The following is a 144179-nucleotide window of genomic DNA, read 5'->3' on the forward strand; positions in this document are numbered from 1 at the left end:
GCACTTTGTCACAAAATGTAGTTCTCAGCTCAGAAAGCTTGTTTCTGACATTCTAACAGCTCAATTAGAGCATTTTAGTAATGAACAGTGTTCTTTGTCAAAACTGACATTCTCATCATCCACTGATGGACATTGTCACAAAATGCAGTTCTCAGCTCAGAAAGCTTGTTTCTGACATTCTAACATCTCAATTAGAGCATTTTAGTAATGAACAGTGTTCTTTGTCAAAACTGACAATCTCGTCATCCACTGATGCACTTTGTCACAAAATGTAGTTCTCAGCTCAGAAAGCTTGTTTCTGACATTCTAACAGCTCAATTAGAGCATTTTAGTAATGAACAGTGTTCTTTGTCAAAACTGACATTCTCATCATTCACTGATGGACATTGTCAAAAAATGAATTTTTTAGTCCAGAAAACTTGTTTCTGTCATTCTAACAGCTCAACCAGAGCATTTTAGTAATGAAGAGTGTTCTTTGTCAAAACTGAGTTTCTCATCATCCACTGATGAACTGTGTCACAAAATGCAGTTTTCAGCTCAGAAAGCTTGTTTCTGTCATTCTAACAGCTCAATCAGAGCATTTTAGTAATGAACAGTGTTCTTTGTCAAAACTGACATTCTCATCATCCACTGATGCACTTTGTCACAAAATGTAGTTCTCAGCTCAGAAAGCTTGTTTCTGACATTCTAACAGCTCAATTAGAGCATTTTAGTAATGAACAGTGTTCTTTGTCAAAACTGACATTCTCATCATCCACTGATGGACATTGTCACAAAATGCAGTTCTCAGCTCAGAAAGCTTGTTTCTGACATTCTAACATCTCAATTAGAGCATTTTAGTAATGAACAGTGTTCTTTGTCAAAACTGACAATCTCGTCATCCACTGATGCACTTTGTCACAAAATGTAGTTCTCAGCTCAGAAAGCTTGTTTCTGACATTCTAACAGCTCAATTAGAGCATTTTAGTAATGAACAGTGTTCTTTGTCAAAACTGACATTCTCATCATTCACTGATGGACATTGTCAAAAAATTAATTTTTTAGTCCAGAAAACTTGTTTCTGTCATTCTAACAGCTCAACCAGAGCATTTTAGTAATGAAGAGTGTTCTTTGTCAAAACTGAGTTTCTCATCATCCACTGATGCACTTTGTCACAAAATGCAGTTTTCAGCTCAGAAAGCTTGTTTCTGACATTCTAACAGCTCAATTAGAACATTTCAGTAATGAACAGTGTTCTTTGTCAAAACTGACATTCTCATCATCCACTGATGCACTTTGTCACAAAATGCATTTTTTAGCCCAGAAAACTTGTTTCTGACATTCTAACAGCTCAATTAGAGCATTTTAGTAATGAACAGTGTTCTTTGTCAAAACTGACATTCTCATCATCCACTGATGCACTTTGTCACAAAATGCATTTTTTAGCCCAGAAAACTTGTTTCTGTCATTCTAACAGCTCAATCAGAGCATTTTAGTAATGAACAGTGTTCTTTGTCAAAACTGACATTCTCATCATCCACTGATGCACTTTGTCACAAAATGCATTTTTTAGCCCAGAAAACTTGTTTCTGTCATTCTAACAGCTCAATTAGAGCATTTTAGTAATGAACAGTGTTCTTTGTCAAAACTGACAATCTCGTCATCCACTGATGCACTTTGTCACAAAATGTAGTTCTCAGCTCAGAAAGCTTGTTTCTGACATTCTAACAGCTCAATTAGAGCATTTTAGTAATGAACAGTGTTCTTTGTCAAAACTGACATTCTCATCATTCACTGATGGACATTGTCAAAAAATGAATTTTTTAGTCCAGAAAACTTGTTTCTGTCATTCTAACAGCTCAACCAGAGCATTTTAGTAATGAAGAGTGTTCTTTGTCAAAACTGACATTCTCATCATCCACTGATGAACTGTGTCACAAAATGCAGTTTTCAGCTCAGAAAGCTTGTTTCTGACATTCTAACAGCTCAATAAGAACATTTTAGTAATGAACAGTGTTCTTTGTCAAAACTGACATTCTCATCATCCACTGATGAACTGTGTCACAAAATGCAGTTTTCAGCTCAGAAAGCTTGTTTCTGACATTCTAACAGCTCAATTAGAGCATTTTAGTAATCAACAGTGTTCTTTGTCAAAACTGAGTTTCTCATCATCCACTGATGCACTTTGTCACAAAATGCATTTTTTTAGCCCAGAAAGCTTGTTTCTGTCATTCTAACAGCTCAATCAGAGTATTTTAGTAATGAACAGTGTTCTTTGTCAAAACTGACATTCTCATCATCTACTGATGCACTCTGTCACAAAATGCAGTTTTCAGCTCAGAAAGCTTGTTTCTGACATTCTAACAGCTCAATTAGAGCATTTTAGTAATGAACAGTGTTCTTTGTCAAAACTGACATTCTCATCATCCACTGATGCACTTTGTCACAAAATGTAGTTCTCAGCTCAGAAAGCTTGTTTCTGACATTCTAACAGCTCAATTAGAGCATTTTAGTAATGAACAGTTTTCTTTGTCAAAACTGACATTCTCATCATCCACTGCTGAACTGTGTCACAAAATGCAGTTTTCAGCTCAGAAAGCTTGTTTCTGACATTCTAACAGCTCAATTAGAGCATTTTAGTAATGAACAGTGTTCTTTGTCAAAACTGACATTCTCATCATCCACTGATGAACTGTGTCACAAAATGCAGTTCTCAGCTCAGAAAGCTTGTTTCTGACATTCTAACAGCTCAATTAGAGCATTTTAGTAATGAACAGTGTTCTTTGTCAAAACTGACATTCTCATCATCCACTGATGCACTCTGTCACAAAATGCAGTTTTCAGCTCAGAAAGCTTGTTTCTGACATTCTAACAGCTCAATTAGAGCATTTTAGTATTGAACAGTGTTCTTTGTCAAAACTGACATTCTCATCATTCACTGATGGACATTGTCAAAAAATGAATTTTTTAGTCCAGAAAACTTGTTTCTGTCATTCTAACAGCTCAATCAGAGCATTTTAGTAATGAAGAGTGTTCTTTGTCAAAACTGACATTCTCATCATCCACTTATGCACTTGTCACAAAATGCAGTTTCCAGCTCAAAAGCATGTTTCTGACATTCTAACAGCTCAATTAGAGCATTTTAGTAATGAACAGTGTTCTTTGTCAAAACTGACATTCTCATCATCCACTGATGCTTTTTGTCACAAAATGTAGTTCTCAGCTCAGAAAGCTTGTTTCTGACATTCTAACAGCTCAATTAGAGCATTTTAGTAATGAACAGTGTTCTTTGTCAAAACTGACATTCTCATCATCCACTGATGCACTCTGTCACAAAATGCAGCTTTCAGCTCAGAAAGCTTGTTTCTGACATTCTAACAGCTCAATTAGAGCATTTTAGTAATGAACAGTGTTCTTTGTCAAAACTGAGTTTCTCATCATCCACTGATGCACTTTGTCACAAAATGCAGTTTTCAGCTCAGAAAGCTTGTTTCTGACATTCTAACAGCTCAATTAGAGCATTTTAGTAATGAACAGTGTTCTTTGTCAAAACTGACATTCTCATCATCCACTGATGCACTCTGTCACAAAATGCAGTTTTCAGCTCAGAAAGCTTGTTTCTGACATTCTAACAGCTCAATTAGAGCATTTTAGTAATGAACAGTGTTCTTTGTCAAAACTGACATTCTCATCATCCACTGATGCTTTTTGTCACAAAATGTAGTTCTCAGCTCAGAAAGCTTGTTTCTGACATTCTAACAGCTCAATTAGAGCATTTTAGTAATGAACAGTGTTCTTTGTCAAAACTGACATTCTCATCATCCACTGATGCACTCTGTCACAAAATGCAGTTTTCAGCTCAGAAAGCTTGTTTCTGACATTCTAACAGCTCAATTAGCGCATTTTAGTAATGAACAGTGTTCTTTGTCAAAACTGACATTCTCATCATCCACTGATGCACTCTGTTACAAAATGCAGTTTTCAGCTCAGAAAGCTTGTTTCTGACATTCTAACAGCTCAATTAGAGCATTTTAGTAATGAACAGTGTTCTTTGTCAAAATTGATATTCTCATCATCCAATGATGCACTTTGTCACAAAATGTAGTTCTCAGCTCAGAAAGCTTGTTTCTGACATTCTAACAGCTCAATTAGAGCATTTTAGTAATGAACAGTGTTCTTTGTCAAAACTGACAATCTCGTCATCCACTGATGCACTTTGTCACAAAATGTAGTTCTCAGCTCAGAAAGCTTGTTTCTGACATTCTAACAGCTCAATTAGAGCATTTTAGTAATGAACAGTGTTCTTTGTCAAAACTGACATTCTCATCATTCACTGATGGACATTGTCAAAAAATGATTTTTTTAGTCCAGAAAACTTGTTTCTGTCATTCTAACAGCTCAACCAGAGCATTTTAGTAATGAAGAGTGTTCTTTGTCAAAACTGACATTCTCATCATCCACTTATGCACTTGTCACAAAATGCAGTTTTCAGCTCAAAAGCTTGTTTCTGACATTCTAACAGCTCAATAAGAACATTTTAGTAATGAACAGTGTTCTTTGTCAAAACTGACATTCTCATCATCCACTGATGCTTTTTGTCACAAAATGTAGTTCTCAGCTCAGAAAGCTTGTTTCTGACATTCTAACAGCTCAATTAGAGCATTTTAGTAATGAACAGTGTTCTTTGTCAAAACTGACATTCTCATCATCCACTGATGCACTCTGTCACAAAATGCAGCTTTCAGCTCAGAAAGCTTGTTTCTGACATTCTAACAGCTCAATTAGAGCATTTTAGTAATGAACAGTGTTCTTTGTCAAAACTGACATTCTCATCATCCACTGATGCACTCTGTCACAAAATGCAGTTTTCAGCTCAGAAAGCTTGTTTCTGACATTCTAACAGCTCAATTAGAACATTTCAGTAATGAACAGTGTTCTTTGTCAAAACTGACATTCTCATCATCCACTGATGCACTCTGTCACAAAATGCAGTTTTCAGCTCAGAAAGCTTGTTTCTGACATTCTAACAGCTCAATTAGAGCATTTTAGTAATGAACAGTGTTCTTTGTCAAAACTGACAATCTCGTCATCCACTGATGCACTTTGTCACAAAATGTAGATCTCAGCTCAGAAAGCTTGTTTCTGACATTCTAACAGCTCAATTAGAGCATTTTAGTATTGAACAGTGTTCTTTGTCAAAACTGACATTCTCATCATTCACTGATGGACATTGTCAAAAAATGAATTTTTTAGTCCAGAAAACTTGTTTCTGTCATTCTAACAGCTCAATCAGAGCATTTTAGTAATGAAGAGTGTTCTTTGTCAAAACTGACATTCTCATCATCCACTGATGAACTGTGTCACAAAATGCAGTTTTCAGCTCAGAAAGCTTGTTTCTGACATTCTAACAGCTCAATTAGAGCATTTTAGTAATGAGCAGTGTTCTTTGTCAAAACTGACAATCTCATCATCCACTGATGAACTGTGTCACAAAATGCAGTTCTCAGCTCAGAAAGCTTGTTTCTGACATTCTAACAGCTCAATTAGAGCATTTTAGTAATGAACAGTGTTCTTTGTCAAAACTGACATTCTCATCATCCACTGATGCACTCTGTCACAAAATGCAGTTTTCAGCTCAGAAAGCTTGTTTCTGACATTCTAACAGCTCAATTTGAACATTTCAGTAATGAACAGTGTTCTTTGTCAAAACTGAGTTTCTCATCATCCACTGATGCACTTTGTCACAAAATGCAGTTTTCAGCTCAGAAAGCTTGTTTCTGACATTCTAACAGCTCAATTAGAGCATTTTAGTATTGAACAGTGTTCTTTGTCAAAACTGACATTCTCATCATTCACTGATGGACATTGTCAAAAAATGAATTTTTTAGTCCAGAAAACTTGTTTCTGTCATTCTAACAGCTCAATCAGAGCATTTTAGTAATGAAGAGTGTTCTTTGTCAAAACTGACATTCTCATCATCCACTTATGCACTTGTCACAAAATGCAGTTTTCAGCTCAAAAGCATGTTTCTGACATTCTAACAGCTCAATTAGAGCATTTTAGTAATGAACAGTGTTCTTTGTCAAAACTGACATTCTCATCATCCACTGATGCTTTTTGTCACAAAATGTAGTTCTCAGCTCAGAAAGCTTGTTTCTGACATTCTAACAGCTCAATTAGAGCATTTTAGTAATGAACAGTGTTCTTTGTCAAAACTGACATTCTCATCATCCACTGATGCACTCTGTCACAAAATGCAGCTTTCAGCTCAGAAAGCTTGTTTCTGACATTCTAACAGCTCAATTAGAGCATTTTAGTAATGAACAGTGTTCTTTGTCAAAACTGAGTTTCTCATCATCCACTGATGCACTTTGTCACAAAATGCAGTTTTCAGCTCAGAAAGCTTGTTTCTGACATTCTAACAGCTCAATTAGAGCATTTTAGTAATGAACAGTGTTCTTTGTCAAAACTGACATTCTCATCATCCACTGATGCACTCTGTCACAAAATGCAGTTTTCAGCTCAGAAAGCTTGTTTCTGACATTCTAACAGCTCAATTAGAGCATTTTAGTAATGAACAGTGTTCTTTGTCAAAACTGACAATCTCATCATCCACTGATGAACTGTGTCACAAAATGCAGTTTTCAGCTCAGAAAGCTTGTTTCTGACATTCTAACAGCTCAATTAGAGCATTTTAGTAATGAACAGTGTTCTTTGTCAAAACTGACATTCTCATCATCCACTGATGCTTTTTGTCACAAAATGTAGTTCTCAGCTCAGAAAGCTTGTTTCTGACATTCTAACAGCTCAATTAGAGCATTTTAGTAATGAACAGTGTTCTTTGTCAAAACTGACATTCTCATCATCCACTGATGCACTCTGTCACAAAATGCAGTTTTCAGCTCAGAAAGCTTGTTTCTGACATTCTAACAGCTCAATTAGAGCATTTTAGTAATGAACAGTGTTCCTTGTCAAAACTGACATTCTCATCATCCACTGATGCACTCTGTCACAAAATGCAGTTTTCAGCTCAGAAAGCTTGTTTCTGACATTCTAACAGCTCAATTAGAACATTTCAGTAATGAACAGTGTTCTTTGTCAAAACTGAGTTTCTCATCATCCACTGATGCACTTTGTCACAAAATGCAGTTTTCAGCTCAGAAAGCTTGTTTCTGACATTCTAACAGCTCAATTAGAGCATTTTAGTAATGAACAGTGTTCTTTGTCAAAACTGACATTCTCATTATCCACTGATGCACTTTGTCACAAAATGCATTTTTTAGCCCAGAAAGCTTGTTTCTGTCATTCTAACAGCTCAATCAGAGCATTTTAGTAATGAACAGTGTTCTTTGTCAAAACTGACATTCTCATCATCCACTGATGCACTCTGTCACAAAATGCAGTTTTCAGCTCAGAAAGCTTGTTTCTGACATTCTAACAGCTCAATTAGAGCATTTTAGTAATGAAAAGTGTTCTTTGTCAAAACTGACAATCTCATCATCCACTGATGAACTGTGTCACAAAATGCAGTTTTCAGCTCAGAAAGCTTGTTTCTGACATTCTAACAGCTCAATTAGAGCATTTTAGTAATGAACAGTGTTCTTTGTCAAAACTGACATTCTCATCATCCACTGATGCTTTTTGTCACAAAATGTAGTTCTCAGCTCAGAAAGCTTGTTTCTGACATTCTAACAGCTCAATTAGAGCATTTTAGTAATGAACAGTGTTCTTTGTCAAAACTGACATTCTCATCATCCACTGATGCACTCTGTCACAAAATGCAGTTTTCAGCTCAGAAAGCTTGTTTCTGACATTCTAACAGCTCAATTAGAGCATTTTAGTAATGAACAGTGTTCTTTGTCAAAACTGACATTCTCATCATCCACTGATGGACTCTGTCACAAAATGCAGTTTTCAGCTCAGAAAGCTTGTTTCTGACATTCTAACAGCTCAATTAGAACATTTCAGTAATGAACAGTGTTCTTTGTCAAAACTGAGTTTCTCATCATCCACTGATGCACTTTGTCACAAAATGCAGTTTTCAGCTCAGAAAGCTTGTTTCTGACATTCTAACAGCTCAATTAGAACATTTCAGTAATGAACAGTGTTCTTTGTCAAAACTGACATTCTCATCATCCACTGATGCACTTTGTCACAAAATGCATTTTTTAGCCCAGAAAACTTGTTTCTGACATTCTAACAGCTCAATTAGAGCATTTTAGTAATGAACAGTGTTCTTTGTCAAAACTGACATTCTCATCATCCACTGATGCACTTTGTCACAAAATGCATTTTTTAGCCCAGAAAACTTGTTTCTGTCATTCTAACAGCTCAATCAGAGCATTTTAGTAATGAACAGTGTTCTTTGTCAAAACTGACAATCTCATCATCCACTGATGCACTCTGTCACAAAATGCAGTTCTCAGCTCAGAAAGCTTGTTTCTGACATTCTAACAGCTCAATTAGAGCATTTTAGTAATGAACAGTGTTCTTTGTCAAAACTGACAATCTCGTCATCCACTGATGCACTTTGTCACAAAATGTAGTTCTCAGCTCAGAAAGCTTGTTTCTGACATTCTAACAGCTCAATTAGAGCATTTTAGTAATGAACAGTGTTCTTTGTCAAAACTGACATTCTCATCATTCACTGATGGACATTGTCAAAAAATGAATTTTTTAGTCCAGAAAACTTGTTTCTGTCATTCTAACAGCTCAACCAGAGCATTTTAGTAATGAAGAGTGTTCTTTGTCAAAACTGACATTCTCATCATCCACTTATGCACTTGTCACAAAATGCAGTTTTCAGCTCAAAAGCTTGTTTCTGACATTCTAACAGCTCAATAAGAACATTTTAGTAATGAACAGTGTTCTTTGTCAAAACTGACATTCTCATCATCCACTGATGCTTTTTTTTTCACAAAATGTAGTTCTCAGCTCAGAAAGCTTGTTTCTGACATTCTAACAGCTCAATTAGAGCATTTTAGTAATGAACAGTGTTCTTTGTCAAAACTGACAATCTCATCATCCACTGATGAACTGTGTCACAAAATGCAGTTTTCAGCTCAGAAAGCTTGTTTCTGACATTCTAACAGCTCAATTAGAGCATTTTAGTAATGAACAGTTTTCTTTGTCAAAACTGACATTCTCATCATCCACTGATGAACTGTGTCACAAAATGCAGTTTTCAGCTCAGAAAGCTTGTTTCTGACATTCTAACAGCTCAATTAGAGCATTTTAGTAATGAAGAGTATTCTTTGTCAAAACTGACATTCTCATCATCCACTGATGCACTTTGTCACAAAATGCATTTTTTAGCCCAGAAAGCTTGTTTCTGTCATTCTAACAGCTCAATCAGAGCATTTTAGTAATGAAGAGTGTTCTTTGTCAAAACTGACATTCTCATCATCCACTGATGCACTCTGTCACAAAATGCAGTTTTCAGCTCAGAAAGCTTGTTTCTGACATTCTAACAGCTCAATTAGAGCATTTTAGTAATGAACAGTGTTCTTTGTCAAAACTGACAATCTCGTCATCCACTGATGCACTTTGTCACAAAATGTAGATCTCAGCTCAGAAAGCTTGTTTCTGACATTCTAACAGCTCAATTAGAGCATTTTAGTAATGAACAGTGTTCTTTGTCAAAACTGACATTCTCATCATCCACTGATGCACTCTGTCACAAAATGCAGTTTTCAGCTCAGAAAGCTTGTTTCTGACATTCTAACAGCTCAATTAGAGCATTTTAGTAATGAACAGTGTTCTTTGTCAAAACTGACATTCTCATCATCCACTGATGCACTCTGTCACAAAATGCAGTTTTCAGCTCAGAAAGCTTGTTTCTGACATTCTAACAGCTCAATTAGAACATTTCAGTAATGAACAGTGTTCTTTGTCAAAACTGAGTTTCTCATCATCCTGTGATGGACATTGTCACAAAATGCATTTTTTAGCCCAGAAAGCTTGTTTCTATCATTCTAACAGCTCAATCAGAGCATTTTAGTAATGAACAGTGTTCTTTGTCAAAACTGACATTCTCATCATCCACTGATGAACTGTGTCACAAAATGCAGTTTTCAGCTCAGAAAGCTTGTTTCTGACATTCTAACAGCTCAATTAGAGCATTTTAGTAATGAACAGTGTTCTTTGTCAAAACTGACATTCTCATCATCCACTGATGGACATTGTCACAAAATGATTTTTTTAGCCCAGAAAGCTTGTTTCTGTCATTCTAACAGCTCAATCAGAGCATTTTAGTAATGAAGAGTGTTCTTTGTCAAAACTGACATTCTCATCATCCACTGATGCACTCTGTCACAAAATGCAGTTTTCAGCTCAGAAAGCTTGTTTCTGACATTCTAACAGTTCAATTAGAACATTTCAGTAATGAACAGTGTTCTTTGTCAAAACTGAGTTTCTCATCATCCTCTGATGGACATTGTCACAAAATGCATTTTTTAGCCCAGAAAGCTTGTTTCTGTCATTCTAACAGCTCAAACAGAGCATTTTAGTAATGAACAGTGTTCTTTGTCAAAACTGACATTCTCATCATCCACTGATGAACTGTGTCAAAAAATGAATTTTTTAGCCCAGAAAACTTGTTTCTGTCATTCTAACAGCTCAATCAGAGCATTTTAGTAATGAAGAGTGTTCTTTGTCAAAACTGACATTCTCATCATCCACTTATGCACTCTGTCACAAAATGCAGTTTTCAGCTCAGAAAGCTTGTTTCTGACATTCTAACAGCTCAATTAGAGCATTTTAGTAATGAACAGTGTTCTTTGTCAAAACTGACATTCTCATCATCCACTGATGCACTTTGTCACAAAATGTAGTTCTCAGCTCAGAAAGCTTGTTTCTGACATTCTAACAGCTCAATTAGAGCATTTTAGTAATGAACAGTGTTCTTTGTTAAAACTGACATTCTCATCATCCACTGATGCACTCTGTCACAAAATGCAGTTTTCAGCTCAGAAAGCTTGTTTCTGACATTCTAACAGCTCAATTAGAGCATTTTAGTAATGAAAAGTGTTCTTTGTCAAAACTGACATTCTCATCATCCACTGATGCACTCTGTCACAAAATGCAGTTTTCAGCTTAGAAAGCTTGTTTCTGACATTCTAACAGCTCAATTAGAACATTTCAGTAATGAACAGTGTTCTTTGTCAAAACTGAGTTTCTAATCATCCACTGATGCACTTTGTCACAAAATGCAGTTTTCAGCTCAGAAAGCTTGTTTCTGACATTCTAACAGCTCAATTAGAGCATTTTAGTAATGAACAGTGTTCTTTGTCAAAACTGACAATCTCATCATCCACTGATGCACTTTGTCACAAAATGTAGTTCTCAGCTCAGAAAGCTTGTTTCTGACATTCTAACAGCTCAATTAGAGCATTTTAGTAATGAACAGTGTTCTTTGTCAAAACTGACATTCTCACCATCCACTGATGCACTCTGTCACAAAATGCAGTTTTCAGCTCAGAAAGCTTGTTTCTGACATTCTAACAGCTCAATTAGAGCATTTTAGTAATGAACAGTGTTCTTTGTCAAAACTGACATTCTCATCATCCACTGATGCACTCTGTCACAAAATGCAGTTTTCAGCTCAGAAAGCTTGTTTCTGACATTCTAACAGCTCAATTAGAACATTTCAGTAATGAACAGTGTTCTTTGTCAAAACTGACATTCTCATCATCCACTGATGCACTTTGTCACAAAATGCATTTTTTAGCCCAGAAAGCTTGTTTCTGTCATTCTAACAGCTCAATCAGAGCATTTTAGTAAGGAACAGTGTTCTTTGTCAAAACTGACATTCTCATCATCCACTGATGCACTCTGTCACAAAATGCAGTTTTCAGCTCAGAAAGCTTGTTTCTGACATTCTAACAGCTCAATTAGAGCATTTTAGTAATGAACAGTGTTCTTTGTCAAAACTGACATTCTCATCATCCACTGATGCACTCTGTCACAAAATGCAGTTTTCAGCTCAGAAAGCTTGTTTCTGACATTCTAACAGCTCAATTAGAACATTTCAGTAATGAACAGTGTTCTTTGTCAAAACTGAGTTTTTCATCATCCTCTGATGGACATTGTCACAAAATGCATTTTTTAGCCCAGAAAGCTTGTTTCTGTCATTCTAACAGCTCAATCAGAGCATTTTAGTAATGAACAGTGTTCTTTGTCAAAACTGACATTCTCATCATCCACTGATGAACTGTGTCACAAAATGCAGTTTTCAGCTCAGAAAGCTTGTTTCTGACATTCTAACAGCTCAATTAGAGCATTTTAGTAATGAACAGTGTTCTTTGTCAAAACTGATATTCTCATCATCCACTGATGGACATTGTCACAAAATGATTTTTTTAGCCCAGAAAGCTTGTTTCTGTCATTCTAACAGCTCAATCAGAGCATTTTAGTAATGAAGAGTGTTCTTTGTCAAAACTGACATTCTCATCATCCACTGATGCACTCTGTCACAAAATGCAGTTTTCAGCTCAGAAAGCTTGTTTCTGACATTCTAACAGCTCAATTAGAACATTTCAGTAATGAACAGTGTTCTTTGTCAAAACTGAGTTTCTCATCATCCTCTGATGGACATTGTCACAAAATGCATTTTTTAGCCCAGAAAGCTTCTTTCTGTCATTCTAACAGCTCAATCAGAGCATTTTAGTAATGAACAGTGTTCTTTGTCAAAACTGACATTCTCATCATCCACTGATGCACTTTGTCAAAAAATGAATTTTTTAGCCCAGAAAACTTGTTTCTGTCATTCTAACAGCTCAATCAGAGCATTTTAGTAATGAAGAGTGTTCTTTGTCAAAACTGACATTCTCATCATCCACTTATGCACTCTAACACAAAATGCAGTTTTCAGCTCAGAAAGCTTGTTTCTGACATTCTAACAGCTCAATTAGAGCATTTTAGTAATGAACAGTGTTCTTTGTCAAAACTGACATTCTCATCATCCACTGATGCTTTTTGTCACAAAATGTAGTTCTCAGCTCAGAAAGCTTGTTTCTGACATTCTAACAGCTCAATTAGAGCATTTTAGTAATGAACAGTGTTCTTTGTTAAAACTGACATTCTCATCATCCACTGATGCACTCCGTCACAAAATGCAGTTTTTAGCCCAGAAAGCTTGTTTCTGTCATTCTAACAGCTCAATCAGAGCATTTTAGTAATGAACAGTGTTCTTTGTCAAAACTGACATTCTCATCATCCACTGATGAACTGTGTCAAAAAATGAATTTTTTAGCCCAGAAAACTTGTTTCTGTCATTCTAACAGCTCAATCAGAGCATTTTAGTAATGAAGAGTGTTCTTTGTCAAAACTGACATTCTCATCATCCACTTATGCACTCTAACACAAAATGCAGTTTTCAGCTCAGAAAGCTTGTTTCTGACATTCTAACAGCTCAATTAGAGCATTTTAGTAATGAACAGTGTTCTTTGTCAAAACTGACATTCTCATCATCCACTGATGCTTTTTGTCACAAAATGTAGTTCTCAGCTCAGAAAGCTTGTTTCTGACATTCTAACAGCTCAATTAGAGCATTTTAGTAATGAACAGTGTTCTTTGTTAAAACAGACATTCTCATCATCCACTGATGCACTCCGTCACAAAATGCAGTTTTTAGCCCAGAAAGCTTGTTTCTGTCATTCTAACAGCTCAATCAGAGCATTTTAGTAATGAACAGTGTTCTTTGTCAAAACTGACATTCTCATCATCCACTGATGAACTGTGTCAAAAAATGAATTTTTTAGCCCAGAAAACTTGTTTCTGTCATTCTAACAGCTCAATCAGAGCATTTTAGTAATGAAGAGTGTTCTTTGTCAAAACTGACATTCTCATCATCCACTTATGCACTCTAACACAAAATGCAGTTTTCAGCTCAGAAAGCTTGTTTCTGACATTCTAACAGCTCAATTAGAGCATTTTAGTAATGAACAGTGTTCTTTGTCAAAACTGACATTCTCATCATCCACTGATGCTTTTTGTCACAAAATGTAGTTCTCAGCTCAGAAAGCTTGTTTCTGACATTCTAACAGCTCAATTAGAGCATTTTAGTAATGAACAGTGTTCTTTGTTAAAACTGACATTCTCATCATCCACTGATGCACTCTGTCACAAAATGCAGTTTTCAGCTCAGAAAGCTTGTTTCTGACATTCTAACAGCTCAATTAGAACATTTCAGTAATGAACAGTGTTCTTTGTCAAAACTGAGTTTCTCATCATCCTCTGATGGACATTGTCAAAAAATGCATTTTTTAGCCCAGAAAGCTTGTTTCTGTCATTCTAACAGCTCAATCAGAGCATTTTAGTAATGAACAGTGTTCTTTGTCAAAACTGACATTCTCATCATCCACTGATGAACTGTGTCAAAAAATGAATTTTTTAGCCCAGAAAACTTGTTTCTGTCATTCTAACAGCTCAATCAGAGCATTTTAGTAATGAAGAGTGTTCTTTGTCAAAAATGACATTCTCATCATCCACTGATGCTTTTTGTCACAAAATGTAGTTCTCAGCTCAGAAAGCTTGTTTCTGACATTCTAACAGCTCAATTAGAGCATTTTAGTAATGAACAGTGTTCTTTGTCAAAACTGACATTCTCATCATCCACTGATGCTTTTTGTCACAAAATGTAGTTCTCAGCTCAGAAAGCTTGTTTCTGACATTCTAACAGCTCAATTAGAGCATTTTAGTAATGAACAGTGTTCTTTGTTAAAACTGACATTCTCATCATCCACTGATGCACTCCGTCACAAAATGCAGTTTTCAGCTCAGAAAGCTTGTTTCTGACATTCTAACAGCTCAATTAGAGCATTTTAGTAATGAACAGTGTTCTTTGTCAAAACTGACATTCTCATCATCCACTGATGCACTCTGTCACAAAATGCAGTTTTCAGCTCAGAAAGCTTGTTTCTGACATTCTAACAGCTCAATTAGAACATTTCAGTAATGAACAGTGTTCTTTGTCAAAACTGACATTCTCATCATCCACTGATGCACTTTGTCACAAAATGCAGTTTTCAGCTCAGAAAGCTTGTTTCTGACATTCTAACAGCTCAATTAGAGCATTTTAGTAATGAACAGTGTTCTTTGTCAAAACTGACAATCTCATCATCCACTGATGAACTGTGTCACAAAATGCAGTTTTCAGCTCAGAAAGCTTGTTTCTGACATTCTAACAGCTCAATTAGAGCATTTTAGTAATGAACAGTGTTCTTTGTCAAAACTGACATTCTCATCATCCACTGATGCACTTTGTCACAAAATGCATTTTTTAGCCCAGAAAGCTTGTTTCTGTCATTCTAACAGCTCAATCAGAGCATTTTAGTAATGAACAGTGTTCTTTGTCAAAACTGACATTCTCATCATCCACTGATGCACTCTGTCACAAAATGCAGTTTTCAGCTCAGAAAGCTTGTTTCTGACATTCTAACAGCTCAATTAGAGCATTTTAGTAATGAACAGTGTTCTTTGTCAAAACTGACATTCTCATCATCCACTGATGGACATTGTCAAAAAATGAATTTTTTAGCCCAGAAAACTTGTTTCTGTCATTCTAACAGCTCAATCAGAGCATTTTAGTAATGAAGAGTGTTCTTTGTCAAAACTGACATTCTCATCATCCACTGATGCACTCTGTCACAAAATGCAGTTTTCAGCTCAGAAAGCTTGTTTCTGACATTCTAACAGCTCAATTAGAGCATTTTAGTAATGAACAGTGTTCTTTGTCAAAACTGACATTCTCATCAACCACTGATGCACTCTGTCACAAAATGCAGTTTTCAGCTCAGAAAGCTTGTTTCTGACATTCTAACAGCTCAATTAGAACATTTCAGTAATGAACAGTGTTCTTTGTCAAAACTGACATTCTCATCATCCTGTGATGGACATTGTCACAAAATGCAGTTTTCAGCTCAGAAAGCTTGTTTCTGACATTCTAACAGCTCAATTAGAACATTTCAGTAATGAACAGTGTTCTTTGTCAAAACTGACATTCTCATCATCCACTGATGCACTTTGTCACAAAATGCAGTTTTCAGCTCAGAAAGCTTGTTTCTGACATTCTAACAGCTCAATTAGAGCATTTTAGTAATGAACAGTGTTCTTTGTCAAAACTGACAATCTCATCATCCACTGATGAACTGTGTCACAAAATGCAGTTTTCAGCTCAGAAAGCTTGTTTCTGACATTCTAACAGCTCAATTAGAGCATTTTAGTAATGAACAGTGTTCTTTGTCAAAACTGACATTCTCATCATCCACTGATGCACTTTGTCACAAAATGCATTTTTTAGCCCAGAAAGCTTGTTTCTGTCATTCTAACAGCTCAATCAGAGCATTTTAGTAATGAACAGTGTTCTTTGTCAAAACTGACATTCTCATCATCCACTGATGCACTCTGTCACAAAATGCAGTTTTCAGCTCAGAAAGCTTGTTTCTGACATTCTAACAGCTCAATTAGAGCATTTTAGTAATGAACAGTGTTCTTTGTCAAAACTGACATTCTCATCATCCACTGATGGACATTGTCAAAAAATGAATTTTTTAGCCCAGAAAACTTGTTTCTGTCATTCTAACAGCTCAATCAGAGCATTTTAGTAATGAAGAGTGTTCTTTGTCAAAACTGATATTCTCATCATCCACTGATGCACTCTGTCACAAAATGCAGTTTTCAGCTCAGAAAGCTTGTTTCTGACATTCTAACAGCTCAATTAGAGCATTTTAGTAATGAACAGTGTTCTTTGTCAAAACTGACATTCTCATCAACCACTGATGCACTCTGTCACAAAATGCAGTTTTCAGCTCAGAAAGCTTGTTTCTGACATTCTAACAGCTCAATTAGAACATTTCAGTAATGAACAGTGTTCTTTGTCAAAACTGACATTCTCATCATCCTGTGATGGACATTGTCACAAAATGCATTTTTTAGCCCAGAAAGCTTGTTTCTGTCATTCTAACAGCTCAATCAGAGCATTTTAGTAATGAACAGTGTTCTTTGTCAAAACTGACATTCTCATCATCCACTGATGAACTGTGTCAAAAAATGAATTTTTTAGCCCAGAAAACTTGTTTCTGTCATTCTAACAGCTCAATCAGAGCATTTTAGTAATGAAGAGTGTTCTTTGTCAAAACTGACATTCTCATCATCCACTTATGCACTCTGTCACAAAATGCAGTTTTCAGCTCAGAAAGCTTGTTTCTGACATTCTAACAGCTCAATTAGAGCATTTTAGTAATGAACAGTGTTCTTTGTCAAAACTGACATTCTCATCATCCACTGATGCTTTTTGTCACAAAATGTAGTTCTCAGCTCAGAAAGCTTGTTTCTGACATTCTAACAGCTCAATTAGAGCATTTTAGTAATGAACAGTGTTCTTTGTCAAAACTGACATTCTCATCATCCACTGATGAACTGTGTCAAAAAATGATTTTTTTAGCCCAGAAAGCTTGTTTCTGTCATTCTAACAGCTCAATCAGAGCATTTTAGTAATGAACAGTGTTCTTTGTCAAAACTGACATTCTCATCATCCACTTATGCACTCTGTCACAAAATGCAGTTTTCAGCTCAGAAAGCTTGTTTCTGACATTCTAACAGCTCAATTAGAGCATTTTAGTAATGAACAGTGTTCTTTGTCAAAACTGACATTCTCATCATCCACTGATGCTTTTTGTCACAAAATGTAGTTCTCAGCTCAGAAAGCTTGTTTCTGACATTCTAACAGCTCAATTAGAGCATTTTAGTAATGAACAGTGTTCTTTGTTAAAACTGACATTCTCATCATCCACTGATGCACTCTGTCACAAAATGCAGTTTTCAGCTCAGAAAGCTTGTTTCTGACATTCCAACAGCTCAATTAGAGCATTTTAGTAATGAACAGTGTTCTTTGTCAAAACTGACATTCTCATCATCCACTGATGAACTGTCACAAAATGCAGTTTTCAGCTCAGCAAGCTTGTTTCTGACATTCTAACAGCTCAATTTGAGAATTTTAGTAATGAACAGTGTTCTTTGTCAAAACTGACATTCTCATCATCCTCTGATGGACATTGTCACAAAATGCATTTTTTAGCCCAGAAAGCTTGTTTCTGTCATTCTAACAGCTCAATCAGAGCATTTTAGTAATGAAGAGTGTTCTTTGTCAAAACTGACATTCTCATCATCCACTGATGCACTCTGTCACAAAATGCAGTTTTCAGCTAAGAAAGCTTGTTTCTGACATTCTAACAGCTCAATTAGAGCATTTCTGTAATGAACAGTGTTCTTTGTCAAAACTAAGTTTCTCATCATCCTCTGATGGACATTGTCACAAAATGCATTTTTTAGCCCAGAAAGCTTGTTCCTGTCATTCTAACAGCTCAATCACAGCATTTTAGTAATGAAGAGTGTTCTTTGTCAAAACTGACATTCTCATCATCCACTGATGCACTCTGTCACAAAATGCAGTTTTCAGCTCAGAAAGCTTGTTTGTGACATTCTAACAGCTCAATTAGAGCATTTTAGTAATGAACAGTGTTCTTTGTCAAAACTGACATTCTCATCATCCACTGATGCACTTTGTCACAAAATGTAGTTCTCAGCTCAGAAAGCTTGTTTCTGACATTCTAACAGCTCAATTAGAGCATTTCAGTAATGAACAGTGTTCTTTGTCAAAACTGACATTCTCATCATCCACTGATGCACTTTGTCACAAAATGCAGTTTTCAGCTCAGAAAGCTTGTTTCTGACATTCTAACAGCTCAATTAGAGCATTTTAGTAATGAACAGTGTTCTTTGTCAAAACTGACATTCTCATCATCCACTGATGAACTGTGTCAAAAAATGAATTTTTTAGCCCAGAAAGCTTGTTTCTGTCATTCTAACAGCTCAATCAGAGCATTTTAGTAATGAACAGTGTTCTTTGTCAAAACTGACATTCTCATCATCCACTTATGCACTCTGTCACAAAATGCAGTTTTCAGCTCAGAAAGCTTGTTTCTGACATTCTAACAGCTCAATTAGAGCATTTTAGTAATGAACAGTGTTCTTTGTCAAAACTGACATTCTCATCATCCACTGATGCTTTTTGTCACAAAATGTAGTTCTCAGCTCAGAAAGCTTGTTTCTGACATTCTAACAGCTCAATTAGAGCATTTTAGTAATGAACAGTGTTCTTTGTTAAAACTGACATTCTCACCATCCACTGATGCACTCTGTCACAAAATGCAGTTTTCAGCTCAGAAAGCTTGTTTCTGACATTCCAACAGCTCAATTAGAGCATTTTAGTAATGAACAGTGTTCTTTGTCAAAACTGACATTCTCATCATCCACTGATGAACTGTCACAAAATGCAGTTTTCAGCTCAGCAAGCTTGTTTCTGACATTCTAACAGCTCAATTAGAGAATTTTAGTAATGAACAGTGTTCTTTGTCAAAACTGACATTCTCATCATCCTCTGATGGACATTGTCACAAAATGCATTTTTTAGCCCAGAAAGCTTGTTTCTGTCATTCTAACAGCTCAATCAGAGCATTTTAGTAATGAAGAGTGTTCTTTGTCAAAACTGACATTCTCATCATCCACTGATGCACTCTGTCACAAAATGCAGTTTTCAGCTAAGAAAGCTTGTTTCTGACATTCTAACAGCTCAATTAGAGCATTTCTGTAATGAACAGTGTTCTTTGTCAAAACTAAGTTTCTCATCATCCTCTGATGGACATTGTCACAAAATGCATTTTTTAGCCCAGAAAGCTTGTTCCTGTCATTCTAACAGCTCAATCACAGCATTTTAGTAATGAAGAGTGTTCTTTGTCAAAACTGACATTCTCATCATCCACTGATGCACTCTGTCACAAAATGCAGTTTTCAGCTCAGAAAGCTTGTTTGTGACATTCTAACAGCTCAATTAGAGCATTTTAGTAATGAACAGTGTTCTTTGTCAAAACTGACATTCTCATCATCCACTGATGCACTTTGTCACAAAATGTAGTTCTCAGCTCAGAAAGCTTGTTTCTGACATTCTAACAGCTCAATTAGAGCATTTCAGTAATGAACAGTGTTCTTTGTCAAAACTGACATTCTCATCATCCACTGATGCACTTTGTCACAAAATGCAGTTTTCAGCTCAGAAAGCTTGTTTCTGACATTCTAACAGCTCAATTAGAGCATTTTAGTAATGAACAGTGTTCTTTGTTAAAACTGACATTCTCATCATCCACTGATGCACTTTGTCACATAATGCAGTTTTCAGCTCAGAAAGCTTGTTTCTGACATTCTAACAGCTCAATTAGAGCATTTTAGTAATGAACAGTGTTCTTTGTCAAAACTGAGTTTCTCATCATCCACTGATGCACTTTGTTACAAAATGCAGTTTTCAGCTCAGAAAGCTTGTTTCTGACATTCTAACAACTCAATTAGAGCATTTTAGTAATGAACAGTGTTCTTTGTCAAAACTGACATTCTCATCATCCACTGATGCACTTTGTCACAAAATGCAGTTTGCAGCTCAGAAAGCTTGTTTCTGACATTCTAACAGCTCAATTAGAGCATTTCAGTAGTGAACAGTGTTCTTTGTCAAAACTGACATTCTCATCATCCACTGATGCACTTTGTCACAAAATGCAGTTTTCAGCTCAGAAAGCTTGTTTCTGACATTCTAACAGCTCAATTAGAGCATTTTAGAATTGAACAGTATTCTTTGTTAAAACTGACATTCTCATTATCCACTGATGTACTTTGTCACATAATGCAGTTTTCAGCTCAGAAAGCTTGTTTCTGACATTCTAACAGCTCAATTAGAGCATTTTAGTAATGAACAGTGTTCTTTGTCAAAACTGAGTTTCTCATCATCCACTGATGCACTTTGTCACAAAATGCAGTTTTCAGCTCAGAAAGCTTGTTTCTGACATTCTAACAACTCAATTAGAGCATTTTAGTAATGAACAGTGTTCTTTGTCAAAACTGACAATCTCATCATCCACTGATGCACTTTGTCACAAAATGCAGTTTTCAGCTCAGAAAGCTTGTTTCTGACATTCTAACAGCTCAATTAGAGCATTTTAGTAATGAACAGTGTTCTTTGTCAAAACTGACATTCTCATCATCCACTGATGCACTTTGTCACAAAATGCAGTTTGCAGCTCAGAAAGCTTGTTTCTGACATTCTAACAGCTCAATTAGAGCATTTCAGTAATGAACAGTGTTCTTTGTCAAAACTGAGTTTCTCATCATCCTCTGATGGACATTGTCACAAAATGCATTTTTTAGCCCAGAAAGCTTGTTTCTGTCATTATAACAGATCAATTAGAGCATTTAAGTAATGAACAACTGTTCTTTGTCAAAACTGAGTTTCTCATCATCCTCTGATGCACTTTGTCACAAAATGTAGTTCTCAGCTCAGAAAGCTCGTTTCTGACATTCTAACAGCTCAATTAGAGCATTTAAGTAATGAACAACTGTTCTTTGTCAAAACTGAGTTTCTCGTCATCCTCTGATGCACTTTGTCACAAAATGCAGTTCTCAGCTCTGAAAGCTTTTTTCTGACATTCTAACAGCTCAATTAAAGCATTTCAGTAATGAACAGTGTTCTTCGTCAAAACTGAGTTTCTCATCATCCACTGATGCACTTTGTCACAAAATGCAGTTTTCAGCTCAGAAAGCTTGTTTCTGACATTCTAAAAGCTCAATTAGAGCATTCCATTGATGAACTGTGTTCTTTGTCAAAACTGAGTTTCTCAACATCCTGTGATGCACTTTGTCACAAAATGCAGTTTTATGCCCAGACAGCTTGTTTCTGACATTCTAACAGCTCAATTAGAGCATTTCAGTAATGAACAGTGTTCTTTGTCAAAACTGAATTTCTCTTTGTCCTCCTATGCACTTTGTCACAAAATGCAGTTTTCTGCTCAGAAAGCTTGTTTCTGACATTCTAACAGCTCAATTAGAGCATTTCAGTAATGAACAGTGTTCTTTGTCAAAACTGAATTTCTCATCATCATCTGAAGCACTTTGTCACAAAATGCAGTTTTCTGCTCAGAAAGCTTTTTTCTGACATTCTAACAGGTCAATTAGAGCATTTCAGTAATGAACAGTGATCTTTGTCAAAACTGAGTTTCTCATCATCCTCTGAGCACTTTGTCACAAAATGCAGTTTTCAGCTTAGAAAGCTTGTTTCTGACATTCTAAAAGCTCAATTAGAGCATTTTATTGATGAACTGTGTTCTTTGTCAACACTGAGTTTCTCATCATCCTCTGATGCACTTTGTCACAAAATACAGTTCCCCTTCAGTCGGTCTCTCGACGTTGTGAGAGATTGACTGGGGTTTGATCTTGAGAACCTACCTTCTCCGAGATAATTAATTATAAAACGCCAATGGGCTTGGCGAATGGCACGCGCACGCCAGTCTCCGCCCCGTGCATACGGGTATAAAGGAAGATGGCGGCGGTCATTCACTCATCCTTTGTTCTTCGGAACCTGTGTGCTTTGTTATGCAACGCACCTTACTCGACTTTTGAGAAACTTTTTCCTGCTGGATTTACGACGTGGAGCAGCGGACTTCTCCTTTCGTGGACTTCCCCTGGGCGTTTCGACAGAAGGCTACAGACCCTTAGAGGTAAGTCCCTCCGGCTACGAATATGTCTCGTAGCTGTGTCCTCGGATGCGGCAGACTCATCCTCGGCTGTCTGCCGAGACGTCTCATAGTGGAAAGACTGCGTATAGGGATGATGACTCCATTTCTGTCGCTGCATCGGACAGCTGCCTGCTGGCATCTGATGCGGAAGACTCCTTTGATCTCCTGTCGTCAGGCAGTCGAGTGCCAGAGGAGACGGACGCGGAGATGTCGGCCATGCTCTCTCGGGCAGCCGCGTGCATCGGGTTGCAGTGTGTGGCTCCACCCTCCCCGAAACGCTCGCGGCTGGATGCATGGTTTCTGGGGTCGGGGCGTGGTCAAAAGCCGCGCCCCGCCCCGGTGCCGTTCTTCCCGGAAGTGCATGAAGAGCTCTCCAAGTCCTGGAATGCGCCCTTTTCGGCGCGTATCAGGCAGGAGGGTTCGGCGGCTGTGGCTTCCCTGGATGGAGGAGCGGCTAGAGGCTACGTCGACGTTCCCCGGGTGGAGTGTGCGGTCGCTGGCCACTTGTGCCCGCAGACAGCTGCCACTTGGAGGGGTCGACCTAGACTCCCGTCCAGAGCATGTAAGCTCTCTTCGACACTCGTGTCGAAGGCTTACAGTGCTGCTGGACAAGCCGCTTCTGCTCTCCATGCTATGGCAGTCCTCCAGGTCTTTCAGGCGAAAGTCCTGAAGGATTTGGACGGCGGGAAGCCCGACCCAACTCGCATGAGTGAGTTGCGCACTGCCACAGACCTCGCGCTACGGGCGACGAAGGCCACGGCGGGCGCCCTGGGTCGGTCGATGTCCACAATGGTGGTCCAGGAAAGGCATCTGTGGCTTAACCTTGCGCAGATGAGCGACGCCCAGAAGGCTCGCCTTCTAGACGCGCCCATCTCGCAAGCCGGGCTGTTTGGTGATACCGTGGAGGACATAGCGCAGCAGTTCTCCGCGGTTCAGAAGCAGACCGAGGCGATTAAACAGATCCTGCCGCGACGTGGCCACCAGCAGGTCGTCACGTTCTCGGCCGCAGTCTGCTTCCCAACAGCCCCGCCCTCCCGCGGTGGCACCTCCGGTTCCAGGACCCTCCCATAGGACGACCCGCCAGAGACGTCGAGCCCCGCGGAAGAAGGCATCTGTCCCCTGTCAGCAGTCCGCCAAGAGCGCTGCTAAGCGGCCCTGACGAGACGAACCTGGGGGAAGTTTCATTGGGTCCGATCCCGGCCTTTCCAACGCTGGATCGGGGAAGGACGCTGCCTGCCGCGTCTACATCAAGTCCGGGCCCTTTTCAGGGTCCGGCACCCACTTACTCACAAAGAGAGATATTTCCCCTGGGTTTTCCTCCACAGCACTCTCGTCCAGACGGTGTCTTGGATGGATCGGGCTGCCGACCGCAATCTCCCCCGGACATTGCGTCAGGCCGCCTGAAGCAGGTAAACATACAGAGCCGTCAGCCTCCCGGGGGGTCCCCCCTGTGCGAGGTGACCGCACTGTCAGCCACCAAACCAGCCTTCCCCGGCACGGTGAAGCAGATTGTCCCTCTGGTCCCGTTGTCGCGGTTCATGGGCGCTTGGCAGCGCACCAGCCCGTCACACTGGATAGAGAGTACAGTCCGTCTCGGTTACTGGATCCAATTCGCCAGGCGCCCCCCCAAGTTTCGGGGCATTCTGTACACCTCGGTGCGAGGAGAGAATGCTTCCGTGCTTCGGGAGGAGGTCGCCGCCCTTCTGGCGAAGGGTGCGGTCGAACCCGTCCCTATAACCGAGATGTCGTCCGGGTTTTACAGCCCGTACTTCATCGTGCCCAAAAAGGGCGGGGGGCTGCGGCCCATTTTGGATCTGCGTCGCCTGAACAAGCACCTGCACAGGCTGCCGTTCAGAATGCTGACGCAGAGACGCATCCTGGGCTCGGTACGTCACCAGGATTGGTTCGTGGCAATCGAGCTGAAGGACGCGTACTTTCACGTCTCTATTCTCCCCCGACACCGGCCGTTCCTACGGTTCGCGTTCGAGGGAAGGGCGTATCAGTACAGGGTCCTGCCATTCGGTCTGGCCCCTGTCTCCACGGGTTTTTTCGTGGGTAGTGACGACTCCACCACTGCGGCCGGCTTGGGTGTGGTTTGGGCGGGCACAGGTGGACCTGTTGCCTCCCTGAACACCACCCAGTGCCGCTGGGCACTCCCTGGTCGAGGCTCCCCCCTCGACACGGAGGCCCTAGCGCGCAGCTGGACACGGGACAAGCGAACTACGTTTCCCCCAGTGAGCTTCATTGCGCAGGTCCTGTGCAAGGTCTGGGTAGGGAGTATCAAGTGCTGCTAGTTGCGCCTTACGGGCCTACACTTGGTCCTCGGAGCTAATACTCCTGACGACAACTCCCCCTGGCCAAATCCCCTGGCGAAGGGCCTACTCGCAGGGGATGGACACGTTGTGGCATTCGAGCCGGACCTCTGGGTCTGGCTCCTGGATGGGACGAGGAGTTCCTGGATGACCTACCCCCCTCAGTGGTGGAGACTGTCACTCAGGCAAGGGCCATGCCCACAAGGCTGGATGCCTTTAAGTGGCGCCCCTTCTCGTCCTGGTGCTCTTCTCGAGGAGAAGACCCGCGGAATTGCTCGCTCAGGAACGTGCTGTCCTATTGCAGGAGAGGCTGGGGAGTAATCTCCCCTTCCACATTGGAACGTGGGTACCCGCTGTCGCGGTTATCACGTACCAGTTGCTGGTGAGCCTCTGGGGCGGCATGACCTGATTATTAGGTTCCTCTAGGGCGCGAGGGGCTAAGGCCTCGTCCGCGCCCCGTACCCTCTTGGGACCTTAAGGCGGACCTTTGGGTCCCCTTTTTTCGGGCCCTGCCGAGAGCCCCTTCCTCGTTCGGCGAGGGGGGTTGGCTCTCCTGCTGGGGCTCGAGTCCATCCAGAGGGTGAGGCACCTGCAAGCATTCCGTGTCCACCGATTGCCAAAATTCAGGCCCGGTGACTCTCACGTGATCCTGAGACCCCGGCCGACTTACGTGCCCAAAGTTCCTCCGCCCCCCTTTGGGACTAGGTGGTGAACTTGCAGGCGCTCCCACACCGGGAGAAAGACCAAACCTGTACGTGGGGTGTCCAGTAAGCGCATTGCGCCTCTACTCGAACCACACGGAGGGCTGCAAGGCCCTGAGCAGCTCTTGTCTGTTATGGAGGTCAGCAACAAGAGTGCTGTCTCCGAGGAGAGTTGTCGCGCTGGGTGTCACTACGGCGTGCCGATCCTAGCCCGTGCCCATTTGAGTGACGGTACACTCCGCTCGGGGTGTGACCTCCTCGTGGGCATCGGCTTAGTGCGCCTCTCTGGCAGACATCTGTAGAGTTGCGGGTTGGGCTACACTACCTCGCAGAGGCTTGCAACCTCCGTGGGGAGTCGGCAGCTCGAGTCTTGCCAACAGGTGAGACCAGCAGTCGTGGGGCGTACGCCTGCGCATAGCGCATTCCCCTTCTTAGGTGGATCAGTGCGCTATGGGCTGCCTCCCTTCTTTCCCCAAGGGTGAAGAATAGGCAGTCCGACCATCCATCAATAGCACTCAGGGCGGCGGGCTCGGCGGAGCAGCCCTGCCGCCTATGGCCGGGTATCAAGCAGAGTTATTACATATAGCTCTAACCGGACCTAGTGCCCCACACGTAGTAACCCCCCACTAGGGTGGTTCCGTCTGAGATGTCGTCATGAGATGGTTCCCCGCGTGGCAACCCATGACCTCCCCCAGGTGGACATCCACCTTGCGGCATTCCGCACATACCTCCCATGAGTTCTCCCCTATTTGGTGAGACCATGTTGGTGTCTCCACTGTTTTCCCCCCCTAGGGTGGGAAGTGGTCTCCGTAGCGCACGTCCACATTGAGGGAACAGCGCTTACCCAGTGGTCCTACGACTGGATGGCCCTCGCCAATGGGGCCGTCTGAGTTGGCAGACGGCAGGGGCTACTCGTCTTTGGCAAAAGCTCTGGGAGCCCCTGCCTGCCCACTGGAAGGTTACGATTTCGCGAGAGCGCTTACGTCTGACTCGCCTAGGCCAGTCAACGTCGCTTCGCTGGAGATTGTGACGCGGCTAGTGCCGTGGCGTTTTCAATAGGAACCCCATCTGTCGGCTTCGACACAACGTCGAGAGACCGACACAAAGGGAACGTCTCGGTTACGTATGTAACCTCTGTTCCCTGATGGAGGGAACAAGACGTTGTGTCCTTCTTGCCAGGACAATAGCCGCCCGCTGCAGCAGTCACGAGATGCTCTCAGGCTCCTCAGCACAAAAGGTGAATGAATGAGCACGCCGTCTCCCCTTTTATACCCGGATATCCGGGGGCGGAGCCCGGCATGCAAATTTCATTCGCCAATTTCATTGGCCTTTTCAAAATAGTCAGTGATGATTGGTTCTCAAGGGCGAACCCCATCTGTCGGCTTCGACACAACGTCTTGTTCCCTCCATCAGGGAACAGAGGTTACATACGTAACCGAGACGTTTTCTGCCCAGAAAGCTTGTTTCTGACATTCTAACAGCTCAATTAGAGCATTTCAGTAATGAACTGTCTTCTTTGTCAAAACTGAGTTTCTGACATTGTAACAGCTCAATTAGAGCATTTCAGTAATGAACAGTGATCTTTGTGAAAACTGAGTTTCTCATCATCCTCTGATGCACTTTGTCACAAAATGCAGTTTTCTGCTCAGAAAGCTTGTTTCTGACATTCTATCAGCTCAATTAGAGCATTTCAGTAATGAACTGTGTTCTTTGTCAAAACTGAGTTTCTCATCATCCTCTGATGCACTTTGTCACAAAATGCAGTTTTCTTCTCAGAAAGCTTGTTTCTGACATTCTAACAGCTCAATTAGAGCATTTCAGTAATGAACAGTGATCTTTGTGAAAACTGAGTTTCTCATCATCCTCTGATGCACTTTGTCACAAAATGCAGTTTTCTGCTCAGAAAGCTTGTTTCTGACATTCTATCAGCTCAATTAGAGCATTTCAGTAATGAACTGTGTTCTTTGTCAAAACTGAGTTTCTCATCATCCACTGATGCACTTTGTCAAAAAATGCAGTTTTCTTCTCAGAAAGCTTGTTTCTGACATTCTAACGGCTCAATTAGAGCATTTCATTGATGAACTGTGTTCTTTGTCAAAACTGAGTTTCTCATCATCCTCTGATGCATTTTTTCACAAAATGCAGTTTTCTGCCCAGAAATCTTGTTTCTGACATTCTAACAGCTCAATTAGAGAATTACAGTAATGAACAGTGTTCTTTGTTAAAACAGACTCTCTCATCATCCACTGATTTACTTTGTCACAAAATGCAGTTTTCAGCTCAGAAAGCTTGTTTCTGACATTCTAACAGCTCAATTAGAGCATTTCAATAATGAACAGTGTTCTTGGTCAAAAATGAGTTTCCTGTCATCCTCTGATGCACTTTGTCACAAAATGCATTTTTCAGCTCAGAAAGCTTGTTTCTGACATTCTAACAGCTGAAATTTGAGCATTTCAGTAATGAACTGTGTTCTTTCTCAAAACTGACTTTCTCATCATCCACTGATGCACTTTGTCAAAAAAATCAGTTTTCAGATCAGAAAGCTTGTTTCTGAAATTCTAACAGTTCAATTAGAGCATTTCATTGATGAACTGTGTTCTTTGTCAAAACTGAGTTTCTCATCATCCACTGATGCACTTTGTCACAAAATGCAGTTTTCAGCTCAGAAATCTTGTTTCTGACATTCCAACAGCTCAATTAGAGCATTTCATTGATGAACTGTGTTCTTTGTCAAAACTGAGTTTCTCATCGTCCACTGATGCACTTTGTCACAAAATGCAGTTTTCTGCTCAGAAAGCTTGTTTCTGACATTCTATCAGGTCAATTACAGCATTTAAGTAATGAACAGTGATCTTTGTCAAAATTGACTTTCTCATCATCCTCTGATGCACTTTGTCACAAAATGCAGTTTCTAGCTCAGGAAGTTTTTTTCTGACATTCTAACAAGTCAATTAGAGCATTTCATTGATGAACTGTGTTCTTTGTCAAAACTGAGTTTCTCATCATCCTCTGATGCACTTTGTCACAAAATGCAGTTTTCTGCTCAGAAAGCCTGTTTCTGACATTCTAACAGGTCAATTAGAGCATTTCATTGATGAAATGTATTCTTTGTCAAAACTGACTTTCTCATCATCCACTGATGCACTTTGTCACAAAATGCAGTTTTCAGCTCAGAAAGCTTGTTTCTGACATTCAAACATTCTAACAGCTGAAATTTGAGCATTTCAGTAATGAACTGTGTTCTTTGTCAAAACTGACTTTCACATCATCCACTGATGCACTTTTTCACAAAATGCAGTTTTCTGCCCAGAAATCTTGTTTCTGACATTCTAACAGCTCAATTAGAGAATTACAGTAATGAACAGTGTTCTTTGTTAAAACAGACTCTCTCATCATCCACTGATTTACTTTGTCACAAAATGCAGTTTTCAGCTCAGAAAGCTTGTTTCTGACATTCTAACAGCTCAATTAGAGCATTTCAATAATGAACAGTGTTCTTGGTCAAAAATGAGTTTCCTGTCATCCTCTGATGCACTTTGTCACAAAATGCATTTTTCAGCTCAGAAAGCTTGTTTCTGACATTCTAACAGCTGAAATTTGAGCATTTCAGTAATGAACTGTGTTCTTTCTCAAAACTGACTTTCTCATCATCCACTGATGCACTTTGTCAAAAAAATCAGTTTTCAGATCAGAAAGCTTGTTTCTGAAATTCTAACAGTTCAATTAGAGCATTTCATTGATGAACTGTGTTCTTTGTCAAAACTGAGTTTCTCATCATCCACTGATGCACTTTGTCACAAAATGCAGTTTTCAGCTCAGAAATCTTGTTTCTGACATTCCAACAGCTCAATTAGAGCATTTCATTGATGAACTGTGTTCTTTGTCAAAACTGAGTTTCTCATCGTCCACTGATGCACTTTGTCACAAAATGCAGTTTTCTGCTCAGAAAGCTTGTTTCTGACATTCTATCAGGTCAATTACAGCATTTAAGTAATGAACAGTGATCTTTGTCAAAATTGACTTTCTCATCATCCTCTGATGCACTTTGTCACAAAATGCAGTTTCTAGCTCAGGAAGTTTTTTTCTGACATTCTAACAAGTCAATTAGAGCATTTCATTGATGAACTGTGTTCTTTGTCAAAACTGAGTTTCTCATCATCCTCTGATGCACTTTGTCACAAAATGCAGTTTTCTGCTCAGAAAGCCTGTTTCTGACATTCTAACAGGTCAATTAGAGCATTTCATTGATGAAATGTATTCTTTGTCAAAACTGACTTTCTCATCATCCACTGATGCACTTTGTCACAAAATGCAGTTTTCAGCTCAGAAAGCTTGTTTCTGACATTCAAACATTCTAACAGCTGAAATTTGAGCATTTCAGTAATGAACTGTGTTCTTTGTCAAAACTGACTTTCACATCATCCACTGATGCACTTTGTAAAAAATGCAGTTTTCAGCTCAGAAAGCTTGTTTCTGACATTCTAACAGTTCAATTAGAGCATTTCATTGATGAACTGTGTTCTTTGTCAAAACTGAGTTTCTCATCCTCCACTGATGCACTTTGTCAAAAAATGCAGTTTTCAGCTCAGAAAGCTTGTTTCTGATATTCTAACAGCTCAATTAGAGCATTTCAGTAATGAACATTGTTCTTTGTAAAAACTGAGTTTCTCATCATCCTCTGATGCACTTTGTCACAAAATGCAGTTTTCAGCTTAGAAAGCTTGTTTCTGACATTCTAACAGCTCAATTAGAGCATTTCTTTGATGAACTGTGTTCTTTGGCAAAACTGAGTTTCTCATCCTCCACTGATGCACTTTGTCAATAAATGCAGTTTTCAGCTCAGAAAGCTTTTTTCTGACATTCTAACAGCTCAATTAGAGAGAAACACAAAGGGAGAGAAAGAGAATAACAGCGTTTCAACTCAGTTCGTTACAAGAGACCTCAAGGAAATTAATAATCATCCCGCAAAGGGAATAATTAGACAACCGTTTAACAGCAGTTTGATTGTAAAATAAGAATACTTGCTTTCGTTTCTGGCTCCTTGTGTGTGTGTGTCGAGTTCAAAGGGTCCGATGTGAGTGGCGTCCAAAGTCCTTTCCGGGCCGATGAGGTTGCCAAGCGATAGTTCTCGAGTTCGTTTTAGCTCGCGGAGATGCAGACTTAGTCAACTTCGATGCACAATAACGTAAAGTATAGAATATAACGAAAGTTTCAGAAAAGTAAACGAAAAAACTTCTTGAAGAAGTTTCTGACCGGAGAGGTCTCCTGGAAGATGTTCTTGGACTTTGGCGCTGTTGTCTCTTTGGCGGAATGCAATAAGGTAACGGTCACGTCGATTCTTATAGATAAGATGAGCTGACACCTCTTTTCTGGATGGTCCAATTGGCATGAGAGGCCTAAGGCGGGAAAACTTCTTTGTTTGCTGGGGTCCCCCCTCTCGGCTAATTTAAATGAGGGTGGCATAAGCATGCGTTTATCCTCACAAAGCTGGTACTTTTGTAATAATGCATCGTGTGGTAATTTCTAAATGAGATTCGATACAGTCGAGTTTTTGTGATTATAGAGGTATCAAACACTATGATTCTGCACATCAAGAATATGTAGATGCATGATTATCACAGTTACCAGCATACAGAGTTCATTGAACATACAGTTAACGTCATGGCTGTTTTATGTATAGTATTTGAAAACATTGAATCATAAACATACACATTTAATACATTCTCGAGGTGGTTTTTGTTCATGAAGTCCTTATATGGTCAAAGGAAGATCCTCGTGGATTCCTTGGTGTGTGCGTAAATGCAGTCATGTGGAGATCGTGAGCTATCTCCTAAGGCAATAAATGGTATGCTGTGGAACAACAGGGTCTGCGTTTACGTATGATCTAATAACGCGACTCGTGAGATGCGTGATGCTCTGGCCGTTCACCAGATGGTTCCCATCGTCATTAGTGTTACATTCTTCCATTCGGCCTAGCCTTGTAACTCCGCACATACACAAAGTGTATGAATGCAGCTCTGGTCCCTTTGCGATTCCAGCGCATCCGCATTTAGAATTACATAGACGACTGGCTGATTTTAGCTCAGTTTCTGGACCTAGCGCTTCGACATCAGGATGTCATCCTAGTTCATCTCGAGACTCTCAGGTTGAGACTTAACGTCAAAAATAGCGTTCTGTCCCCTACGCAGAATACAACGTATTTGGGGGTTATATGGGCCTCGGTCGCAATGCAGGCACAACTGTCACCTTCAGGTGTCGAATCCATCCAGAGCACCCTGAGGAGCATCAGGCTTGGCCAGAAAGTGACAAATCATCACTTTCAAAGAGTTCTAGGTCTCATGGCGGCGTCTTCTACAGTAATAACTCTGGGCCTCCTGCATATGAGACCGTTTCAGTTCTGGCTCAGAGGCAGGGGGTTTCATCCAAGGTCCAAGACAGACAAGCTGTAACATATGGGGAATGGAAACCCCACCACGAGATAGTCAAACAAATCTGGGAAAGATTCTACGAAGCAGAGGTGGACCTCTTTGCTATGCAGGAGACAGCACAATGTCACCTCTACTTCTCTCTGACTCATCCAGCTCCCCTGGGTCTGGACGTGATGGCCCATACGTGGTCCAGACTGCGTCTTTACGCATATACTCCAATTGCTCTGCTCACGGGAGTCCAGGTGAAGGTCCGTCAACAGGGGTCTCGCCTCTTATTGATAGCTCCCTGTTGGCCAACCAGAATCTGGTTTTCAGACCTACTATCCCTCCTCTGCGACATGCCATAGACAATCCCAATCAGGAAGATTTTCTTGTCTTAAGCGCACAGGATGATACTTCACCCCATCCCAAGTTTTGGAATATACATGCATGGCCCCTGAAGGGGACTGAGAGATACTGGGCTTCCGCCTGATGTAGTAGAGACTATTCTGAGTGCTAGGGCTTCCTCCACTAGAAGGAGCTATGCCCTTAGAATGAGCTTTTTTAACAGATGGTGCATGGCACACCATGCAGACCCAATTCACTGCCAGATTGTTTCAGTGTTGGAGATTCTGCAAGAGAAACTGTCCTCAGGGAAAAGACCTGGTACTCTCAGGATTTATGTGACCGCCATTTCGGCCTGCCGCGCACTGATTGATGTGGTTTCTGTGGGAAAATACCCTTGGGGTATTTTTTTTCATGGGACTTAGCGAAATTGCTCGAGGGTCTGGTTAGCGTCCCTTTCAAACCTATGGAGTCAGCGCCTGTCTGGCTTCTGACCCTTAAGAATCGGAGATTTGCAGGCGCTCCCAACCTCGCCATCCTGTTTATTTTTTGCCCCAGGATGGTCAAAGCTATTCTGCATCCTCACTCGAGTTATCTGCCTAAAGTTCCTTCCTCCACCGTGTATCTGGTTGTTCTTGAGGCATTCTGTCCTCCGCATATTGGAGCAGCTTTTCATATGCTATGTGTGGCAAGGAAAGAGACACGACAGAACAAGTTCTCGATCGATCAGCAAACCGGAGGGAAAGTTTTATTAACAATTTGGCAGTGAGAGAGAGGAGTCAATATTTTTCAGGTCTAGGGGTGCTCCGGGTGCATTGAAGTAGTGCAGGCGAGAAGTCTTGGTGTCGACCTTGGTTCCCATGTTATGGGCTCGAGTCTGACTGTAAAAGCTTTCCTGTATCCCATCTGTGTTTTCCCATCGGCTTTTTATGCCTGGCAGCTAATCGGTCCAAGCTGACCGTGATTATCACCGAGCTATCTCCCAGGTGATGCTGATTCTGGCCCTGTACCCCTGCCACATCACCCCCCAGCTTCGACCTGGAGATCTTCTGTCTCTCCTGTGTACCTGGGGACATAACATGTCACCTGACAGACCGGCCAAGCCGGATCACATCCGGGCCACATTTGCGAGGTAACTGGCTTCCATGAGACCCAGGTGGCACTTTTTCGGGTTGGCGGTGAGTCCAGCCCATCAGAGTTCGTCGAGCAACCTCCGGAGACGCTCCAGATGGTCCTCCCAACTTTCGAAATCGACGACGTCATCCAGGTACGCCGCTGCGTAGCTGTGGTGAGGCTGCAACAGTCGGTTCATCTTCTGCTGGAACGTGGTTGGGGCGCCGTGTAACCCGAACGGCAGGACCCGGTATTGCCAATGACCGCTGGACGTGCTGAACGCGGTCTTTTCACTGGCCTCGGCCGACAGTGGGACTTACCAGTTCCCCTTTGTCAGATCCAGGGTGGTGATGTACCCTGGAGTTCGAGCAGCTCGTCGAGCTGTGGCATGGGATAGCCGTCAAAAGAGGAGACTTCGTTGAGCTTCCGAAAGTCATTGCAGAACCGGAGGGTGCCGTCCGGTTTTGGGACAATCACGACTGGGCTGGACCAGGGGCTATGCGACGCTTCGATCACTCCCAGATGTAGCATTCGTTGCACTTCCTCGGGTACTCGGTAGGGCCGCTGCAGGACTATGACTCTGGGGTTGGTACGGATGTTTTGTTGGATGCTGTTGGTCTGGCCCGGGCATTCTGTGATCACATCCTCATACTGACGTACCAGGGTGTTTAACTCTGCAAATACGTCTTCGTGTGAATTACGGGAGATGAGGCAATCCATAATAGGCTTGTATGATAACACACGGTTGTTGCTGGGCTGGTCATTGTTGCCTTCATGTAGCATAATGGCTCATTTGACCGGAGCTTAATGAATCAGGGAAGCAAACGCAATAATACAGACGCCCAATTTAGAAAGCGAATGTGGGCAATCCCAAAACGTGGTCTGCAAAGTTTCTAAAAGTCTCAGTTTTCGGAGGTCGAAAACTCTGGAGTAGTGTAAACGCCAGACGTAACCGTAGCAAGAGTTGTGCGCTTTTAAAGGAAAATGCACTAGTATAAAGAGTGGCGGTTCTACACGGAGGCCTAGGGAGGCCCGTGCCTCTGTAGAAATGTCCCTGGCCACCCCCGTGCCCACCCATGTGCTGACCAAAAAATAATCAATTAATTATGATTTTACATGCGAGCGACAAAAGCAGAACTAATACGACTCAACGTTCTACATGGGTAAATTAAAGCGGCACACCCAAACACTGTAGCCGCCTGCGGTGCTGCTGGGCACAGAACCTACTCTTGGAGAGCGGAGCTACAATTTCTCCTGGTGCAAGAGTCGAAGGTAAGAAAAAACTATTTGATCTCATAAGTGACTTGTTGTTCTTGCATATAACCATGTTACTTTTGTTCCTTACATTGATAATAAAATAAAGTTTGTAAATGTATGGTTTCGATATGTTTAGAAACATATTCATATCTAAGCAAACTTATTGAAGCAGAAGCGAATATCTAAATGTCAGTATCCTTGCTACTAGGTGTCAGGTCTCGGGTCTAGCGCCTGTGGGGTTTTTTTCCACTTATGTCTTGATGCTTTTTTTCTGCCATTCACTCACCTTGTTTGCTCCATTATTAGTTTACACTCTTCACCTGGGGTTTTCTGATTTTCCCGCTCTTTCTCCAGCTGATCCTTGTTTTCTCTCAGCTCACTTTCCTTTATATTCCTTATGTTTCCTCTTGTCTGGGTCAGTCCGTTTGGTTTAATCACCTGAAGGTTGTCCTATCCAGTCTTGTGAGTACATGTCTCTTGACATCGTCTTGTCTTGTCCAGGCTCCAGACATCGTCTTGTCTTGTCCAGGCTCCAGAGCTGTTAATCTACACCAGATATCTATCTCTGCCTTGCTCCCTTTAAATCTGGAGTTCCCGACTGCCATTATCTCTGCTCAAGGGACCTCATTGCTACCTTCTGATGCCCGTGGGATCTGCTGGTTTGCCACACAGAATCACACCAGTAGATACACCGTCCTCAAGTGGATTTGTCCGTGGCCCTCGCTGGGTGGAATTACTTTGCTTTGCCTTGCTTTCAGCAGGTGGATTTTCCTTTGACCACGCTAGGCGGACTTTCTTTGCGGTTACCTGCATTCAGCAGGAGGATTTTGTCTTTGCCCACGCTGGGCGGAATTACTTTTTTTTTTGAGTCAACTCTTATTTTCCCCCTACTGGAATACGCACCTCTTGGTGCAGTCCCCTGATTCTCCTGGCCGAGCGCTCGAGCCTTATTGACTGTTGCTATTTTTGACTTTCACCATTACTGTCGGTGTCAATTATTCACTGTGCAGGCTTTCTGTGCTGGTTTAATAAAGTCTCCATTCTCCTGCATTTGACTCTTGAGTCGTTCATAACAACTAGGTCTACACAATGCCCTTACGGAACAAAATATATGGGAATATACTTCAAAATGTAATGCAATATATTACATTATGCATTCCATATATGGGAAACTAGTGCTTATATTTTTCAATATACTGCAATATATGCATTGACCATGAATGGCTAATAAATATATTATGTATGTATATTATATACAATATTTATAAATGAAGACAAAAATAGCATTACATGTTATATTTACAAAGTTGTATCCTTTTTGTGTACATATATTGCACACATGTTCCCATAATAGGCAAAGAAATGTAATGCATGCCCCTAAGTTATTTTTCTTATAGTTATCATGAAACGAGGAAGGGACATAGCATCCTTTTTTGCCCGAGTAAACAAAAAAGTGAGAGAAACAAATCAAGGTGTTGAGGAGCAGGAAGAGGGGGAGCCAGATGAGTGAGTGGAGGTTGGAGAGAGAGCATGTGATTAAAGTAAGGGCTCTGACACAGAGAGGGAAATTCCAGAGGGTGAGGAGCATGAAGAAGGGGTGAGGAGCATGAAGAAGAGGGTGAGTAGGAAGAAAATATACAGGGACAGAGAGGGGAACAGCCAGAGGGATAGAAAATGGATCCATGTGGATCAAGTACTGCACCATCAGGTTTGTGATGAATGTCTTTAGTATTTGCAAAACAGTGCAATGATAATTTCCTTGTTGGCCTACTGTGTGTCCTTAAAATATTGCTTTCTGCTGTAAATCCTTTTTGTGACAATATGACTCTAATGTTTATTTTTTTAAGTAAATACTTGGCTTATAAATTGAAATACATGTCGATATACATGCATAAGTCATTAAATGTGTGTTTACTGTACATCTTTCTACAGATATCAGCAAGTCCAAGAATGACGTACCAGTCTTGCCCTCCCATCTTGAATATATTCCCAACCACTTTGATGGGGGACAGAAAACGGAGCTTCAGGCCAAACTGGTATAATTGATCCAGCATTGTTATGCCAAGTTAAGTGTGGACTCAACTGTCCACAATAGGAAATGGCACATTGTTGTACCCTGGATGCATTTTTTATTTTTTATGGCCCTACCTCTTTTGCACCTGCACTCACTCTTGCACTACTGTACAAAATAAATGTTTATATGATTGTAAAGTAAAATAAAGTTTGTAATCTTTAAATATCATTTGTTGCAATTTTTTTAATGTGCCCCTCTGGTTAAACACTGGCCCCTCCTTGGCCCCCCTAGTAAATTTTGTCTAGAACCGCCACTGAGTATAAACACCATCAAAATCCAGTTAAACTCAAGCTTACCACCATGATGGAAGACCGCTCCTGTAGCTCAGTGGTAAGAGCATTGTGTTAACAATGCAATGTTGTGGGTTCGATTCCAGGGGATTGCAGATATCTATGTATAAATGTATAGGATAATGCAATGTAAGTTGCTTCTGATAAAAGCATCTGCCTAAATCTAAATGTAAGCAGTAAAAGAGGATCTGATCTTCTCGTGCATTACTGCGGCCCTGCTTAGGAGGGTCCAAGTAGCACTTGGTGACAAAAAATGAAAGAAAAACTGATCAACAAGGTCATAGTTGATCTTATTTTTAGAACCTGAATGAGCAGCTCTCGAAAGCCTTACATTCACTAAAACTTTTATTGATGAAATTATTAATGTTTGAAAAAACATTAATAACTTTGTTGTTATCAACTTACTAATTTGTTTTTGTATTTTTTATGTTTGGTTGATTATAATTATGTATTATTTATGTATTAAATAAAAAACCCTTTTAACCCTTATAAAGTGTTCACACCAAATGCGGTAAATCGTGCTATTCGCATGTAGTTCGACGAACTTACTCGCATCATTCGCGCGTAATATTCGCTTCATTACAGACGCGAATTTGCGTCATTTGAGGGGCTTCTGCCGCTTGCTCACAGACCAACTAGAGCAAGCTCCTGATTGGTTAACGCGGCGCGAATTTTCACCAAAGATCAGATTTTTCAATTCGCGCAAATCACGCGAACACTCAATTCGCGCTTAACGCTTCATTCACGCTTAACACTTCATTCGCGCTTGGTGTGAACACACTATTACAGTCCTTAACAATTACATTTTAAACAAACAGTTTAAATCTACATTGGGTTTTCTATTCAGATTGTCATAAAAATTTTAATTTTTGACACTGTTGACATTGTCCAGATTAAATTGTTTACAGCTGCAATAAATGCACGTTCAGAAGATGTGCACAGGAGCGCAAACGAACAGATGTTTATCCGCAAAAAAATGTAAGATGTTAAAACCTGTGCGCGCTCCGACACCAAGCCAGCGGGTTCTCATAGCCGGTTTTCATTTTATGTAACTGTTCATTTCACAACAAGATTCAATGCAGAACCTGCAGAGTAACCTCTTGGTTTTGACATGCAGGCCCGCCCTCGAACGCAGTAACCGGAAACGAATGCCAATCATTTCTGTGTTAATGTTAAATTTTTAAAATGAAACAATCTACAATTGAAAGGCTACAAATAGCGATCCTGATCGAAGCCCCCCTAAAAAGGGCCTAGTGACGCCCCTGCGTGTTTATATATAGGCCTATATACAACACCTATTGTCAAGTCAAGTCAGTTATTTATATAGCGCTTTTTACAAATTTCACTGTTACAAAGCAGCTGTCCAATAAAGAATATTGACTGAGTAAAACAAATAAGGTTATGCAAGTCAAAACACAGGTCAAATATCAGATAGACTTTAAAATCCTATATGCAGTGTTAAATAAAACTATACAACTCTCTCTCTGTACGAAGGTTTTTGGTAAGCATAATTTGTTCGTGAAAGCGTTCGTACGCAGGTTTCACGCACGAATGTGTGCGTACGCAAGTTTAGTAAATGAAGCCCAATGTCTTTTCAATAAGCTTAGACGCAAACACCTTTTGCAATACTACAAGGTGGGATTTTGCTAAAACACCTGGCAATCCCTTTACCTTCAAATATTTTTCTGGTCACATGACCCTACAGTAATGCCAGTAGCCAGTCAAGAAATAACTGGAACTATTATGTTTAAGGAGGAGTTTCAGGTAAGACATTTGGCAACCCGTGATCTCTCGCCGGAGCAGGAAAGGTAGAAACCTCACCGTAAACTGCTGAGTTTTCTTGAGTTGATATTACCAAACTAAAATCCGCGACATGAGATGATTTTGGATTGGTACATAATAATCCCAAATATCGTAAATTTTTGTTTGTTTCACATTGTCTTTGTTGAGAGTTTGTGGGTTTGACACGACTGACTGACAGGATAAGCGCGAGGTTAACCCAAGGATTAGGCGTTTCAAAACTCTTCACGTCATCACAATGTTTTATGGAGTTACATTACTAACAAATTAAAACAGGTAAGAAATAATATGTATATCAATTACTTTTAATAATGAATGAACAATACAGTACTTGTTTAAAGTAAAGAAAAATTGTTAATGATTAGCCGCCATGCTAACAGCGAAACAACCTGTTGCTGTTCTTAAACATCATCAACAAACCAGGAAATCGCGACTTTAAATGCATATACGTATAAAATGCGATAAACTGCACATCGTATAGAATTAATCTTTTAAACAGATTATATCTAGGGCCAGGAAAAAGTTATGCGAGTTGAACTAGATAAAAAATCTATGTTTTGATTTAGGAGTTTAGTGATTTACTCACTATATATACCAGCACTGTATTTTCGAAACTAATCTCTGTTTGTGGCTCGAAATCTATGTCGCTTCCTCATCATGTAGCGTTTTAAGCATCACATTTGCTGACTAGTTAGGCTAATCGTTTAGTATTAGAAAACTAATACTATCAAACTATCAAAAGCTTTAGACACGGCTTTTGCTCTTAAAAATGGTGTTGTGGCTGTGGTGCCTTTCATCTGCCGTTTTTATTCACTTTCAGTAGTCTTCAACAATGTTCAGAATGTAAAAGAAAGTTTTTGAGGTGAGGTTGACAAGCCCGTGCATTTCCAACATGCTTTCTGTTATCCTGTTCACGTTTCAGCATGCACATTTACTTACGGGTAGACACCTAGAAAAAAACCTTGAGGGTCTGTTTTCTGCCATTAAAGCTGTAATTAACATAAGGCATAGGTTTTGGAAGGACAAATCTTTACTTTTAGGCAGACATAGTGTGGCCTTTGTTATAAAGTGATACTCATTACTGTGTAACTTTGAGGTTGTTGTTCAGTGAAATGGAAACATTCCATTTAATGGACCTTGATTTATGGTGTTCATTTGAATGCATGATGAGCTCAAGGTTAATTATTAATGATAAGCTGACTGTGTGCTTTTGCTGCTGTGATTGTACTTTTCCAGCTAACACAGTTAGTTGCGATGACGTACCTGGGTAGGGTTGCACCCATAGGCGTATTAAGACCTCATGGTGCCCCTGGGCAACAACCTAAGAGGTGCCCCCCCCCATCCACCAACCTACCTAAATGCTAGAATCCACCCATTAAAATATTTATATATTTACAAGATTTTATAAGAATGAAACTCCGCAATTTACAAAATACAATATACTATTTTACTAGAATTACACATTAACATCACACTTTTGTAGAATAGAACACAAAAAACGACTCTTCATCAAGCTTTTTTACTATAGTAAGAGGCACCTGCTTTCTGTTGTGATGTTACATTTCTTGTTTTGATGCAGTGAAAAAATCACTAACAAAAATGTTTTAACAGGTATAAATACATGTGCGTGCCACAAAGTGAGGGTACAGGGACAAATTATATATATATATATGAAACGTTATTATTATTATTTTAACTGCTATAGAGAGACACTAAAGAGATGGGTTTCATTGCACATAGAGCTATTCTTTTTAAGCACAGTATGTGTATATTTTTCTTACAAACTCCTAATCACATAAATACTGGATAAAAGTGTACACCACTAAAAAGTACACATATGAATTGATTGCTGTAGTGATGACACGTTCTTCACTTTCACTTTAAACGCAGGTTTGGACCTTAAATAGTGCCCTTAAATAGTAAATACCTCCACATACTCCACGTATACTACCTTTATTAATACACCTTCCTCTTCCATCTGTTTGAAGCTTCAAGTGAACACGAAAGACAACTCACCTCATAACACTCACCTGTGATTGGTTGAGTGTTAGTCCACTAAAATCCATGTAACAAATTAGATAACATGGGTGAGAATGTTGGCGGAGGTGTGTCGAAAAAGTGCGGGGGACAGTACATTTTTATCTGAAAGTGGGGGGTATTCCCACACATGGTGACGCACGCGCCTATTTAGTGCAGATGATGCATGACTTAAGTTTTAAAAACAAGTGCTTATGTACATTTTTATAAAAACTTTATTTTGTTTTTCTGGTTAATTTGGTGCCCCTAAAGTTTTGGTGCCCCTGGGCACTCGGCCAATTGCCCATATGGTTATTCCACCTGTGGCTGCACCAGCCATTTGTATAAGTTCTTTCTTAACACTAGAACTCCTGGAAATCTATCACTACGAGAATGGCTGTAGTACTAGACTGTGCTGAATGTCATTTTTGCCATGCAATATTACATTCAAAACTTCTATTGAGATTATTGAATTATTGAGGATTGTTATATTATAATGTGATCACACTAAAAAACGTAGAAAATCCTCAACCACATCTTCACGTGCTAAGCGAATTCAGATGGGCATACATAATACATAATACGATTGTTTAAAATAAAATAAATAATTTAGTTTTTTTTTTTTGATAGAGATAGAGATTGTGATTTGATTTTCGATTTAAGTCGAGTTTCGGCTCAATATTGTCAATAGTGTGAAGCACAGTATGGGTATAGCAAACCCGCAGAAATAAAACAATAAAAAACATTTAGACATGGAAATTGTTTCCATTAAAACTTTTACAAAATTCCCTTTGAAGAATGTTTTGGGCATTATTCAAACAGGAATTACTGTTGTTCTATTGGTTGCCAACAGCCGGATTACATCACACTAATATTATTCTAATTCCAGTATACACTACAATAGTTTCCATTAAAACAAATACAACTCCCATTATAATCCTTAAATCCATAAAGTTTTTTTCCATAACTATTGTGTTAGTGAATTATTAAAACAGAACACAGATTACATAGGCTGATTTATTCATTTTTAAGTATTTGAGATTTAAAAAACACGTAGAAAATGTGCTGAATGTTTCATTTCTTCCAAGTGAAATAAGCAAAACCGTTAGATACAAATGTAAATTCTATGAAACGTGGAGCTAGGTGTAGAATTGACACATTGAAAATGTCACATTGTGATTATTGAGGTAAAAATTGCGATGTGCGATTGCGATTAGAACTGACTGGGTATAATTAGTCAACTTGGTTGATATCAAGAAAAAATGCACACACAGATAACTGACAATGCTGAAATTTGTATTTATCAACTGAGATATACAGTTCAAACTAGCAACAAGATCCAGAATTGCAGAGTGAAAAAAATCACTGTTTTGTCCCGACTCTGTTTGAAGTGTTCCCACACTTAAGATGATCGTGGTCTGGTTTTATTTAGGGATGCACCGATACCAGTTTTTCTCTGCCGATCCGATTCCGATACTGAACTTTCAAATATCGGCCGATACCGATCCAAATCCGATATCAGTTATTGTTGACCTTTTAAGGTTTAGAATGTCTGTAACTCACACAGTCATTAAATATATCTGCTTAAAGTCAAGCTTTGCATATTCATGAAATACATCAAAACTTAGATAAATAATATACACAGTATGACGGACATCTTTATTAAGAACAATGTGCTAAACTTATAATTGAAATAAATTACATTTAATCAAGCTATGGAGTCATCCAAATGACAATCTGTATTTTCCAACCATCCAGCATTTCTTTGATTGAAGGTGAAATCACGCTGCTTCTGTGTGATCCTCGCAACTCTTTACCATGTAGCACAGCACTCTGCAATGCGTAACCAGAATCCATCCCATGCGCGGTTAAACTCAAAAGGGAATGGGACACACGTCGGAGCTCCAAATATTAGTAGTGAAGCTCAAAGATTTTACATATTTTAACTGATCCGCAACATGCGACGACACTATAAAATAACTCGGGCAAAGCTGTTTCAGAAATGTATTTACGCGATTGTAAACTAACGCGGTTCAGGCGACGGAAGCCTACATTTTCCACAACAGAGAGAGGCTGATTATCTAGTACAATAAATTCCACAAGTTTTTCTGTGATTTTTACAGATTTTTTTTGTCGTCTTTGTGAAGTTTTTCTTGCCTTTGAAATAATTCCTGCAAGGTTTGGTGCTTTAATTCGTACTTTTTGCGTTTCGCTTGTACAAACTCTTAGTGATCTTTTCCGTGATGCTTCTGAAGATGTTTGATTAAATGTGTCGTGTTGTAACGCGCAACTGGCAGCTGTGCTGCTTTCTGTTGTTTCAAGCGTGAAATATTTCCACATCTTCAACGCGCTGAAATTTCCATATAGGCATAAAGTTGGGTCCTGAAAGGTCTCCCCACTAAACTCGCCTGTCGGGCCATTACGCAAAATAAATTTCAAAGTATTTAATTATTATTTTTAAGTAAATACATTTTCCTCAAAATAAACGAACGTTTTCTATTTATTTAAATACAGCTCCCCGTTCAACAATTGTTGGTAATTTGGTATCGGATTTGGATCGGTTGTGCTGACTCGCGCATGATCGATACCCGATCCATTCAAAAAGGTGTGGATCGGAGCCAAATCCGATCCAGAGTATCGGATCGGTACATCCCTAGTTTTATTTAATATGCTTATCTTGTCATTTGCACTATGCCCAGGAGCATAATGCGCCATTACTGCAAATTAACGTAAATCATGTGACGCTTCGACATATTTCACATAATCAAAGACGTCAACACTTCATTGCAGCCCTAAAAAACAGTAGAATGTGGGATTTTACATGGCAGTGGTGTGCAGAAGTCAAATCTAGGCTGTACTTTAATCTTTCAAAGCTATGTAAATACTGCAGTGGTATGGGCCACTTTACAAAACCAGTCAATCCAGCTCGGTCTCATTTTATTCAGGCTTTTGGTGCACTCTGCTTTAAGGATAGAGTTTAGAGTTTGAAGGAGTTTCATGTGGTTTTTCAACTTTTCAATGTCTTCATTAACTAACCCTGTTGTCATTTTCAACCTGTGATTTTTCTGGAAAACAAAAATTCTGGTATTTAAGTATGAGCTGTACTGCCAGAGAATTGTCAAAGCACATATGTGTACTGCAAGTTTTTCTCCACCCACTTCAGGCATATGTCTAAACATGCCTGCTTTGTGCATGCACTGTTTATTACATTTTCTGCACAGCTTAAGTGGCCATACCAGTTTGACGAACTAAGTAAGAGCCTTAAAATTAATTACCTCCTTATTTATTTATGTTCTCCTTCATTTTTACTGTTTAGTTATGCTTGGTATTCATTAGTTTAATTTAATTTGTATAACAATTTACAATGTGTTTTTTACAAAGCAGTTTTGCAGAAAAATGTACATGTTAGAATAATGCTCGAAATGGAGGGATAATATTTTGTTTACATACCACAACACTCAAAGGGTGGTGGTTGAATGAGGGACCAATCTGCTAGCTATTAAACGGCTACGGTTTGTAACTTCTAACAAAGCTGTCCCAAATCAGCATTCTATCAGAGTGTGAGTTCCGTTCAGCAGGCAACATTGTTACTTCCAGTTGGGACCAAGTCATTGTTTTGTAAGTCTTAAGTCTTAACATGCAAGTCCCGAGTCAAGACAATCAAGTCTTAGTCGAGTCAAAGTCCTCAAGTTTAAACTTCAAGTTTTTAACAAGTCATTAGTTCTCTCTTCCCAAATCCGTTTCACTGTATTAAATAGTATAGCAGATTTATATACATTTATGTCAGAAGGGCTTCACAATGTTTTTATATGAGATGAAGTTCAGACTATTTTCACTAAGGGCACTGTGGTACAAATTTATTTTACACATCTGACTGAAGATATATCTGATCGATAATAGCTGTGTAGGACATACCAGCTATTCTAACCATTCTAATTTTGGGTCTGACCTCTATAATTGTAATATTACTGTATACTCAGTTTATATGATAATATACTGTAGGAAATGGAATTAAGGTATTAAATTGTTGTTCTTTTGTCTTGAATTCAAGGTTTCCAGTAGTAATACAAAATTTGATGAAAAATGAAACATATTTGAACATTGATAAGACTGTAGAAAGGCATACTAATGACTGGGCAATGTGTTTTAGTTGTTAGAAATCGTTCACTCTTTTCATCATTATCGCTTAGCCTTTTCTAACTCTGTCCTTCAGTCTGTCTATCTCTTGCGCCAGTTTGTTCTCCCTGCCCTACAAAAAAAAAACCTTGTAAATCATTCTATAAAAATACAAACATATATTTAATAGTCATTTGGGCTCCACGTAAGTTATGTGTGTGATTTAAACACTACATTTTACAATCATACTTTATGTTGGCTTTTATTTCTGTTAGCTAGTTCCAAGCAAAAATATTGAGTTTGTATTTGAGAAATGTTTTATGACTAACTAGAAATGTAACGCTGTATGCTTCGGATTGCAAAGAACAAGCAAGCGAGTACAGAATGAGCAAGTGATAATGAATTATAAGCATGATAGCAACCGTTAGCTAGTTTAAGAGAGCAATTATCTTAGATATTGTGTACATGGAATCCATTTAGGCAGGCTAGCAAACAAATTCAAGTCATCACAAAAATACATTCTATGAGCCTCTAAACAACATGTTTCATAAAACAGATTTTGAGTTTGCCGCGTCCCCTCTATCTGACATTCCTCCATTTATAGCAGCTGACCACCTCATGCTTAGGAAGGGCTTCTACGCATGCGCAGAAATGTGGATTTTCTGATATTTATGTTTAAGCATATGTGCATCTACAGTGTTTCCTCTCCCATTACCTTAGGGGGCGCCACGCCATCCAATAGCATCCCCCTTGAAGGTCAAGTTAAATTGCAGCGCTCTAGAGTGCGACCCCCCTTTGATTGGCCGTGGTCCAGATATTCCTGTACGTGCGTTTATATTTGAAATCGCGTGTGGTGCAATCAGACAGCGATAGAGGTGGGAAGAACAGATGAAAAGAACGATTGAAAATGTTTTCGATAAGAATCCGTGCAATAATCTTAAACAATGCTCTGACACGGAGCCATCACCCTCCCAGGTTATGTCAAGCATTGTTCCGGAGACGGCATTCGATAATGAGCCAGATACGATCGAGTCCGAATGCACTGCACAACTGTGCCCTCTCTCCTCTGCCTTTCAGCGGCAAGCAGTAGCAAACAGATCAACAGACGAGGCTGAGATGATAATCAAGTTTAAAGTTGCCTACAATATTGCAAAAGAAGAACTTCCCTTCACTAAGTTCAAGTCCGAAATAATTCTTATGAAGAAAAATGGCTTGAACGTAAACCCTACGTACAGCAATGATGTCTCGTGCGCCCAATTTAAGGAGTTATCGCAGATATGTTGAAAATAAATACGTCTGTGCATGTTGCGAACAGTCCGTATGTCAGTACACGATTCGTTCCACCTGCACGATCCATTCGCGCATGCGCACAACGACGTTGTAGAAACCGCTTATGCGCAAATGATGATTTTGTTGTGCGATGATTTACGACACTGCATGATCTGTTCCACGCTTACGCAGCTTTGTTTTACTTTGTTTATATTTTTTTCTGTTAAATTAAATACAATACTCAAATCAGTTTGAAATACTGTAATGTTTCCCCTGACTTTGTAGTTTGCAGTTCTTTCTTCATGTAAATTAATATAGTCTAGTTAGACATACGTGTTATGTTCCTTATTGGCTTCTGTAAACGCCATTGAATGGATTATTTTACTAATTTAGATTAAATGGATAGATATATTAGCCTATATAATAGACCCATACTAATAAATTACTACATTTAAAGTTAACTGGTATTATTAGATTTTAATTAAAAAAACAACACAAACCGTCTTTGACAATACTACTGATCTCAGATCGAAACACAGTAAGGTAAATAGACATGATACAGCAATGAATCGCAAAATGGAGTTTGGAGGAAACTGAAGATTTGCAGTCGATAAAAATACTTTATTCCACATGTAACCAAAATCATCTATGTTCATGTAACAACTCTATTATTTTGGATTGGCAACCACATAAACACATCGTAATGATAACGTAAGCAACATTTAAAAACATAAAAACAGTCTCGCCGTGAACGTTTAAACTATGTAACGTTAGCCTACAAAACAAAAAATGTGCCGCCTGCCGTCAAATGTTTCATTGCCTGCGTGGTACCAATAGTGTAGGAAAACCATGACGTTTTCTAATACGTAATTACGCGCATGCTCAGAACTGATCGTGCAGGTGGAACGGATCGTGTACTGACACCGTACATGCCATTCCTAATCGGCCGAGACACAGATGTTGTAAATTTTTATTTCAGTTCAGTGAAGCATACTTTTTCAGTAAGTTACCTTTCTTGTTGAATTGTACTTCAAATAAAAAACTTTATTTTTACCAGATTGTTAGTTAATCATCAACAAGTCAATATCGCCTTATGGACAGTGATTAAAAAAAAAGTGAACTTGTAAAACTGCGGTGTTAAATGGGATCCGGTCGAAAATTTGGGTGCACCTAAATTTTGTGCTGGTGCACCTAAGAAAAAACATTAGGCGCACAAGTGCAACCAGGGCAAAAAGTTAGTCTAGAGCCCTGAATTGTATTTTGTATATGGCGCCAGATCACAAGAGAAGTAATTAAAGGTTACCTTTCCTATAGAACATTTATATTCATTGCTCTTTTATTAAACAAACGAAACAGCATTGTGTTATTTATCTTATTTATGAGCAGCACGTCTAGATAACAGGGATGTACACATCATGTGCACTCAGGGACATTTATGTTGTCTATATTTTGCCGCTATATCTTTATTTAGCACCAAACGCATTTGAACCCTTTCCGCTCCGTGAGCGCTGCTTATCCCACCAGAGACACTTCGCATTGATGCCAGGTTATTAGGGCGATGCAGTTCAAGTCGGCCGCATTTCAACATGCAAGCTCACCCATTTCTCCCGACATGAAAACCGTGGCTGGGACAGGGGCGTGGGAGACCAGGGAGAATTGTGAGCTTTATTATTTCCTACACAATTGGATGCGTTTGATATTAATAATACGTCTTAAAATTAAGGTTGAAAGGTTTATAATTAAATTTGTTACTCGAGTCAAGTCCAAGTCATTAGACTCAGGTCCGCAACCCTGGTTACTTCCCATTATAAACTTTTAAAGCAGAGAAAGAAAACTATTGCTGCAAATCAACATCTTCAATCTGAATGTGTCATTAGTCTGGAAACTGTACATTTCTAAATAATAAACGTTCACTTGCAAAAAGGTTATTCTGCTCGCTTGAGGTGTTTTTTCTTTTTTGCGAAAAAGGGTTAATGGGAGATATAAAATATCCGAAAACCGTAGCTCGTTTTCCAAACATTAATCGTTAACAGCTAAGATTGTAATATTAAATTGGAATTAAATAGAAATACATGCTGCTTCTCATTTCAAAGGCTGCGTCCTCTGGAGGTTGAACACAAAGAAATTTGAAGGTTTCCATTGAAATACTATTATAAACTATAAACTTTTATAAATCTGCAAGTGGTTCTTAAGTGTATGGTTTATGAATTTGGGGTTAGAAATTTCAATAAAAGTTTACAAAACTGTGGTCACAGATTTTTGTGTCTTGTTCTTTTTCTCAGACCTTGTGCACTCCGTACTTTAACGAGTGTGGTGACACAAAAAACTTTTAAGCTGTGGTCAAATCGCATTCTGGTTGAGTACTCCTACGTAACATTTTAATGCCTAAAGTGCACTTTTTGCGAACGGCTGGAGGAAGACCTGCTGGAACGCGATTCCAAACAGATGAAGAGCGATCAGAAAGTCACGAGCTTCAAAATTCCCTGCAGGGAAAAGGATTATTATTTTTCTATCTATTTTTCTATTATTTTGCAGTAGATAGGACAGTGGAGAGTGAGAAAGGAAATTTTGGGATAAGAGAGAGAAAGGTGAACAGGAGCTGGGAAAGGACCACGAGCTCGGACTTCAACTGGGGTCGCCCAAAGTGCTGCTGCCCAACATGTCGGTACACATTCCACTGGCGCTGATCATTGTCATGCTGAAAGACCCAGCCATGTTTCATCTTCAATGCCCTTGCTGATGGAATTAGTTTTTTTTTCATTGGTAGCTGCAACCAGCCCCTGGATGCAGACTTCCTTTTACACTGAAATACCTTCCTTTTAAACTGAGATATTCATGCACATACACTTCAGAATCAATTGCAGATTTATATAAAAACAAAAGACTTGTTCTTGTTAAGTATATGTTTTATAAGTGACTGCATGCATTCAGTTTGTATGATTTAAAGGTGTATACACATGGATCATGTTTAAATGTATATGCAAATGTTTATAGATATATGTTTACAGTGGAGCAAAAATGTATTTAGTCAGCCACAAATTGTGCAAGTTCTCCCACTTAAAAAGATGAGAGGCCTGTAATTTTCATCATAGGTACACTTCAACTATCTCACTGAAAATCTGATTTTTAAAGAATTGATTTGCAAATTATAGTGGAAAATAAGTATTTGGCCAATTTGGTACTTTGTTATATGCCCTTTGTTGGCAATGTAGGGCCCTATGAAATCCGTTAAATTTTTTCCCAAATTTCGTTTTTCCCGTTTTAATTTCTCCTACACAGGACTGTATATTCACAAATTGCTGTGGTCTATACTACATCTAATGGTTATACCTAGTATTACATTTTCTATTTATTTCTCGCAGCAGCAACAATCTGCCTCTGCCGTCATCACACATATATGGCGCCTCATACAAACAGGGAATATGCATTTCTGTCATTTTATTTGTCAGTTAATGAAACCATGGCAAAGAACAGGTATTTGTAAATGGGTTATAATGGATTGTGAAAATTATTTAATCCCAAATTTGCCAAATTCCGTGACAATCCTTGTTTTACAGTAAATTAAGTTTTTAGGTCTGGATTCCGGGATTCCGTCGTGTTTTCTGCATCGCGGAAATCATAGGGCCCTAGCAATGACAGCGGTCAAACGTTTTCTGTAAGTCTCCACAAAGTTTTTACACACTGTTGCTGGTAGTTTGGCACATTCCTCCATGCAGATCTCCTCTAGAGCAGTGATGTTTTGGAGCTGTCGCTGGGCAACACGGATTTACAACACTCTCCAAAGATTTTCTATGGGGTTGAGATCTGGAGACTGGCTAGTCCGCTCCAGGACCTTGAAATGCTTCTTACAAAGCCACCCTTCGTTGCCTGGGTGGTGCGTTTGGAATCAATATCATGCTGAAAGACCCAGCCACGTTTCATCTTCAATGCCCTTGCTTATGGAAGGAGGTTTTTTTCTTAAAATCTCACGATACATGGCCCCATTCATTCTTTCCTTTACACTAATCAGTCGTCCTGGTCCCTTTGCAGTTAAACAGCCCCAAATATATGTTGTTTCCACCCCCATGCTTCACAGTAGGTATGGTGTTCTTTGGATGCAAATCCGCATTCTTTCTCCTCCAAACACGACAAGTTATGTTTTTACCAAAAAGTTATATTTTGGTTTCATCTGACCATATGACATTCTACCAATCTTCTGGATCATCCAAATGCTCTCTAGAAAATGTCAGACGGGCCGAACATGTACTGGCTTAAGAAGGGGGACACGTCCAGCACTGCAGGATTTGAGTCCCTGGCGGTGTGTTACTGATGGTAGCCTTTGTTAGTTTGGTCCCAGTTCTCTGCAGGTCATTCACTACCGCTGTGTGGTTCTGAGATTTTGATCAGTGGTATTGTATGTCTTCCATTTTCTAATAATTGCTCCCACAGTTGATTTCTTCACACGAAGCTGCTTGCCTATTCAGATTCAGTCTTACCAGCCTGGTGCAGGTCTACAATTTTGTTTCTGGTGTCCTTTGACAGCTCTTTGGTCTTGCCCATAGTGGAGTTTGTAGTCTGACTGTTTGAGGTTGTGGACAGGTGTCTTTAATACTAATAACGAGTGGAGGACAGAGCCTCTTAAAGAAGAAGTTACGTAAATCCGTGTTGCCCAGTGACAGCTCCAAAACATCACTGCCCTAGAGGAGATCTGCATGGAGGAATGTGCCAAACTACCAGCAACAGTGTGTAAAAACTTTGTGGAGACTTACAGAAAACGTTTGACCGCTGTCATTGCTAGGGCCCTATGATTTCCGCGATGCAGAAAACACGACGGAATCCCGGAATCCAGACCTAAAAACTTAATTTACTGTAAAACAAGGATTGTCACGGAAGTAAGAAGAAGGTGAGAGCCAGAAATCTTGCTTTTTTGTAGGTGACCAAATACTTATTTTCCACCATAATTTGCAAATAAACTCTTAAAAAATCTGACAATGTGATTTTCTGGATTTTGTTTCTCATTCTGTCTCTCATAGTTGAAGTTTACCTATGATGAAAACTACAGACCTCTCATCTTTTTAAGTGGGAGAACTTGCACAATTGGGGGCTGACTAAATGCTTTTTTGCCCCACTGTATATGCATTTACCGAGTTTATATGTATATGCAAGTGTCTATAGATATACGCATCATAAAATATCCTCAAAAGTGAAAACATTCATTAAATCATTCCCAATCACTTTACTAAACAAACTGGTAGTGTTTATATAAATATCTAATTTGCCAAATAGTTAATAAATAAAAAAAAATTATAATAGGTGCATTTTTGTTGATTTGTCCTATTCCAAAAATGTTTTATGCTTAAAATTTCTTAAGTTTGGGTTGTAATTAATTTGAGGTGCCCCTTAAAAATTGTTTGCAAAGGGAAACTTTGCCAAAACAATAAACATTCTTTCATGAATTAATCATCTTCAGGTCACAAATTAAGCTTTCTGATTTCCCCCTATAGACTACAATGCAAATTTCTTTCAAAGTGCAGAAAGTGAGTAAAACATAGCAATAGTCCATGTCACTCCAGCGGTTCAGCCCTAAAGCGTTAGTTCACCCTAGAATTAAATTGTTGTTGTTAATTGACTGGCTTTGTACAAATAAAATCAAGCATTTCAAACTATTTTAAATGTTCATGATTGATTTGAAAAGCAATCCTTCTCTTATTTTTCAGGATACTCTCAGTTGCTGCTGCCTTTTTGGTCCGGGAATGGAAAACAGAGGTAAGATTGTGTACGGATTATTATAAAAAGCAAACTGAAATATCTGTGATTATCCACAGTGGTCATTGGGTTGTGCAAAGCTACAGTTTTTTTATAACGTCACATGCCGTATTACAAATTCAGCACTTGACTTACATGGCGAGCAACATACCTGCATCAAAACAAACTGATTTACAAATTGTACACAATAATGGGGAACTTATGACCGAATGAGATTTGAAATCTGGCAGCAATTTAAACTTATCTTAGAAGTATGTGGTTTGTCTCACAACAATACTGTTCCCATGTTCTAAGCACTAAAGGTGATGAATGCTTTAAAGGAGATAAATGCTTTAGAGTTTAGAAATGCGAATTCTTTGAGACAGTTCACAATGTTATCAGTTTAACTATGACAGTGTAGGTTTGTTTTTGCTATTTTGTTTTACTTAAGGTTAAACTCTTAAAAAAGTTTTATGAATATTAGCATGTTATCTGTTTCTCCTGTATGAAAAACAGCTCCTGAGTTATGTTATGGATTATGTATGCATTTTGGTTTATAATATCATTAACATTTTATATGCAATGTAAACCTTATAAAAAAGCCTGGTCACGTGGTGTGTAGGTGTTTTTGACTTTCAGGCAAGATATCTGATTGTGCTTTAACCAGTTTACACACCCACAAGTAAAACTATGCGCCTTTTATTTGCCAAAGTTTAGCTTCGTTTTTTTTATGTGGAATTTGACTTTTATGGAAAGTGAGAGTAACAATGTAGAAGAGGAAGGTACCTCTGGTTAGACATGTTTTTATTATAACACACTTCATAATGTCTAAATGTTAAAGTGAAATAGGGTAAATAGTGTCTACTATTTTACCTTTCAAGTGCCGTTCTCTGATAACAAAAAGGAAGCTGAGTCAATACTGTAGTCCTAGCCTCATACATTTTGCGTGTTAGTGCTAAATTAAGCAAATTCTAAACCTAGAACTATTTATTTTGTACACTGATTGGCTGAAAGACAACTTTTCGTGCTGAGACGCTGATTCATTCAGTTCTGGTTTGGTTGTTGGCTTCTTCGGGTTCCTAGACTTCACCCACACAAGTAGATTCAGACAAATCGAAATAGAAAACTGTCCATTCAAGTTTCTCTGTTTTCCCTGAAAAGATTTCACACTTGACTATTGCTGTACGAAAACAACGTTGTCAGATGTGCTTGTGTGTTGTGGGATAGGTATGCAACGATTATAGATTTTGTTGGAAAGATTATAGTCTGAGGATTAATCACGGTTGCACGGTTATAACTATTATTATGCATACATTAATTTCTACATTTTTACTGGCCCTTACAAAATTTGAACTTGTCCGCAAAAAAGTAATAACTGTAATAAAAGTAATATTAATGTTTAGTTATTATTTCGTTTTTTTACCTATGCAATCTTTAAGGGGTCATATAGCGTGAATACATGTTTTGGTGCTTTACAAGTTGCCCATGCATGTACTCGAAATTAAAGTGTCGGAACAAAAGATGCATTACATCTAAAAGTGAATGCTCACCCAGACCTGTCTGAAACTGCTTGTGTAAGCACACGCCCGCAAATGTATGTCATTTCGTGGTATGACTAAGACCGCCCAAATGTATACACAAGTAAGGTGGGCGTGTTTACATTTTATTTACAATACTGTTCCAGAACAGTACAATTTGAATATTCAAGTGTCTGCAGCACATTTCACGAATGATTTCACCACGAACCTGGGAGAGATCAAGACTGGCTGTGCATGAAAGCTTTTGCTAAAACAATTGAAACTTCGCAAAGACAGTCTGGCGCTTCAGATTCGCACCCTAGGAGTATATTTTCGTTGTAAAAATGTGTTATGGACTTGAGTTTGTAGTGTGTTTGTAGCTCATGTTGTTTCTTTGTGTGATCTGCAAATGCAGACACGCTCGCAACGTGAAAAAAGACAACATAAGTCCCAATAATCAGTTATTATGTTCCAACTAGAGGTCCCGGCGCTCACGTTATTTAGTATGTTACTTAATTGCTTAAAACTGCCATGTAATTGGTTGATTAGAAAATTGCATTAACGAGAAATTGAACAGGTGTTCATAAAAATCCTTTATATAATTTTATATATATATATATGTTGTGAACGTGGATGAGGAGCTGAGACTGAGCACCCAAGTGCAGGCAGACACGGATGATGAAGGGGTTAACAAGGACTTTAATATTAAATAAACACAAAACAAAAACCCACAAGGGGGTAAAACAAGACAAGATAAATAATAACAATCAGGACACGGACTAACTAAACTGATAAGAACTAAACACACTTGACAAGAACACTAACTAAAAAAAAAAAAGACTAAAACGAACACTCACAAAGACTAGCATAAACTTAAGTATCCTTACAGGACAAGGCTTCAATGACGGGGTAACAAGTACAACGAACGAGCACAAGACAATAGACATGAGGGCATCTTATAGGAAAACTAACAAAGGAGATAACAATGGGCAGGTGTGGGTAATGAGACACAGGAGGAAAGCAATACTAGGAACGAGAGGGGCGGGGCCAATGACGAGACTGGAGAGAACACATATTATGTCCTGATTGACCATAATATGTTTCTCTCCACATAAAACACGTGGGTCTGTCATGATTCTGCCCCTAGACCAGAAAACCAAGACAAGATTAGGCAGAATCATGACATATATATATATATATATATGTTTGTTCGTTCGTTTGTTCGTTCATTCATAGCTGTTTTGCTTTTTATGCTGTGATGGACTCAAGGATTTTTTAACTACGGGGCAAGTGTGCTTGAGGTGTGTCCTAATCTATTTCTGCTATTTTATCGAAGGAAGAAATGGTCGGCACATCTGGCACGTGATCTAAATGGTTTGTCCCTATTCTCTTAATGAGTCATGGGTGTGTTTTGGGCATGACGTGCAGTAAACCAATAAGAGTATCATCTCACATTCCCTTTAAGAGCCAGTTTTGCTCGCGCCATGGCGGGTTTGCTATTTCCATGGTGGAATTTGCAAGAGCAACAGAACCCTTCTCCAGAAAGGGAAATGCGTCTGCTTGTGTGCGAGGTTATTACGAGCGAACTGACCATCTGCAGGACAAGTTGAATCTTTTTTTTGTCCTATGTGCACAATAATGTTTTACATTGTAATCCATTTATTTTGCATTGTTGTGCGCTGCTGCACGTCGCTATTTTGGAAAGAATGTAAAATGTAGGCCTATTTGCCAGACACTCAACAATTTAAGTTGTGAATGTCATTTAAAGATCTTTTTTATCATAACTTTGTGTGATTATGTATATATACTAGAAAAACATGAAAACACATTGAAAGTACTGGGAAAGAGCTGTAATTTAACTTTGTAAAAGGTGTAAGAACCCTGGAAATACGTGTATTAGTTCTGACACAAAAGTTTGTGCAAAGCATGCTAACTATTTTTCTGTTAGCTGCACAGACCAGGACAGAAAACTATTTAGAGTCCCAGCCTCAGAGGAGACAAGAGAGCAATGGATTTTTTTTATTTTGTCCAGACTGAGGCAAAGCTGCAGGTGAAATTTTTAAGACCTGAGGACCTCTGTCAACTTGTGAAAAAGTACAAACGTTTTGCGTTTTCTCTTCACTGGATGACACCATCGCGTGTTTAAAATATGAAAACTACCTAACCTATGTAGGCGGTGTCCCTGGGAAGAAGCACGTCAGGTCACCTTATCCTCGCATGCAAAACTGGGCATTTAGGGCATGGTATAATAAAATTTTGTGGTGTGAATTTCCCCTTTAAATTTATTTAACAAAATGATATCAGTCAGACAAGTAAGATCTGCACCATTGTAATGCCTGTCCCTGAATACTGGTGTTAAGCCATGGACACACTTGCTTTTTTGCGCCTATTGACTTCCATTCATACGCATGCAAATTCACGTCATGTGAGTGTGTGAGACCAATCAAAGATAAAAACATCACTTGTGAAAAAGTAGGTCAAATGCCTCTGTGACACATTTGTCGGATTACTCTTACAGACTGTTCACACCAAACGCGGTAAATTCATTACAGGCTTCTGCCTCTCGCTCACGGCCCTACTATTGCAAGCTTCTGATTGGTTAATGCGGCGTGAATTTTCGTCAAAGTAAAGATTTTTAAACTGTAGGTGACCAAAGACTTACTTTCCACCATAATTTGCAAATAAATTCTTAAAAAATCTGAAAATGTGATTTTCTGGATTTTTTTCCTCATTCATGTGTAGCTCTGTGTGTCAATATTTTCAAAATTACTCGAGTTAAAATAAAAAATATGCAATAAAAATACTACTCAAGTAGCTAGTTACTAGTTACTTTGTATCTGATCATCTTATATACTATTAAAAAATATATATTAATATCAACATTATCTATATGATATTTTAATCAATATTTATTATTGTTATTATCATAAGATATCTTTTCAATATACACACAGAGAGAAATGAATAGACAAACACAGAAGAGACAAGAACTTCTGTAAATTTCATCTAGTCCCAATGTCAATGTAGCCTACACAACTTATTTAGAATAATAGACCATGTCAAACTAAAGTGAACCTGCAGAGTTTTGCGTTTACAATGCATTTAACTAAACTCAGTTGATCTTGAACATCTAGTGCTCTCTTTTATGAAATTCAAACTGATTTTAGACAAACTGTTTTCTCATGTTGTCTCACATCACTTGTGTGTTGTGAAAAGCTCTTACTTTTTAATGTAAACATAGTGAACAGTGAACCACATGCCAATCAACAAGTTCTCTTCCTTCTGTTCTTCAAATGTATATTTCTGCAAGCCCACGTCTGTGTGTCTAACATGTCGTGCGTAATGTTGCTGTACGTGTCTGACGAACAGGTCGCGCGGGCGCATGCATTTATCATTGCTGGCAAACAATATGATGCATTTGCAGTTTTGGTTTGATAGATATAGATTCATATCCACTTCATCCAACGCTCTTTGTATTCTGTGTGTTATGTTTCCCGCTACAAGGAGTGAGTAACACGCTTCTTCAGACGAATCATGAGACATTAGAAATATACTCAAGTAAAAGTACCCACTTTTAATTTTACTTTAAAAGTACATGTTTTCCAAAATGTTACTCAAGTAAATGTAATGAAGTAAATGTAGCTACTACCCACCTCTGCTTGTAATAAGAAAAATCAACTTAAGTTTTGATGTGGACACACACAATGATATGAATATGCACACATGCAACTGTAACCAGAGTGTGCATTCTGAGTTAGTGACACATTGTACCATATAAAAAGAAAAAGATACACAGGATTTACAGTGCAGATTTATTTGTACATCCTTCTTTGCTCATGTGCTAATATTTATATAGTCATGTTCAAAATATGTTTTTATTTTATGTTTTATTTCACATATGTTTTATTTCACATATTGGGCCATTTGTTTTCAAATAAACCTATCTACAACCTTGGTATCTGTCACTCTTTGTGTAATTTTAGGCCATATGATGTCACATCCTTCCAGTCAAGTTTCACCTCGCCCCAGCTCATATTGCACTCAAGTCTCCAATTACACCACACTATCTAATGCTTAATCGAAAATTTGTCTTGGCACGCTAAGACTCTACAACCTCTTCAAGATTTTTTTTGCTACATTCAAACATACTCTGTGGTTCCCTCCTTTGATTGTGAAAAATCTGCAATGTTTAATGACTGGTCCTGGTTGGCTGTCATACTTCAGATGAGTAGCCGCCTATGTTATTTATATATTCATGGTTTGTGATAGGGAGGGACTTTCTGACCTCTTGTAAACAAGCGAGCTAGAGAGACCAAACTGAGTAGAGGAGAAATGTAACGTAAAGAAGGATGGACAAATAGTGTGAATTTGAGTTTAACAGTTTAGATTTACAAAGCGGGAGTACCAGCTTGCTGATAATAGTGTAACAGTGTTTGGCCCTCCCTGCCACTGGCCCTGGAACAGGCAGAGGACGGGGCATACGGGACCCAGGAGGGCAGAGCAGAAGTATGGGACAGGGAGCGCTCACTCGCACCTCATACCCAAACCTTCCCTACATAAAAGGTATGTCTCAACTTGATCAGATGTTGGGAAGTTTGAAGGTGGTACTATGTTTAGTTTTTTTACATTCTTAAAAGGTTGAAGTGACGTTACCATATTAACTATATAGTAGTACATTTGTTTTTCTTCTTTTAAACAGGAAAACTGTACATTTACAAGGCATACCAAACCTTTTTTTGATTGTAGTTGCTGTGCACTGTAGGGCAATGGACATTGTGTGTGTATGATGCCAACTGTACTAATCTAAAGGAACAGCTGAGTAAATGTTACAGACTAATTATGGCATGGGCAGGTGGGGTTAATGTATTCTGAGGGAATGTAGTGATTGTGGAATCAGACATTCTAATATTTCTGTCAAGCAAAAATCTTGCCAGTTGACAATCTAGTAGTTTTCACAATCTCTCTCAAATGTGTTACATTCTTTAATGGGTTCATAAAATGCATTTTATGATATCTTTATATTGTGTTAAGTATTATCAGACTTCTGCCAAGACAACTTTCCATCTTTAGCAAGTTCCTGTGTATTGGCTGCTGCATGGCTTTTGAGAGCGCTCTGAGGGTGCGAAAGATTGAGGTAGAGGTTGAGATTCTCTGTTAAAATATGGCTTGCTAATGGTAGACTCTCCGAAATTGCTTACTGGAGCTAAAGGGATACTCCACCAAATTTTTTTATTATTTAATGAATATCATTCTTTTGTGTTAAACAGAACAAAGACATTTATACAGGTTTGGAATTGCGAGTGAGTAAATGATGACAGAATAAAAACTTTTGTGTGGAGTATCCTTTTAATATTGCTGTATAATAAAACAAATGTTTTTTGCGAGATGTGAGCTCTCTGAAATGCCCGGGTGCTGCACCTCTTCTGAATAGTATAGAAATGTAGATTGTAGAAATTTGAGTAAAATACTTATCGTTACTGTCTCACGAAGTTTGCTATACACTTGCGACTTAAGACTGAAGTCTAATATCCCTGATTTTTTTTCTTTGAGTCTGTACAGCTGCTTTTGAATGGCTGCCTAAGTAGGTCAATCTAACCCACAAACATCACCAACATAATAATTTTTTATCAAAATAATTTTATATCAAAATACATCAGCATGTTTTATCTTTGCATGTACGTATGTTCGTCATCCTAAATTGATCCGCAACAGTACATAAGGGTTCATGTGTGGCCCTAAGCAATTCCCTGCCTTACCTGCCCCATTGCCAGGCCTTTTACTATGATGACCCAAAGCAATGCATAAGCACCAAAGCTGCTGAGAATCCACTTGCCAAAACCCCTGTCACTACTGCAGATTTTCTAAAGATTGCCATTGTTTATCAAATAAATAAGAAAAAAATACATAAAAACAGAAGACTCAAAGAAAAATCATAATGAAAGCTCAGTACACCTCGAATAATAAGAACATTTCTAAAGTTAATATTCACATGGCCTGTCACGATTACTTGATTCATTTCGAGTACCTGGTTTAAAATAAAATCTTCATTACTTTTTACATGTTGAGTAATGGCGGAGGTGCAGATTCATCCAACAAATGCCAAAAAATGTTAGTTGCGTTTGAACACTTAAATTAGAAGCTGTGCAAGTGCATCAGTGTTAATGCCTCAGTGAAATAAAAATACAAGTTTTTTCCTTTTCAGGGCTCTAGATAGGGGTGGGCGATCCGACGATCTTACATCGCGATCGATCTTGAAGGCGTCCTCAATCTACTTTTCAACGGAATCGCGAGGATCGTTATCTTGTCTGTCGTCTTAAACAAGAGGTGTGTTCAACATCAATTCAGTGCTGCACAGACCTATTGGCATATGACATTGAAGCACTGCAAGAGCTGTATACTTTCGAATCACTCTTGCCGTGCTGCGAGGTCTCATGTGTGCGATACAGTTTTGCAAGTTCATTAGACAGAGTGGCTTGTTTGTCTGAAGTGTGTTTTGCCTTTTGCTTGTTTGTGCACCGTTCATTTTGTCTATTTTGCGATTGAAACTCGTTTCTGTGCTGCATTGAGTTCATATAGCCTATATCTAGAGCCCTATGATTTCTGTGGTGCCGATGCAGAATCCTATAAATCTGTCATCTGCCAGTTCTGCGTGTAAAAGTGAATGTGCTACGCATTTTAAGGTGTTCATGGATTTGTAGGGCAGAAACAATAAATTTAATACAAAAAATCTTTGTTTAATCCATTTATCTACAGTAGACAAGGACCATTATTACTAACGCACAGCCTGCTGAACTCTGTACAGGTTTCAGGGCTCTCAAGTCTCACACATTCATCGTGAGACACACGCATTTTAGTCTGTTCACACGCTCCGACGTATTTCCCATGCCTATAAATAAGTGAAAGCTTATTGAAATTGTGAACTGCTATTTTATTTATACATGCCATCTGGAGGGGTGGGAGTCTTAAGACACGATCCAATTCTGGGAGCAATGGTTCTATTCCAAAATGATTCTTACCATACTATGCTTTTTGTTTGTAGTTAGTACCGTTGTTCTAATAGCTTTGCTATCTTGAAAATGAAAATTAAGTTTTCTTTCAAAACTTTTATTAACAAAGTTAATTACATTTAGGAGACACAAGTTCTGTAGTGGTATGGCTTTCTATGTTTCATTCAAAGAACAATAATTAAGAACAAACAGTTCTCAATCCACAACTGAGTATGACAAAGTTTCAGTTTGTTTAGATCCTTTTAAAAAAGAACCATCTTTAATAAAAAAACGATTATTTCGTTTAGAGTCACAAAAATGAGAAGCTGAAAAGCAAAATTCAGTGTGTGAGCATAACGTCTCACCTATGGAAATTTGCCAATCTGTGCTGCAACAGCCATGTTAGAGGCATTGTCACTCACCAAACAAAGTCTTAGTTCACAATTTTCCACTCGTTTGCAACATAGTTCAGCAATATTTGTGCCTGTGTGACTTTCATTCATCACACGCGTTTGCAGAACACAAGCCGCGAGCTTCCATTCATCCGTAATGTAGTGTGCAGTAACTGTGACATACGATTCTGTTGGTATTGATGTCCATGCATCGCATGTTATTGCCACTCTGACTGTATTACTTAGTGAATCTAAGATATGACCTTTAGTCTCACTGTAGAGTGCTCGCTGAAATGAAGCTGTGAGGAAAAACTGTACCGCGGCTCAAGAACCTGTAAAATTGCGCGAATCCTTGGTTATCTACAACGGAGTAAGGCCGCAAATCTTTGGGCCATTTGATTCAGAATTTTTGAGAATCGATTCTGGATCACAAGATGATAAATCGCGATGCATCGATGCATCAAGTTTTACTCCCAAACTCTAGCATCTGGATGAGAACACACTCTCTGCATTTAAGAATAAATCTAAACAAATTATCTTTAAAATCTTCAAAAAATTTATCAAAATGTGGCTCAACTACTTGTGGATCAGAAGTACTCGGATCTGTCTCAGAATTTTGCTGATCCAAGTCTAAACTGTTTTGCTGTACTGTGGACTCTTCACTGAGACATGGCATTGTTGAGTCATTTTTGTTGAATCTTTGCTTCCTGTACATGTGTTTTCTAAAAGAATGGAATCTGAAAACGGTTGATTGGCAATCATCTACACCACAGGTAATAAAAAATTTGGTTGATGTGCATGAACAACTCCAACATGCTGGATTAACTTTGTAAGAGTGAACGTTCTTCGAGTGCACTTTGGGCACTGATACAGTTGAGGCATTATAATCTAATACAGAAGATTAATCTTTCGGAGTAAAGTTACAGGCAGGGGCTTTTCTCCCTCTTCCACGATACTGACAATGCGCCTCTGAAGGAAAGTCAGTGTGTTTTTCAGGTGCACTGGAAATGCAATGTTGAAGGCAAAATACATGCTGAAGGCTGTTATAAAGGCTTCATCAATGCTGGTGCACTGACACACGGCTATTCCAACGACTCTCACGACACTAAAACCTCTTCCACTGATTGCCATTATCCAGTCATTGTCCATCAGCTGTATGGTTGGATGCGGTGTAGCAGGGTCTCCCTACATTAAAACAAAACCATACAAACATTTTACCAAAATACCAAAAAGTTAATAAGAAAGATAAACATTATAAAATGAATTTCATGTTCTTTTAAGTAAATACGAACTTTTAACAGATTTTAACAGTTAATCATAGCCATATTAAATTTTTAGGTCTCCCATATAAAAAATCCTGGTATTGAGGTCCACTGCATTTTATGCTTGTGCTCTATATTTTTCATAGTTTAAAACTTAGAAGTACAAATAAAGCTGAAAACATTAATAAATATGCTCGATTTATACCATGACTTTTTAGAAGACCGAAAAGTCATGAATCAACATTTTTCTGAATATGCATTAACTTAAAATCAACCAGCTATTACTGTGGGAAAATCCACACAGACAAACCTACCTCTCCTACAGTGATCAAGTGTTCAATCTTTTCTCTTAAGGTAGATGGCAGAAAAACAAGTCAATTCCTGAAATGCAGAAAAATATTCAGTTTTTACGATCACATTCTTAAGGGTGCAATGTGATAATTACAACAATAAAAAAAAACTACAAATTTATTATCAGGTTCGCTACTAATGTGACTGTTGCTACCTGGTAGATCTTCAGCCAGGGTATCCTGTCTTGCGTCAGTGTAATGTTTTGTTAGGTGAGATTGTCCCTTGGCAAGTTTCAGCACATTTGGCAGAACAGCAGTGAAGCACTCTCTAAAGCGAGCACAGAAGCTGCTTGTTGAAGGATGAATTTGGTAAACCTCATTAAGCAACTGTAGAAAACACATTAAGACATTAACATATCAAATATTTGTACTTAATTAAATATTTTGAGATGTACAATGTAGGGCTGTCAACTTTAGTCGTTTAGTCGACTAATCGGTCGATGCCGTCTTGGTCGACTGACATTCTCATTGGTCGACCAGTTGCCTATTTTTTTTAGCCTATGTTTCATCCCCAACTTTAAATACTTTAATTTCGGCTATTTAAAAAAAATCACTTAATTTTCAAAGAATTGTATTATTATTATAGTTTTATGTATTATTGATGTCTTTTCGTTGTTGTTTTATAAATGTTCTATGACGATTGTTTAATAAATGTTCAATCAAAATGCAAAACATCGCGTCTTTTTTTTTTTTTTTTTTTTTTTTTTTTTTTAGTCGACTGATCGCTGCGCAGGACAGGACTTTGGTCGACTAAGCATTTCTTTGGTTGACTACAGCCCTAGTACAATGCACCTTTTTTGTATATACTGCATATATACAAAATGTTTCATAAATGTTTTCATATCACACTTTACTTATTTTGAAATAATAACTTTTGAAATTGTCAGAGCGCTCCCCACAACATTAAGCTGTTTTCACAGTACTTACTCCAGAAGGCATTCTTAAGTATGGGTATTTTTTTAGTACATCGTCCACAGGCATCCCTTCCGTGACTTCACGACATCTCCATGAGAATGTTAGGGCCATAAGGTCTTTGACAGACGATACATCTGGATGGGTCTTGCTACACTCACTTTGTAGCACCTTTACGTGGGCCTCAACAGACATTAACTCCTCCCCAACACAAATATCCTTTGGCAAAACAACAGAGATAATGCTTAGATGGTGACAAATAACGTCAGAGCCAGGCATACGCTAAAAGGCTACACACTAATTGTATAACAATGCAATGTGCTTTAAAGAAAGAAAATACAGTGAACTACATGTACAAAGGGCCTTATTTACAGTCAGTGGCAGCGTAATAAATATCTGTTAAATGTATGTCTTTTAAATATCATGTCTTAAATTGTCCTTCACATAGTGTAAATGTGAGTAATAAAGTGAGAAGACATTATGAATGTCAGTTAGTTGGCTTACACTTGCTACACTAGCTGGGTTTCGACACAAACTTGAAGATGCACTTGTAGCTTTAGACTGGTTTTTGTGACCAAACTTCTCTTTCAACTTTCTGACTTCACTGTCACTGAAAAGTGGTGCTCGTTCTGCTTTATATTTTCGCTTTAGAGACATGTGCCAGGTGTGCTAACAGAAAGAAAAATTAAAGTAAAGAAAAAAACATTTCAGTATTTGGCATGCTCCAGCAAGTAAATTAACAATTTATTATGAACCTGTATAGATAGGGAGTTAATGATACATATAAAATGCAACTTACATAGCCATTCCCCTCCTTATCTCTTAAAAAAGGGTACGATCAGTGCTTTTTGCAACTTGGATATACTCTGCATTAGTCAAGAACATACTTTAAATCAACCTTTTGGTTTTTTCTAAAGATCGATTCATAAGCCATATAGTAAAGTTTTACCTTAAGTGAACTGTTTTACTTACATGGTGTATTCAGCCATAATTTCATAAAGGACTCGAATTATTTTATGGCGTATTTTTGGCACTTTCTGACATGATTATTTAGCATCAAGCCTCGTCTGCACATCTTTTGGGAAGGTTGGAATAACAATCACAACAGGTAGTCTCTTGTGAGCTGGTTCACCACTGCAATACATGATTACATCAGTGTTATGGGCTAGTGAGCAGGAGACAGCCACAATATACTGTGTGTATAATTATCGGGTATGTTGACTTTTGATAATTTTTTCAATTCCTAACCCTAATTCCTTAGTCTTAATAATTACTATTAATTGTGTAAATAATTTATTAGTGATATATAATGGTTAAAGTAAAACAATGCTTTGTGTGCAGAATTATAAGGCACCATTTATTTTACAGGTATAAGGAGTCAATAAATACACTTAATGTACAAAAAATAATAAATGGCCATAATAATAATACAACTATGCATGCAGTTTATTCCAAAACATTTGATAAGATAATACTACGTATCAATACACAATGTTACAATACATATTTCAATAAACATCGACCATACCATTAAAATGAGCAGACAAGACTATTATAAAACGTTAATATTGACTCATGTTGTTAACACATTAGCTACTACGGTCTCTTAAACGCTCATACAGCACTTACCTTGTGTCAGTCGAAGGAGTAGGTTGGAGCTCTGCCGTAGAGTTGGAGACTTTAGCTGGTACTGGCTCTAATATAACAATGGTCTCGGCCTCCTTGTACTGGCGCACAAACTGTTGAAAATGTATTTGCTTTTTGAAAGAACCATCAAAAAGGTATCCAACCATGGCTTCAGTGAGTCCACAATCCACGGTTTCTCCATCTACGTCATTTTCTAGGAAACACATGCACAATTACAACGCAGTTCTAAGACAACTTTGTAAACACACAGGAAAAGACGAGAGAACGGTTGAAATAAAAAAAATAGCGGATTTTAGTTTAACTAACATCTTCTACATGGGACACATGCGGCCACGAAAAAAAAGAAAACGCTGGCGTGTAGTGCATTAGCTGAGGTTATGCATTAAATACACCGCAGGTGTCTATCCCCTGGGATCTAAAGTTAATCTAAAGCCACCACATAAACCTGTTAAAATAACAAACGACATACGTTAATTTCTAAGCAATTTCACTATAAAGAGAATATGTTAAATATAACTTAGAACTTGCAATACAGAGAGCAAGGCAACATAAAATACTGTATCGACTAACGTTACAAAACAAGGCCATTTTAAAAACATTTATTAAGATAATGTACATTACATAAGCAGTGCCCGATTTAAGCGGATTTACCTCAGCCTTCTGCGCGGGAAAAAACGGGTTGCTCTGCCTAATTTGCAGGGGCTTAGAAATGAATGCCAAAGCATAAAATACTTAAACAATCCTGAACCGTGTATGAAACAAAATAGATGCACATTTTATATTTTAAATACTTTATTATAGATGCTTCGCGTAAGTTAAATTCCAACCATTAGAGTTGATGCTAAAAATGCGTAATGGCTAACGTTAACATGAACGAGAACGAAAACCAAAAATCAAGACATGGTTACTTACCCTTGAATTTTCTTGACTCTTCTTCAGTGACTTGTATTCCTGCTTCAATTCTTTTTTGAATTAAATCTTCTGTGGATAAACTTGACAACGGACGATCAACCGACATGTTTCGTTTAAGATGATTGTCAGGACCGGAAAGACTTAAGACCGACACCTACTGGTCATTTGTGATAACTGATGTGCTGCATTATTTGTCTGAACTTATAAGGTACAATCATGTACCTTTTGCGGTGAGATGTTAATTTGTACCTTTAGAATTAAACAAGGGTCCACAAATATAACCTTAAGGACTATTCCCTGTACCTTACAGGGTACTTTTGCAGCAAATGTACCTTTTGCTACAGAAACAGTATTCCTATTTTTCTGTGTGTAGATACGGTGATTGCTGATGGTGAACCAGCCTAGATAATTAAGTAGAGATTGCGTGCTCGGCTGATAGGTTATTGCTCCTGATGGAACATCGGGCTGATTTATATGCTTAGGTTCCTCCCGAACTTTGTTAATAAAACATCATTTCACGAGTTCGCCCTCGCCGATAAACAGCTCCTTGTTGGGATAGATGGTAAAGCATGGGAATGAAGGTTATGCGTATTTGCCGTGTTGTGCAGGGAGTGGGACCGAGCTCGCCGGATCTATCCGAACCCGGAGCACTCTACCCTGGTCAGAGCAAGTGCTCCGGGCTCGGAACCGGCTGAAGCCCAGAACACACCCCCAAAATGCAAAATAGAGCTGGACAACCGCCGAAGTAAGCATACACCCCCCCAAAAAATGCGTGCCTGTTGAAGAGTGAGAATGGCAAGCTCACGCTAGCGTTGGCAGCGGCACCGAAGATATGAGGCCCGTGACTCTAACGGAGGCAGCCTCACGTTAGAAATCAATTCCGGCGCCGCGGGCAAGGCGAATCTAATGGCGGCCGCTTGTGCGTTTAACGGAGACATGCGCGCGCTAGCGGTGGCGCCAAAGAATTGTGGTCCAGAGACCAGCGGTTGTGTCCCCAACGGAGGCAGCCTCACGCTGGAGAGGTATGGGTGAGCCAGGGCTCCTGAGAGTTGCCTGCCAGCCTGGCCGGGGCGGTCAGCTGCAGTCGCGGTGGTGTCCCACGCATTGAGCTGAGATGGCGCGGGCTGCCGGAGGTGCTCGATCGGGATATCCGTGGCTTCTAGCGTGACCTGAGCGCTTCCAAGACTTGCAAGGCTTGCTGCGTCGGCTCGAGTGAGGGAGGCCATGCCGAGCTGCGGAGGTAGATTGCCCGAGCCTGGAATGGACGGGACACCGAGCCGAGCCTGGCTTGTTATTGGCAGCCGATCGTGCCAACCTCATCGAGGGGACGTCGAACTGGGACGACACGTAGAGGGTGTAGAGCTCTAGTTTCGACATCCGCCTGCTGAATGGGACGTCCGCATTGGCAAGGGCCAGACGAAGGCTCTGGATCGTCCACTTGCTGCATGCGGATATCTTGCGGAGTGCAGAGGCGTATGATGACGCCGGTGAATGAGGTGGAGATCGTGCCTGGGAAAGCGATGCCGAACCCTTCCTCTTAGATGCATGCCGCTCAGAGCGCACTGAAACTCAAGTGTCTATTGTGGAAGCATCTTCACGACAAATTTAACACATCAAATCAAAATTTTATCAAAATTACAATACAGGTTAGCCTAAACGCTCGAATAAAAAAATACTATAGTTCTATAGCAAGCTGTGGTATTCTTGTTGTAAATTGAGTGAATGAACGGCATGTATATGGAGAATTGTATATTTATTGGTATGGAATTCTGTATTTATTGGTATGGTTATTAAAAGAGTCAGATCTGGCAAGCTCTTTGCGAAACTATCATTAGTAGTCAAAGTAATTTTTCTACCCTGTCGATAACGTGTTAAACTGCTGTTTCCTGCATTGCGCAATGCACAGGTTATAAGATAGTGATCTGTGACATCGTCGCTTTGAGGTATAATATCTATAGTGCATCCGGAAAGTATTCACAGCGCTTCAGTTTTTCCACATTTTGTCATGTTACAGCCTTATTCCAAAATGGATTCAATTAATTATTTTCCATTAATTATCAGTTAACTGTGCATATCAGAGCACAAACTAAGCCAAGAAGTCGAAGGAATTGTCTGTAGATTGCCAAGACAGGATTGTATCGAGGCACAGATCTGGGGAAAGTATAAAAAAGTTTCCGTAAACGGAAGAAGTTTGGAACCATCAGGACTCTTCCTAGAGCTGGCCGCCTGGCCAAACTGACTGACCGGGGTAGAAGGGTCTTAGTCAAGGAGATGACCAAGAACCCAATGGCCCTCTGACAGAGCTCCAGCTTTGAACTCACTAAGACCCTGTCATATTTTACCTCAATCTTTGAAAAAAAACTATCACAAAGCGATCAGATGTCTACAGCCCTGCAATGTGCAGTTTTTTTCTTTTCAGTGGGACATGACATTATAGTTAGTGTGCTCATTACAGTTCAAGAACACATTCATAGATGACAGCCTATGTCTGGATGTTTCTGGGACAAACCATGTGCTTATTTACAGATGAACTGTGTTCATGTTTTTATTTGGAATTTTCACCATCCAGAGGCGTATGGAGATCGCCCATCATATTCACTGACGAGGTGATGGATGAATTTTATTTATCATCGTAATGAATTGGCTTGCAAGAAACGTGTAATGTAAGGTGACGTATGCTGTAAGGCGACGGTGGCATTTGCATGTTTAAGTAGTTTCTCTAGGGTATTGCAACGCACCGGATATTAAGTCACTGATATGAGACAAATGCAAGAGAGACAAGGGACGGGCCATCATTTTAAATAGGAATTTCTTAGGATTTGCACATTCTTGGGAACATTCGGGATAATGGAAGTACACAACTGCATGAAATCTATCACACTGTGCAAGTGTTTTTTGAATATTTCACGATAAAATTCTTCCATAGTGTGGCGTAATCTAGTTGCTAATTTTACAACATTGGCCGGACATACTGTAGAAGGGAACGATTCATGAATGGAGAACACTGCTTCTCATTCTGTCTAGTGAGTACATGCTTTCAAAAACAGACTCAACTTATCAGTTCATGGGGGATGGAGAGAGGTGCTAATAGCTGGCTATTTGACAGAGCAGAGCATTAAAATAATGTCTTGCTGCAGGGTGATAAAATAACTGTAAGGCACTGTAACACTGATTAGAAAGAAAAGTGCAAACATTAATGAAACGGAACATTCTTGCTGAAATATGCGCTCAGAACAGTTCCACAAGCGAAAACGCACCCTCGCGAGATAACATTTATGCTCCGCGAGCGCACCGAACAGTATGAGCTTGAGGACAAAAATCCTTGAGAGAGCACATTTCTGCTCTGTGTGCAGTCCGCGAGCAATACGACCCAGTGACGAGGAACACAAACTCCAATGATGAATAAATTGACAAACCACTCTGTTTTGCCTTTAATTAGCATTTCTACATGTATTGCAAGCATTCCAGTCCTGTGTATCTTGATTTTCAACAGAAACAAATGCGTAAATGTAGATAAAAACCCAAGGAGTGACAAACAGTTAAGTGTATAATGAATGAAAGCTGTGATTAAAAATAAGGCTTATTCCATCATATGTGAACCAGTCTGTGAAAACCCATCTAAAGTATTTTTTGCTGATGTTTTCCATAAAATAATCTTATGTAGGCTAATGTTTATAAAATTCTGCAGAAATCTAACCTTGATATCTTTTTGTCAAAGATTGAAATCATTGTGAAATTAATGCTTGAAATTAAATTTGATGCTCATTATCTCATAGTTAGGTTCAGAGACTTTAGGCCGGATTTCTAAGACTGGGTCACATATACAGTATTTATTTTTACAAACATCTTAATACATCAAAAAATATTTAAATATTTTGAAAACCTGTTTTCCCTTATATTTTTGTGAAAATAAATGCAAATATAAAACAATCTTTTTATTTTGTATTTGGTTTAAATTCTTTCCACAGAAAAAAACATTATGCAGAAAAACAGAAACTAATTTGAGTGGTCTCATATATTTCATATACACAGCCTCTGAAAATTTAATGTTTTAGAATGTGTATGTACATTGCAGGTTTGGTCTTAAATGTCACAAAAGTGGCTTTAAAATCTTAAATCTAACTTGCGTATATCTGTAGAAACCCTGTAGTCAGTTATGCAAGATCAAAGGTATCTAAGAGAAACATAAACTGACAGAATACATTAATGCCAAGGTCTCTGGAAAGAGGTTTGGTTAGTGATATTTATATTCCTCTGTCGTCATGAAAAGTCTGGAGGAGGCAACATCTTCGACTGGTCTAAAAAAACATATTTTATTCTTCATTTCTGAACAAGCTTATCCGGGTATATAAAAACAAGCTTATACATATACATCCTGTTTTGTAGCTGATAAGAACATGACACAATTTGTGCAAACAAAATAAGGCACTCGGAGCGAACAACAAAAAGCGCCAATACGTAATGCAGGCTGCCGCCTAATTTTTGTACGGAACATACATATAACTTTAACGTTATGCTTTAAACTCAGTTGGAATATCTTATGTTGTTATACATGTTCTTCTGGAGGAAAACTAGCATGTCGACATGATCGGGTGAAAGTCGACTCCTTAGTCTATTAACGATAAGCCCAGCTGCAGAGAAACACGGTCTGCAGGCACAGATGTCGCTGGGACACACAAAAAACGGTGCGCTAAGCAACTAAGCTTACTGAAGCGCATCGTGTTTTCGTTCCACCACTTGATTGGATCCTCATTTGGAGGAATGCATGGCTCCAGCAAGAATTGTTCCCTCTCGGCTAGACTTTGTAATCATCACCGAAGAACTGGCTCAGTCTTTTCCGACGAAGGTGCATTGCCTCGTCCTCTCCATTGTTCGTGGCGGCGTGTGCATTCGTGCAACTCACACAAAAATTAGAAAATAATGTGTTTAGAAAAAAGAGAGAATGAACCTCAACTAAGTAATACATGCATTTATTTGTTTGAATTAGACAAACCTGCATAAAAGGCTTTGCACAAGTGGATGGACCATGGAGACAGACACGTAGTTTTCGCCACCCAGTGCTTCACTTGCACTTTTCAGAGTCTGGAGGACAGGTAACATTTCCTCAATTGTCTGCCAGTGATCATCGATTAACTCCGGAGATTTTGCATCCGCCAGTTTGGTTACGGTTCTGTCAGAGAGCACGGCAGTGATGGCCCAGCGCTGTTAATGTAATCGTGCAAACATATCAGCAGTCGAATTCCAGAGCGTTTTGCAGTATTACACAAGCTTGTGCGAAAGCAACTCTAATTGTGTTTGTTTCTGCTTAAGTGCATTTGTGGCAATCGTGCTGTGGTGGAAATGTCCTACAAATCTACTGCATGCTCCGATGAGTCTTTTTATGCTTGCAGCTTTAAATCCACCATTGATGGCCAACTGAAGCGTGTGCGCGAAACAAGGTACAGATTCCCAGTTCATGTGTCTGTTTGCTGCTATCATATTGCTAGCATTATCTTGCACGCAGGCTCTACAGATGTCATAAAATTATTTGCCAGGTTGGCAGCATAGTGTCGCTCATCCATTGCTCGGATTTGCAAAACATAACTGTTCACCTTACAATTAGCAATAAAATGACATGTTATAGTGATTTTTCATTTCATTTCCATTTCCAACAACTCTTTCAAGGGTTGTGATATCCACTAAATCCTGCTGAAATAGAGCTGGCTGCAATTATGAAAGACATCAATAATTTTTTTTACGTTTAGCTTGTCTGTGAAGCACAGCTCTGGCATCAGTAGGAAATGCTGCTCGTTCTAAAATCTGTGCGAGTTCGAGTCACTTATAACGTGAATTGTAAAAACCAATACCCGTTAAACATGATCATTATAAATAAACTTTATTATCATGAAAATACCTGAGGAGGCTTGAGAAACAGTGCTAAAATCATGTCCTTAGGCATTTCCTAGAACAGTGGTTCTCAACCAGTGGGGCGGATATTTCTATCCGTGAATGGTTCTAAAAAAATGCCAGTTCTCTTTGACTCCGTGTTGAACCAATCCGTGAAACTCATATTTTGCTCCTTGCAGACAAATTGCATGCCTTCACACAACTCTGGCATGGCCGCATCAGTCGAGGGAACTGCAACATGTTCCCCAGCCTTGCAGATTTTATCACTGATGCAGGCAAGTCACACGATTTCTCCTCCCTATTTCAATCAGTGTCTGAGCACCTGTCAGCAATGAGAAAACAGTTTGCGACGTACTTTAAAGAGAATTATCGCTCTTTTGCTTGGGTTTCGAAATCCGTTTGTGTGCACAGCAAACGAGCTATAAATTGATATGCAGGAACAGTGTCAGTAGACTGAAGGAACTCTTTAGCTCATGCCCTCTTTCGTCATTCTGGGCAGCAGTGATGCAGGAATATCCTGAACTCTGAGACGTCGCCTTTAAGATATTATACCTCCTTTCGCATCGACATATTTGTGTGAGGACTCTCAAAAATGACTGTACTCAAAACGAAATAAAGCAATGGTGCACACATCGAGGATGATTTAAGGCTATGTTTATCAAACATTGAGCCAAGAATTGAGGATCTTTGCAAGGCAAAGCAGGTCTCACATTAACATCACCTACCTGCAAGCTTCTGTAAAAAAATGCAGATGATGCCTACGATTAGGCCTAGTAATAATAACAATAATAAAGCATAAATTAATATCAGAGGTCTGGTGCCAATTCCCAATTATATCAATAGCCTAGTAATGCTAAAAGGGCCTACTGATGATAATTATAGTAATCATAATAATAATAATGGGGCCCCAACTGCAATGAACCAGCTTTGGGGAGGCCCAGCTTGCAAAAGGTTGAGAACCCCTGTCCTAGAACTACGGCTGAATTTGCATTGCCAATGAGTAGGTACTTAATTTCAGTAAGTACATACCTAACGGGGCTAAATGGGTACGTACTGTTTTCCCTGAATGTGTGTAGTATGAATCCGATCCAGCCATTGTACACCATATTGACGTGATCATGTGACGTAATTCTCCTTCTGTTCCTTTTCAATGGCGGGAGGGAACTTACGTTTGAGGTGCATATCCGCCACCTACTGTACTGGAATGTGGGCCAGAGATTAGCCATGAGATGTAATGACAAGCGCAACAAATTATGTTATGACAGGTTGCATTATCACCGTAACAAGGGTTTTGTAAGTCAACTTTATTTTACAATTTTCATTGTTACAAAGCAGCTGTACATGAAACATATTTACTACAAGCAAAACATTTAAAGTTATACAAGTAAAAACAAAAAAGGTGAAAACACAGAAGACCAACACACCCACACTGATTCAAACACACCCACATAAAAAAAATCCACACACACAATATGCACACGTACTAACACACAAATGTGCATACACACGGACGCACAGACACACACGCACAGTGGTTATCACTGAGAAGCACTCATTTAAAATAAAGTAGAGCGAAACACAGGTCAAGTATTAAACAGACTATAAATTACAAAAATAGTATGCAAACGGTGGCAATGAACCCAAATCTCCAAAGGAAAAAAAGAAACCTCAGGAGAACCCAAGCACAACCAGGGGATTCCAGTTCCCCTCTGGCAAAAGCTGCAGCCTCTGCACAAGCTCACCAGTGCTTGCACAACAAGGCTAAATAAAAACAAACACATTTTGTAGATTCCAGCTCTATCATCTACCTCTTGTCAGGTCACTGCTCTACCATCAGGTCTGGACAGTGGCAGATTAACCATATGAGCAATTGGGCGAGTGCCCAGGGGCACCAAGACTTTAAGGGCACCAAATAATGAGCAATACATTTTTTTTGGGCATGAACTGCATGACCTGCCCGCTGTGGTAACCTTGGAACAATTAGACAAGACTGGCTGAGAGTAGAGTACTGTTCTGCAACAAATACATCAGTTGTTATTGGAAGTGTACCTGGTTCCGGTTGATCTAACTAATGCAGCCTAAACCCTCAGCGGATTTATATAAGGGAAGTGTTGTGTATGCAAGATTGAAAAGATGCGTCTAGATTTAAACTAACAGAGTTCTTCTACCTCTCGGATAGCACAGGGAAGACTGTTCCAAAGTTTAGGAGCTAGATAGGAGAAGACCCTAGGAGTAGACACCTACACTTGATTTTTCACTGTTATATGCTTATTCAAGTGTGTTAGTTCTTTTTCAGTTCTTTTTCAGTTTTTTTATTCCACAGGTTTTTGTATGTTGTGGAACTCATCCTTTATCTTTACCCACAGATGATGAAATCGATAATATTGTTCCAGACAGTGATGGGGCGCATCCAGGAGGAAATTCTTCAACAAAGGGCAAGGGCAAGTTCTCCAACCTGGGCAAGATCTTCAAGCCCTGGAAGTGGGGAAAAAAGAAAAGCAGTGATAAATTCAAGGAAACATCAGATGGTATGTGCCTGATTCATGACAAAAAACCCCAACACTACCAAGAACTCTAAACCAGATAATTTGTTCCTACTGATCTTGATGTTTATTATAACATAAACAGGTCCTAATGGTTGGAAGTTTAAAAAAAAGTAAATAACAAGTAAATAATATGATGCGATCCGGGAAAACCTGTCAGATGTTGTGCTGGGACGTTCTCAGGAATAAAAAATAATAGGATTCAAAATGAGGTTTTCATAAAAATTGTATTCTATAAACTTTTATAATGTTATTTTATAACATTTATAAAATGTTATTTTATAACATTGTCTATCGTCTCTTAAAATCAGATTTTAGCCAATACAAATCGTTATTTTTTAGTTATAAAAAGAGTTATCTGATTTTAAGAGACAGGAGTTATCTGATTTTTTTGCACCTAGAGGAGGTGCAAAAAAATCGACCATGGCTTTCCCTCTCTTAATACTACAAAGACAGTTCACCAAAAAGTAAATCACATGTAGAATCAAGATTTATCAATGCACATTTCCTGTGTCCTTCGTAAACTATGGCATGACAATTTCTTACACTATTGTTATACGGATGTTTTACCAGTGGGCTGCTGCTTGTGAAAGCTGCCTCTGGAATGAAATCGTGAAACATACAAAGGATGATCAAAAGTTGAGAGACTATGCACATGATAAAAAACTGAAAACATACTTTAAATTTACATTTATTCATTTGGCAGACGCTTTTATCCAAAGAGACTTACAAGTAGTTTCTTACAGTGGCACATTACTGCAGAGCAATCAGGGGTAAGGTGCCTTGCTCAAGGGCACTTCAGTCATCACCTGCTGGCACTGAGATTTGAACAGGCAACCTTCTGATCACAAGCCCAATGCTCTAACCAATAGGCCACAGCTTGGTTTTCTTTAAAGGCGCCTAATACGATTAGATTATATACAAGTACAGTGTAACGAAATGTAGTTTAGGTCTAACCAGAAGTGCAGTTAGCAAGTGCAGGATATACAGTTAGAATAAATACAGAATACAATAGTGAGAATATAATACAGTGGGCATGGACTATAAAAATATTTTGCAGTAGGTGTGTTCTATGAAAATATGACAGAAGGTATATACTATGAACAATATATACAGATGACTATATACTATGAACATTAATGTACAGGTGGATATGAACAGATAATAATTTAGACTAAAATAGTGCAAGTGACTTAGGTAGGCATAAATTATTGACATTGGCTATTAAAGTTGCAGTGCAATAGGTGAGTTAATGCAGTTGTTGAAGTTGATGCAGTTATTAAAGTTACGGTGCAGTATATGAGTTAATGCAGTTATTAAAGTTACGGTGCAGTATATGAGTTAATGCAGTTAATAGGTTGCAGTCCAGAAGATGAGTTAATGCAGTTAATAAGGTTACAGAGCAGTAGATTAGTTAATGCAGTTACTGAAGTTACAGTGCAATTGATGAGTAGATGCAGTTAATAGAGTTACAGTGCAGTTGATTAGTTAATGCAGTTATTGAAGTTATAGTGCAATTGATGAGTAGATGCAGTTAATAGAGTTACAGTGCAGTAGATTAGTTAATGCAGTTATTGAAGTTATAGTGCAATTGATGAGTAGATGCAGTTAATAGAGTTACCGTGCAGTTGGTTAGTTAATGCAGTTATTGAAGTTACAGTGCAGTAGATGACTAGATGCAGTTAATAGAATTACAGTGCAGTAGATAGGTTAATGCAGTTATGGAAGTGGTCCATTAGTGCAAATGAGCATTCAGTTAAATATTCCTGGTGTGCAAGTGAGCAGTATAGAGTGCAAATGATGCTGTGTGTGTGTAAACAGTCCGGTAGGGCAGATACATGAAGTACTGGTGTGTACAGTTCAGTCATGCATGCAGCCCTGTAGTGCAATGTAAACAATGTTGTAGCAGCATTGGAGTTAAGGGTATGAGAGGTAGTGGAATCAGTGGGGGGCAGAGTTCAATAATGAAACAGATCCCAAATCCTCTTCAGGGGAAGCAGTAATGCGGAGCTCAGCAAAACATGTATTTAGCCCGTCATGTGTGTGGCGCGTCATGTCAAAATATGTGCCTGCTGCAGACTCGTCTAAAAGCTTTTTAATAAAAGAGATGCTCGCGTTTGCTAGATACTCGCTTAGTCTCATATGTAATCAGAGTTAAGTGTTAACGCAGTGTCTTATGAACGCGATTGTCTCTCTTGTGGCAAGCATAGACGAGACAGACACAGTACTTCAAACTTTTTAGCCCCAGAGGGTGATTTAATTTGAGACACAACGAAAGGGTTAAAGGTGAGTGCAGCTGTGGGGAAGTTAGCTCCTCGTGTCTTCGGGATCGGAGGTGGTGCTCGTGCCTCGGTGTTGAAAGTGGTGAAGTATCTGTAGGCTGTTGAACAGTGCCTGGAGATCATCACTCGCTGGTCCCTCTGTTTATAAAGGGTGAGCTTTATAGGGACCAGGTGTTGACGATCTGCAGGTGTGGCGGCTTGATTTCGCCGTCGCCGTCGCTGATTGGTCACTGGCCCGCTCGTCACACTTTTATCATAAACCCTTTCGACGCGTCTGCACCAGGCACGTATTTAGACATAATGCGTGATGCACATAGGTTCACGTGAAGTGCTGAACTCATATTTTGAATTTCTGCATTCCCTGAAGAGGCGGCACCGATCGCTACTGTTACAAATGTAGGTGGACGCGGCAGACAAAATGCTTAGAAGTAAACTTGACCAATCAGGATCTGAAACAATTATATTGACACTTCAAATGATAATGCTTATGTCAAGCCCTGCATCAGTCACTTATACTCATTCACAAACGCATGTCAGTGAAATTCTGGATTCATAATGGCTTGTGTTGTTTTCACTCAACCTTTTGGGCGTTTGTCCTGTGTTCTTTCACTTATAATAAACAATGCATGTTTAAAAGGCATAACGTGTTTGTGCATTCACCCATAGAGAACATGTCCTGTTCTTCGTTATATTATAGTTCATGTCAAATACTGACACCTAGTAGCCACTTGTAGGAACTCTGTCACCTTTAGTCAGATATCAGCCATTTTGTATTTAAAAACACATGGTTCGAGAACATATGTGCATCCACTTCCATCCTTCTTGTTTTAATCCTTGAGAATGCAAAGTCTGTAAGTTTGAGTACCCAATTCGCACAGTTGGACATGGTAGTTGTGAATTTTGCTTGGTTATGTAGTTTGAGAATTATTTACATATACAATTCAGAAGATAAAATCTTGATGATAGATCATTAAAGTGTAGCTTACTTTTAAAAGTAATGTGCCTGATTATAAGACGTAAAATATTTGTCCTTTCACTCAGAAAACAGTTTTTAAACAACCAGCGTATTTGTCCTGTGTAGTTTAACTTATAGAAAACAATGTGGTTGTTTTTTTAAAGATGAGACTGTGTTTCTCATTCGCTTCATGTGACCATTCTTTTCAGTTTTGTTGTTCCTGAAAGCACAGGCTCAGGCAGCCCTGCACTTTCTGCTGGAAAGGGGGTGGAGACCAGCAGCTCATTTGCATTTAAGGAGACACACCAAAACAGCGTGTTTTTCCTCACATGCAAAAATTGACATTAAGGGCAGAGTATTTATAAAATATCTGTGGCGTATTTTGAGCTGAAACTTCATAGAGACATACTTTGGACTCCCAAGATTTATATGATATTTTATGAAAGGGCTACATTTGTGGCCCTTTAAATTGTTAATAGAGTATAACCTATAATATATAAAATTTAAACATGTGATGGGTATTCCCAGATCGCATCACTAATGTCTTGCTATGCTGTAAGACTGTCAATAACATTATTTGATATTTGATGTGTTGGTCAGAGTGTTTGAGATGATTACAAAGTTTTGAAGGAACTCACAAAAATATCTCACTTAGGCTAACGTATGTCTGCCTTCTTTCATTAGTGCTGGAGAGGAAGCTGTCAGTGAGAAAGCCCAAGGAGGAGCTGATAGAGCGAGGTTTACTAAAGGACAATCCTGACAATGGTATGAATTTATTTTTATATTTCTGCCTATGTGTATTCCACACAACCTACTAATCCGAACAGTAATATTATTTCATTCCTTGGAAAATGTAACCAATTGCTATACTTGACAGAGCTATCAGGATTTTAATTCTGGTCCTGCGACACTCTGCTCTGCATATATCTGCTCTGCATCCCTCTCGTTTAACATACCTAATTTAAATCACCAGCTCATTAGAAAAACAAACTGTTTCAGTTGACATGGTCCCTACACAGTGTTCATTGGTCTCTACTCCCTGTACACAGGAAATCAGCTGAAGTATACTTCACTTAAAGGGATAGCTCACCCAAAACTATTATGTGACTTTTTACTCACCCATAACGTTCTACACGTTTTAAGACCTCCCAGTGTCTTGATGACATCCAAGAGCTTTACAGGCCTCCTCATACACATCAAGGTAATTATCTCTGTTAAGGTCCAGAAAAGTACTAAAGACATGTGTTCCGAAGACGCTGGGAGGTCTTAAAACGTGTAGAATGTCACGTGGGTGAGTAAAAAATGACAACATTTAGATTTTCGGGTGAACTATCCCTTTAAGAAAAATGATTTGGAGTACATGACTCAGTGCCTTCACGCACAGACAAAACTTACTAAAGAAATGTTAAAGGTGGGGTGTCCGATTTCCGAATTACGTTTGTTTAGACCAAGTCGGGCTGAGTACCAAAACAACCTTGTAGCCAATCAGCAGTAAGGTACACAGTGCACAGGACGGACATTAGCCGAGCGCTGACGAAAGCTAAAGATGGGGGTAGGGGTGTGTTAGTTTTGGTGATTTGAACATCAACAGCTAAGAGAAATCGGACACCCCGCCTTTAAGGGTTATTTAACTGTAATCATGAGATTTGCGTTGTAGTCACGTCTTTTGCATTTTAATACCTTTGGAATGGAACATATTCGCTCCTTTCAAACTGGAATCATGGCAGAATATCCAGTGAAGTCCACTTTATTGGGCAGTTACGATCGTATTGAATAAACAAAAGGGATTAGAGAAACATACAACATCAGGTTATGTCTGTGAATTTGCTTTTGTTTTTGTGGACCACTAGCCTTTAACTACAAAGTCATCTGCAGTACAAACATTGTTGTAAACTACTCGAGTGAACTCCTCCCACCCAAGTTTACTTCACTTAAAGGGATAGCTCACCCAAAATACAAATTATGACTTTTTAATCACGTTCTACAGTTTTTAAGACCTCCCAGTGTCTTGATGACATCCAAGAGTTTTACAGGCCTCCTCATAGACATCAAGGTAATTCTTTCTGTCAAGGTCCAGAAAAGTACTAATCACATTGTTAAAATGGTCCATCTGAGCACAGTGGTTTGAATGAATTTTTATGAATCGACGAATGTTCTTCATGTGCACAAAAGAAAGCCAAACAACGACTTTAAAGCTACCATAACTCACGCAGTTTCTGCCAATCTCATATAAATCTTGAGTACCTATAGAGTAGTATTGCATACTTTGTATATTTGAAGAGTATTTGGTGTGATCACATTTAAAAAAGATAGATACAGCTGTACAATTATGTACAAAAATCCTGGGGGTGTGAAGTGGAAGAAAATCAAAGCAAAGCACACAATTGCCTGCCCTACACCATTGCATTATCCCTGCATAACTATTGATTCGCTATAAGCTTGTGTTGTTTAGATAATGCACATATGCGCCAATTGCCATCCAAACACAGACAATGACTTTGTTTCACTTTCCATGCCCCACGCATCCTGTTCATGTCCGGCATTTTTTTGCGCTTGGGCCGCTCTTTCAAACAATCTGAGAATCCAGTGTTAAATCTCCTGGTGTTTGCTGTTGCAAAGCAATCAGGAATGTCGAGGAAACACTGTTGTATTTACTGCCTCAATGTGTGTGTATCCGAGTGCGATTGTTCCCGACGGACTCGCAGTGTTGGTTTGGTGTCTCAGCTTGATTCTATCTAACCCGGTTGCGTTTGCATTCATATTAAGTTCTCACGAACGTGCATGACAAATGAACGTAAACAGAACACAATATAACAGAACATCAATAGATTGTGTTTTTTATTCACTTGATGCTATTATGCGCAGAGTAAACAACAATTTGTCTTACTGTTCGCTTACAGGAGCTTTCTGCTGCTTGCAAACAGACCATTTATCAGATTCTACTCGCAACCTGCAAAACAATGCAGGCTCACTCTTGCTAAAAACCAAGGTAAATTGCCAACGCTATTTTCGCTTATCTTTAATTGAAGTAAATACATTGTAATCTGCAAAAGCGCATTCGCAGGGGGTTCAGTACCCTGGTGCCCACCTGAGTTTGTGTGACAGTTTTTTCATGCAAACCGTGCCTTGTTCTGAACTAAACTGCAAGCATTAAGAAAGGCATCTGAAAGCCACCGAAGGGGAATCTCACCCAAAGAGCAGCCCATGGGCCCCTGACCAACTTAATCCGCCCCTGACGGCAGTGGTGCATTTTGTTCATTTTGATATCTTTGGTTCAATTTTATATTAAATGATACATATAAATGAGGGTATATTTTCTGCTTTTAAAATGGAAAATAAATATGAATTTTGGATGTGACAAATAAGGATGCACATTTATGAGAGATTATTCAATTTGTTAAATTTCTGTCAATCATACAGCAGTACAAATTGGTAAATTCCTGACAATTATACAAGCAGTATATTCATTTTTGAGGAAGATATATTATTACGGCTGTGGCAATTCTGAAGGCGGCACTTGCCTGAATATAGAAAATAATGTTTATAGAAAGAAATGCTATAAAAACCTTAAACATTTGCATGCAATTGCTTATACTTTTTTTAAACAAATAAAAAAGCCTAATACAGTACTATTAAGTTATTTTTTTAGGTTCAGTTGTTTTATTTATAAATATCAAACTGAGAAAGCATAATAATTATTAAAATGAAAATACAGATTTAACTGATATTTTACCTTATTTATTATTCACATATAAATTATGCATAAAACTCACCTGAGATATTCTCAACAAGCACAGTCTGGCAAATAGCCCAGACAGGGCATGTTATATTTGAAATTGTTCACTGCAAAATATATAGTGATCAAGAGCAGGAACTAAAATTTCCCCACTGCCCCGTCCCCCAAGTAATTTATTTTATTTATATTCCCCGCTACCTCTGTTCCCCGTCCCCGAATACAGTGATAAACGCATTCTGGTTGAGTACCAACTGTACACTTGCGTCACTGCAGACCAATAGAAAGTGATACGTTTTTGTGCTGTCAAAGGCTGTCACAACAGCTACAGAATGCTCAGAAAACTTAAACATGAGCACAAGCCTACAACAAGAGTGGAATGTCAATGCCATCTAAAGATAACTCGGGCTCATTTATTCTGTACCTTTCAAAAGCATCTCAACATATTTTGTACTATATTTACTTTCTTGTTACTTATTGCATATTTCGGTGTTTCCCAAACCCAGACCTCTGTGCACCTTCCCATTAGATTATGACTTTCCTGTTTCTGGTTAGGACACCGGACTTAGCTTTACCCCTACTTTTAGAAATGTAAACTGTTAATGGCTGGGGCAAAGAATTCATCCCATGTTTATGCTGCGTAACTACGTCAGTCCTTTATAATTTCATATATAACAACATATATGACTGATTGCCAGAGTTTCATGTCATCATCCCAAGAAAGGTCACTGTCCCACTTCGTAAGGTGAGGAACATGTTATGTTTTATACAGTCATGCAGCCACTGCGGGATAATAATGGATATTGTTCATTTGCAATATGCCCTTTAAAATAACATTGCAATATTATAGTGTCCATTCAGGAGCTTTCCAACCAACTCGAAAATGCCTAACTAATGAGATCAAGCGACGAACCAGAAGTCTTGAGAATCATTCTACGCACATGTGCAAGGCAATTTTCCCCTGTGCAAAAAGCTGGATAACTCATGCTGCATGGACCATAAAGAGCACAAAACAATGTGGATAAAACAAATCCAAGGTATACGGCAGAATGGTCTGGTATGAAAAGTCAAGTCAAGTCAGCTTTATTTATATAGCGCTTTTTACAATTTTCATTGTTACAAAGCAGCTGTACAAGAAAAAATGACTAAGTAAAACATAAAAGGTTATGGAATTCAAAACACAGGTCAAATATCAGACACACAATAAATTCCAATATGCTGTGTTAATTAAATAAGACTACCAAATTCTAGCAGCCCCCCCGGCCAGGCAAAACAGTGCAAAACAGTATGCAAACGGTGGCGAGGAACCCAAAACTCCATTGGAGGAGAAAAAAAACCTCGGAGGGAAACCAGGCCTAACCAGGGGATTCCAGTTCCCCTCTGGCAAAAACTGCAGCCTCTGCACAAGCTCAACAGTGCTTGCACAACAAGGCAAAATAAAAAAGTTAGATTTAAAATTATCATTAATAATCCAATAGTGGCTGAAGTTTTGTAGGGACGTCACTTCCTTCGTCCAGCATTTGTCAGGTCTAGGAATGGATTGCGCCCTGCCCGCTCCGCTCTTGTAACCTTGGAACAATGAGACAAGACTGGCTGAGAGTAGAGTACTGTTCTGCACTCTTTGATGCAACAAATGCATCAGTTGTTATTGGAAGTGTCCCTGGTTCCGGTTGATCTAACTAGTGCAGCCTAGATCTTTGAAATACATATATTATGATAATGTAGTGTATGCAAGATTAAAAAGATGCGTCTTTAGTCTAGATTTAAACTGACAGAGTGTGTCCGCCTCCCGGACATTGCAGGGAAGACTGTTCCAAAGTTTAGGCGCTAGATAAGAAAAGGATCTGCCGCCTGCACTTGATTTTGAAATTCTAGGTATTACCAACTGACCTGACGCCTGAGAGCGTAGTGCACGTGATGGACTATAATACGTAAGAAGTTCTCTCAAGTAGTGAGGAGCTAAACCATGCAAGGCTTTATAGGTAATAAGCAAGATTTTAAAATTTATGCGATGCTTTATACGTAACCAGTGCAAGGTTGACAGAACCGGGCTAATATGCTCATACTTTTTTGTACGTGTAAGAACTCGAGCTGCCGCATTTTGGACCAGTTGGAGTTTTTGTAATAGGCCTGCAGGGCAACCACCTAATAGTGCATTACAGTAATCTAGTCTTGATGTCATAAAGGCATGTATAAGCTTCTCCGCATCTGATGATGACAGCATATGACGTAATTTAGATATATTTTTAAGATGGAAAAACGCAATCTTACAGGTGTTGGCGACCTGGTTCTCAAATGACAGAGTACTATCGAATATAAAGCCAAGATTCTTAGCTAAAGATGAGGGTTTTATGGAACATCCATCAATAGTTAAGCAGTATTCTTGGTTGTTACGTAGGGCGGTTTTCGGTCCGATAAGTAGCACTTCAGTTTTGTCCGAGTTCAGTAATAAAAATTTGCTACTCATCCACTTCTTTATATCGACTATGCATTCCACTATTCGATGGAATTGCTGTGTTTCGTGAGGCTTCGAGGAAATATAAAGTAGCGTATCATCAGCATAGCAGTGAAAGCTTATTCCGTGTCGCTTTATTATATCTCCTAGGGGTAACATGTATAATGCGAAGAGCATAGGCCCTAGTACTGAGCCCTGTGGTACACCGTACTGGACTTGCGATTTGCGTGATACCTCATTGTTTATTTTTACATATTGGAAACGGTCGCATAAATAGGATCTAAGCCATTTCAAAGCTATTTCCTTAATACCGACATCATTTTCAAGTCTATGTAGGAGCATGCTGTGGTCAATGGTGTCGAATGCAGCACTAAGATCTAGCAGCACCAATAAGGAGATACAACCTCGGTCAGACGCCATAAGCAGATCATTTGTAACTCTAATCAGAGCAGTCTCTGTACTGTGATGTGCTCTAAATCCAGACTGGAAATCTTCATTAATCTCATTCCTTTGGAGGAAGGAACATATTTGAGTTGAGACTACTTTTTCCAGAACTTTAGATAAGAAAGGTAGATTCGAAATAGGTCTATAGTTAACTAGTTCTCCAGGGTCCAGATGGGGTTTTTTGACAAGGGGCCTTATAACAGCCACCTTATATGCTTTAGGCATATGTCCTAATGTCAGAGATGAGTTAATAATGCTAAGTAGAGGATCTATAATTTCTGGGAGCATCTCTTTCAGAAGATTTGTAGGTATAGGGTCTAGCATGCATGTAGTCGATTTAGATGATCTAATGATTTTCGATAGTTCATCGTGATCTATAGTAGAAAATAAACATAATTTCTCCTTAGGGGTGCTGTAGTTAGTCATGTTCAGCGGGTTTCGCATCTGGTTGCATAGTTATAATTTTCTCTCGAATATCTTGGATTTTATTTGTGAAATAGTTCATAAAATCCTCATTGCTATGCTGGTATACAGCATCAGAAGTCGCTGACGATTTATTTTTGGTTAATTTAGCCACTGTATCAAATAAAAACCTAGGGTTATTTTGGTTTTCTTCTATTAATGATGAAATGTAGGCGGATCGAGAAGTTTTTAGGGCTTTCCTGTATTTTTTAATACTATCCTTAGACAGGGCACACTCAGTTTACAGTGTCACAAAAACTTTTTCTGGTCCTTTTTTTGTTCCTTTCTATTTGATTAAGTAGTAATTAGAAAAATCATAACAACTAATACCAGCTGTATTTTTCTATATATTATATACTCAAAAATGTCAATTCTGTCGACAATTAATCACCAACTCCAACACGATGTTCCGATGCAGATATTTAGGGATTGTTATATGGTGGCTTGTTTGGATTGGATTCAATGTATTGTCATTACACACATACAAGTACAGTGCAACGAAATGTATTTAGCCTAAATCTTTGGAAAATATATTATGATAGTGTAGTGAATGCAAGATTAAAAAGATGTGTCTTTAGTCTAGATTTAAACTGACAGAGTGTGTCTGCCTCCCGAACAGTGAAGGGAAGACTGTTCCAAAGTTTAGAAGCTAGATAGGAAAAGGATCTGCCGCCTGCACTTGATTTTGAAATTCTAGGTATTATCAACTGACCTGATGCTTGAGAGCGTAGTGCACGTGATGGACTGTAAAACGTGAGAAGTTCACTCAAGTAGTGAGGAGCTAAACCATGCAGAGGAGAGTTTTTTTTCTCCTCCAATGGAGTTTTGGGTTCCTCGCCACCATTTGCATACTGTTCTGCACTGTTTGCCGGGCTGCTAGAATTTTATAGTCTTATTTAATTAACACTGTATATAGGAATTTGTAGTGTGTCTGATATTTGACCTGTGTTTTGACTTGCGTTATATGGTTAAAGCATTGCATTAACTTTAAAATCTTGCTTATTACCTATAAAGCCCTGCATGGTTTAGCTCCTCACTACTTGAGTGAACTTCTCACGTTTTACAGTCCATCACGTGCACTACGCTCTCAGGCATCAGGTCAGTTGATAATACCTAGAATTTCAAAATCAAGTGCAGGCGGCAGATCCTTTTCCTATCTAGCGCCTAAACTTTGGAACAGTCTTCCCTTCACTGTTCGGGAGGCAGACACACTCTGTCAGTTTAAATCTAGACTAAAGACGCATCTTTTTAATCTTGCATTCACTACACTATCATAATATATATTTTCCAGGGATGCTCCGATCCACCTTTTTTGCTTCCGATACCGATTCCGATACCTGAGATTCAGTATCGGCCGATACCGAGTACCGATCCGATACTAAGGTAAAAATTTTAAAGTGCACAATTACTTAATAAACTATGTGCATTGCTGTGCAAGACATCAGGCTCGACTTAACATAAATTTCCTGACCCCGTAAAACAAAATAACAAACTAATGATTCACAAATTTAGTAAATAGTTTATTAAACCAGCACCGGTGCAAAACAAATGAAAAATAAAACAAAAGTGTTCACTATCTTTGGACAAAAGACATTCAAAATTAAAGTGCAAATTAAGCAGCTGAATATAACAACAGCTTCACTAGCTTGATAAACGGGTATAAATAAATGGAAACAAAATCTCTTAATAATTTTTAAGAAAGTGCAAAAATAATTAAAAAATCAATTCGCAAAAAAAAGCTGCTTAAATTGAGCAAAAAAGTAATAGCTTTACTGCTTTAGATATTCAAAGTAACATGAATCAGATCTTTTTAATGCTTTAGTCACTAAAGCAAAGTCCACTTAACTAAACTAAAGTTTAGTGAAAATAAAATTTAACATCCAACACAGAAACAGATGAATAAAACGCTAGCTTCCCTAGCTGAGTAAAACTGCACATGTTTGTTGCATTTAACGTGGCATTTTGTGGCATCAAAATTCTCATCCAACCAGTGTGCGGTTAAACTTAAAAGCGACACGGTGGACACGTCGCAGCTCCAGATATCTGTTGTAAAACTCACCGCATTGACATCTTTAATTTTTTCGGATATGTGTTTGCTTTTTGACTTTTCGGTACAGTTCAAGGTAGAGTTAAATATTTACGCTTCGGCGTGTCGTACTGCGGCTCCAGGTGGTTTATAAGGAGTCTGAAGCCATTATTCGCAACGACGGACAGCGGTTGCCCATCCATAACAATGAAAGCGGTGGAACTTATTGGCGTAGTTGTTGTAAAATAACTCCAAATGACAGATATTTTGGCTCGCTCCATGCTGTTCGCTGCTATATGTTCACTTGTTCACGTGCACTACGTACAGAGCACGTTGCTAGCGTATGATGTCGCACGTTGCTAGCGTATGATGTCACACGTTGCTAGCGTATGATGTCGCACGTTGCGCAATGCGCAGCCGCCCACGAGAGAGTTTAAGCGCCGGTGTCTCCATGAACTTTTACATCGTCTAGCACAAATTTTATGTCAGATCGGGTATCGGTGACAAATTGCACCGATACCCGATCTAGAATTTTATTACGTATCGACGCCGATACCCGATACGAATATCGGATCGGAGCATCCCTAATATTTTCCAAAGATTTAGGCTGCACTAGTTAGATCAACCGGAACCAGGAACACTTCCAATAACAACTGATGCATTTGTTGCATCAAAGAGTGCAGAACAGTACTCTACTCTCAGCCAGTCTTGTCTCATTGTTCCAAGGTTACTAGAGCGAGCAGGACGCAGTCCTAGGTTACCTGAGCGGGCAGTGCTCAATCCATACCCATACCTGGCAAATGCTGTGATGATAGAGCTGGACGAAGGACGTGGCAACTCTACAAAACTTCAGCCGCTATTAGATTATTAACAATAATCTTAAATCAATTTTTTTTTATTTTGCCTTGTTGTGCAAGCACTGTCAAGCTTGTGCAGAGGCTGCAGCTTTTGCCAGAAGGGAACTGGAATCCCCTGGTTGCATACTGTTCTGCACTGTTTGCCAGGCTGCTAGAATTTTATAGTCTTATTTAATTAACACTATATATAGGAATTTGTAGTGTGTCTGATATTTGACCTGTGTTTTGACTTGCGTAAACTTTCAAGAGTTTTTGCAATAAATGTGAGGAGAGAGACCGCTGCAAATAAAATATCACAATCTTCTAATCATCATCAAATATGCGTCCAGTTCACTTCAAGGTGATACAAAGTATTAAAAGTCTACATTAAAACTATGTTGGCTCAAACATTCAGCGTCTAAGATCCATGTGCATCCGCCATCTTATTAGACTAACTAGTCCACCTGACCCTACGGTGTTTTTGCGAGTTCAATTTACAAATCCTAGATGCATATGCAAAGTACATCAAACATTTAAGATACAACATTTATCAAACCACAAATAAATTACACAAACATTTTCAATATTTCATACCAGAATTCATAATTAATTCTTACACTGTGAACAAAGCAATATTTTAAATGGTCCCTTACAGAAAGCTTGGAGTGTCTACTTTTATATGAACACATTAAAATCATCAACAAATCATTTCCTGTAGCTCAGTGGTAAGAGCCTGGCATTAACAACTTGTTGTGGATTCGATCCCAGTGGATTGCACATACTTAGAAACAAATGTATAGGACAGTGGTTCTTAACCTTGTTGGAGGTACTGAACCCCAACAGTTTCATATGCGCATTCACCGAACCCTTCTTAATTGGAAAAATAAAATATGATTTTTTTCAAATTCAAAACATAGGTATAAATTTTTTGCTGGTGCACAAAATGAACCGTGCATCAACATCACTGTGTTCAAAGCCATTAAAACATGATTTTCACACAAAACAAAAACATAATAATGAATATTTACTGCAAATCACTGTGACTTCTGCTGTTGCCTTTCAGAGACCAGTTCAGAAATGCGCGGCTTCACCTTGGCAAGTGCCACTCTCATGTCATTTTCGCAACAAAGTCTGTTCCTTTTCTTCGTTTTTATGTCCAGCATCCTCGAAAAGGATTGCTCGCAAAGATATGTTGTCGGTGCTAGACTAGCTCAACTTGGCATTGCAAATCATGCAGTTAGGACGCTGACTCCCATCACGTTCCGTTATACATGTGAATCCATATTGTACATATTCGTCCGACCAATTTCTTTTTTTGCTCGACATAGTTAGTATGAAGGGATTCAAATATTAAGAAAGAAATCACACGACGTACCATCACGACAGTCACGAGTCGACTACTGGGCGCACCAAATTCCCTGCAGCACAGATAGGCCAAGCGATATTGCGTGATCACCTGCAGCCAATGATGGCCTATCGGGGCGTGTCATCTCGAATCATATGAGTCGGGTGTGTGTCTTGACCTCCGCCGAAGCCCTGAGACTGACTCACCCAACCCCTGGGGTTCGATCGAACCCAGGTTAAGAACCACTGGTAAAGGATAATGCAATGTAAGATGATTTGGATCTGCCAAATGTCTAAATGTTATTGTGATCACACCCTCGAGCAACTGCTAGTGTTTTTTGTTTCTTTCTTTCCTCACCATTTTGCATGGTTTTAATATAGTAAACGTGTAACTGTGGTTTGTTGTGGTGAGAACATTGTGGTAACTATGATTTTACAAATTAACAAAACGTGGTGTTTTTGTTATGCATGGGCAATGTTAGTGTTCATGTTTGAAAAATGTTCCAATAAAACTCACATTTTTTGTTCTAGCTGCTTCAGAACATTCCATCTTGCCATTATTATGTTTCTAAACTACTGACAATAGCACAGAAGTGAGAATGTCAAAACCTCTCTAGGGCCTCAAAACCCACTTACACCCCAGTGGGTTAACTAGTGATTAAACAGTGCTTCCTGACTTGTTTGATGTGGGTGGCCTGTGGCCTCTACCAGTGTGTTTGGTTTGGTGCGCGCGTCTAGCTCCGTGCACGAGTGTAATCTCCATATTTCTGAATGTGCATTGAATTGTCTGCTCTACACAATATGCAATCTTTAATAAAACTATCATTTGCATTTAAAATCAAAGAAGTACTCATAATACAGCAACACATTGATGAGAAAGAGCAACAGCATAGCCGCTCTTTAATGCAGATGTATTGTGATTTTGTCGCGTTTATAAATTGAATTTTAGCAGCTATTAAAGTGACCACTGGTGGTATTCAGTTGTAAAATAGAGTATAATATGACAGATCAGAGAGTAGAAGTAAAACAGATATCACTAACACTAGCACTAATATGCTTAACTTGATCAAGATTATATAGGGATATCAGATAAATGCGGAAATTGTGAATAGTAAAATATGAACAGTATGAATGTTTGAATTTTAACCTTCACTTTTGGATTATGATTTTGACTGAAGCTTAAAGAAACTCATCTATTATATTCTGTATGTATTTGTTTTAGAGTATAACAACGTGAATCACTCTAAAGGTCCTTTGGTGAAGAATGGCTCTGCTCTAGTGACTGGAGACCACAGGATGGATACGCCGTCAGATGTTAAAGGACCGTCTCGGCCGCCAGCAGAAGAACAGAGAAATAGCCTCGGAATTGAACCAGAGCGGCGCAGCAGAGTGCCCTCCGATGTTAGCCGGAACCGTCAGCCATTGGATGTGGATGCTCGATCCCGGTTACAGCCTGATATGGACCGCCGCAGCCATCTGGCATCTGACATGGAGAAACAAGCATTATCATTACAGACAGAGAGACATGGACATGATGAGAGAAGGTATCGAAAGGATGAAAAAGAGGACAAAGGAAATAAGGACAGGGATAGACGGGATAAAAAAGATGACAGGGAAGGACACAGAGAAGACAGAGACAGACGGGAGAGACAGAGGAGGGATTTGAGGCCAGATAAAGATGACTGTTATGAACAGGAAAGAGAGAGAAGGAATGATCCTGAGAAGCGGGATGAGAAGGACTGGAAAGAAAACAAGGAGATAAAACGGCTAACAGAAAGGAATGAGCGAGAGAGAGAAGAAAGAGTTTGGAGAGAAGACAGGGATAGAAGAGAGGAACAGGAAAAACGTAATGAAAGGGAGAGAAAAGATGTCAGGAGACCGGAGCCTGTGAAACAGGTGTCTGATGAAAAATGTGTCCGGCCTCAGTCAGATTTTAACATGCATCCCGGTCTTCAGAAGAGCTCATCTGACATTAGACTGAAAGTCCGACCTGTTTCTGAAGCAGTCCAGAGCAGCACTCTGCCACGATACACACCCAATGAGGATGAATCAAGAGCACGAACAGGTAAAACTCAAATTTATGTTCAATATTCATGAATAACTTGCTGTATCATGTCAGTCAATTACATTATAAGTCCAAGATCTTTGAGATATTTTTGGTACCTGAGAATGCATCTGGGTGCTATTGTAGACGTTAGCCATTGCATCTATGGCAGCTCATAGAACCGTACATAGGAAAGTTATGATATTTTGCAAACAAATAGAGGACAGTCTCATATGTTACCATGTCAAAATTCTAGAGTGTTAAGATTTACATACTTTTAACCTATAACTTTTGAACCGTACGTCAAAGAAACTATTATTTTTTACTCTAAATACTGAGCTCATGACAATCCAAATGCACCCTATGACGTTTCTGTAATTTTTTCCTGTCATTTTGAATTATTTTTAAAACATGTTTTTTCAACTAGAGCTTTTGTCTGATTAGCACAAACTTTGGTATGTTGCATGTAGTGCTGACGAAAGTAGTTATTACATTTTTGATTGGACAATCCGTTTTCAAATCTGTGTCATCACAAGTCTGACCTGAGTTAACATGGTTATTTTTTATTCTAACTTCTGAACGGTTTACCCAAAAATCCTAAAGTTGGTATATTTAGATTTGGGGTGGTATGCTGAGTCAAACAATATCTCGTTTTCCTGTCTGCCATATTGCATAATATAGTAAAATAATGTATTAGCCTATCTTGATTAAATTTAGGACAGTAGGTAGTCAACCAGAATGTTCTCTTCCGCTCCGTTGAGTGCCACCGTTGGGTTAGGGCTGTTGTTAAAAACATTTTCATGTGAAACTAGTTCGCATAATTTCTGCCAGGAGGCACAAAGGGAGAGTTTGCAGATTCAGTACTTTACCACATGTCTTGTTTAACAGTGAAATTCAATGTGATTAATTCATTATTACATGAAAGGAGGCAACACATTAAAGATTAAAACAAAAGTTATTCGTGTTTATAACAACAAAAAAAAGCGAATATCATCGGATAATTGAGCCAAATGCAGAGCAAAAACCATTTGAACAAACGTGTTCTGATCACAGAGGTTAAAATGGGAAAAAATATTTTTTCTCTGCCAGTCTAAGCGACTGCATATGCCTGATAGTTATAAGAACACACTATTATAATAAAAACAAAACATGCACTGTCTGTTCTGTCCTTATACGATTAAACTGTAGAACCGTTTGATTGTTTTTAAAAAGTTCAATAACCACAGTTTAATACAACCCTATTCGCGGGTAAGCTTTTTTATAAATGTGTCTTTATTTAAGGATAATCTAATTTCCACGGCACAAACGCAATGAAGTTCAATATTACATTTTATAATAACATTAACAGTCTTCATTTAACATATCACCAAGTAAAACAGTAAACATTTTGAATATGCAACACCGCGTTTAAAGCCAATGTGGGCAGAACCTTTAATGTATTATTTGTTTTCAAAGTGTACAATTGTTTTTGATTTTAAGCTAATTTACAAAAATTACCATGAACGATAATTTTTCACTAAAATATGTTACTTGTACGTCAGTTAAAACCATATACAGATCACGTTGATCACACAGGAGTAGGCAGTTTGCTCCAACTTTTTTGCCTAAACCGGTGCGGACGGATTGTCGGTTCGAGGCTTGCTCGGAGCAGATGTAAGACCTGTGACAAACAGCTGAACCAATAATGAATTATACAAAGCGACAACAGTAGGCCTACTCAGGCCTGCTCTTTCACCCAATACGTGAGGGCGAATGTGACAAAATATCACTATTTTTATAATAATAAATGAACGGGTACCAGAGAAACTAAATTGCACAAGGCGAAAATGTAATTAAGATTATTATTAATGAGCTCGAACAGAGGCCCGTGTGAAGATGTGAACGAAAAAAATATATTTGCCAAAACATGCACTTTATAGACTGTTTCATCAGTATTAAATTCAAGTGTGACAGAATATTTTATTGACCTGCGTTTAAATGACAAGCATCGAAATGTTTGAATTCTCTCCATGTCAGTAGGCTACAGGTTTTTAAAAACAGATTCCGCTTTTCAATTCACGGGGAATGGGGACTGGGAGAGGTTGTCTGAGTTTAGAATTAATGTCTTACCTGCAGGGTGACATATAAACCAAGACGCCATTACACTGATAAGAAACTTTACTCCAAACATAAACGAAACTGAGCATCTTTGTATGCAGTTTTAAAATGTATTCCAAATAACATGTTTAACTTGTCAGAAGTTAAGCTACAAATGTACAGTTTCTGATATTTTGTCTGATGATGCAAAAATTGTCACACAGAAAGAATCCGGCTAAAGTCGCAAGGTTCTTGCCTTGCACCTCACTGAACTAATTTTTGCTTGTTCGATTTAATATTATTATCAGTTTTACTTTCTAATGGTGAAAAGGTAGTTTCTGAAACTAATAAGAATCGTGAGGTGTTAAACAAAGAAAGAAAGAAACAATCTTTCTTTTATGTGTATGTAACCTGCGTGGTTCCAGTGGCAATCCAAAGATCTCAGGATCACATCCTGTTTAATGCATATATTTCACAACATGCTTTCATTTGGTAAACTGGATCAATAGTTTCATTTTTAATGTTTTGATATGTTTTGACAGACCACACTTTCAGGACAATACAATTTGTAAAGGGGCTTGTCTCTGCACACTTGCTACATTTAAAATAGCTTTAAAAGGCCTGACATTATGAAAAAGCCTACAGCAGAGACATTTCCTGATTTATGACAACATAATTGGCCAATAAAAAAAATCCAAAAAAGGTTTGGTGAGGGTCTGTTTTGTATGCTCATAACGTCTAAACCAAATTATATATTTTCAACATAGTTGACACATTGATTTATGGGCACAGTCTGAGGAGAGTCACAGAAGAAGAGCAGTGCCAAATACCAATATAAAAAAACACTGTTGGTCCAGTGCGTAGATCCAAAAAACGTACAGCCAAACAGAAAAAAAATCTGCATATGGTTAAATGCAGGGCTTACACCTTCTTTAATATATTTGATTCAGTTCTTAATCAGGCGCCATAAAGAACAAGTGAAAAGTGCAAAAATGCATAAAAGTGCAAAAAATTCGAGATACAGCTCTTTCTCAGTGCCACATTCATTATTGCACACCTGCCCCCAATAAAACATAAATATTTACCATGAACATCATAATATGATGGGATATAGTAATATATATAGGATTTGAGGGTTTTCAGGAGAAGTAAATGTGCAACATGAAACTGATGCATGGATTGGAAATAAGGTCAAATATAATTTGTGATTTGTACAAAAACACAGGGCTCAACATCGCTATGCTTGTCAACGCACTCTGTCCAAGTGGAAAATAGGGCTTTTTTTTCATATTTGTTTTTATTTTCTCCAAACAAAATATATAAAAAAATGTAATCCCTCACACTCCCCCAATTGTTTCATGTTGTTTCATTTCCAATAATGTCTACAAAATAATCAGACAGAGACCATGGTCTTCTATAGAATTCACTAATCCACATAAACAGGCAACAACATAGGACATAGGGCACTTTTCTTTCACGAGGAATAAAAAGGGCGTAGGCTCAAGACCAGTGTTGCTCTGCGAGTTTATTTTATGAGTCTTAACATTAATAATAATTACTGCAACATTTCAAACATAGTCGTGAAATTAAGGATGTAATTAGGAACATAACATTGGCATATTCTACCCTGCGATCCTGTGTGTGCACACCTTTTCTCTGACCCCTAGGTATTCTTGAATTATAGGGCAAAGGACATAAGAGATTACTTTGCGGGCAATAAGAAAATAAATCGTATTGAGAATGAAGTAGGCTTTCTTCCTTACAAAAATGTGCTGCTTCTAAATATATACTGAGAAAACAGGTGTCTTTCAAAAGTTGAATGAAAGATCGTGTGTATCGTACTAGATAGTTTACCACTTGTGCATTCACTAATGTCATTTATTTGTTGACTTTTGTGTGTAATGAGAAATATGTGGGAAAAACCATTAGATCAATCAAATGGGCATTACTGAACATAGGAAGGAAGCCGTCATTTTAATGAAGCGTCACATTCCATATCGGACTTGGACTTAACAATATTAGAACATACATCACAGCTTTGAAGGGGTGGTGACATGGAATTCCGACTTATACAAAGAGAATGCAAATGGATCTTTGATTTGAGAACTTTATATCCCCTTCGTATGAATGAGCTATTGCATTTGTTTGTAAAGTATGTGTATAAGAAACAGCTATAAGATTTATGGGTAAAATATGAAGAAAAAAAGAAAGTTTTTTTGTATTAAGGAGTATTCACCTATATGTATAAGAACCTCATATGGTTCATTTGATATATTGTATTATGGGTTTTGTGCCTGCATGCATATTAATGATGTTCATGGTAAATCTCTGTGTTTTATTGGGTTCAGGAGTGCACTAATCAATGTGGCTCTGAGGAAGAGGTGTGTCTCGAAAACTGCACTTTTTGCACTTTTCTCTTGTTTTTTATTAAGCCCTGCATATAACCGTGTGCAGATTTAGATTTTCTGTTTGGTAGTCTGAGGACACACAAAAGGTGATGGGGCTGCGCCACTTGGTGTCTGTATCATTAAATAAAACGTCAAATAGAGCCTACAAGTGACGTCATGGACACGACGTCCATGTTTTATGCAGTCTATGGTTACTTGTCACTCCACATGATGTATGATGAATAACGTACTCGTTTCTGTATGATAAAAAATTGACAAGAGTATTTTAAGTCAATTCAGCTGCTATGTCGAAATAATGCACCATAACGTTCTGGCTTATCAACCACCATGCAGTGTTAACTGTAAGCAGTCATGACTATATTACAGTTATTTCAACATTGTAGCTTAACCTTTATTAACAACGTCATTGAGTTGTAAAATTCAGTGCACCAACATACTCCGCTGGGCAAATAAATGTTACCACAAATTCTTAGTGCCTTTTGTAAAATCAGTTTTTAGAATACTTCGTGAGTTTCAACTGAAAAGTGACTTGAATGGTGATCTACTGCAGTTTCATATTTCGAAAAATGTAAACATTTTTTCAAGGCTTAGACACTTTTTCCTATGAGAAATGTTAATCTAAAGCAGCACCTAGTGGACAAGTCACTTGACTTGGAAAATAACAATTTAACTAATAAAAAGCAACAAATACTCATCGAGTCTAAACAATATTTCAGGTGGAACATAACTTCATTTTTTTAAACAATATCATGCATGACATTTAGAAAAGTAATCAAATGTAATCAGTTACTTTAATAAAGTAATTTATAATTTAAAGAATCTGTAACCTATTACATTTCCAAATACAAAGTCCCAAGAATGTAGAGGTAATCCCTCGGGAAGCATTTGCTTTCAGCAGTCATGATTAATATCCAAAAAGGGGACTTAGCCACATAAATGTCTTTGCTAAACAGATATGAATCTGATATTCTGTACCCGCACAAAATACAAACATTATTGTGACCCTGGACAACAAAACAGGTCTTATGGGTAACATTTTTTAAATTTAGATTTGAAATTGAACCTTTCTTTGAAATGGCCTTCTATGTGTGGGTTGATTTGCTGTTTCTTCTATTTCAAATTTTCAACCGAATGTGCAGAAGACATCAGGTGAAGTCACTTTACACCGGGATGCTTCACAAACAAATGTGACCCTGGATCACAAAACCAGACTTAAGTAGCACGGGAAAAGCTTTAGTAGAAGCCAAAAATACATTGTGTGTCAAAATTATCGTTATTTCTTTAATGCCCAAAATCATTAGGATATTAAGTAAAGATCATGTTCCATTTAGATATTTTGTAAATGTTTAACCCAAAATATATAAACTTTATTTTTGTTAGTGGATGGCCAGCTCTGATTAACAACTTCAAAGGCAATTTTCTCAATATTTAGATTTTTTGCACCCTTTGATTCCAGAGTTTTTCACTGTTGTATCTCCTCCAGATATTGGCCTATCCTAACAACCTATATATCAATAAAAAGCAATAATAATTGTCACGATACTGGAATTTCTAACTTCAGTTCGATACCTAAATATTATCGATATTCTATGCCATTATCAATACCACAGGGAAAAAACTGCAATACATTATACAAACATGCATTAAACATGATAACTGTTGTGAAAACTCTGTACTTCTTGCTAACATAAACAACATTTAACCAGAGTGAATGAGACGAGTGAATTATATTATTGATCTACGAACATACATAGAGCGCTATGGTACTGCACTCACTGGACGTATTTTTTACATGAACACTATTTAACTGCCTTAAACGAGACATGCGTATTGGAACAGTTTCACATTTTTCAGTATCGATACGTATCATAGAATCTATATTTTTGACAACACTACAGTACCAGAGAAATGAAAACAATGTGCATGTTGTAAAAACAATATGCATGTTGTAAAGACATAATTTTTGTTTCTTGGAATGCACCTTTCTCTGCGCGTTCCAGGCTTGAGGGCTTAGTAGCTGTGCCTTCTCTGGATGGTGGGGCGGCCCAGGACTACGTCGATGTCCCCCTGGTGGAATGTGCAGTGTATGACACAATGTATGACAAATGCGGTTCTACATTGAATTGCACCCCGGGCGAGAACACCTTTAAGCGCCCCAACACCCACAACACACAACAGAACACACACACAAAATTAAGACAAATCATCATATTTTTTATAACAACATAGGTGAAAGAGAAAATTATATTTCTCAATTGCACAATCTGTTTTTTTTTGTGCACCTGATGGCTTTGACCTTTTCCTGTCCATCTCTGTTTATTTGGCACTCGACAATCAACAGATTTCCCCCCCCCCAACACTGTCACCCAGGAAACGAGTCACGGCCATAATCGTTTTGTATTACTTATTTTTTATTAGCCATTTCACACAATTCAGAAAAACTAAACGCTCAATTCACCTCATTCGCGCGAATCGCACCGCAAGTAGGTCCTCGCGTCTTTGCATTGACTTAACATGTAAATCACTCGCGCTTAACGCTTGTTCAAAACGCTCCAGAGTTTTCTTTTACTGCTCGTGCCGGTGCCGCCCCCCATGTGACATGAAAGAATTCCGCCGGGGCGATTGCCCGGTTCGCCTGTGCCTAAAACCGCTACTGCTCATACATTTCGGGAATAACAACTCGTGTGAAATAAGTGCGCGAGGGCAGCTGGTATATTTTGTCGAGTGTTTTTTATTTATCTTCGGAAACCATCTTTACTGACGATGTACGCAGGCATCATGTTTTTGCAAATGTGATAAGTGATCGCTTCGGTTATTTCTTTGTGGCGTTTTGAGCCTTTCTCATAAGGCGTTACGCCTGCAAATGCTTCAACGATGGATACTTGTTCAGCCTGGCTTTGGTGTGTGCTTTTGTTAGGTTCGACAGACTTTGTTGACATGCATTGATCATATAGTTTTTTATGCCGCTGTTTTAAGTGTTGGAACAGGTTTGTTGTATTGCCACGTTTCATTGCAATAATCATTTCACAGGTCTTGCAGATTACCTTGCTCTCTAACACATCTTCTCTCCTAAATCCAAAATACTCCATAGGACTGATGTTGAATTTCTTTTTGACAGCAAATCATTTTTATTCTGACCTGCATCCATATTTTATATCGATTCCTCCGGTTCGCCTATTCTGTTCTTGTCCCTCTCAGCTTTTTTCGTATTTTGCACAGTTCGCAGAGTGAGCTCTGATAGGTTAACATCTTAAACATGCGCACAACACAGTTTTAGTATTCTGAGTTATAAATTAATTAATAAAATGGCAGCTTTGTGCGGTTTAGAAATCGCATGTGCTCAAATCGCAATTTTTTTGCGATTGCGATTACTTCCACAGCCCTAGTTAAAAGGCATCTTAATGGGTCTAATCATGGCTGTCTGCTTACAAGCAGGTTGAACGTTTAAGACAGCTGAAAATATAGTAATGTAAGTAAAACATAAAGGTAAGTCAAAACACAGGTCAAATATCAGACACGCAATAAATTCCTATATGCAGTGTTAATTAAATAAGACTATCAAATTCTATCAGCCCCCCGGCCAGGCAAACAGTGCAAAACAGTATGCAAACGGTGGCGAGGAACACAAAACTCCATTGGAGGAGAAAAAAACCTCAGAGGGAAAGCAGGCCTAACCAGGGGATTCCAGTTCCCCTCTGGCAAAAACTGCAGCCTTTGCACAAGCTCGACAGTGCTTGCACAACAAGGCAAAATAAAGAAAGTTAGATTTAAAATTATCATTACAAAACTTCAGCCGCTATTAGATTATTAGAGTCGCCACGTCCTTCGTCCAGCTTTATCATCACAGCATTTGTCAGGTCTGGGAATGGATTGCGCCCTGCCCACTCAGGTAACCTTGGACTGCATCCTGCCCGCTCTAGTAACCTTGGAACAATGAGACAAGACTGGCTGAAAGTAGAGTACTGTTCTGCACTCTTTGATGCAACAAATGCATCAGTTGTTATTGGAAGGGTTCCTGGTTCCGGTTGATCTAACTAGTGCAGTCTAGATCTTTGTAATATATATATATATATATATATATATATATATATATATTATGAGTGTAGTGTATGCAAGATTAAAAAGATGCGTCTTTAGTCTAGATTTATACTGACAGAGTGTGTCTGCCTCCCGGACAGTGCAGGGAAGACTGTTCCAAAGTTTAGGCGCTAGATAGGAAAAGGATCTGCCGCCTGCACTTGATTTTGAAATTCTAGGTATTACCAACTGACCTGATGCGAGCGTAGTGCACGCGATGGACTGTAATACGTGAGAAGTTCACTCAAGTAGTGAGGAGCTAAACCATGCAGGGCTTTATAGGTAACCAGTGCAAGGTTGACAGAACCGGGCTAATATGCTCATACTTTTTTGTACGTGTAAGAACTTGAGCTGCCGCATTTTGGACCAATTGGAGTTTTTTTAATAGGCCTGCAGGGCAACCACCTAATAGTGCATTACAGTAATCTAGTCTTGATGTCCTAAAGGCATAAATAAGCTTCTCTGCATCTGTTGGTGACAACATATGACGTAGTTTAGACATATTTTTAAGATGGAAAAACACAATTTTACAGGTGTTGGCGACCTGGTTCTCAAATGACAGAGTACTATTGAATATAAAGCCAAGATTCTTAGCTGAAGATGAGGGTTTTATGGAACATCTGTAGCGACAATGAGTCTTGGGGAAAAATCAACTCAAATGGATTGAATATTCATTGGTTTATGAATATAATCTGCTGGTCGTTCATATTAAATATCAATTTTCCCGATAAGGAAAAATGTTTAATTTAGTACAAGTAACCTCTTATAGAATTGTTTAAGTTATATGATTATTTCGTTTGTCCTGCAAACTATAGTAATAACTTCTCACTCAATTCTCAATAAGGGATTACTGCCTTACGAACGTCTAAAATAGTCTTAATTTTCTGATCAGGACAAATTAATACTTCCTAGGTTCGTACTGTTTATATCACTGAAATAGTAATACACTAAAGCGTAGGTAACGTTAATATCTTAGTTTCATTGACTTCGAGCATGTGGTGCAAATAACATATTCCGTTCACATGTACTTTTTGGGATTTTAATAAACACAACTATGGAGAGTATAACACTACGGTTTCACACAGAGTAAATATGCACAGACATATACGTATAATAAAACAAAACAATTAAGGCACAAAAAGAAAGGGTAACAGGAAAGAGAGAGAAAAGAGAGAGACACAACGTTTCACTCCGTTCCTTACAAGAGACCTCAAACAGCTTAAATTATCCCGAAAGGGAGCAATAAGACGACCTTTAAATGCAGTTTGATTGAAATAGGAAGATACTTGCTTTGTGCTGCTTTGTGTTACTTCGTGCGTGTGCGTGTATCGCGGCGTTCAGCAGTACTTTCCGGGGCCTGTGGGGTGTGGCTCCAGGCTGCGTCCAACAAGGTTGCGGTTGCTAAGCGATGGAAGTCCGTTCTTGCTCGCGGTTATACCGAACTTAGTCAAACTTAGATGACCAAATAAAAGAAGTTATCAACGAAACGAAAGTTACAGGAAAGCAGCGAAAACTTCTTGCAGAAAGGTTTGGTCGGAGGTCTCCGGAGATGTTCTTGGAAGTTGGCGTTGTTCCTCTTTTGGCGAAATGCCACGATTAACGTTGGGCATCTGATTTTATAGATAAGATCGGCTATACCTCTCTTTTACGATGGCCCAATCGGATATAAGAGATCGAGGCGGGAAGAATTCTCTTTGTTTCGCGGACTCCCTCCTCCTGGCTAATCTAATGGGGGTAGCGAAAAAGGGCATTCATTCTTTGATAGCTGGTACTTCCGTACCATTGCATCGTGTGGTAATCTCTAAACGAAATTCGATATATTCACATTTTTGTGGTTACAGAGGTACCAAACACTATGATTCTGTGCCTCAGGAATGCATAGATGTACAATTATTACCGTTACCGGCATACAGGGTTCATTGAACATACAATTAACGTCATGGCTGTTTTATGTATAGCATTTGAAAACATTGAATCATACACATATACATTTAATACAGTTTCCGCTAGTTGTTATCAATGAAGTCCTTATATCGTGAATTCTTTGGTGTGTGCGTAACTGCAGTCCGCGTGTGTTTGAGGGGTCATGTGTGTGCGAAGTGCGGAGATCATCTGACCTCGCCATTTGGAGGCAATAAAAGTCACGCGGATCTCCTGGGGGGATCGTAAAACTGACTTAATCAATCGTTTTGTCCCAGACATGGTGCTTCAGGCTAACTTATGTTGGTATGCTGGTGTGAACAAAAGGCTGCGTTTAGCGCGATCTGACAACGCGCCTGCCAGATTGCCTACACATCCTCATTAGTGTTACACATCCATCAATGTTAACCCAGCGTATGGGTTGAAAAAAGAACCCAGCAGTTTTTAGAGTGTATAATATACAACTTTTTATAATATTTCACTTTTTGAATGGAATAACTGAAATGAATCAACTTTTTGATGATATTCTAATTATATGACCAGCACCTGTACGTTTTTAAGATATGACACTTTCAGGATTTATTAATAATATAAAAATCACATATGTCAAAATATAAAATGCTTCTTTTATGATTTTTGTTATTATCAAATGCTTACCTTATGCCTGATCTACCTTTGCTTGCCCTTGTGACAGTGCTGTGCACTCATGTGATTTGTCATGTTTGTGAATTTGTATTGTGCTCACTGTTAGGATCGGTGGGTATGCGGTTTGCTCCTGACCCCACACCTGAGCCCAAGCCTGGATTTATCTCCACCCGAGAGCCACAGCCACCCACTAAACAGGCCATCCTCCCACCCAAGTGGCTTATGGCTGCATCCTCCTCCACTGAGCCTGCTCAAGCCCCATCCTTATCATCATCCTCTAAATCATCGTCATCTTCATCATTATCCTCATCCTCTGCTCCCCCCATTGCTAAGCCACCTCCCCGGACTGTGTCTTTAAACTTAGATGATATCCGCAGCATTGCCCTTACATCAGCACCAATGGGGGACCATGACACCCCACCAACTGTGCCTGGCCACTTCACATCTCCGGCCCCTGCTGCCCCAAAACAGCCTCCAGTTCCCCCTCCCAAGCCCGCCCATCACAACAGCAACACTGCACTGCAAGGTGAGTTCTGTTTCATCATGCTTGCTTTAGCTAGTTCAGGAGTTTTGATAACACCTAGAATAACTAAATCCACAAAAGGGGGTTGAGCTTTCTCATACGTAGCACCTAAACTTTGGAATAGCCTTCCTGACACTATTCGAGGATGAGACACACTCGCCCAATTTAAATCTAGATTAAAGACGCATCTTTGTGGTATTTTCGAATACCATACTTCCATGCTGTACGAAATATCTCTAATTTAGTTTTCTTAAAGTTGCGCTCCATTTTTCGTGCCGCATTCCTTAGAGCCTGAGTGTGTTCACGGTGACGGGCTGCCGTTTTTAATATTATTTAAGCGCAGCGGAGCAACTGTGTCTAGAGTTTCCGAGAAGGTGGAGTTCAAATTTTGGTAAAGTCAAGATCTTCAACGTTATTACTCATGCTAGAGATTTGAGACAATTCAGGCAGATTATCAAGAAACGCACCTTTGGTAGTTTAAGTTATTGTTCTTAACTAAAGCAAGCGTAATACCAGATAATGACCCTAAATGTCTTCGCTCTGCTGAAGGATTTTAACGTTGTAAATACTTCATCATCAATCATAAGTATGATTACGAAGGTTAGTGGGTCCAGACACATGTTGTCTAAAGCCCATGGAGTTAAGAGTGTCTTTAAAAGCCATTCCTAAAGCATCTATCATAATAAAGAGAGTGACGTGTGGTCTCTTCAGTTCATTGAAGACCACTCTTGCCGCTGCATTCTGGATCATCTGTAGAATAATACCAGTTTCTCGACTGCAATTTATTATAGACAGAAGATACCACATCCAAAACTTGTTTTAAAAGCTGAGCAGTGATAGGAAAAGCCATGTTTCCGACAGAACCTAGGGATGTCATGAAGTATATGGAAAAGAACAGAGGTTCAAGCACTGAGCCCTGAGGTGCCCCTGTATTGAGATGTTGAGACTCAGAACTCATATTTATTACAAACCTTCAGGACCATGAGTCGAACAAGCCCAGCAAGTGTCGTTTTGATTGGCCTCAGTTAAACTGGTCTAATGAGTGCTCAAACTTCATTGGCCGATGACATCCATGTTTTTTGAGATACATTTACATTTATTCATTTGGCAGACGCTTTTATCCAAAGCGACTTACAAGTAGTTTTTTTTACAGAGGATTTACATTTCTATTATAGCGCCACCTAGTGGCCAAAACGCTGACATTTCAAACGGTTCACAAAATATGGCCATTTTAGTAAAATATGATACTTCCTGTTCAGACATTTCTGCACCCCCTAGCGACCGCAGATCGAAATTTCTACTGTTGTTCGATAATTATTTACATTCAAACTCCATAGAATTCATCAGCGTGGGTTTGGTTCCAATCGGGCATAAAATGCTAATTAGCGGTAAAAGGTAATTAATAACTTCAGGAAATAAAATTAAAACTCATGTGTTGACCTCTAAGTTTTAGTGGTATAATGATTCTGTCAAAGTAGAACTGGCCTGCAGAGCAGTTGGAGATGACGCTAGAAATAAACTCTATGCAATGCTGGCCAATCCATTGTAAGCATGTCGTCAATTTACATTGTCAACTTGCATTTCTGCATTGCTGTGCTGGTTGCAAACATAATTACCCAAGGCGATGATTGTCATCTTCAGAAGTCTTTTAATATTCAGAAACTTATTTGTAATTCTGCTTATCAAGATTAACTTTAGACTGTTGTTAAGCCATGACTGTAGTTGACCTGAAAAAGAAGACCGTTCCCTGTCACGGTTGGTGTCGGAAGAACCCAATTGCAGGCAGCGGTGAATGGGTCAACAAGACTTAAAATAAAATAACAGACAAAACAAACACCCACGATGGGGAAAAAAACACTGACAGGACTAAAAATGCAAACTGGAAAATAAACACTTCCCACGTGGGGGCAAAACAAACTAAATACTGACACGACACAACGCCACACAGAGGATAACAGAATAACGAACGAGGGAACTTGAAACATCAAACAAGGGATCTAGAACATAGGGATAAGGTAACTGTGAGCACGGATAAGGTAACTGTGAGCACAGGCAAGGAACAAAAACACGAGCTAGGAATCAGTTATGAGTACAAAAAACGAGCACAAGACAATAGACATGACGGCATTAAATAGGGGAAACTAACAAAGGGTAATTAACAAGGAGCCGGTGTGGGTCATGAGGGGAAGCTAACGAGAAAACAAGAGGGGCGGGGTCAGAGACCAGACCAGAGGGAACGAACATTGTGTCAAGACTGACAATAATAGGTTTCTCTCCACACGAAACACGTGGCCCTGTCATGATCCTGCCACTAGACTAGAAAATGAGAAGGCAGAATTATGACAGTTCCCCACTATGCCCTTGTGTATTGTATTTTTCAGGAATTATTGCATAATAATACGCTGATAACATTGGTGCTTTTAGACAGACCCGTCGCCAGACCTCAGTCTTAAGGGGGGCATATGAAATGCATGGGAGGGCACACTTATTATTAGCCTACAGTACGTATACTTATAATAATCGTATACTCTATTCGCGCAGCACGTAATCATCACCTTAAACAGAACCAACAGCAATAGCCTATAGCCTACACCACATTACATAGAAGCAATTTTATGAATATCCATAAAACACTTGACTATACAACATATTAGATGTAACACCAGTAGCATCTCTCAAACATTGCATTTTAAAGCAGTCAACAGAGAGATATGCATTGCCATGACACACACACACACACACACACAGAGACTTTGAACCTACCGGTACTTTGAGTGTGGAGGCAGCGCTGTCCTCTCTCCAGTCCCTCCTGTCAGTACAGCGGGAGGCGGCGTTTCTCCGAGCAGAACCTCCTCATCAAAGTGTCCTTCCACTCGGACTTAAACTTGTGAGTGAGGTCCTTTTCAAAAGCAAGCTGAATCAGCTGGGCCTTGCGTTTGTGCAGCATACTGCGCCGATGCTCTGAGAAGACGCTTTTGAGCGTGGAAAATGAGTTTTCACACATTGCTGTGGAAGCTCCTAAAGTTAGGGCAAGGGTGTAGGCTGTGAGAACAGTCGGCATAGCCTGGAGTGCGCAGTTGAATGTGCTGAGGATGTTAGCTATTGTCCATTTTCCATCTTCGGGGGGGACCGGTGTGTCAGTCATTTTCTTCACCAGGAACTCACGAGCCACAGTATATTCAGATTCAACCACATCAGTTCCAGCTAATACCAGGAGAGGGGTTACCTTTGATGGATCCAGGAAATTATCCTCGGCTTCTGGGTTCAAAGCAGCCAGTGCGCCAATGAGCTCGCTACTGCGCTCTCCAAAACGCGCATTCATCTCTCCTTGCACAGCATCAATAACACTGTAAAACAATCTCATGAACTCAGTCTTTTCGTCTATGTCACTTTGTGGCTGACCAACTGTTTCTTCAACTGCAAAAACTCATCCAGTTTTTAAAAATTCGCGGTAACTGTTGAGCGGCTACACTGACGTAGGCAACGTCAAGTACGTAGCCTAACGTTCTTTTTAGTAAGGCCGTGATAGGCTGTTGCAGTGTAGATTCCCATCAATCAAACAAAATCACACCATTGTTTCTTTATATATTAATGTTTTAATGATAAAGAATGCAACATTAATGCAAAACAAAATTAGCAACTATGATAATATAAAATTACTGTATTTTTTAAGAGATCTGTGCCTCAAGTGGGGGGCACAAGCATTTTTGGGGGCGGGCCCGGCCCCCTATGGCCCGCCCATAGCGACGGGTGTGCTTTTAGATACTCTAATTTGGTGCATTTTAAGATATGTTTTAACCTCATTGTACCAGTAAATCTTTTTTAATTATTGTCTTTTTTTTCTCCAGCTGATCCCTCCCACGTTGCAGTCACAGTCAAGCGATCTCCTCCTGTCCCCCCCAAACGAATGACGCCAGCAACCAAACGACATTCAGACAACTCCTCATCCATCCAACAACCTCAGTCTCTGTCTGCAGGCACTGTCCTTGTTCCACCCCTTTCTGTCAAGTCAGATTATAGCAGAGATGTAAGCTCTGGAGCACTCTCTCCTCCACCAACCCATATCCCCCCATCCCCTCCACGTGCCCAACCGCCCACTGTACTTCTCAATGTTGACCCACCCAGCCCAACCACAGAGCCACCTTCTCAGCCTCCATTACCTCTTCACATTCGCATCCAGAGAGCCTTAATCAGTCCAGGCCCGGTCCAGCCCAACTTGGACGGATCCAAGCGAGCTCACTCACTACTATTTGAGTCACCACCAGACTTCCTTCCAGAGACCCCAGGAGGGGCAAGATTCTCCCTTCCTGTTACTATCGAACCTCTCAGATTGTAAGTGTTCACAAAGTGTAAAATTCAACAAAGAACACAACATGTTTTGTTAATTCCTGGTAACTCATGGTAATATGCTTTATTTATATGGAGCTTTTTTATCATTTGCATTGTTACAAAGCAGCTGTACATAAAACATATTGACTATAAGCAAAACATTTAAAGTTATACAAGCAAAAACTAAAAAAGGTGAAAACACAGAAGACCGACACAGACACATACACACCGGTTCAAACACACCCACATACAAAACACAGACTCACAACTCCACGCATATAATATGCACACGTACTGACACACGGACGCGCACACTCCTACGCACGTGCACACGCAGACACGCACAGTGGTTATCACAAAGAAGCGAAACACAGGTCAAATATTAAACAGACTATAAATTCCTATATGTAATATTAAAATTAAAGTTAAAGCCAGGCGAACAGTATAAAGCCATATGCAAACGGTGGCGAGGAACCCAAAATTCCAATGGAGAAAATAAAAACTCAGAAGAACCCAGGCCCTACCAGGGGATTGCATTTCCCCTCTGGCAAAAGCTGCTGCCTCTGCACAAGCTCGACAGTGCTTGCAAAACTTGGCTAAATACAAAAATAAACTTAATGATAAGGTCAAATATAGGTTTAAGATTATCATTAATAATCTAATAGCATACTAAACTAGCAAACTAAAGTCGCCGCATCCTTCTTTATCCAGCCACTTAAAGTAGTAGTTCACCTTCAAAATAAAAATTATGTCATCATTTACTCGAGTCATTTCAAACTGTTATGATTTTCTTCTTCAGCAGAACACAAAAGAATATATTCTAAAGAATGTTGTCAACAGCCCCCATTCACTTGCATTGGTTACAGAAGAAGTGAATGGTGTGCTGTGCGGTTTTATTAACAAAATCTTTGACAATATCATAATTTTTTTTAAATGAATAATTATGAAAATAAAACCGCTTTTTAGTTACACCCTTTAACATCAGAACACATTAGCAAATACTTGGTCCTTTTGAATCGTTTTTTTGGGTAGGCATGGGGTAAGCCAACAAAACATTGATTTGCTGTGTTTATATTTTTGTACAGTTTGTATTTTTCTCTGAATCGTTCAGGCAAGAGGATGATGACTTTGACATTGAAGAAGAACTGCAGAAGCTACGGCCTTCACGGCGGCTTGAGCTTGAGCCAGGGAGCCGGCGTGGTCTGGTAGAAGATCCTCGAGTCACTGTTATTCCCGAGGACCAGGGACCTAGTGAGGACGAAGGGGAGAGTGACTCAGATGGGCCCATTAATTATGAAGATGATGATGATGATGAGGATGTTTCCACAAGTACGATTCTTTGGTTCTTTCAGACAAACCACCTATGAGCGATTTTGTTATAATATACTTTTACAAGACCTGCAAAATTTGTGGATTTGGAATGGAATATATTAGTCTATATCAACCTATATGTCTATATGGTTCAGTCCTAGAGATAAGCGGATCTAAATATGGCTTCATGAGTAAACTGTAAAAAATATACAAGTGTAAATAGCAGTAAGTTCTGTTTACACTAAGTGAAGGTAACAGCTTTTCTTAGAGATATGCTATTTACACTAAAATTAAAATAGCTGTATTTTCTTTGGATTAAGTGTAAATATTAGTTACTGTAGATGCTATTGGTTCCTGGGTCAAAGACGTTAAGATCATTTACATTTATGCATTTGGCAGAAGCTTTTATCCAAACCGACTTACATAGCATTGTCCTATACATTTGTTTCTAAATATGTGCAATCCCCTGGGATCGAACCCACGACCTTGGTGTTGGCATGCTCTTACCACTGAGCTACAGGAAAGAACGATCATGTAAAAATTTGGTTGAAAAATGTTACATTGTCATTCATAGGGCTTAAAGTTTTCCGCCACCCTTCCGGATCTCAGGCTTGTGGCATTTGACTGCGGAAAAACCTTTAAATATATTTAAAAGATATTACATTTAAAAAAGCTTCTTGATATCAGTCAGAGTTCATAAGTTCGCCTACCAATGATATGAGAGGAACACAGCTATCACTCTCAACCAAACGTTAACTAGCCAGAATTAAAATGGGATGGGTCTTGGTTGCCGGAGTGGAGACGTCATGTTGGAGAGTAGCAAGCAAACAGTCGACAGGATGGAGAGTAAGTTTATAAAACCTCAAGCGGGGGGCAGCTTTTAAGTCCATTATAAATATGACTTACACACATTTGAGACTGTGACATAAAGATCAATAACATTGTGTTATCAGACCCCCTGTGTCAAATGTGCGCTAACTGTGATCGAGATATCAAGGATCGATTTCTAAATTGTTTTCAAACTTTTTCACAGCTTATTGCACCTATCTCACAGAGCAAAGTCATAAACATGTTCGTTTTTGTCTGAAGTGAGCGTTAAACTGGGGTCTTAGAAGCGAATACATTTATCTGGGCAAGAAACTGAACACTATTATCACATCTTTGTGAATCGCTTGTGCAAACCGACTGCCTGTTGCTGTGGATTGCCAATTATAACATTGGAAATAACATTAAGTTTCTTGGACGGACCGATCAAATATAATGAGCCGCGGGAATTACTTTTCTATTGAATGTAGCAGCACTTTAGACTCTCAAAGTCTAAAAGCACTGCTACATTCTTAAAGAACACCGTTTTTAAAATCTCTCCACTTATTTGAAATGTTAAGGCATTTGCCTGCAGGCCGCCAGTTGAGAAGCCTTGCTTAACACCTTATGCTACTGGGGTCACTCTTTTAAATGGTGTTCTTACAATATTCCCACAATGACCAATGCAATCTACCAAGAGCAGTGCAAATAAGCGTGGGGTTTAAGACATGCTTTTTTGGGCTTAAATAAAGCTGTAAATACCAGTGCAAACCTTAGAGTGTTTAAATACTCTCATCCCATTTAGTTAATAAGGTCTGTCACAAAAACAGCTGTGCACACCTTTCCAGCGCAAATTTTGTAATTACCGACATCAGTTTTTGCTGCTGCAAGCTGTTAGTAAATCTGACCCTTTGTATTATTGCACAGTTAAATTGACTTGTAGCTTATGTGGTCAGGGTTTCCCAAAGGATTTTGAGAGATAATGGCGCTGATGACGTCATACACTAATTAAGCATGTTTGCGTTTGGTTTAGTTTTGACTCTCTGATCATATTATATTGTACTTTAACACAACTGAATGCTACTGAACTGAGTGCTCGCAACTCAAATAAAAGTAAAATAAAAATGTAAATGGGTAGTATGGTATGGTAGTATGAGGGATGTTGTCTTCCATTAATTGGAGTTTTTTTCATCATTCAGTGTGAATATTTTTTTTGTGAACCGTAATAGACTGATAACATAAAGAATAAAGAGGTTGTTGCCAGGGTGAAAGCAGTCTTTTATTATGTTACTGGTCTAGTAAACATTCCCAAGTGTTTTGTGTTCAACTTCTCGGCTGTGGTGCAACCAGCATTCCACACCAGACTGATGTTGGTCAGTGTGCTTTCAAAGTGGACACAAGATGCAGTTAGCACAGGTCGGTTTTCTGTAGTGTCCTTAGGCAGTACAGCCGCTGCTCTGCCTTCTTGACCAGGGATGTAGTGTTTACAGTCCATGAGTTCCTTGGGTATCTGCATGCAGAGACATTTTAAGGTGGTCACAGGTGACCTTCTCCATCCTTTGATGTACATAGGGGCAGTTTCCTCCTACTGTTTCCAAAAACTGACGGTGAGCTCCTTTTTGGAGGTGTTGAGTGCCAATTTGTTTAATCTCTTCTCTGTTGGCAGACTTATCCTCACTCAATGTTATCCCTACAACTGTAATCACATCTGCAAATTTGTGTATGTTTTATGGGCACAGTACTAAGAGCTGTGTTGATGGCTTCATCTGTCGATATGGAAACGGGTGATGATCTAAGAGGGAAAGATGACTGTTAAGGCTGTTGATAGCAGTCACTTTTGTTGATTATGACTGGACCCTTGCTGATTTTATAATTTGTAAAGTGACGTTCAATTTTCTGCCTGTAAGCTGCTTCTGCCTTTGTGAGGATCCACTTCAGGTTGGACCAACTTCACTGTGCAGATCAACATTTCCAGACCTGAAAGCTGAGTCATGGTCTCTTAGCCAGATCATAACGTCCCATTTAATTCATGATATGTTGTTTGGATAACACATTTCTCAATCATGATATTGTCAATGCAGAACTGTAAATAAATTAGAACTAGAGTAAATCATTGATAAACGCACTCAATTTCAAATCCATAGGCAAAGACAGGAAAACATAGCAATACCATCCATCCATCCATTTTCTTCCGCTTATCCAGGGCCGGGTCGCAGGGGCAGCAGTCTAAGCAGAGATGCCCAGACATCCCTCACCCTAGACACTTCCTCTAGCTCTTCCGGGGGGACACCGAGGCGTTCCCAGGCCAGCCGGGAGACATAGTCCCACCAGCGTGTCCTAGGTCTTCCCCGGGGTCTCCTCCCGGTCGGACGGGCCTGGAATACCTTCCGGGGAACGCGTCCGGTAGGCATCCGGAACAGATGCCCAAGCCACCTCAACTGACCCCTCTCGATGTGGAGGAGCAGCGGCTCTATTCCGAGCTCCTCACGGGTGACCGAGCTTCTCACCCTATCTCTAAGGGATCGCCCAGCCACCCTGTGGAGGAAGCTCATTTCGGACGCCTGTATCTGGGATCTTGTCCTTTCGGTCATGACCCAAAGCTCATGGCCATAGGTGAGAGTAGGAACGTAGATTGACCGGTAAATTGAGAGCTTCGCCTTGCGGCTTAGCTCTTTCTTTACCACAACAGAACGGTACATCGACCGCATTACTGCAGAAGCTGCACCGATCCGTCTGTCAATCTCCCGTTCCATCCTTCCCTCACTCGTGAACAAGACCCCAAGATACTTAAACTCCTCCACTTGAGGCAGGAACTCTCCACCAACCTGAAGTGGGCAAGCCACCCTTTTCCAACTGAGGACCATGGCCTCGGATTTGGAGGTACTGATTTTCATTCCAGCCGCTTCACACTCGGCTGTAAAACGTCCCAGTGCATGCTGAAGGTCCTGGTTTGAAGAGGCCAACACAACAACATCATCTGCAAATAGCAGAGACGAGATTGTGCGCTCCCCAAACCTGACACCCTCCGGCCCCTGGCCGCGCCTAGAAATTCTGTCCATAAAAATTACGAACAGAACCAGTGACAAAGGCCAGCCCTGCCGGAGTCCGACATGCACTGGGAACAAGCCCGACTTACTGCCGGCAATGCGAACCAAGCTCCTGCTTTGGTCGTACAGGGACCTGACAGCCCTTAGCAAAGGACCACAGACCCCATACTGCGAGGGACACAGTCGAATGCCTTCTCCAAATCCACAAAACACATGTGGATTGGTTGGGCAAACTCCCATGAACCCTCCAGCACCCTGTAGAGGGTGTAGAGCTGGTCCAGCGTTCCACGGCCTGGACGAAAACCACACTGTTCCTCCTGAATCCGAGGTTCTACTATTGGCCGTATTCTCTTTTCCAGTACCCTGGCATAGACTTTCCCGGGAAGGCTGAGAAGTGTGATCCCCAGAGTTGGAACACACCCTCCGGTCCCCCTTCTTAAAAAGAGGGACCACCACCCCGGTCTGCCATCCCAGAGGCACTGTCCGCCAAGACAGCCCCACAACATCCAGAGACTTGAGGTACTCAGGGCGAATCTCATCCACCCCCGGAGCCTTGCCACCGAGGAGTTTCTTGACTACCTCAGTGACTTCGGCTTGGGTGATGGACGAGTCCACCTTTGAGCCCTCAGCCTCTGCTTCCTCAATGGAAGACCTGACGGTGGAATTGAGGAAATCCTCGAAGTACTCCTTCCACCGTCCGACAACATCCCCAGTTGAGGTCAACAGCTTCCCACCCCCACTGTAAACAGCGTTGGTAGGGCACTGTTTCCCTCTCCTGAGGCGCCGGACGGTTTGCCAGAATCTCTTCGAGGCCAGTCGATAGTCCTTCTCCATGGCCTCACCAAACTCCTCCCAGGCCCGAGTTTTTGCCTCCACAACCACCCGGGCAGCAGTCCGCTTGGCCTGCCGGTATCCGTCAGCTGCCTCAGGAGTCCCACAAGCCAACCAGGCCCGATAGGACTCCTCCTTCAGCTTGACGGTTTCCCTTACTTCCGGTGTCCACCACCAGGTTCGGGGATTCCTGACTCGACAGGCACCGGAGACCTTACGGCCATAGCTCCGAGCGGCCGCTTCGACAATGGAGGTGGAGAACATGGTCCACTCGGACTCAATGTCTCTAGCCTCCCTCGGGATCCGGTTGAAGCTCTGCCGGAGGTGGGAGTTAAAGATCTCTCCGACAGGAGACTCGACCAGGCGTTCCCAGCAGACCCTTACAGTACGTTTGGGTCTGCCGAGTCTGTCCAGCTTCCTCTCTCGCCATCGGATCCAACTCACCACCAGGTGGTGATCAGTTGACAGCTTCGCCCCTCTCTTAACCCGAGTGTCCAAAACATATGGTCGCAGGTCAGATGAAACGACCACAAAGTCGATCATCGACCTGCGGCCTAGGGTGTCCTAGGGTGTGCCACGTGCACTGATGGACACCCTTATGCTTGAACATGGTGTACGTTATAGACAAACTGTGACTAGCACAGAAGTCCAATAACTGAACACCGGTTCAGATCAGGGGGGCCGTTCCTCCCAATTACGCCCCTCCAGGTGTCACTGTCGTTGCCCACATGGGCGTTGAAGTCCCCCAGTAGGACGACGGAGTCCCCAGTCGGAGCACTTTCCAGCAGCCCTCCCAGGGACTCCAAGAAGGTCGGGTACTCTGCACTGCCGTTCGGCCCGTAGGCACAAACAACAGTGAGAGACCTAACCCCGACTCGTAGGCGCAGGTAAACGACCCTCTCGTTCACCGGGGTAAACTCCAACACATGGCGGGAGAGCTGGGGGGCTATAAGCAAACCCACACCAGCCCGCCGCCTCTCACCATGGGCAACTCCAGAATGGTGAAGTGTCCATCCTCTCTCGAGGAGTGTGGTTCCAGAGCCCAAGCCATGCGTAGAGGTGATCCCGACTATCTCTAGTTGGAACCTCTCAACTTCATGCACCATCTCAGGCTCCTTCCCCGCCAGAGAGGTGACGTTCCACGTCCCTAGAGCTAGCTTCCGTATCCAGGGATCGGGCTGTCGAGGCACTCTCCTCCGACTGCCGCCCGATCCACTATGCACCGACCCCCTATGGTCCCTCCCGCACGTGGTGAGCCCACGGGAAGGCGGCCCCACGTCGCTCCTTCGGGCTGAGCCCGGCCGGACCCTGTGGGGAAAGGCCCGGCCACCAGGCGCTCGCATACGAGCACCGACCCTGGGCCTGGCTCCAGGGTGGTGCCCCGGTTGTGCCATACCGGGCGACGTCACGGTCCTTGGTATATTTAACATCATAAGGGATTTTTGAACCACTCTTAGTCTGACCCGTCGCCTAAGACCTGTTTGCCTTGGGAGACCCTACCAGGGCATATAGCCCCCGACAACATAGCTCCTAGGGTCACTCGGGTACTCAAACCCCTCCACCACGTTAAGGTGGCGGTTTCAAGGAAGGGACATAGCGATACATCTGGGAAATTTCTGGCAAATCAAATTAAACTATATAAGGGAAGATCAACCATTTCAGTAAGCATGTGTCAGTTTAGTTGCCTTTAAAGCGAGATTAAGGACCATTTGTGTGTGTGGATATCATATGTTTAGAACATTATTAATAACAGATTCATTTAACATTTAACTTTCTGTGAAGTTCTATAAGCGCAGATGCTGAATGAGATGTCCTGGCATTGACTTGTGATCTTTGTTTTTTAGGCGGTCTTGCAAGTCGCGTGAAGCGCAAGGATACACTGGCACTAAAGCTGGAGCGGCAACAGGAGAAAGAGCAGTGTCCAGACCAGGAAAACATCACATGGAATAACAAGGATCAATGGGAGGCAGTTCGCAACAAGATCAGCAACACACTCACAAGGTGTGTGTTTGTATGCTTGTATATATGGTTGACTAGGATGTGTGCAATGACGTTTATAACAAAGTAAACATGGTTTATAGCTCATAAGTTAAATGGCTTAAGAACATACTAAATGGTGGTATTTGTTCATTTAAAAAATATTTTCTATGATGATTAAGTAAAATAGAAGTCTCCGAGGGACACTAAATGAAGAGCCATTTAGAGCTGGCTTTCTAAAGGAGCTGAGCCAAAAGAGCCGAATCTTTAAAGAGCTGGACTTCCCATCACTAGAATATACAGTATAAAAATCTTTACGTCTATGGAGAGACCTCATTAATATCATATGCATGTGTGTTCAGAAAGTTTTTTTGTATCCTATTGACTGACATGGTTTCTTGTATAGGAGGTTGAGTCAGAGACCTTCTGCACAAGAACTTGAGCAGAGAAACATCCTACTAGGTCAGTGTTTTAACCTTTTTCAATACACAAACTTCATGTCCAATTCATGCCTCCTGTCATTTGTAGAATCTGGAGATGGTTGTTGATGTGGAATGCTATGTCTTCACAATTCTATTGTAAATTTCCTTAATGGATGTAATGACAATTTCGAAAATATTTTTTATGTTTGTCTCTGTGTTCCTCCTTTCTTAGCTAAGAATGAGGCAGACCGACGGGCTGAAAGAAGCGAGATCAAACGCAGATTGACCAGAAAGGTTAGCACATATCCAAATAGAAATAAACAGGATGTTTCACACTGAGCCTTGCAAATCAAATTATTTGTTGTAATTTTGGCACCAAACGTCTTGTTCTGTGTCCTTTCAGAATAAAACAGCCTAAATCTGTCAGAAATGATAGATGTACATGCCACTATTAGAGATGTAGAAAATTGTTGTGTCTTTTTATTTGCAAAGTTGTCACAGAGGCCCACAGTTGCTGAGCTCCAGGCCAGAAAGATTCTGCGTTTTCATGAATATGTGGAATCCACTCATGCTCATGACTATGACCGGCGTGCTGACAAACCCTGGACCAAACTCACACCTGCTGACAAGGTCACACTGAATTACTGGTTTTATATGCCCCCTTGTGATAACAGATGGAAGACAGATTGATTTAAGCCTGGAGTAAATTGTAGTTACATACAAAAGAAAACATTTGTGCCAAAATTATTTAATTCAATTTGTAAGAATAATTTTAAATCATGGTTTTTATTATGTTATCATGTTTTTGTTGTGTTAGGTAGCTGTATATTTTTTTGTTATTATGGCTCAAATCAAAACCAACATACTGGAGTTTTTGATTGATATTAATTGTAATGCACAGTAAAAAAAAACATGATTTTTTTTAGAACTTTGAAAAACTGACTTACCTCATTTTTGAACCAAACTCTTAATTTGCACACGGAGTAAATGCTAAGCTTACTTGCCAAAAAAGTGTTGTTCATAGAATAACGGAGTTTGAAAAACACTAACCAATCCTTTTATGTCATTGCAGTTACACATAAATACATTACATGTTTACTCTGCTCAGAATGTTGCTTTGTTTATTCAAAATGCGTTATCTTTTCCCCTCCAGGCGGCCATAAGAAGAGAGTTGAATGATTTTAAGAGCTCAGAAATGGAAGTTCATGAGGACAGCAAAATATACACAAGGTCTGGTACTTTCGTTTTCTTAGAAGTACAGTGGTTGTAAATAAATTGATGCCGCACATAGACTTTAAGTTTTATTAAAAACAGAACGATTTTGTCCATACTTTGTATTATACATTAACGCATGATGAAAATATTTATGGCCAGCAGCCATATCACCCTGTAGCCAAAGACTAGTTGCCCACTTGAGCTAAGCAGGGCTGAGCCTGGTTAGTACCTGGATGGGAGACCTCCTGGGAAAAATGAAGTTGCTGCTGGAAAAAGTCTTAGAGAGGCCAGCCAGGGATGCTCACCCTGTGGTCTGTGTGGGTCCTATTGCCCCAGGGTAGTGCCCCAGAGCGTCCTTCAGATGAGATGTTAAAAAGAGGTCCTGGCTCTCAGTGGTCAAAAGAAATCCCAAAATTCGCCCACCCGCCTCTGTCCATCATCATGGCCTTTTATCATCCCCATATGTACTGATTGGCTTAACCACACCGTCTCCTCTCAACCAGTAAGCTGGTGTGTAGTGGATGTTTTGGCACAAAATGGCTGCCATTGCATCTTCCAGATGGATGTTGTACATTGGTGATGGCTGAGGAGATTCCCCCTTCCATGTAAAGCGCGTTGAGTACCCAGAAAAGCGTTATATAAATGTAACGTGTTATCATTCTAAAGAAATTAAAAATTGCATTTTGGCTGCTTTAATATGAATTTTAAATCCTCCTTATTTAGAATTCTTCGAAACATACCATGTAATATGTAATATTTATTTAAATGTGTGTGCACGTCTTAAAAATCATAGCAATTGTTGCAGCTCAAAAACGCAGTTGTGATATGTCAAGATTCGGTAGCAGCAAAAATGTTTTTACAGCATAGGAAAGTTGTATTTATTATTGTAAATGTATTACTCTCTTATTCTTAGAACCTATTTTATTCAAAACTAAAAAAGGATGTATGTTATCCTTTAAGGCTTAAGATCAAGAATACAGGAATTGTAACAAATGTTTTTCCATCCAGGTTTCATCGTCCATAATTTCCATCTCTATTGTTGGACCCTTTGGTTGGATTTGTTCAGAATTTGTTTTTGTTCATCTAGAAACTGCCCCTGTAACTACAGCTAAAAGCATCCAGCTCACTTTAGCGTCCTTTTGCAAATCGAGTGCCCCCGTGCCAGCCAATCAATAAAGTGATGCGGTAGGACAACGGATGCTGGTACTTCATTTCAGACATTTCTGAAAAGCACATTTAGAGTGCATTCTCATGGGCCAGACTTCTGGACTATAGGTTAGGGTGTGTTTTAACTGTCTTTATGATGCACATATTTTGTGACCAAGAATAGACTATAATAGCAATACTATGATACTGGTGACAAACAAACTGTTTTAATGGAGAGTGATTGTGAGAATACGTCTTTAATGCTAAGTTGTCAATTTTTGCCTTAATGCTGGTACTACATTACCTTGTATAGTAATAAAGAAAATCTGTTCATACGGATGTACAGGTTTATACTGTAACACTGTTTTTCACCCTGAAGGCACGTGTGTGTGTGTGTGTGTGTGTGTGTGTGTGTGTGTGTGTGTGTGTGTGTGTGTGTGTGTGTGTGTGTGTGTGTGTGTGTGTGTGTGTGTGTGTGTGTGTGTGTGTGTGTGTGTGTGTGTGTGTGTGTGTGTGTGTGTGTGTGTGTGTGTGTGTGTGTGTGTGTGTGTGTGTGTGTGTGTGTGTGTGTGTGTGTGTGTGTGTGTGTGTGTGTGTGTGTGTGTGTGTGTGTGTGTGTGTGTGTGTGTGTGTGTGTGTGTGTGTGTGTGTGTGTGTGTGTGTGTGTGTGTGTGTGTGTGTGTGTGTGTGTGTGTGTGTGTGTGTGTGTGTGTGTGTGTGTGTGTGTGTGTGTGTGTGTGTGTGTGTGTGTGTGTGTGTGTGTGTGTGTGTGTGTGTGTGTGTGTGTGTGTGTGTGTGTGTGTGTGTGTGTGTGTGTGTGTGTGTGTGTGTGTGTGTGTGTGTGTGTGTGTGTGTGTGTGTGTGTGTGTGTGTGTGTGTGTGTGTGTGTGTGTGTGTGTGTGTGTGTGTGTGTGTGTGTGTGTGTGTGTGTGTGTGTGTGTGTGTGTGTGTGTGTGTGTGTGTGTGTGTGTGTGTGTGTGTATTTGAAAGCATCTTTGACATTCTCAGGACAGCAGTACATGGTATCGCTTTCTCAAATGCATTTTATTCCGATTCATGATGATGCTTTAACATAAACCGTTTTCTGTAATGTCTTTCGTTTTGATATTTTTAGCAAAAGAGCACTTCACTTTATATAATGTCATGCTGAATCTGAGAAGTCCCAGGTCATAATTCACCCCAGAAAAAAGGAAAAAAATATGGCACAAAAAATGTCTGCTTTAGGATCATAAGCATACTTTATAGCAATAACTTGACATCTGTTAAGCACATTTTGTCCTTTAAACTTTTTTATTCTTTTCTCAGCCAGTATGAATAATGTACTGTAGATTATTCAATTCAGTTTTATTTATATAGCGCTTTTCACAATTTTCATTGTTGCAAACCAGCTTTACATACATTATGATTTAAAACAAATTATATAATGCATTAATAAATATAGTATATGGTATTGAAATACATGGTAAGATTGCAAGTTTTTCCTCATGCAGTGTAAATTGATGAAACTTAACGGAAATAAATACTGTGTTGGATTGTTAGAAACTATAAATTCAATTGAGCTGTATTATTGAATTGAACTATATTATTTTAAATATTATCACTACTGGAAACTTACAATTACAATATACCAGAACAATTTGCAATTAAAATCGTAGCAGACTGTAGTTAATGTATTACAATAATTAACATGCAGGTAAAATATCTAGATGTTTTACAATAATAATTGAATGGGATAAATGTGCTTAAATGTCATCATTGGTGTCATTTTATATAGCAAAAAGCTACCACTGTTAATTGTGGAGTGAAGATATACTATTCAAAGGCTTTGTGATTCATCCTTCAGCAGTCACTGATGTGCAGTGTAAAACAACATGTTAAATGTTACATTATGGAGAATTATTTGTGAGTGTTTTTTTAAAACGAGCCCATTTCTGCTGTTTGCTTCATGATATCTTTTTTGCACTGTATAGATATACACTGTATGTTGATTATATTTTATATCCAAACCTGTTCTCAGAAATTAGTTTTAATTGTAATAACTACAGTATAGTATTACACTATCCTGTTTTTATGAAACAGCATGAGTACAGGTTAAATTATGTAATGATCCGGTACAGAAAAAATACAAACAGGATGTTTATTCTACTACTGTATAGTCTTTTTTTAAATGTAAAGATAATGTGTATTTCAAGTAACATGCACAAATTGTTTGTTTTTAATTAAAACTTTAAACATTCTTTGCCTTATTGGGTGTTTTTTTATTTGAAAGAAATCATTTGTACAGATATATTAAGCCTATCGGTGTTTCTTGTTGTTTAGGTTTTTAAATTAAAAAAAATTATGTTAAGTTCTGAAATCATCAGTCTTTTTAAAGGCTCTGCAAATGCATGCAAAAGTACCTATATTTGTCAAAGTCATAAAATGTTAATGTATATAATATCAAGTGGTACGGTATAATATGCATCTACTGTATTCTGACTGAAACCATTTGCCCCTGTTGTCATCCAAGATGTATATGTTTTTTTTAGTCGAAAAGACATGAAGGTTTGATGAAAACATTCCAGGAATATTTTCCATATAGTGGACTTCAATGGACTCCAAACGGTTGAAGGTCAAAATTATAGTTTCAGTGCAGCCTCAAAGGGCTTTAAACGATACCAGACGATTAATAAGGGTCTTACCTAGCGAAACGATCTGTCATTTTCTAAAAAATAAAAATGTATATGATTTATAATTACAAATGCTCGCCTTGTTTTGTCCTGTGAAGCACGATCACACCTTCACGTAATATGTAATTCAGTTGAAAAGGTCGCAAAGCGAACTTCCACCAACAATGCGATGACGTCATGTTTGCCGTGCACCCCCATACGAACTTGCCGACACGTTGATTATATAAAGCAGCCTTATGCCGCACTTGACTTTACCCTCCATTCATACGCATGCAAATGTGACAGACCGGAAACGCAAGCACGTCCAACGATATTTCGCTGCATAGCAAAGTTTGGTGAACTCTGACCTGCAAATTCACGTCACGTGAGCCCAGTAGAAGGAATCGCTACCATCCATTTTCGTTCCACGGTCTGAACGATCTTTGCATGCTTAAAGTCTGGCCGCGGCTTTAAAGATAAGCTCCTAGTCTATTTTTGACAGACACCGCGTCCAAACCGCACAGTAAATAAATAAAAAAGTCAAAGAATCATGTCATTTTGAAATATACACCCTGTGCAGACTCCCACTCGTATTTCACGGTCACATATACCTGACATTAGAACATTAATGGATGACGAGAAGTTTATCCTCAATCTAACCCATGGTTATTTTGTGGTTAAATATTATTTAACTATAATAATCATCTTTTTGTTTTTAGTGTAGTGAAACCCTGGTTATTTTTCATAAGGGAACAAAGCATGACTCATTTCAATGAATACAACAAAATACCAGACAAACATAACCATTCAGCACACTTTCTTATGGAATCGGACAGGCAAATCACATGGTCTTGAGGACGGAACAAAACGTCTCGGTTACGTATGTAACCTCTGTTACCTGATGGAGGGAACAAGACGTTGTGTCGAACCGACAGATGGGGTTTGACTGAAATAAATTTGCATGCCGGACTCCGCCCCCGGATATCTCATTCATTCACCTTTTGTGCTGAGGAGCCTGAGAGCATCTCACTACTGCTGCAGCAGACAGCAAGTCGAGACCTCTCCGAGAGAGACGCCGGTCTGCAAAAAGGTAATTGAAGACCACAGGGTTAGGATACGACAGCAGAGAGGCGTAATGACGTAAAACGCCTCCTTTGTGCCACGCTCTCCAGGGAACTCGTCTCTGTAGCCAGTCCTGGAGCGGTGTCATGTGCATCAACCGGTTCCATACCAAGAAAAAAGGAGCTCTGCGAGGGGAGAGCTGGCCCTTTTCCCAGTTGACCCGTAATCCCATACGGTCTTAGGCCTGGGCTATCCTGTCCGGCCGGCTATCCTGTACGTGTCCGGCCGGCTATCGTGTCCTGGACAAGGACTCTGTCTGCGGCCAGTACTAGTTCTGATAAGAACCCTCCAAATTCTTTAATAAAATCTATGTGGTGCCCTGGAGGCCTTTATACAATAGCCAGAATAACATCTTTTAAAGATGTTTTATCCTTAGTTTTAGGTGTTGATACATGAAGTACCATGACTTCAAAAGAATTGTATTTAGGATTAGACTTCTGGGAAATGCTAAAAGAGTTATTGTGAAGTGCAACAACACCTCCGCCTGTGTTTATAATAATAATCTTAGGGGACAGACTCATTTAAAGTGATATAATGATCTGGCTTTAGCCATGTTTCTGTCAGACAGAGTATGTCCATTTTATGATCTGTTATCATAGCGTTAACAAAAAAGTGCTTTATTAGAGAGAGATCTAATATTTAGCAATGCGACTCATTCATGTTTAATTTTAAGTAAATTACCTTTGAGAGATTTACGCATTATTTTATGTTTTTCTAATCCGAGGGACAGACACAGTCTCTATTTTATGATGTTTGGGAGGAGGGATTATCGCATGTTGTGCATTTTGTGTATTCTGTGACGTGAGACGGCAAGCAGATTGTTGGCTATGCCATTCTGTCTGCTTCCTTACCTGCGCCCACTGAGTCAAGTTTTAGCATTAAGACTGTACCATATTTCTAGACAGGAGAAAAGCACCAGCCCAGGAGGGGTGGAGACCATCAGTTTTCAACAGGTCAGGTCTGCCCTCAAAACTCTTCCAGTTATTATTAAAAATAAGGCAACACTCAGACAACCAGCCATTTAGTGATGATAATCTGCTATGTATATCATCACCTTTCGGCTTGATGTCAGGCGCTCTGGCTCCCGGTAAACATTTTACTATGGTGGCTGGTGCCTCTATGTTAACATTCCGAACAATAGAATCACCGATAACTAGGACACTTTCAGCGGATTTCTCAGTTTGTGCGTCACTGAGTGGGGCAAACCTGTTCGAGACTGTAATAGGAACGGTTGAGTGATGTTTTGACATCGATATTGTGTAATTTCTGAGCTGTTTTTTCACACGTTGTTATTGACCACATACATATTTATCTTCAACATATATACTTGTTTTAAATATGTTTTGATAATATCACATATTTACATATATACTTGCCTTTAATGATTTTACAAAACCACATATATATCTATTTGAATAGTATTAAGAAGTATTAATAGAGAAACTAGAATAATTATGTATTAGTGTTATGATTTGAGTGAGCTGAAACTATATTTAATCAAAGATGGTTATGTATGATTTAATACTATAATGTTATCATGTATTCACACTTATTAAGCATGTTTGGTCACTTATGAGCACAGTAAAGTAAACTCCAGGAATGGCTGTAAGACCCAAGCTTGAAACTTGACCAATGCATAAATATATTGGTCGAATGACAAGACAAAAGAAGGTAACAGGAACAGATCTGATTGATTTAAGAGAGACCCCCTCCTTTCAGGGATTTCACTATAACTATGGGTTGGAAAACACTGTAACTTTAGATGCTTTGGGAAGATCTCACTTTTTTTGGCATGAGCAAATACAGTTAACTTTTTGACACCTGGGCCCTCTTGTCTGAGCAATTTTTGAAACTACAAGAACAACTTTACACGACAGCGACTGCACTGTCTCACAGTCACAAAGTTTCCCAGTTGCGGGGATCTTGAACTGGAACCGATCTGTGCTCACATCCAAAGTGTTTTCCATGGTCCTTACACTCTTACTATCCTCAGATAAAGATTGTATGCAAGACTCTTATTCTGAGATCTTCTCTGTCAGCCTAGCTATTTCCCTGCATTTATCGCATGTAAAGCCCTTGCCGCAGACATGGAAGGCTAAGCTAAACATTTGACATGAGATGCAAGTAACAATAACAAGAGGAGAAGCCATAACTCACCGGGTTTGAAGAGTAATTCCAACTTACCAAGGTTGCTCGATGAATCGTATTATTCTTAAAAGAGAAACAGACAACTAGAATGCAAGATGATATTCAAAAAGACAACTAGAAGGCAAGATGATATTCAACAGTGTAAACAGAAAGCAAGCTATCACGCTAATATCCTAATATTAATTTTTTCTGACCAAAATATATTTAAAATGAATGCTAAATATATGTTATACACAGTGAAGCTCAATGAAATATATTTTAAAATGTGAAAATGTATTTTGATTTAACAATCACATACCAGACTATATTTCAAAATGTATTTCAGGGAAAGAAAATATTACTGTAAACATACATTTAGGGTAAATGCAAACGTGGATGGAATAGCTTACTATAGTTCAAAAGATTAGATTCAAGAGATTTTTTACTTCCTTATAGATGTTGTATGTACCTTGTTTATTATTGTGTATTCTTGTTTTTAGAATAACAGTTGCAACAAATCATGAATGATCACACATTTGCACTTGATAGTTTAAGCGGGAATGGCTTTAAGATGGGAATGGCTGTAAGATGTCCAAGATGTTTTGAAACTGGTTCAAAGTAATTTGGATTTGACGCACAGAGACTGTGCTTTGCTCGTTCATAGAATCTTCCAATGGCATAACACAACTCATCTTCATTTTGGCAAATCAAGAATCTTTTAATACAAAAAAAGCTTTGATCTGCATCTTTCAACATAACAGTGAAGGAATTGCGTTTAAATACACAACTGTAATCAATCTTCTGAGTGAATTACCTCGCCATTTGCAATGATCCGTTTAAAGTACTTAACCCTGCCTCTTTGCACCCCATATATAGTCATCTTTATCAAGTAATCGCACTTTAGGGTGATCCAGCACAGTGATGCCACATGTGCGAGTCACGTTTCAACTGTTTTTTTTATCATGTCTAGAAGTTTAGCATTATATGACTCAAATAAAAAGGCAGAATGAGCCCACAAAGGCCCCCAATTAACTACACATCTCGGTAAATGGAGGGAAAGATGGACATTATAAGACATATTGGCTTCTCCGTAGTATACTTCCATGTCTTTCACAAAATCTGTCAGACATGCCTCAGACTCCGTAATGTGCTCTTCGGTTATGTTTCCACCCAACAAAAATGATACACCCATAACTAGTTTGGACCAGTGATTCAGCAATGGTTCTAGCAAGAGACCATTTAGGACAGGTAAGCTATAATAAAAGAGCCACATGTACCACTCATGGGCCTGCCAAAATTTCCTCAATGTGACTGACCTTGGCACACGCGGTACATTACATGGCGGTTTGACCTTCAAAAGCAACTCATCAATCAGGTTTGTAGATCTACCAATATACCAATGCATTTCATGGTTTTCACTGTATGTACTATGAACAATATATACAGATGACTATATACATTAACTGTAAGATTATTACTTTGTCTAGATAATAGCTTTTACGAGTTGATGAGTCTAGTCGATGGAACAATCAGAAGAACCGGATCCGGGGACCAAGAATGAAACAGACACCGAAGTATAGTTCTCTTAAAGTCAAAGTTTATTACAAATGGGTTCAGTTTATATATATGCAAAAGAGGAAGTGAGATTTGGGCTCAAATCCCTCACATTGTTGCACAGCGCATATATCACACATTGTTAGTTATTCCTGTCTAGGACAATTTATTAGTGCTTGGTTATACGTCGGTGCCACTTATAACACACCATGAGATATATCCTTTTAAGGAAGCATATATCATCTAAGGAAACATATATATACCTCCTAGGTTACTTGTAACAAGAACATGCATGGGGACCATGGGATTCATGTGAACCATCAATGACCAAGATTCTAGAATCTCACAATGGCCACTTTAAGACCAACAGTCTTACAAATAACCATGTACCCCTACAATAATCAAAACATATATTCAAATTAGTTAGTGATATCTTCTTTTGTTATGTCTAAAATTGTGACATTTAATAGCCACGCATTTCTCCCGTTTGCCTCTATTCCAAAAAGATCAGGTACGGTTTTGTCCCTATCACAATATATGCATCTTTTTCCCTCTTCAGTTATTCTTTGTGGTACTCTTTCAATTGTTATACCGAATCTGGATTCTGGAATTACTACTTCTGGGCCTCTATAGGCTTTTACCTCTGCCCAACTACAAGATCCTTTACAGAAATACAGACTACGACCATATTTGCTTCTTGCTTCTTCTATATTATTATACGTTCCGATACTCACAGATATAGGGTCACAGAGGAAATTTAGACGTCCTCCTGCCCTTACCATGAAATTCAGGGGGTTCTCATTTGGGTAACTTCTAGTTAGTTCTCTTTTTATCACAGTTTCATTTCCTTTTTTGTTATATTGCGTCTCTCAATATAAACGTATGCTTATTGCTGTTATCCCAACAAGTGCTAGAATACCAGTTATTCTATTCGTCCCCCACATTCCTCAAGTTATATTTGATTTCAGGAATTGTGTAAATACTCTGGGTTCGGTGGCAACCCTTGGGTCTTCGTTTTTACTCTTATTTCTCCTTCAATCTTCTCAAATGAGTATAAGACTCTTTGACCTGCCTATTCATATCTCAGTATTATCCGTAAGTGATTTTGAGCTTCGTCCAATGCGCTTATCACTGTCCCAATAATTAATGGGCCAAATTCAACAAGAGCATCACCAATGGTGCACTCACTGAAAGAGTCATTGTCGAATATATCCAAAAGACATGTGAATAGATCAATTTGGCCCTTAGTGTACTTTAGGGGTATTAGGGGGTCGGCACTGCTGACTCAATGGGCCATCTATCTTCTTGCTTTGGGTGGCCCCCACCTTACGAAAGGTAGTTCTTTCCTCAGCGTAGTCAGTGCCTCACCCACCCTAAAATACAGTAAGGTGAATCCCCTTTTGGGATTCTATGTTAAATTGGAGCTTGCCTGCTCTCCTGAAGAACACAACTTCAATCTCGAAGCGTGTGTCCACTGTGGCTGGTAATCTGTCAGAACTCCTGTCCGGGTTACGGCAATTACAGTTGCTGGTCCGTGGTACTTTGGTTCTCCAACCTTAGTGGGCTTCAGACTTTTCACGAACACTCTTTGTCCTGGAACAAAACTATGAGTGGGGTTTTCTGAGGGCAGAGGAAGACACAGGGAAACATCAGCACATATAGAATTAAGCTTTTCGACAAGGGAAGTCACGTAGTCCTCCTGGATCACCTGCATGTCCCCTAAGGAAGAAATGCCGGCACGGCCTTTGACCCACGGGGTCGGGAAAGGCCTACCCATTAGCACCTCGAAAGGTGATAACTTGGTAGTGGAAGATGGGGTCATCCGTATTTCGGTTAACACGGCGGGCAACAAATCTACCCATTTTCTCCCCGTCTCGAGTGCGGCTTTCGTTAGGCGAGTCTTTAGCGTGCGATTGCATCGTTCTACGACTGCTGAGCTCTGCGGATGATACGGAATGTTGAAGTGCCAATCAATAGACAAAGCTTTTGCTCGGAGCTGTGTCACCTTTGACGTGAATGGCGTCCCATTAACGCTTTCGATAATCGAAATTATTCCATAACGCGGTATTATCTCCTTCGTTAAGATCTTAACTACCGTCTTAGCATCCTCTTTCGCGCACGGAAATGCTTCTGGCCACTTTGAGAATCGGTCAATGATGACCAAAAGATATTTTAGATTTCCTACCGGCGGCATATGAGTAAAATCGATCTGTACATGTTGGAATGGTGATTCTGGGTGTGGCAACGCATCATGCTTAATTGCTTTGTGCGGATTGACCTGCGCACATGTTAGACATGCGTCCAAAACGAGTTTCGCCGTTTTATGCACATCAGCAATGCAATACAATTGATTAATTGCCTGAACCACTTTTGCACAGCTTGTATGAGACAAACCATGGTAGTGCTTTATTAGAATAATTAATCCTAACTTTGGTATTGCAATTCTACCCTTTTCATCTCTTATGATCCCCTTTCGTCCGGAGCACAACCACTTTTGCTCCAATGCTCCAAATCTGCCTGTGTCGGTTGACTTTGTACAATTTTGATGTCGATATCTGGTATATTCGTTATGTGCACGGTCATTGCTATCTGTGTTTCATCTTTTTGGTGAAACGGTGATTTAATCTGACTTCTGGCTGCTGTCTTTGCAGCTTCATCAGCCCTGCGGTTCCCTAACGTTTGTTTATCCTCCCCTAAGGCATGACCTTTGACCTTCACTATGGCCACTTCCAACGGGAGCTGAACTGCTTCCGTTAGCTGCCCTATCAGATTAGCATGTGCTATGGGCTTACCATCGGCTGTTTTGAAACTTCTTGCTTCCCACATTTTAGCATAATGGTGAAGCACACTCCACGCGTACTTGGAGTCTGTGTAAATTGTTGCTCGCTTCTCTGTCATTAGTTCACAGGCCCTTATTAATGCTACCAATTCTGCCGCTTGAGCCGAATTGTAGTCTAGAGCAAAAGCTTCAATTACTTCGCCTGAGTCTGAAACTACAGCATAGCCACAAAGGTAGACACCATCATAGGGCTTTGAACAAGACCCATCAACATAGATGTGTTCCCCCCCATCCAGGGGCGTATCCAACAGATCGACCCTGGAAGAACAAGAGGTTGTCAGTTCAGAGATGCAATCATGATCAATAGTCAAATCTGTTATCTCCATAACAACTAAAAGTCCCAGCAAAGCAGGGTTGATACTTGCTGTCGTTTGTATACTAAGATTTCGTGTAGCCAGCAGAATAGCCTCATACCCTGAGCGCCTTTGCGCTGTCATGTGTTGTGTCTGCAAGTTATGTAAAATAGCGCCGACCTGATGCGACGCATACAATGTCATTGGGTGTGATAAAACAGTTTTCTCCGCCATCTGCACAATCAGAGCAGCTGCAGCCACAGCACGAAGACATGCTGGCATACCTGGGACTATGTTATCTAATTTCTTAGACAGATATGCTACTGGTCTATATGCGGAACCATGCAGTTGCACCAGGACACCTACAGCTACACCCTCCGTCTCCCTAGCATGCAAGTGAAAAGGCTTGGTATAGTCTGGTAAACCCAGTGCTGGTGCTTTAATGATGGCTGCTTTCAATGCATCAAAATGTTCATCTGCCTCAGCAGTCCAGTCCAGACGTGTGTTTGGCGGAGTTTTGTGATCAATCAGACCTCTCAGGTGCCTGTCGTGGATCGCACAGTCAGGTATCCACGATCTACAATAGTTCACTAGTCCCAGAAAACTTTGGAGCTGCTGTACTGTTCGTGGGGACTTAATGCTTCTTATCAACTGGATCCTGTCTGTGGATATTGCTCTGAGGCCCTGCATCAATACATGACCTAAGTAGTTCACCTTAGTCTGGACCCATTGCAGTTTTTCTTTCGAGGCCTTGAAACCTGCGTCCGCAAGCACATTGCAAACAATCACAGATGCTTTTTCACAGTCCTCCTCCGTCTCTCCTGACACCAGGATATCATCTGCAAACTGAAGCACACACACCGTTGATGGCAAATCAGTCATTCTTGCCAAAGTTTTGTGCACTGCTGCCGAAAAGACAGCGGGTGAGTCTGCATAACCCTGTGCAAGGCGTGTCCATGAATATTGTTGCCCTCTATATGTAAAAGCTAACAATGGCTGAGTCTCCGGGTGTACCGGCACAGAGAAAAAAGCTGCACACAAATCAATGACAGTGAAATACTTGTGTGAGTAAGGTACCGAATTCATAACAGTCGGAACATCAGGCACAATTGGTGCCAGTGGTATAATTAATTGATTGATAGCCCTTAAGTCTTGAGTTAATCGCCAAGTTTTTCCATCGGCTTTCACTACAGGGTTAATTGGTGTGTTGTATGGTGAATGTGTTGGTTGGAGGACACCCTGCTGGACAAAATTTTCAATCAAAGGCTTAATACCTTCCTCTTTATCTTTTGACAAAGGGTATTGTTTAATGTAAACAGGCTTAGTTGTTTTAAGCTTTGCTTTATATGGTTCCATGTCAATGAAACCAGTGTCATCCTTGAACTGAGACCATAACAAAGGGTTAATCATGGAGTCCACCCGTGCAGGCATACTGCCACAGGAAACAGGCGTGTGTGAGCCACTTGCCTGCTCACATGTCGGTAATGGATCGATGGATGCCTGTAAACTGGACAGAAAAGAGAAAACAACTTGCTTTTTAGTAAATTTAATATATCCATGCCCAATTTATGCATCATATCACGACCTAAAAGGTTCAGCGGAGCCCCAGGTATAATGGTGAACTTGTGAAAAAATGGTTTAACACCTGAAGCTTTAACCTCCAAGAGAGGTGTCACATGACATGCAATGTCAGTTCCTGTTATTCCCACAGAGTGAATTATTTGGTTAGTTATGGGACCCTCATATTCTTTAGATGTCATTGACGAAGCGTCTGCACCTGTATCAAGCAAAAATGTTTGAGGCTGCCCATTCACCATAAGGGTAAAGTAAGGCAAATCCTCTCCGCTATTTGAGAATGTTAAGGTCATCATACATAATTCTGAACTGACTTCACTCTGTGGGCATCCCTATGCTTGGTTTGGGTGCCATTGGGTATGATATGTGGCACCCGAGTTCTCGTTTCCTCGCTGTGGCGGACGTCTCCTGTCATCAGAGTCATGCTCTGCAGGACGTGCTGGGGGCTGTGTACCCCCCGAGTTCACTTTAGGTTCATTCTTTTGGCCTTTGCAACTGCCAGCAGTCTCGTTTAAAGTGTCCTTTCCTACCACAATGGAAACATGTCATATCTGACTTCCCCTTTTGGTGAGCCCTTGATGGTTTGAGCTCGGGGTTAGAAGTTTGATTGCGGTTATACTTCCCCTTTTTCTGGTGCCCTGTAAACATCGCATTTTCTACTTTTACCGTGAAACCACCTGATGCATCTAACTCCCTTATTCGCTTTCCTAGAGCTTCTACGGTCATTTCGTGCAAATTCGATGTGGTGATTCTGATCAATTGCGCTTGCTTCGCATTCATGTTATTCAACATTGTGTTAATAAACAGAGGCTTTAATTCATTTGTCAATGGCAATTTAGAATCATCGGTCCACGCCCTCTGAAAACGCACGAAAAATTCAGACACAGATTCTTTCGGTTTTTGCTTAGTACTGGCAGCAAACGATAAATCTTGTCTGCTTCCGAGACGTTCATCGAGAAAAACTCTCAATTCTGCGAAAAAGGTGTCAACATTAACAGCTTTTTCCCAAAAGAATTCATGCGGTTTTTGCGATGTGCCACTGCCTGTAATTTTATCATTGTCGGGTGATAACGTGGGGCATTTTTGAACTATCATTTGTTCAGTTATATCCCCTTCGAGTGTTCTCAGTAAAACTGCCCTGAAATCACTCCCTGAAAAATGCGCATATTTTGTGTGCGTCTTTAAAACAGTCACATATTTTCCCACTTCTTGTGGGGACGGTAAGCTTTTACAAATTGATTCCATATCAGACATTTTTAACGGTCTTATATTTACGTTATTACCGGCCCGAATCCAAACCATCGAATTCTGAGATGCACCACGCGCATCTGTTTCAACCTGTGACAGTTTGACTGTCTTTTTACCAGATCTAACGCTTTCACTCGCTTTGCGCTGTGCGCTCGGTCGAATGGTGTCGGAACTGATTTTCAGACAAGTTGTCTGCGACACAGGGGCTGACGGCAATGTTTCGGGCTGGCAAAAAGTGGAGTATGATGGCGGCTTTTCAGATAAACCTTGCTTTGCAACATAAGCAAGCACTTTTTTTTCCTCAAGACCTTCGTCCCACACCTTTTTAAAATCCTTCCATACAGCGTAAGCTTTAAGCATGTATGTATAATCCCATTTCGGGTCACCCCATCCTTCTATCACCATACTTTTTGCCAGGTCGATTCCGTCATCGGAAAATGAACCGTCCCTTGGATACGGCGTATCAATTTGCGGTGTCATTTTCTCTGACCACCCTGCGAGATTACTGACATATGGTTCGACATAAAAACCTTGATCATTTCTATACATAAATGCGTTTGGCATTTCGCCAGGCAATGGTCTCGAAACCGAATTTCCCATCTTTCACTTCAAAAGTTGCAGTAAAGCGAATAATGCAGAAATCAAAATAAAATAGCAGCAATGGAAACTTGAATGAGTTTCCCTTTGTTAGAGTAGTGTTTTTGGATTAGTTTTTTAGGAACCCTTGAATGTTCAATCGACCAACTGTTTCAACTATATAGCATGTATCGTATTGTGACCGTGGGTGAATCGGTTCACCTTCTTTTTCTGGGTGCTTACGTTGTGAGCTCTCACGCGACTTCCCGAGAATCACGGTCGCCCCTCTTTGCACCTTCTTTTTCCAGTCACAATATATCAACATGCGATACCAGTTTAACAATTTTGTTTCTGTTCAATGATTCAAATATTAATTTTTGTTTCTCTGAACAATATTTTCTGAACCAACAAATCTGTTTCTGAATGCCAAAAGCTCTGTTTCTGACTGCCAAGCTGCACCGCGATCAATATCAACAGTTTGATCAGAACTGTATTTTTACTTGTGCGTTAATAGCTGTCCAACAACTACTGTTGTCCGACGCCACGGAACAACAATGGAATTTAAACCATTCCACTAACATAAGTATGAGAACCTATTTCGTCTCTCTACGAAATATCAAACACAAAAATCCTACAGGGTAAGCGTCATATTTACTTCAACCAAAATTTGTCAATCAAATATTTGTCAAAGAAATATTTTAAAACACTTACCCTTTTAATTGTAGATCTGTGCCCGATCGTCGGTGCGCCTGTTGCCTCAGCTCAGCTTTGGTCACTTTGTTCGAAGAGGTTTTCCCCCTTTCACGGACGAGCCCCCAAATTGTAAGATTATTACTTTGTCTAGATAATAGCTTTTACGAGTTGATGAGTCTAGTCGATGGAACAATCAGAAGAACCGGATCCGGGGACCAAGAATGAAACAGACACCGAAGTATAGTTCACTCAAAGTCAAAGTTTATTACAAATGGGTTCAGTTTATATATATGCAAAAGAGGAAGTGAGATTTGGGCTCAAATCCCTCACATTGTTGCACAGCGCATATATCACACATTGTTAGTTATTCCTGTCTAGGACAATTTATTAGTGCTTGGTTATACGTCGGTGCCACTTATAACACACCATGAGATATATCCTTTTAAGGAAGCATATATCATCTAAGGAAACATATATTAACCTCCTAGGTTACTTGTAACAAGAACATGCATGGGGACCATGGGATTCATGTGAACCATCAATGACCAAGATTCTAGAATCTCACATTAACACTATGAACATTAATGTACAGGTGGATATGAACAGATAATAATTTAGACTAAACAATAGTGCAAGTGACTTAAATGTGCATAGATTATTGACATTAGCTATTAAAGTTGTAATGCAATAGGCGAGTTAATGCAGTTGATGAAGTAACAATGCAGTGGATGGGTTAATGCGGTTATTGAAGTTACAGTGCAATAGATGAATAGATGCAGTTAATAGAGTTACAGTGCAGTAGATTAGTTAATGCAGTTATTGAAGTTACAGTGCAATAGATGAATAGATGCAGTTAATAGAGTTACAGTGCAGTAGATTAGTTAGTGCAGTTATGAAAGTGGTCCATTAGTGCAAATGAGCATTCATTTAAATATTTCAGATGTGCAAGTGAGCAGTATAGAGTGCAAATGATGCTGTGCGTGTGTATACAGTCCAGTAGAGCAGATAACATGAAGTACTGGTGTACAGTTCAGTCATGCATGGCAGCCCTGTAGTGCAATGTAAACGATGTTATAGCAGCATTGGAGTTAAAGGTAAGAGAGGTAGTGGAATCAGTGGGGGGCAGAGTTCAGTAATGAAACAGCTCTGGGAAAAAAGCTCTTTCTTAGTCTGCTGGTTCTTTTCCGGAGGCACCGGAAGCGCCTATCGGAAGGCAGGAGAGTAAACAACAGTCTATGAGCAGGGTGAGAGGAGTCCTTGAGAATGCTGCGAGCTCGACGCAGACAGCATTTCTTATGGATGTCCTCAATGGGAGAAAGTGTAGTCCCTGTGATGTGCTGGGCTGTTTTCACCACCCGCTGCAATGCTTTGCGCTCAGCAACAGAACAGATCCCGACCAGGCTGTGGCACAGTTGGTCAGGATGCTCTCTATCGTGCAGCAATAGAAGTTCACCAGGATAAACAGTTGGTTCTACTTCAGTGTCCTCAGAAAGAAGAGTCACAGGTGAGCCTTCTTGACCAAGCATGAGGTGTTGGTGGTCCAGGACAGGTCCTCCGAAATATGAGTCCCCAGGAACTTAAAACTGGAAACACGTTCAACAGCCATCCCATTAATTTGGATGGGGTTGTGTGCCTCCTTTCGACTTCCTGAAGTCCACAATGATCTCCTTTGTCTTGGAGGTGTTAAGGAGCAGTTTGTTGTCTGAATATGTGGCCAGGTGCCGGACCTCCACCCTGTATGAAGGAGTTAGATCCATTCACAGGCCTGCAGTCGAGTGTGAAAAAGGAGTAGAGAAAGGGGCTCAGTACGCAGCCCTGTGGTACACCAGTGTTGAGGGTGGTGGTGGTGGAGCAGATGTGGCCTAACCTAACAAGCCTGTTCGTCAGGAAGTCGATAATCCAGTTGCAGGTAGGGTTGTTAATGCCTAGGTTTCCAAGTTTGACGATTAGCTTGGAAGGGATGTTAGCTACAAACAACATGTGTGCGTAAGTGTCCTTATTGTCCAGATGTGTGAGCACAGAGTGCAGCGCCATGGACACTGCATCATCCGTGCTCCTATTGTTGCGGTAGGCAAATTGGTATGGGTCCAGTGTGGGTGGTAGAGAGACCTTTAGGTGTGCCAGGACTAGCCGCTCAAAGCACTTCATAACAATGGGTGTGAGTGCTGCAGGGCGGTAGTCGTTGAGGCACGTCGGTTTAGAATGTTTTGGAATGGGCACAATGGAGGTGGATTTAAAACATGCTGGAACCACTGCTTGGGCGAGGGACAGGTTGAAGATGTCCGCGAAGACCCCAGCGAGCTGCTCCGCACATGCCCTGAGTACACAACCAGGGATGCCATCTGGGCCAGCAGCCTTGCGCGCATTGATCCGGCTTAGTGCAGTGTGAACATCAGTGGAGTTAAGTGTGATGATTGGGTCAGAGGGTGTGAGCTTGGTAGCTGTTTCCTTATTGTCTCTCTCAAAGCGAGCATAAAAGTCGTTAACCTCGTTCAGGAAGACGGCATCTGTGGCTATGGGGGTGGAGAAGTTGGGTTTGTAGTCACTGATGGCCTGGATGCCCTGCCACGTGCGTCGAGGGTCATTGGAATTGGAAAAATGCTCCTCTAGCTTCAGCTTGTAGCAGTGCTTGGCCTTTTTGATGCCCCTCTTCAGATTTGCCCTAGAAGTACTATGTGCCTGTGCATCATCCGATCGGAAAGGCAGTGTTGAGTGCTTTCAACAGGAGGCGTACTTCCTTGTTCATCCATGGCTTTTGATTGGGGTACGACCATTAATTCTGTTCACCATTAAACTGTTTAAAATTCTGTATTAAAGGTCTTGCAACTGAGTCACTCACCAGAACTAGAGGGGTTACTTTTGTATTGATAGAAACACCCTTGTCCATTTCCTAGGTGAATCCAATGTCTTCTAGCTTTACACATTCGTCCATAAAAGGCTTTAAGAATGTTCTCATTTGAGGCTTCTCATCTCCAAACCACAGTCCACAAAGGAGTATATTATCCTGTCTCATTTTCACAGGCAACTCATTAATGGTGCATAAAAGGGGCCAAATGCTAAAAGGGGACTTTTTAAAAACTGCCACAGCAGCTATATAGAAATATTTTGTATTTTATATGTATTTATGAGTAGTGCAAACAAATGGTTTAGATTATTTTTTGTTTTTTTATTAATAGGGTGTAATACGTAATAAATTAAGAGTTTTCTGTTAATTATAAAATTTCTTGCCTACAGGTGTCAGAGCCTTCACCTCAAGAACCTCTCCTGTATTTTCCTAAAGTAAAGTAAATATGATTTTTTAGCTGTGTCACAAAGCATACAGTAGCTATTTAAATGAGTATAAAGAGTAAAAAGAGAGTAAATAACAACTTGGTTTTTATACCACGGCTGCATTCAGATGTAGCTACATTCAGTCTATGTATTTATTAATCTAAATCCGAGCATTTTGTGGTTTATTGAAACTATCCTACTATAGAGCTACAGTTACACCTTTATGCCATGAGATAAAAACGTATTTCTTAACAACAGTTGTTCAATATGAATAAATGAATGCAGCAATTACTAATCTATCTATGTATTATTTTAGCCTTTGGAATCACATGCTGATCTCCTTGATGTAAGTTAAACTGTAGAGTATTTTAATTTTATTTTCTATTTATAGCATCCTGCTGATTTGATCATGACTGTGGTAGCTTTCAAAAGAATAGCTGATCTTAAATAAATAATTCTCATAATTTACTCACCCATTGATAGGGATATGAAATAACTTATGCATATAGTGTGTCCTTATTTTGGATGCATGTATAAGCACTAGGTGAAACTAGGAGTTATTAAACTAAGCAAGATGGAAGTTAACTAAGCAAGAACATGGGGTTTGTACCTATTCACGTGCATTGTACACAGTAAAAGATGCTAGATTCTAGATATTGTGTAACGTCTTAATCTATGAATGGAAATACATACTTTGGAAGTCTTATCTTCTGACTATTTTGAAAAGGCCAATTAAATTGTCGAATGAAATTTGCATGCCGGGCTCCGCCCCCAGATATCCGGGTATAAAAGGGGAGCCGGCGTGCTCATTCATTCACCTTTTGTGCTGAGGAGCCTGAGAGCATCTCGTGACTGCTGCAGCGGACGGCTATTGTTGTGGCACGAAGGACGTCTCTCGACGTTGTGTCGAACCAACAGATGGGGTTCCAATTGAAAACGCCACAGCACTAGCCACGTCACAATCTATCGCGAAGCGACGTTGACCGGCCTAGGCGAGTCAGACATTAGCGCTGTCGCGAGATTGTAACCTTCCAGTAGGTAGGCAGGGGTCCCAGAGCTTTAGAAAAGATGGGTAGCCCCTGCCCTCGGCCATCTTAGACGGCTCCATTGGCGAGAGCCGTCCGGTACCGTAGGACCCCTGGGTAAGCGCTATTCCCTCAATGGGGAGGTGCGTTATGGAGACCACTTTCCACCCTCGGGGGGGAATACAGTGGAAACATCAACATGGTCTTACCGGCAGGGAAGAGCTCATGGGAGGAATGTGCGGGATGCCGCAAGGTGGATGTCCACCTGGGGAAGGTCATGGGTTCCAGGAGGAGAACTAACTCATGACGGAATCTCAGACGGAACCACCCTGCTGGGGGGTTTACTACGTCTGGAGCACTGAGGTCGGTTAGAGCTACATGAGGGTAACTCAGCTTGGGCCCGCCAAAGATGGCAGGCTGCTCTGCTCAGCCCGCTGCCTTGAGTGCTTAGTGATGGATGGACTGCCTATTCTTCGCCCGAGGGGAAAGAAGGGAGGCAGATAATGGCGCACTGACCCACCTAAAGAGGGGGATGATGCTCTTCGCAGGCGTACGCCCTACCGGCCGCCAGTCTCACCTGGTGTTACCCTGTAAGACTCGAGCTGACACCGGTTCCACTTTGGGCACGTAGCCGGGGTCTCAGGATCACGTGAGAATCACCGGGCCCGAAATTTAGGCAATCCGTGGACACGGAAAATGCTTGCAGATCCCCCACCCTCTTGATGGATGCGAGCGCCACCAGGAGAGCCGTCTTCATCGTAAGATGAGAAAGAGCGGTCTCTCCAAGGGGCTCGAAGGGAGGCCTCCTCGCGCCCCTGAGGAACCTGATGATCAGGTCAAGCTGCCCTAGAGGTTTTCCAGCAACTGGCTCGTGATGAGCGGCGAATGGCGGCTACATACACTTTCAGTGTGGAAGGGTAGAGATTACTCTCCAACCTCTCCTGCAGGAAGGACAGCACATGCCTGACCGAGCAATTCCGTGGGTCTTCTCTGCGAGAAGAACACCAAGACGAGAAGAGGCGCCACTTCAAGGCGTACAGCCGCCTTGTGGCCGGTGCCCTAGCCTGAGTGATGGTCTCCACCACCGCGGGGGGTAGACCACTCAGGATCTCCTCGTCCCATCCAGGAGCCAGACGTGGAGTTTCCAGAGGTCTGGTCTCGGGTGCCACAACGTGCCCTTCCCCTTCGAGAGAAAGTCCTTCGTCAGGGGAATTGGGCAGGGGGGAGTTGTCTTCAGAAGCATTAGCTCTGAGAACCAAGTCCGGTTGGGCCAGTAAGGCGCAACTAGTATCACTTGATGTTCCTCTTCCCTGATCTTGCACAGGACCTGTGTAATGAGGCCCACTGGGGGGAAGGCGTATTTACTCTTGTCCCGTGGCCAGCTGTGCGCTAGAGCATCCGTGCCGAGGGGGCCCTCGGACAGGGAGTACCATAGCGGGCCATGGGGGTTGTCCAGGGAGGCAAACAGGTCCACCAGGGGCGTTTCCTCCGAGGAGGCAAGGGAGGCAGTGTCTCCTCTCCCCCTCGAAAATAAGCGAATGAGAATATTACTAACAGTTCAGAAATAGAATAGGACAGCGGATATAACGTATTGAGCTAAATATGAGATAAATCAGCGTGTAGAACAGTGTGAAACAGCGCCCCCGCTCGAAAGAATTCCAAAGGGAGACAGCGTTTCTCTTGCCTCCTCTAAGCTCATTGACTTTACATATTCCCCCTAAAGCATGCCGTGAGTTTGAGTGGGGGTAATTGAAAAGAATGGAGAAAAGTCACGTGAGAGGAGGCAATGCCTCCAACGGGCTATGATTGGATTAACTCATCAGCGAGATCCCGCCTTCCTGCTCGTCTTCGTCATTCATTTTAAACTGCGGGCGCTAAATTAGATTGAACGTTAATTAAATTGTTTTATTAGTTGTATTAATCGGAGTTTAGGATTCGTGTCGGAGATGGCGGAGGCAGAGGAGTTATCGATTGTTGACAGAATATTACGTGGTTCAGATTTGTTCAAAAACTTTTGCTTGTGATCAGGCTTGCTCTGGATAGCAGCAAGGCTAAAGTAAGTGACATCCAGCACCGCCACTTCTACCACGCGAGACGCTTTAGCCTCATCGTTAGAGCGCTCGTCTCCTATTCGGATCGACGTAGGTTCGAAGCCCGTGCAGAGCGGGACGAGCAATTTTAATTTCGGTGCAGCTTGCGATCTGAATTGAGATTTTACTGTTAAACATTGATAGTTTTTTGTTTTGCTATTCTGTTTACTGAAGAAAAGTTTGCACCTTTAAGGGGGGGGGGAAATCCCCCCCTTTATATAGGAAATCCCAAATGTTCCAGAAGAAGATGAAGGTGGTGTTGATGTACCTTTTCCCAAAGCAGGGAAAATAAAAAACTAAAAATATCAGAAGTACATACTGTAATGAACTTGTAGTAATTAAAAGGAATTTTTCATACATAAACACTGAAATGACACTGGTTTTCTGACAAACGCACTTGTTAATAGTGCAGAGATTAACAAAAATGACATGGATATAAATCTGCCTCCTCATTTTTTAAGTCCACCGCACACCACTGAGGTCCACCTGTGCCCACCCAAACTGCACCCAAATAAGCTGGACTGCACGGGGGCCTCGACTGACGAGAGAGCACGTCGGCTGTCTGGTTCAGGCTGCCCGGTATGTAAGTGGCATGCAGAGACTTCCTCACCTGCTGACTCCACAAGAGGAGGCGTCGGGCAAGTCGCGTTAACTGCCGTGAGCGAATGCCACCCTGATGGTTGATATACGCTACGGCAGTTGTGCTGTCTGATCGGACCAGTATGTGCTGACCCTGCACGAGGGGCCGTAGTCCCTTCAGTGCAAGCAGAACAGCTAGCAACTCCAGGCAGTTGATATACCAGCACAGGTGGGCCCCCGTCCAGCGGCCCGACACTGTGTGCCCTTTGCACACCGCACCCCAACCCTGTAGGGAGGGGTCCGCCAGTCCGTAAGGTCACTGATGACCACGGGGTTAGGAAACGACGCCGATCCGCCTCCTGCCTGTGTGCCACGCTCTCCAGGGAACTCGTCTCTGTAGCCAGTGCTGAAGGGGTCTCATGTGGATCAACCCGAGGGGAATTACCCCAGCCGAGGACGCCATGAGTGTTACCGTTTGGGCTGCATGGGGCACCTGACACATTCCAACGCATGATGGACATCCTGTTGCGGCCCCACCAAAGTTATCCAGTTATCCACTCAGGGAGTTGGGAGGAACATCTGGTGAGACTCCGGAAGATCCTCCTCGACCTACGGAAGGCAGAGCTGACCGCTAACCCAAAGAAATGCCACCTGGGTCTAGCGGAAGCCCACTACCTGGGGTTCAGGGTTGGACGCGGTATCATCCAACCACAGCCCCAGAAGGTAGGTTGGATCTTATTTATGTGACCATTTTCAATATGTAGCAATAAACAATGAGGTATCACGCAAATCGCAAGTCCACTACGGTGTACCACAGGGCTCAGTCTTAGGGCCTATGCTCTTCGCATTATACATGCTACCTCTAGGAGATATAATAAAGCGACACGGAGTAAGCTTTCACTGTTATTCTGATGACACGCAACTTTATATTTCCTCGAAGCCTCCTGAAACACAGCAATTCCATCGAATAGTGGAATAGTGCATAGTCGATATAAAAAAGTGGATGAGTAGCAATTTTTTATTACTAAACTCGGACAAAACCGAAGTGTTACTTATCAACCAAGAATACTGCTTAACTATTGATGGATGTTCCATAAAACCCTCATCTTCAGCTAAGAATCTTTGCTTTATATTCGATAGTACTTTGTCATTTGAGAACCAGGTCGCCAACACCTGTAAAAGTGCATATTTCCATCTTGAAAATATATCTAAACTACATCATATGCTGTCACCATCAGATGCAGAGAAGCTTATTCATGCCTTTATGACATCAAGACTAGATCACTGTAATGCACTATTGGGTGGTTGCCCTGCAGGCCTATTACAAAAAGTGGTCCAAAATGCGGCAGCTCGAGTTCTTACACGTACAAAGTATGAGCATATTAGCCCGGTTCTGTCAACCTTGCACTGGTTACCTATAAAGCATCACATTAACTTTAAAATCTTGCTTATTACCTATAAAGACCTCCATGGTTTAGCTCCTCACTACTTGAGTGAACTTCTCACGTATTACAGTCCATCACGTGCACTACGCTCTCAGGCATCAAGTCAGCTTTATTTATATAGTGCTTTTACAATTTTCATTGTTACAAAGCAGCTGTACAAGAAAACATTGACTATAAGTAAAACATAAAAGGTTATGGAAGTCAAAACACAGGTCAAATATCAGACACACAATAAATTCCTATATGCAGTGTTAATTAAATAAGACTATCAAATTCTAGCAGCCCCCCCGGCCAGGCGAGGAACCCAAAACTCTATTGGAGGACAAAGAAAACCTCAGAGGGAAACCAGGCCTAACCAGGGGATTCCAGTTCCCCTCTGGCAAAAGCTGCAGCCTCTGCACAAGCTCGACAGTGCTTGCACAACAAGGCAAAATAAAAAAAGTTAGATTTAAAATTATCATTAATAATCTAATAGCGGCTGAAGTTTTGTAGAGTCACCACGTCCTTCGTCCAGCTTTATCATCACAGCATTTGTCAGGTCTGGGTATGGATTGCGCCCTGCCCGCTCTAGTAACCTTGGAACAATGAGACAAGACTGGCTGAGAGAAGAGTACTCTTCTGAACTCTTTGATGCAAAAAATGCATCAGTTGTTATTGGAAGTGTTCCTGGTTCCGGTTGATCTAACTAGTGCAGCCTAGATCATTGAAATATATATATTCTGTAAAATGTGTGAGTATCTTTATAGGGATTAAACCATTGTTAGTTGACTTAAAAATACATATAGATTTTTTTTTTTAAATTACAAATACATCCGAAAATGCTTCTCCCCTTCATTCACCTTAAGTGAATGTAGCCTTGGCTAGGGGGGGTTGATGTCATCAGGCGGTACTCATCGTTCATTGGGTGTTTCGACCCTTGTCCGCAACACCCTCTCGATGGTTGGTCGGCAGTGGTGGCCAAGTCACTGCCCATCTTCCCCCCCTGGCTTCCAGCTCAACTCCTCCCTCCTGCTCCATAACCAGCAAGAGGCTATTTCCCTCTTCCCTCTTTCCTTTTTCCCCCTCTTCAGACCACAGTACCACATCCGGCCTCAGGGTTGTCTGGACAAATTGTGGGAATTGCAGCTTTTCTCTCAGGTCGACCTTCATTTCCCATGATTTGGCCTTTTGAAGCAGGCTGGTTCTTGTTGTTGTTGTGGAAGGTGGCTTTTCCCCCTCCCTTATAAACTTGATTGAAGTTATTTTCCGAAGTGGTTGGCGTTTCTTTCTCCTCTCCTGCTCTAAGGCGTTGGCGAGTGTCATGAGCACCATATCGTGGCGCCACCTGTACCTTCCCTGGGTGAGTCCTTTTTTACACCCAGACAGGATGTGTGCCATGGTGCCCCTCTCCCCACAAAGCTTGCACAATGGGTCCTCTCTCATACCCCACTTGTGCAGGTTTGTTGGGGTTGGGAGTGTGTCATATACAGACCTTAGCAGGAAGGAGATGCGGAACGGCTCCAGTCTCCATAGGTCCACCCAGGTAATCTCCTTTTAGGAAGATCCCATCTGGTCCAGGCCCCTTGTGAAGCTAGGTCCACTGCCCTTGATCTACGTCCTTCCTCTTCCAGGTTCCGTACCTCCTCTTGAATCATGGCTCTTCTTTCACTGGTTCCTGCCTTTCTCCACTGTTGGAAATATGAAGTCCCAAGACCCTGTCTTCCTGTGCATGGTGCTCCAATGACATCGGTACCTCATACACAGTCAGCAACCACATGAGTCTTGGCAACAGTCCGTGTTGATAGAGCCAAACTTTAAACTTCTCAGGGAGCCCTGATTTTGCGATTCTCCTCAGCCATTCCTCCATCTGCTTTTCTGTATTGGCTATGTTGTTTCTGTCAGTAAGTGATTCATCGAACCACTTTCCAAGGCACTTGATTGGATTATCCTCTATCAATGGAATCACTTCCCCTTGCACATGCATCTTGAACCTGTTGGTCAACTTCCCGTTCCTGATCACCAAACTCCTGGATTTCTTTGGCTTAAACCTCATTCTGCCCCACGTTGCCATGTGGCCCAGAACAGTTAGCACCCACCTCGCTTCCACATGGGTTGTGGTCATCACGGTAAGGTCGTCCATGTAACCTCTTATTGGGGGTTGTCGGATGCCTGACTCCATTTTTGGACCTCGTGCTTCCTTTTCCACAGCTGTTGTTAAGAGGTTTATTCCCATGACAAAGAGGATGGGAGAGAGTGTGCACCCAGTTACGAAACCCTTTCCTAGGCTTTGCCACTGAGTTGTAAAATGGGCCGCCTTGAATTGTAGCTGTATCCCAGCAAAGTAGCTGGTGATCATTGTCTTGATGTGCTGCGGGATGTGGTAGTGGTCTAATGCTGCATGGATAAGGGCGTGAGGGATTGTTCCGTAGGCATTGGCCAAATCCAGCCATACAACAGTCAGGTTGCCCTTACTGGCTTTAGCCTCACGGATCATCTGACTGAGAACACCGGTGTGTTCCAGGCATCCAGAGAAGCCTGGAATTCCACCTTTCTGGATGGCAGTTTTGATGTATCCATTCTCTGTCATGTACAAGGTCATCCTCTTGGCCAGTACAGAAAAGAATATCTTGCCTTCTACACTTAGAAGTGAGATTGTTCTGAATTGGTCAATGGTTGATGAGTTCTCTTCTTTTGGCACGAAACAGCCCTCTGCCTTCTTCCAGCCTGATGGAATGGTACCTTTTCTCCATATCCTCCGGAAAAGCTTCCACAACCTCCGGAGGAGCATTGGGCATTTCTTATATACCTTGTAGGGTATACAACTTGGCCCGGGGGCAGACCCTGTTCTGGCGTTCTTAACCACCTCTTGGACTTCCTTCCAGGATGGTTCACTGATGTTAAGCTCTTTTTCCGGGGTCTTTACACTGTTGATGTTTGGGTTGGCGTCCAGGGCCTGGTTTCTGGAGGTGTCATTTTGGGTCTCTCTCAGGAATGCCTCCACATCTGCTGGTCAGCCTTCCAGATTTTGCATCACCCAACAGTGTTCTGGTGAACCGGAAGGGGTCTTTGGTGAACTGGGATCTTTTGTTCTCCCTATCCTTCTTCTTCTTCTGAGTGCTTTCTGCTTTTCAGAGTCTGCAGAGGCGCTCCCGGAGTTGACTCGTCAGGTCCTTAATGCCTTCCCTTTCATCAGCAAGGGCTCTTTTGAACAGCTTGGTGAGATTCTTAATTTCTCCCCTTAGTTGATGAATTTCTCTCTCTTCTGTTTGGCTGGTGTGCAGACTTGATGTCGACTTTCTTCTCCTGAGTTCCAAAACGTTCCCTTGCCAGGTTATACGTTATTGTTGTGAGAGTATTGACTTTCTGCTCAGCTGTCCCTGC

At 40.3% G+C, this 144179-nt stretch overlaps 1 protein-coding gene across 2 annotated transcripts; it reads left to right on the plus strand.

Moving 5' to 3' along the window:
* The first annotated feature begins 38843 nt into the window (after positions 1-38843).
* phactr4a (phosphatase and actin regulator 4a) lies at positions 38844-119971 on the plus strand. 2 transcript variants are annotated; one of them, XM_079484773.1, is made up of 15 exons: positions 38844-38899; positions 39044-39167; positions 51989-52037; positions 74247-74408; positions 78345-78425; positions 90183-91025; positions 102237-102656; positions 106502-106985; positions 108094-108311; positions 114820-114976; positions 115359-115414; positions 115607-115668; positions 115867-116004; positions 116528-116604; positions 117598-119971. In XM_079484773.1, the coding sequence occupies exons 3-15, from the start codon at positions 52025-52027 to the stop codon at positions 117611-117613; spliced, it is 2727 nt and encodes a 908-aa protein (XP_079340899.1). In that variant the 5' UTR covers positions 38844-38899; positions 39044-39167; positions 51989-52024; the 3' UTR covers positions 117614-119971. The 2 variants fall into 2 exon arrangements, with proteins under 2 accessions (XP_079340899.1, XP_079340900.1); XM_079484774.1 differs by adding an exon at positions 59736-59857 and having other exon boundaries at positions 38877-39167.
* Positions 119972-144179: the final 24208 nt, after the last annotated feature.

This window comes from Barbatula barbatula, assembly GCF_947034865.1.
Source record: "Barbatula barbatula genome assembly, chromosome: 21".
Classification (NCBI taxonomy): Eukaryota; Metazoa; Chordata; class Actinopteri; order Cypriniformes; family Nemacheilidae; genus Barbatula; species Barbatula barbatula.

Coding starts and splice junctions, on each gene's coding strand:
- phactr4a (XM_079484773.1), top strand. Junction 74,409..78,344: donor ATTCAAGGAAACATCAGATG/GTATGTGCCTGA, acceptor TTCTTTCATTAG/TGCTGGAGAGGAAGCTGTCA. Junction 115,415..115,606: donor GCAGAGAAACATCCTACTAG/GTCAGTGTTTTA, acceptor CTCCTTTCTTAG/CTAAGAATGAGGCAGACCGA.